Raw genomic sequence first — 106,002 nt, 5'->3', positions numbered from 1 at the left:
AATATTCTTGTTACCTCAACATGACATTAACCATTCTTACCTTCATAAGGAGTATTAAAAACTATTGAGTGAAAGTTCCTTTCAAATTAACTTACTATATATGGTGAATATAAAGCAGTTTATTTGCATCCAATTGTATTTATTTATCATTTTACATTACCCGGTTTGGAAAACCTTGTTCGCCTTTGTATATTTGGTATGTGAATGGCTGGATTGAAGTAAACAATTTCAGTTTTCATTTACCTTTTTCAAGAATGGTCACCCCATAATTTTAGGAAAACAAAGTGCAACAAAACACGTTTGTCAAAGAACTATTCAATAATAGAGAATAAAAACGATTGCTTACCTTACATAAGTTCAGTGATGAATTAAGTCATCAAATAAAACATGCTGTCAGTTTAATTCAGTATATTTTGGTAAAGTCTAACAATACTTGCTATCAAACTCTGTAACCAGAACTACTTTCTGTGACGCTGCTCAGTGACACACATCAGGTTAAACCTATAACGCAACAGTCAGTAGATAAGTTGAAGAAAACATTTCTGAAATGTTGGCGAAAACGTTATTGAAACGAAACAATTACCTTGTTTGTGCCAGCGTTAACGGGTGCTTGATTGCAATTCTGATAATAAGCACTAGAGGCAGTAAAACCTGCTGAATGTGAGCATCTGAACTCCGTTAAAACGTCACCAACAATAGGTTGATTTCTTTATACGTTCTTTTCTTTTATAAGATAACCTGAAATACAGTATATATTTTAAATGAAAAACTGTTGATCTTTATTACAAGGTGCATTTGAAATTCACAATTTTTACAATTGTGTTACTTAAAGTAAGCCAATTAAACTCATTGTTTAATAAATATAATTCATATTTTTAATTCATTCTGAATAGATAATTTTTTATTGTCATGTTGTTTTGAAACGATTTCTAGTGGCCTGGCAATGACACAACACAACACAACAAACAATACAAAACACAAGCAAATTCATGAATTCCATTTGTTTTTTGCATTCTTTTCAGACTTTTATTTAACGTGACATCACAACAATTTGCAATTTTAGACTGTTGAACTATGAATACTTTTCAGTGGTTTGACTTTGGGTAATACATTTTATTAATTGTATACAAAAAGTAAAGAGATATTTTAAATATATAAAATCATTGTTTTCAGAGTTTCTTTTTTTATTCAGGAAAATGGGATAATGATTAATACATTGATGGAAATTGAAGTTATCAATAAAACACTAAAATGTAAATATATCTTGTAAAATTATAAGTAGAGAGCTGGAGATAAAAATAGACTAAACTAATTGGAAATCTATATTGGTTGAGAATTGTTATACAACTTTTTTTTTTTAATTAATTTATGTAAAGCAAAGATTAATATTCACATGGAAATCTAGTTAATAATTTGAAGATACAATTTCAAACAACTTTAAATTAATTACAGAAGAGACTTTAAGCTCAATGGATATGATAATAAATTGTAGGGCAAGTTATTTTAAAATTATAATGTAATACTTTTTATTCTTATTTAAAAGTAATTCAGAAAATTACAAAATAACTATCTAAATTGTGAAATGTACTTATTACATTATTTTTGAATTACTTATGCAAGGAATTTACTTTCAAAATAAAAACAATTATATGTCCTATTTTATTAGACAAATATGGGCATAAAGTGCTTTAAATTAAATATAATTCTGTCTAATGGCTTTAAACAATTATACCAACAGATTTAGCAAGAAGCTAACACTGAAAGTTCTTGAAGCACCTAAAAATTTACTTTTATCTGTAGCACATAAAATAACTTTTTGTAGGTCATATCCTGAGATAATGTTGTTGCATTTCTACAGGATATACAAGGATACAAATTTGCACAACTTTTTTTCCTCTAAAGCTACTCTCTACATTATTGCGTTACAGCAAGGAATAATGCATTACTTTACTTAAAGTTACTTGCCCAGCATTTATAAAGACTACATCATTAAAATGAAATAAATACAATTTAGTACTGGTATCAATGTAACATTCAATGGTTCTGGAGTGTCATAACTTGGTCTGCTTTGGAAGTTTGATCGAAACACCTTCGTCCTCAGATTTTCTGCAACAAAGAAATATTCTTCATGAAAGTGCCTTTCTTGTGTTGGATTGAATTAAGTTCTTGGATCTAAGAAAGACTTACAAGGGCTCAGAATGATCCTGCAGCTGAGCATTGAGGGTCTCTGGCAGAAGCAGACACAGAACTGCAGCAGTGATGGGAATAATTCCATAGATCAACAAAGGGATAGTTTCATGATAGACGACAAGAAGTTTGATCAATGGAGCCAGAATTCCAGCAACGCGAGCAAACGTAGAGTTCAGACCAACACCACTCTGCCTGTAGGTACACAAAACACCACTTTATTAGCATTAGTTTTCAAATAATAAACCCTAATTTACCCTGAAGAACACCCACATTACCTGACATTGGTGGGGTACAGCTCAGCGGTGTAAATGTAGATAACTGCAAAACAGCCAGTCGCAGCAAATTTGCCCAAAACAGCAACGACTGTTGTCACGACAGGAAGGTCTGATGATGGATAAAATCCACTTCATACATACAGTGATAACACCCTGGATACAAGCACAGTTGATTGATACATAACTATTGAATTTGAAAGGGTTGCTTCAATGACAGGATGTTTCTCCTCAATGACTTCCACTGGTTTTATTTTAATGTGAGAACATTTCATCATTGGCAGAAATTAAGGTTTTCTTATCCTACCTTAAACATCTGTCTTGTCTTACATTGTGGGAGGAAGCCCAAAGAAAACCCACACAAGCTTGGGAAGGATATACTGTATATACCCCACACATTTACTCCAACTAAAAGCTTCCTCGAGTTCAAACCTCATTACCCACCAGTTGAAATAAGAAAAAAGTACCTTTAGGAATGGTGAGAATTCCCAGGCACGCCAGTCCTCCAAAAGCAAACAACACTGACAGAGAAGGTCTCCTTCCAAAGTAGCCTATCAGAGGCAGGATACCGAAGCGAGCAGGGATTTCTACCAAACCGAAGATGAACTGAGTGATGTAGATATTTAGACCAAATCCACCCACGTTCAGACTGAGTCCATAATACATCAGACTTGTAGCAAACCTATCAGTAGAGTGAAGGAGAGATGTTTGTTACTCTACTTGAGACCAGGATTCAGGTTAAACTCACCAAAGGTAGCTCATGATGAAGGCACGTTTCCTCAGAGCTGCGATTCTGAAGATGTCGATCATGGTGCCTTTTTTGGACGTGCCCTTGTCCTCCAGCTAGAGGAATCATATTATGAAATTTACTGGTGCTTTTTGAAGTTTGATAGCTTACCTTCTCCAGGAGATGGTAGGGAACTGGCCTCTTGTTCACCTTGGCTGCCCTGCTAATAATCCGTATGGCCTCCTCCTTCCTGCCCTGAGTGATGAGCCAGCGAGCCGACTCAGGCAGAACCCTAGTGGTCACCCACCAAACAAATCTAAATGTTACTCCTTTGATAGCTGACAACATTATGGGTGAGTACTTAAGGGGGTCTCAGAAGCAGCTGACCAATAAAATATACCCAGCACAAGAACAATAGGACTGAAAAGAACTATCTGCAGGATCCTCCAGTCGTGGATTAAGTAGGCGACGCCGGCCAACAACATCAGTCCAAGAGGGTAGAAACTGTGGCAGATGGTGGTGCACAAGGCAAATTTGGAGGATTCACTCCACTCCCCACCTTTACAAGCAGAAGAAACACAAGTTGAACCTCAATTTTATCAGACAAAGTCACAATCGGATCTCACAGATTATAAAGAATATTTGTTCAAGAACTTGCTTCTTCTTTAGTACCTTCAATCGAACAAGTCATTTCAGAATGCTTATAAGAAAAAAGAGTTGACGGAACAAAAGATTAGATAAGATAGACTTTATTAATCCCTCTAGAGATCTCCTTCAGGAATTAGGCTTCCAGTAAACAGCAGACAATATAAGGTACAGAAGTTTCATGAAAGCAAAAACAGGAACAGAGTGCAAATAAAAAGAAGAAATTGCAAAGCGAGTTGGCGACATCAACATCAGCGTCTTGGCGGCTACCTTTCTGATAGCTGCCATGACGCTGAACACGTTGAACACGTGACAAGTTCATGTCCTCTGATTGGATTAGAGACTAGTCAAATGGAGCTAAAACGTGGATTCGGGTTAATTTCGCCGTTTGTTTTTCAACACACCTTGGCTGAAGATCTGGTTGCAGATATACTTGCAAATCCATTTTCAAGAAGGACTTTTCATAAAAGCTGGACGTTGTTAAGAAAGTTATGCTAACTCTGTGACAAGTCTTTCACGAGATTCAAAGGATTGATTTATTTCCTCCAGTAACTACGTGAGTAAATTCATTTTTTTCTAAATAATGTTGCAATTTATGAGATCAATAGTGACGCTTGTGTGTGTGTGTGTCTCTCTTCAGTGTGTGTGTGTGTTTTTCGTTGAAGCGTGCAGTGTGTGTGTGTGTGAGTTGCTGCAGTTGAATGAGACTCGGATTTTGTTTCCTTACTAAAGACATTTATTCAGATTGATTTCATCGGTTCTCTTTCCCGGGCATCAGAGACGCTGCTGACACTTTGGTCTGGGCTGTTGTGTGTCGATCATTGATATATTCGCGACTCTCAACGTTACGTAGCTGCCGATTAAATAATAGCTGTTGTTGTTCCTCCGTGTGTTGTTGTGTTTATAAGTTTCAATGCAGAGCGTGTGTGTCGTGGCCATGGAAACCACACAGTAGTTATTGACCTTAAAGTAGTTATTGAGAGGTGGATTCATTCAAACGTGCACCACTGAAGGCCTCTGTGTGAAATGCACGGCCCTCCACTGCTTAGTTATATAGTTTAATAGCAGAAAGAGTAGATCGTTTTGTCAGATCATTACTAGATTTGGTCAAGAACATAAATTAGATCATGGCGAGAAAACATTGAATAAAATACAACCATCTTCATGATGCAACTATGAATTAGTTAAACTTATAGGCATTTATAGCAGGTGAACAGTGATAATTTAAGTTATTTTTAATGAACTTGCTCTCTAAAAAAAAAGGTTAATTTAAACTATTATTTCACTTTTATGCATGCTGGCAGATGTGTCTTTTAAGAATCAGATCCATCGCTAGCTTCAAAAACTAAAGCAAATGCTATGGTCACACAAACAGTCACACAAAAAGACACAAATACACTTTAATAACTTTTTTTAATGTATTGGAATAACAATTAATATTCCATGTTTAAATAAAAGCATTTACTGTATATCTTGTCCTTAAACAACCCCTTTGCACGACCCAAAGCAACCACTGTTGATAAAAAATTAACCTTTAAATAAATGATCTACCTTTTGCTATTTCAAAGGTAGATTTTTAAACTGGTATATCAGATCAAAAACTGTATTGTCAGTGTGGTAAAAAAAATAATTGTGGTAACAGTACAGACGAAAACAGAACCAAGCACCAGGGAAGCCATTTGTGATCCCAATATATTCATGTACTGATGTTTTAAGAGTTTCTCACTAATAGAAAAGATGTATACATATAAGAGTGTCTTCACTTGAGTATACTTTATTACGATGGCTTTGTTAGGAATCCAATAACAATTTAAATGTATTATCGTTGTTTTTGTGACATCATCCTTCTAAAAAGCGCCTGATAAGAAACAGATAAGATAACTTTTACTTCCCCGATAAAGAAACGTTATCTCTTCTCCAAGGGAGAACTTCTCCAAGGTTTGAAGCTTTAATAAACAAGTGCTTGTGGGAATTCTTGTACAGCGTCCTCTTGTGGCCAGTCACTATTTTGTTACATTAGTCTTCAAGTTGCATTTCATTTATCTGAGCCATCTATCGTCAAAGAGAAGTTGTTATGTTTCTGGAGAAGGACTCAATCAACCACTAAAGTCTCCTTCACCTACAAGGGACTTGTTGTATAAACAAAGCAGAGTGTAATTACAGCTGGCTGGAGAAGGAGTGAAGCCATTGTTATGTCATAATTTGTTTCACCCACATAACCTCTTGTTCGCCGAGATTTCAGAAGGGGGAGAACTTTCTAAAGAAACAACTTCAAGACATCATCATGATGAGAGACTTACTGCATCTTGGAGAGGAAGACTTCAACATTTGAAACATGGGAGTGAGTCAGGAGAGGGTTTTCACATTAGTTTCCCTTTTAATCGTGTACTCCCTTTTGAAGCACCTTCTTCCCAGTAAAACTCACCTATCACGAAGGCGTTGCCAAGGATGCCCGATATGGAGATGCCGCTTAAAAATTTAAGAGCTATGTAAACGTAGATGTTGGGTGAGAAACCAGCTCCCACACCAAACAAGAAGAGCATGAGGAGTGAAAGCAGAACCACACGGCGCCGACCAATCCTGAGAAGAGGAGCGATTGTTAATGTCTGTGTCGCCACAGCATGAAAGTTCCTACCTGTCTGCCATCGGCAGCAGCAGTAACGCTCCGACCAGGAGTCCGGCCATGTAGATGGACTGAGATGCTTCTATTAAGCTGCTCTGGTCACACACCAGGTTGAACTGAGGAAACAAAAGCACATGTCTATTAAAAAAAATCATCAAAAAACACAAATAACAACAGTCAATGAGAAGCTTGATTCTGCTTGTACAAGACATTCACAATATGTTTGACATATGATCTTCAAAAATATTTTCCCACCCCAACCATGACTCCAATTTACAGTCACTGACATTACTTCAGAATGACGGCAGCTAGCACTGTTATCCATTAGCTAAGCTAGCAAGAAGCTAGCATTAAGTCAACATTTATTTTATTTCAATTACAAGAAAACTCAATCTATGTTGTGTTACGAGTGATTAAATCAACTCTAGCTTAGGACCTTATAAGGAAAATAAATCACCGATTTATTTTTGTCGCTTTAAGAAACAGTGTCTTTGAAACAGCACATGTAAGCACTTCAGAGTGGTAGACATATCTCGGGGATAGATGTGAATTTTAAGAATTCTACCAAATATTCTGCTTTCAATTATTTTAAATTTGGTATTTAGCATCAAGTCTTAGTCAAGCATAGGTATAGATAAAAAAATATATATATATTTTAACAATTTAATTTGAAATGAATATGTTCTGTGTTAACTGAGCATTGTACGTCTTTGGGAACATAAATCAAAATAGTAGATTTCGTGTTTACTTTTACAGACACAGGACCTGTTATTTTTTTATTTGGTTGACATAGTTTGTTTTTATTTTAAGTGTAAACAATGGTGATCTCAAAAGTAGCCATGGCTTCAGGGGTAAAGACTGGTGTTCCTCACCTCGGTCACCAGACTGGAGGATCCACTAGGCTTCTCAAAATCCAATCCATTGATGCAGGCAGTCGTGATGTTGATGCCGTACTTCTCTATCGACTCCAAGTCCCAGTCAACCGGCTCGAACATCTGACAGCTTTCATAGTTTCCATCTCTGTCGACTGGGATGGTGAGATTCTTCTGCCTCTCCTCTGTCAGGTTGGGTCCCTGGTTCAGGATCCAGTCAGTGTTGCAGTGACTCGGGAAGGGCAGGCCCGTGAACACTTGGCCGATGACATCGAAAGCAACAAAAAGACTTGGGAAGCATAAAGCCGCGACCAAACGTTTTTGGAAGGGACCGAACTCCCCAATCTCTGTCAGGATCTCAGCAAAGGTGCTCATGTTTGGTCTCTTGATGTGCTGGCGCGTGTTTACAGGAGACAGCTGAACTACAGTCAGCTTCATCCTGGAAGTTAATGTATAATCGGACAGTCAGGAGACTGAAGTTCAGTGGTTGGACAGGTTCCAGGCCCGTGGTCAGAGTTTATCAAACACCTGAGGCTTCTCTTAAAATATAATAGTCGCCAACTCAGCAGGATGTTCATGTGTTATGATGCAATCTGCTGACCCGGAACTGAAAGGTTCAGAATTGAATTTATGTTTAGTACTGCAGAGCTGATCATTGTGAGTAATCATTATAGTTAAAACATAGAAAAAATAATAAAAGATGTAAAATAAATTTTAATTGAAAAAAATAATGTTCAACATTATGGAGGTTCTGGACAGGCACCCATTGCTAAGCTTGGATTTTAATAAGTGAAGATCAGGGGTTTAAAGCCGTAAAGATTACAGGCGGACAGAATGTACAGTATAAAAGCAAGCTGTCTATAACAGAAAAGGTATTGGTCAAATGCAGGTCATTTGTTCAGTTGCTACAGCGAAAAACACTTCAAAAAATAAAAACAATACTCAGGAATATCAGAATATAAAGGAAAGTAGTATTTTTTATTTAAATATGTGTGTATTTATTTCACAATAGCCATCTTAAGGAGTGTCTTTGGCCAATTCTATTTCCAAACTGTTTATTATTAACTAATTATGGCACTCTTGATATTCCCTATAAAACTAAAGAAAAACTGTTTTTCTTAGAACTAAGCAAAGCTAGAAAAAGTATCTGACATAAGTTCAGTGTTGAATTAAGTTGTCAAATAAAACATGCTGTCAGTTTACCTCAGAAAATTCTGGAAAAGTCCAACTTCTGACTTGCTAGAAAACTCTGTAACCAGAACTACTTTCTGTGACGCTGCGCAGTGATACACATCAGGTTAAACCAATAACAGTCAGAGGCCATTAGTCAAGAGTCAGTAGATAAGTTGAAGAAAACATTTCTGAAATGTTGGCGAAAATGTTATAACAACGAAACAATTACTTTGTCTGTATCAACGTTAACTGGTGCCTAATTGTGCTCAACTGCAATTCTGATTATCTCCACTAGAGAGCAGTAAAACCTGCTGGACGCTAGAAAGAACGTCTCAATGATCGTCTGAACTTACGTTACTTAAGTTACGTTGGCTCGGTACTGACAGATTCGATCTTTGCGCTCTAATACGTTTTTATATACGAGTGATTAAAAATGACATTTTGTATGTACTATACCCTCATTTTAGAAGAAAACATGTGTTGATCGCACGTAGGCAGCAGAAACATCAAATGAGGGACCGTGTACAAATTACTTACAATGACAAACGAGTAATATTAAAAAAATATTTTTATAGATTTTACCTAGAAGAAATGTTTTAAACGCATTTCTTTCACAATAAATAACCTTTATATAATGTCACTTTAAATGTAAATTGTTGTTGTTGTTTTTTAAAACATTTTAGTGTATTGTTTTAGTTATTGGAAATATTTTCATGCAATATTCAATACAAATTGTGTAAGAACTCCTTGCTTTTGTAAGAAAGAGTTGCAAACTGCACAGTTTGGTTGATCACTAACCATGGACTGCACCCGATTGTACCAGTGAGTCTCTCTTCCTCTGAGCAGAAGATCATTTTCATCTAATTGTCCTTGTTGTGTGATCACTTTTAGGTTCAACGTCAACTTTGGTAGCTTGTCATTTTGAGTCAATCTGGGCCCTGAAGACAATGTTTGAATGACTTCTAGATAAGCGTATTCATCAACTTCATTACGCTTCAACCTCCTTTAACGATAATGGAAGTTTCTTAAAGTTTAGCTTGTTAGTTAGAATGGAGGTGAAGTTCATTGATCTAGAGGGTCAGCTCCACACTATCAAAGCTAGCCAGTCTCAGTTAGCTGGTGCCGAGCCACATAGCTCAGCAATTACCGAGCAGCCGGGAAACCAGGGGTTCCTTTAAACTTTGGGCCTATCTAGAGGGAAAGGGTTCACTAGTCAGCTCTGTAACTACCTCAATGACAACAACCAATTTAAACTGTTTGAGTCTGGTTTTATGGAACACCACAGCAGAGATACCGCCCTAGTAAAAGTTAGCATTGACCTGCTAATGGCCTCTGATCAGGGCCGTGTTTCCGAACTTGTTCTTCTGGACATCAGTGCTATATTGACACTGTTGTCGAATACATTCTTCTGCAAAGACCAATAGGCACAAGTGGAACTGCTCTAAACTGGTTTAGATCTTATCTATCAGACAGAAAGTATTATGTACATATCAACCACCTCTCATCGACACACACTAAGGTCAGCTATGGTGTCCCACAAGGTTCTGTTCTTGGTCCAATCCTATTCACAATCTTTATGCTCCCACTAGGGGACTTGATAAGAAGACACTCTATAAACTTTCACTGTTATGCTGATGACACCCAACTGTATTTGTCAAAAAAGCCAAATGAAAGAAATCATCTAACACAACTAGTCTTGGTGTTACAGATATCAAGGCCTGGATATTGCAAAACTTCCTTTTACTGAACTCGGACAAAAATAAGGTTCATTGTGTTTTCTTCTTTTTCGTTTCGTCTTTACTAATTTTCGAAGCGTGTATTGTTGCCATGGAAACCACACAGACCTGTAGTCAGAGTGATATTTTCAGTAATCCGCTGATGCTGGCTCATTTGATAATGCTCTAAACATCTTGAACAGTCCGATCTATTTATTTGTTCATTCGTTCATTGTCTACCGCTTTATCCCTTACTGGGGTCGCAGGGAGACTGGAGCCTATGCCAGTGTCATAGGGCGAGAAGCAGGGGACACCCTGAACAGTCTGTCGCATGGCACAAAAAGACAGACTACTATTCACTCACACTCTCATACCTATTGACAATTTCCCAAAGTTCTCAATCAACCTCTGTAAGTTTTTGGAATATGGGAGCTCCCAGAGTAAACCCACGCAACACGGGGCAGTCCAATCTATGTGGTGTATAAATAACCTTTACTTACTTACTTAAAGTAATTATTGAGAGGCAGACCCATTCAGATGAGACTACTAAAGGCCTATGTGTGAAATATACGGCCCGCCAGTGCTTTGTGATGATTTGACAATTTAAGTCACTTAATTTGAATTGATTTTAAACTGGTTGCTTCAAATGATAGGATGTTTTTCCAAAGCTAACTTCCAAATGTCTTATTTTTGAGCATTTCATTAATTCATTTCAAACTTCATTGCCCACCAGTTGAAATAAGAAAAAATAACCTTTAGGAATGGCGAGAATTCCCAGGCAAACAACACTGACAGAGAAGGTCTCCTTCCAAAGTAGCCTATCAGAGGCAGGATTCCGGAGCGAGCAGTGATCTCTACCAAACCAAAGATGAACTGAGTGATGTAGATGTTTAGACCAAATCCACCCACGTTCAGACTGAGTCCATAATACATCAGACTCGTACCAAACCTATCAGTGGAGTGAAGGAGACTATTGTTACTCTACTTGAGACCAGGATGCAGGTTAAACTCACCAAAGGTAGCTCATGATGAAGGCACGTTTCCTCAGAGCTGCTATTCTGAAGATGTCGACCATGGTGCCTTTTTTGGACGTGCCCTTGTCCTCCAGCTAGAGGAATCATATTATTACATTGACTGATGCTTTTTGAAGTTTGACAGCTTACCTTCTCCAGGAGATGGTGTGGAACTGGCTTCTTGTTCACCTTGGCTGCCCTGCTAATAATCCGTATGGCCTCCTCCTTCCTGCCCTGAGTGATGAGCCAGCGAGCTGACTCAGGCAGAACCCTAGTGGTCACCCACCAAACAAATAAATGTTACTCCATTGATAGCTGACAATGTTATGGGTGAGTACTTGAGGTCGTCTCAGAAGCAGCTGACCAATAAAATATACCCAGCACAAGAACAATAGGACTGAAAAGAACTATCTGCAGGATCCTCCAGTCGCGGATTAAGTAGGCGACGCCGGCCAACAACATCAGTCCAAGAGGGTAGAAACTTTACAAGCAGAAGAAACACAAGTTGAACCTCAATTTCATCAGACTGATTTACAGTAACTGTGAACAGTTATACAATAACAGTAATTAAGTAGTTCTTTAAACAAACAAGAAAACGCTTATTTAAACTACTATTTCATTTTTGTGTAAGAATGTTTTGTAAGAAGCATCAGATCCATCGCTCTTTAAAAAAGACAACTAATGCTAGAGTCACACAAAAATTGGAATATGTTTCGGTGTTACATTTGATTTCCTATGTTTGCATAAAAATATTGATGTCCTCTAACAGCATTGGCACAACACAAGAGAACCACATTCACTGATACCTCCCTAAAACCGCCTGTCGATAACACACTTCGTTCTTCTCTTATTTGTGAACAAGACCTGAACATACTTAAACTCCTCCTCTTGGGGCAGGATCTTATCCAGACCCAGAAGGCTCCTTGTACTGACTGAGAACCATAGACTTAGATTTGGAGGTGCTGATTTTCGTCCCTGCCGTTCCACACTCGCCGGCAACCTTTCCAGGGAGCGCTAAAGTTTACAGTCTGATGAAGTCAAAATCAATCGTAAAAAGGATTGACCCAATCCCAAACCCACCAAACCCAACCCCCCTCACGCCCTGCTTTTGCCTAGAAATTCTAGACAAAGAGAAGCCCCGACAGAGTCCAACCCCAGAGATAGAGGAGCCCACATCAGTGTCTCCTGACCCCGTTTCTTCCTAAAAAAAACATGTTGGTGAGATTAAGAAGTTCAAAGTATTCTTTTCAATGATCAACAAACAACAAATTCCAGAAAAGAGGTCAGCAGCCCACCATCGCCACTGTAAAAATTGTCGACAATGCACTGCCTCGCCCTTCTGAGGTGCCTGATGGCTGTCCAGAACCAGATACCACTGAGGCTGCAGCCCGCTTGGCCTACTGGTACCTGTTAGCTGCTTTAAGAGATCCAAAGGCCTAAGCAGCCCAAGCGCCTCTTTCACCAGGCTGTATGCATTCTTCACTGTTGGGGTCCACCCACAGGTTTTGGAATTCCACCACGACAAGCACCAACCACTTTAAGAACCTAGCTCCCATCATCGAGGCACATGATTGAGGCACAGGACATGGCCCATTCGGACTCAATGTCCCACCACCCTCTGAGGCATGAGTTGAAGTGTAAACAGGAGACTCACAATAAGCGGGCCCTCAAAACACATTTAGCTCTGCCAGATTGGACAACTTCCCCCACTATTAACGCCAACTCACCAGCAGGTGGTGCTCGGTTGACAGCTCTGCCCCTCTCTGTGCCAAAGTGTCCAAGACAAGTAGTCGTAAGTCTGACGACACAACTACAAAGTCAATCATTGAACTATGACTTAGGGTGTCCTGGTGCCCTTGATGTTTCACAGCAGGATTAAGGAATCACCTGTTGGGGCACTTCCTAGCCCCCCTTCCTATGCATTCAAAAAAGCTGTTTGGAGTATAAGCATAAATAACAGTCAGGATCCATTCTCCCACTTCAAGGCGAATATAGGCTACACTCTCGTTTAACGAGAGAAAACCTCAACAGACAGGTACTGAGACTGGGAGCAATAAGTTTTAGGACCCTTGCTCGGCTCTTCTCCCTAGTAGTAACTCCCAAGTGTAAAAGTGTCCAAAACCCTCTCAAGAGTACTGGTTCCAGAACCCACGCAATGAGTCGAGGTGAGTCATCCTGAGAATCTCTTTTTTTAAGCCCCCTCACGCAGGTGGTGAGTACATGGGAAGGGGACCCATGTTTCCTTTTCAGACTGTGCCCGGCCAGGCCCCATGGGTGTAGGTCCGGCGACCAGGTGCTCGCCATCAAGCCCCACGATGGGTCATGCTCCAGGGGCACATCTGGGCAAGGGAAACTGTAGTCCATTAATCGTTTTCTTCCTAAGTTTTTTTTAGCTACCCTTTGTCGAGTTCCTTCCCCTAGATCTGTTTGCCTTTCCCACACAAACCTCTCCACCAGGTCAAGGTGGTAGCTTGAGGAAGGAAAAATATGACAAATAAATCAACATTTTAGCACTTCAGACTGGTATTCATACATCAGTGATAGATAAACAAAAAATAGATTTAAAAATGTATATATTTCAAACATACAGCATCAAGGACATTACTGGAAAATGGCAACAATGGAAATATGTAACCCTTTTCTTGAATTTCAGAGCCCATAAACTGTAATACATACAAGACATAATACCTGTGTAAGTGTAAACAATGATGATCTCAAAAGTAGCCATGGTTTCAGGGGTAAAGACTGGTGTTCCTCACCTCGGTCACCAGACTGGAGGATCCACTGGGCTTCTCAAAATCCGATCCATTGATGCAGGCAGTCGTGATGTTGATGCCGTACTTCTCTATCGACTCCAAATCCCAGTCAACCGGCTCGAACATTCTACAGCTTTCATAGTTTCCATCTCTGTGGACTGGGATGGTGAGATTCTTCTGCCTCTCCTCTGTCAGGTTGGGTCCCTGGTTCAGGATCCAGTCAGTGTTGCAGTGACTCGGGAAGGTCAGGCCCGTGAAAATCTAAAGCAACAAAAAGACTTGGGATACATAATGCCGTGACCAAACTCCCCAATCTCTGTCAGGATCTCAGCAAAGGTGCTCATGTTTGGTCTCAAGATGTCTATGTCCTTGCTCGTGTCCCAACAGTCAGCTTCATCCTGGAAGTTAATGTATAATCGGACAGTCAGGATACCGAAGTTCAGTGGCTGGGTAGGTTCCCAGCCCGTGGTCAGGGTTTATCAAGCCCCTGGGGCTTCTTTTGAAATCTAATAGTTGCCAACTCAGCAGGATGTTCTTCTGTTATGATGCAATCTGTCCACCCTCAACTGAAAGCTTGACAATTTAGTCTATGGTTAATACTGCAGAGCTGATCATTGTGCCAATGAACAGACATGACTTAAGATGGCAAAGGATGAATATTTATCACTCATGAGTATTAGTTTCATTAGGAAAGTAGTTAAATATCACATGTATAGATATGTATAGAAAATGAGACATTTAAATGCATTAACATGATAAAATGGAATTCATGAATACAAACGTTTGGAAATAAATATATTATGAGAAAATAAAAAGGAAAAAACATGTAAACTTCATGTTCATTTTTTTGTCCTCTATCACCTCTATCAAACACATTGTTTTAATGGTTATTGTAAGTCTCTGTATAATTGTTGAGCTCAATGAACTGTGTTCTTTAAATCATATTAAACACCCGCACCATAACAGGTATAGTTTAATACATGCCGTGATGTAGAGGGTCAAAACTGGAGGTAATGCTTGGTAACATCTTAGATCATTCTTTTGTTTCGCAGTCAGTGATCGGCAGCAACGAGTCGTTTAGTTTGTTGTTTTATTCATATAGGAATAGTAGCCAGAGTGATATGCTCATTCTTTATTGATTAAAAATAATCAAGACAAACATGCTTTGTACACCAAAATGACCCAGAAATAGCACAAATGAAAGAAGGAAATAAACAAGCGGAGAATTCAAATATCTTACAGCCTCGACGAGTTATTGCCTAGACACAAGTGTTTGCAGGTCATTTGTTCAGTTGCTACAGCTCCGATAAGCTACGTTAAAGCAGCGACAGATGAGAACAAATCCATTAGTCGGCTACACGACACACACCTTTGTGCTCACACAGACACGCATTCTGTCCACGCCTGCACACATCAGAAGAATGGCACCAAATACTGAAGTTTAGAAACCGTTGATGGAAGCGTTCAGACTCCCTCACCTACAGCGTCACTTCCCAGATATCATCACCACATTAAGGCTACAGAGGAAGTCGGAATAGTTGAATCAGCGAGAAAAGAAGCTCTTCATTCATCCAGATATATGACATTTTCACATCACCAAATGAAACAGTAAAACCTGTTAGAGCGGGACGTGGGACCAGGAGATGCACATTCAGAGTGAAAAGATGTCGAAAGATACATTTTGGATGTTTACAATCTCAACATAGGAGAAACGAAAACCACAGATGTAGTTTCTGAACAGCCTTCACTTGGTTGGTTTCAGTTCTGTCTGTGGGAACCAGCTGCTTGTGAAATATTCTCAGGAAAAGGCAAAAAAAGAAAGAAAGATATGTCGTTGTTCTTCTTCAATACAAGTAAAGGTACATGAGCGTCACGGATCCATCTTCAATCAATTGCAACATACAATCAGGAAAATGGAGGTAAAACCCCCTTTTTTTTAAATAAATTAAAGGTTTAAGGTAAAGTTTTATATCAAATTATCACATATCTGTTGTATGATTTGGCTTCATGGTAGAATTTAAAGTAACTAATAAAAGAAAGAGACTATTATTAAGGAGAGATGTGTTTTTGTGAAATATTTTAAATGGGCTTCAATTTAAAACAAAACAGAGAAATAATGTTTTTTTTTTAATTCAGTAATATTGTCATATGTTTTTTAACTTTTAGAATCAATTGAATTATTTATGAAATCATCAGAAGCCAATACAACACTTTTTTTTAACTATATTTTTCAATTTGACTTAGTTCTTACGTTGTCACTCTAAAGAATTTTAAGGTTAGATGTGCATTTAAATGGATAAAAAAAACAAAAACAAAGACAGAAACAATTCACTACAAATGATGTCATCAGGATGTTAGATTTCATAATCAGATCCAGCAAAATAATGTAATTGTTTATTTTCTTCAAATGCTTTTACTTTATTCTCATCATCATAAACAATGTATTATGGATGCATAATTTAATCATCGTGATGCTGGAGCAGCCATAATGGGTCACTTAGGAAGAGAGTGTGTCACATCACATCAGCGCAAATCTGTATATCAGGGTGAAACATAAGTATCATGTTTATATGTAAAATAATCAAACGTACGAACTTATACCCCATTTGTACAGTTCAGACAACTAATTGCTCCATAATACGGGAGTGAACCCGCAAACGTGCAGCGAGTAGCTCCGATGGTTATAAGGCATATGTTTTAACTTGTCAAGGTTGTTAGTCGAGATTGTGCAAATGCTTCATATATTAGAAATTAAAAACACAAGAGACCGCAGGTTGTTGCATCCTTCTACACAAACACTGTAAACGTTCTTAAATCACCATGTTCCGACGTCAACACAGCGCCGCTGTAAAGATCCTATGGATGACACGCCGGTGTTGGTTTCTTTGGCAGTAGTGGTTTCTTTACAGCCATTGAAAGAAAAATATGCACTAAACTAGATCTTTTTTTTTTAATTTTCACATTTTTAGGCAAGTCACGGTCCCAGGTAGAAGAAGAGTTTAACTAATGCTGAGCTGAGCAAAGCCCATCAGCTTCACGTCGTCTGGTATTTCAGAGCCCTCGATACCTGAAGCCTGAGGAGGAGAAAACTAAATTAAAAATTGAACTTTTTCCAGCAAAGTTTTCTGTGTCTCACCAACCCTAGAACAACAAAAGCAGTGACACACCAAGTCTGTCCAGTGATTGACATACATAGCGATTTACAAGCATGCAACTGGATTTACAAATGTATGGGCGGATTGAAAAAAATGTAATTGTCTGTTTAATATGACAGAGTAGCATCTGAAGCCATCGTTCTAAAGAGGCCAGGAGAGTAAAAAAAAAGAAAACAATGGTCAGAAATAAGCATCGTTACATGTTGGGTGTCTGGCTAAGACAGGAACAACATCAAAGTAAATTGTTGATCATAAGTATGACGTCCTCCCATAATGTAGTGCAACAAGCGAAGCTCTCATAATAGAAGTCTTTAGACTGACAGAGACAACAGGTGAGGCACTTACCAGTCTAAAAGTGACATTTCTATTGGCTGGAGGCGCATTTACTATTTTGCTCAGATTTGCTGCAACTGAGAAGACAAAGTCAGTAAAATATAAATTGTTTGGATATTAAAATCTTAAAATGATGTGAACTTATAAAGGAAAACTCACCTATTAGTAAGTCTCTACCGTCCACCAGACCCGCTGACACCAGCTCCTGGGACACACCTTCTGCTGTGTCTGCGAAAAGATGAAAAATTTGAAATGTTTTTTCCCCACTTCTAGATAAAAACACACCAGCAGCCGCTTCAGTCTGGTGTTATCACTACAAATGAATGTATCACACAACCTTCAGGATTCCTGCAGACGCTGCAGATCAGCTAATGGACATTTAGTGAAACAAAGATTCTTCGGCCGAGTTGTTTTAATGTGCAGATGCTGCTCATGTAGGATTCAACTGTTTATATTACATTGTGACCCCTTTATCTCATATTTGTATACATTATTTTAGCTTTTTCCTACATATTTAAATTAATCTGTGCCTGATATGCTTATAATACACTGTAAAAGAGTGTTTAACATGTGTTTCCTTATCTAAATATTAAAACTATACGAGCTGAATAATTATGACAGTTCAAACTTCATTAGAGAAAATTTCTTGTAGGAGTTTTCCAGCTTAAATTTAGAATATGTATTTACATTTACTGATACATTAATTTTGAGAGAAACGCTTTTTATCTCAAAGTTGTAAAAAAAAAAAAAAATGTTATCAGCACAGATGTGGTGCAAATGATAAATTCCATGATAAATGTTTCAAAATTAGGTCCCAGGGTCAAAATCCACGGCTGCTTCTTTTAGGTGGTCCACAAAAGACTGTCGATCATACGGTATATTATGGTAAAAACTGAATTGAAATAATTTGACGTGCATCATCGATTCAAGAGGCTTTATTCAGTCAAATATCTAATATCACATCTTATATTGATGCCATGATCCTTGTGGCATGAGGTGCTGGAGGAGGAACATGGATGTGATGCTTAAAAAAGTATTTAATAATTAAAACCAAACACAGCTTTGCTGTTAAAAAACTGTGTAGAACATTGTTTGTTCCTCCGTTTGATGAACACATTTAAACAGAGCAGCAGCTGCAGTTCATAGAAATGGTCTAAAAATAACACGGAAGTATTTTATACCTTCCAATGTTGTACATCAAGAGTTCGACTTACCTCTGCCGAGCATGAACTCAAACCGGATGTCATTAAGTTCTTTCTTTGAATTCCTGTAACGATATGAAGCGCATGAGACTTGATGCCGCACACAGAGATAATCACGTCGTGAAGAAATAAAGTCGTACCTTAACCTTAATACCAAACTAATGGGCGCTTTGTCCGAGGCAGCTGAACCCTGGAAGATTAAATAGGGTCAATTTCATGAAGAATCGGATTTGATGTAGACACAACTTAATAAGGAATGAGTTTCTGGATCGAACATGTTTTCACCGGATTAAAATTATTGGAAAAAAGTCAACTTTTTTTCCGATTTTATAAGATGGTTATTTGTGGTTTTATGTCAACATTTAATAACAATTGACTATAGTCGATGTAAATTGTGTCATTAAAAAAAAAATCTTTATTACGTTCAGATTTGCTAGTCACTAAACCTCCCAGTAAAAACATGGGAGTGAAAAGGGTGTGTTGAAGAACCAGTGTCAGCTTTCATCACAGACATCCATCAAGCTTTAAGAATGAGGAATTTGAAGGAATTTCTTCTCTAGATTAATCAGCTAGAATCTAAGTGTACAGGTTTATTCTTTGAGTAAACCTGACTGGAGCAAGAATATTGAAGTGTCAAGAGTCACAGATTCATTCGAGAAAATACAATCTTGAAAAAAAACTAAAAATGTTCAGGTTATACATAAATAAATCAACGCAAAATTATATATACAAGTCTAGATGATGTCAACCTGTCCTTTCACTTTTTATCACTAGTTTAAACAGGATGAATGGATTTTACACCTGCTCTGTTCTTTGAACTGTCAATGGGAAACCACACATAAAATGAAATTAATTTCATCTTCCATTGCTAAGTTTCTTCCACTAATATGGAGGTAAAAAAAATCCACCAATTGAGCTCGCTCTGTGTTTGTTCATTAGCTGATGCTAGCTTAGAACATCTCTCAAGATACAAGAATAAACTGTGGAGCAGACCTGCGTGGCAGCAGCACCGGTGGACACTGCTGTGAGAGTTGCAGTCGTGTCTGTGGACTGAGAGTTGACTGGGGTGGGCTGCACTGGGGCTTGACCTGCAGTCTGAGGTAGATCTGCCTGACCGGAGGCAGGAGGCTGGAGTTGCCCTGATGTTGACGGCTCAGCACCTGGAAAAGCCTGAAGTAGAAATGCTCACCATTAACCTTTGTGTTATCTCAGGGTCAAGGTGACCCGGAGGCCCCAAAACAAATGTGTTTGTGGAATGTCTTTGTGTTGCTTCTAAATCAAGTTGAATGACCTCTGTCACTACATATATATTTATAAAAGCCAACAAGGTATGTTCTAGAATGTCGACTGTAATACTTGCTCTTAACTAGTAGTTTAAAAAGCTAAATTATGTTTCGTAAAAAAAGAAGATCAACGTTTTTGTGGAACCTTGTTATTGTCATAGACATGACGATCAACTCACCTCAGCATTTGTTGATCCTTCCTTCACTCTTGGTGACTGTAAAGCAGAGGTTTGAGAAATCAAGTTAAAACTTCCACGTCAATTGAAGACTTTGCATATTGAAGGACAGAACACACACAAGGGGTTAAAAACAAGGACTGGAAAGATAAAAACCTGCTCAAAGAGAAGCGTTGCTTTTTATATTGACTTTTATAATTGAACATTAAAAAGTAGAAGCTCCAATATAAACTCAATGGATGAAAGAATAGTTGTTTATTTTATATTCATACATTTACAAATATATATAATACATACTTAAAAAGTATATCCAGTGTATACACTGTCTTCTATTGGGCAGAAGTAGAAAAATAAGTTCTTAAAATACATTCAATCATGTTGCATATGTCATGGCAGTGAACAATATGTTAATGTATCATTAGTAATCCTAGAATATATTGGAAAAAATAATAATTCGTTGTGATTGAAGAAGGGAGATATTGTTTTTCCTAAATCATCTTGTTTAATACCGTTTCAGGATGAAAGGTAAAGAAACAAAGATCACACAGCAAGCAACAAAAATGGCCCAGCAGACCAAACTAGAAGAAAGATGGTGAAGAGATCAGTTCAAGATTTTGTTGCTGATTTGAAAAATGCACACTTGAACTCAGGAGCAGACACTGTAAACTGATGATGGATGGAAAGCCATTCAATGGCGGGTGAACTCCCCAAAACAGAGGAAATCAAAGTTATGTGTTCATTAAGGCTCACACGCTTGGTTCACATTTTTAGACTGAAGTGATTAATTCATTGTCATTTTCTTTTTTTCTCCCATAATAACCCAGCTTGAAATAAAGATTCAATATTCAAGTATTTAACTACAACACATGGATCTAATTTTCTACATGAGGTTTAAGATGAAAGATTTAAATAAAGTTAAGATGGTGAAAAAAAATCAATTAAAGCAAAGTTACATACAACATCAAATCTAAAACTCAGGATTCTATAAAAATAGTATATTGAACTAAAGTGACCGACATTGATCTGCAAACACAAGACAAGATCAAGTCCTGATAAGTGACAAGGATGATCCTGCATCAGTAGATAAATCACCTGCCGTATTCAACAGATTACAAGTGACAGATAGTTGCAGTCTAATAATGTGAACAACTGATGAAGGATTATGCACACGTTGCCGCTTGATTCTGATTGGGTGAGTTAAAACAAATGTTGAAAATGAAGAAATACAGATGGCCTCCAGGTAAGGAAATGCTCTCTTTGGTGAAACGCACAAAATGCTCGTGCGTGGACAGATGCTGAGCCGACTGTGTGAGAGATGGAACACATCGCAGTACTGTTGTCGAGCTGCTTCTGTTCTACTGTGTAAAGTTGAGGTATTGACCATAAAACCAATGCCTTCCACACATTGAACGTTTCTATATAGTTTGTTTTGTTGTTGGGACAACTTGTTATTGAACAACGTCCTCGGTTATATGAACTGTTGTGTTATTGAAATATGTGAGGGATTTTTGTAAATCATTGAACAAACAAGTGGTCGGACTTTTGAATGCGAGTCTCAATGAATAGACGTTCATCGCAGACTAGCGAGAGAATCCTTCCTTGTAAGGGGAAAACCATCTGTATTTAGGAGGCAAGTGAACAACCCTGGACGCCGGCAGCTCCAGTGGGTAGGAGAAGCGAACTTGTCGCCTCTGGGCGCCAACAGGCTTCGCCTGCTGCTCCTTGGCCATGAGATAGAACATAAACATGTGAGGGAGACTCAGTGGAGACACAGTGGACAAGACATGCTACTGCACAGAGAAGGACAACGTCAACAGAACAGGCAGGGCATGAGGAGTAACTACATGATGTTGATCTCTACGACTCAAACGTGACTTTACCCTGGAGGCGGCCACGGCTGCTTTTCCTTCCTCGCTTTCTTCGTCGAGCTCATCGTCGCTCCATTCCCATTCTCCGTCTTCCGTCTTGTGCAGGCGGCCGCTGGAGCCCGGGACTCTGCGTACCTGAGATAACACTCGCATGAAACCTTCAACCAGCAGAAGGGAGTTTTTGATTGAACACTTACTCTTTTTGATCTCTCGGTTATTGTGGGGGCTCTCTGCAGCAACTTCTCGTTCAGATAGTCGTGGGTCTGTCATCGGAAGAGGAAGCAGTGTGAGCATTATGACTGGTGTCCAAGCAACCACTCGGTTATAAAACACTGGATGGAGATGAGAGAACATTTACTAAATCAACATTCCCTTGTTGGCCTCATGGACCTCCGTGGCCCACCCATGAAGATTAAAAAAATAAATCAGTCATAAATACAAGATAAGATGTTCCTGTATTTGTTCCAGAGTGGTAAAGTCTGGGGTGTTACAGCGGTAAGTATACACAGTTTACTTTTTAAATATACATGTATCTTGGGAATTTTTAAATACATTTGACTGGAATTTAAATTATTACAAATTTTCTAGTTTCTGAATTGAATCTTTTTTTTTTTTTCGACTATCTCTTTTTGTAGTTTAATATATCAACTGAATATTCATCTATTATCATTTAATGATAATCAAACTCATTATTTTCTAACCTTTTAAAAGAAACATTTGAAAACATTGAATATCTACTCTTTCTTTATATCTATTGATTTATATTGAAAATTAATTCAAAAACATTTCCTGATATTGTTCAATGTGTACATCTTTGTTGCAAGTTTTTAACCAGTTTTAATTTTAATCATTTAATAGTGTATCTGTATTTTATCAGATTTGCTTTAATAAAAATACATTTTTGACACGCATATTACTATACATAATGTTGATTATTTTATATTTTGCAAGATTATTAAATTCAGTAACCACAGACTGATAAATATTATTATAATAACCCAAATCAGTGCTAATAATCATGACATCTGAAATCATTACATGAAGTCTTCTTTAACTTCGACTACATTAACCAGACAGGTGAAATATAAATGAGTCAGTAGGTGAGAACAGTGGAACAATGGGCTGGATAACAGTCCTGATCTCAAACTCATGAAGAATGTATGGGAAGCCATGAAAGATTTAGTGGCTGAGAAGCAACTCATCAGTAACCAAGAAGTTGAAAAGACTGAGACCATGCTAGGACCAGACGTCGGATTTAAAAATCCTACCAATGTGTTGAATAAATCATCGGTGAAAAACCTTTGAAATCCAAACACTTTTTTTTTTACAGATTAATAACAACCATGACCAATAATATACTATCAGGAGCAAGACAAGAATCCAAATCCTTCAGTTAACCAGGTTCAGTGCTGAGGTGGCCATGCTGACTCGGCAGAACCCACCTTGGCTTTCTGGAAGAATTTATGCTTCAACAGTTCAGAGGATGTTGGCCTGAAAAAAGGAAATCAACAGTTGTTAGATGTTTGCTCTTGCTTCAGCAGTTTTGGCATCAGCGTAAAAACAACCATTGTGGCACATTGTCAGCTACACACAAAATGTAAACAATAGATAACTCCTGTTATCAAGACACAGGATACAACAAGTGAACAGAACAAGGGGAAGAAAAGAACAAAACCTTTTCTCAGGCTCCTTCTGTAGACACATTGAGACCATCTTCCTAAAAGATTTCCCATATTTCTTCACCATCTCTTTGTCCGTGATTCCCGTCTCCAGGATTGGTGGGTCATTCTGCAGCGTCAGCATCAAGACCTGGACCAACAACAAAAGGTTTTTTTCAACTCGGTTGCAAAATAATAGTCAGGGGGGGAGTTGTGCTACGGACCTTCATTGGTGGATATTTGTGATAAGGTGCGGCACCTGTCGCAAGCTCAATCGCTGTGATCCCAAAACTCCAAATATCAGCTTTGAAATCATAACCCTTCACCTGTAGAAGACACACGCATGAGGAGGAAAGACACATAAGCTTAATCCTGACGTTCACTCACCTGCTCCATGACCTCTGGTGCCATCCAGCACGGGGTCCCCACAAATGTCTTACGGACTTTATTCCGAGTGATGTCACCACCTGTAGCTAAGAAGGCACTGACGCCAAAATCTGTTGACGATTCCCAGAAGAAGCAAAGTTTGATTCAGGGTTAGGAAAAGGTGCTTCTGATAGTTAAGGAGGGAAGATTATTTTTTCACTGCGACACCATACCTGCAATTTGAACTGAGCCATCGTCACCCAGGAGAATGTTTCCAGCCTTCAGATCTCTGTGAAGACATATTTTCAGAGTTACAAGTAGAAGAAACAATGTAATAAAAAAGTAAACATTCCAATTGCCGTCTTATGTTTAATTAGGTTTTTTTTTTCCATTTTCTACCGATTATTCCCTCATGGGGTTGCGGGGGGCTGGAGGCTCGCCCAGTTTCATCGGGTATGAGGCACAGGACGCCCTGAACAAGATAATTAAGATAAATAAATTCAGCCATATAAATGAAAGAGGATCTTAAAATCTGACTCTGTTAATATAATTTTTTTCTGGTCTTGGACTGATAAAAGATTTTGGCCCCCAGTGTGATTGATTTCACTTACATTCAGAGCCCAAAGACTAAGCCTCAGGAGCTGGCGGCAGACTATGACCTCTGTTGTAAGTCAAGCCCAAAAATGAATCAAAAGTGAGAGCGACACATGCGGCCAGAGAGACACTGCTGGCTAGAAGCAACGCTACTGACGTTAAAAATCAATGAATCTTTTATATTCAGCTTTTATGGGCCACACATGGCCAACAATATAGTATTAGAAAGGGTTGGTAAGACGACTGCTTATCGGAACCATTGTCTTGCAGCCATGCCAGCTGTGTTGTCATAGCAACGGAGTTAGAATTGAAGTTAAAGGGTCAAGTAAATGAGAAGGAAACACAAAAGTAAAGCCAGCAGCAGTGACAAAGAGGACAGCAACCAGCAGTCCCTCCTATTCATCCTTTCAGAAAAAGCATGACGGCACAGAGGTCAGACAACAACAAAGAGGAACAAATTCTAACAAATTTGAATGAACAAGAGTTACCCACAGCTTCAGCTCCTGACACTGTAAGGCTTTAAAGACTGGCAGTACGATAAACATCCACAAGGGGGTGCTAGAGTACAGGCGGTCGGAAGGAAGAATAAACGCTCCTTGATGGTTCTAGCAAAACTCTGAATGAATGTAAAAATAACATCGCACTACTGCTTTGGAGATGAGTCATGTCACAGGTTTCAAGAAACAAAGGCCCACTTGTCGCCTACATTGAAATACCATCCGACACATGGGGCTGTAAACACATGCATGACCACAGGCAGGTGTGTAGGAGGGAGGACATCAATCATTACCAAGAAATAAATGCATTCCATTTACTATAAAATACATTATATATAGATATTATTTACATTTGTACAATACAAAAAAAGTAAAAAATACAAGTAAATTGATGTTGAGGATCTGTATGCGACAACAAGCACATCACTAAATACATTATTAACTTTGCCATATAAATGATCAATAAGACGAAGTGTTTTTTCCGTTGACACTCTCTTGTTTAAAAATCAGCCCTGGCAGTGAAGTCTTTATAAGTAAAGTACACAATGAACGAGAGGCACAAAAGAGTTAACACGTCACAGTTCAAATGCTGCTGAATACTTGACGTGTGAAGCTTCTTTCACCAAGCTAGGCCCTGTAAAGAAAACGCACACAACCTTTAGATCTGACGGTGACAAGGGAGGGAGGAGAAGTCAGTGAAGCTCACACAGAGGTAAGCTGCACCATCCAATGAAAAGCAGAACGAGAAAAGTCATAACATGTGGGTGAACTTTAAGAACATTTTCTGCAGACACACTGATTGATTCCATCCTGTCAAAATAAATTTGTTTTCACAAGAGAATTCAGAGTTTTTCTCACCCCTTAAAACCTTCAGGGTTAATACTCAGGTGTCTCTGCATTCCCTTGACATAACCGCTCACTTCTGCCTCATTTGGGTTTTGCTCATACTACAAGGCTAACTTCTCGTCCAGTAATATGAGATGTTGCTTTTTAGGGAGCGGGGAGTGTGAGGAGACCACCTGAGGCTCAATGGCAAGTTTGGGAATATCCAAAAATACTTGACATCATTTACACAACATCCAAGTGAGAGGGGCTTTACATAGTGGTTAAACATTCAGCCACAGAATTAGTTCTCCGGGGTATTATGAAAGCATGTCTACTGTCATGGAAGAAAAACATCAGACCAGTTTTCAATTCTTATTAATTTTAACATCCGACACATTTAAAAAAAACATTTGTTGGACAAATATAATCATAACAATTAAAAAAACTTAACTAAGTTAACATCTAGACAGTTACATTGTTTCTTGATAAAAATCAAAATTATCTAAAAGAGAAGAAAGTAGACTTGAAAATAAATGTACGCATTTCCTTTTATATTCACTAATTTGATAGTTTTTATAAAGACACATGAAATGCAGAATTATGTGCTGCATTGATGCTTTTCTACTCACGCAAATATTTCTGCTTTGATAACATTGTGGGTGCTACACATCAAACAAGAACCATTTTAACAACAAACTAAAAACACTCATGTAAGCACAACGCCTTGAAAGACTTCAGCTGGGTCACGAAACACTTTCTACAAAAGGTGCCGAGACCTTTAATAATGGGACATTTTCTTGGTTATTTATTATCTTTTGAACAGACAAAAAGTGACAATCATTTACAAAAGTCAACATATTAAAACCCCCATATATGTTAGCATTTGTACATGTTAAAGAAGCACTACATAACATTCTGAATATATTTACGTTGTTTATGAATTATTTAATGATTGGTTTGGATTGTGACTGTCATGACTAATGTAGTACAATTCTCTACATGTTATTCGAACGATGCTCTTGTAATGTAACTTTCCCTGGGAGAGCCTGCGAGTGTCATGTGACCACCAAACTGAGTTTTTAGATGCCTGAAGTACTGAGAGACTTATTGAACATACCAGAATGATACAATGGGATGCATCTAGAGCCTATATACTGTATATATCTTGTTTCATAAACAAAATGCTGTATGTGGCAACTGCGCAACATAGGAGGCAGGACAATGCCATTACACTGTTTTGACAAAATATATTTTTAATCTTGCTCACTGCTGCTTTAAAATGTATTAAGTGCTTACTTCTGAGAATGTATAAATACAGGTGAGTATTGAAGTCAAATGACTCAAAAGATAAACTGCAGCGCAAGTTAAATAAGGCTTATGTGAATACGACTGTTCAGGTTTGGCTGCTCAGTTTTTCTCCTTTGACCGAAAACACCTTACTACATAATTAAAGTTAACATTTCTAGCAGAATACAAGCCATAGAACAGCTGAAGATTAAAGGACTATCACACTAAATTGTCAGGGCTAAAAACTGTATGGCTGAACTTAAAAGTTAGCCCTTTCAAGTGTGTGCGACTTTAGATGTTATTTTTACATCTCCACAATAAATTATAGATGCAAGAGAAACAAAATAAATCATTCTATCAAAAGTAGCTTCTACATAACCTCAATACTCCGACATGTCACACTGTACTGAAGCTTGATGAGAAACAAAAATAGTATTATAAGTATTTACCCACAACTTAAATGTTGTCCCGATTTCTTATTCCTTGGAAACGGCAATTCAAAGACACGACAGAATGACAGGGAGGATTTAATCTAGTTATGACTTGATCCAGTGTCTCCTGCACTTATTGAGGCAGCGTGGAGTCAATGGTTCACTGCAGCAGAGTGTAATGCTCATTAACATTCATGAGAGGCAAAGGAGGAGGGAGGTGCTGAAGGCACAATGCGCCATACAAGTTTTAAGAAATCCAGGGAGGAAAGCTAACAACAGTTTATGACTCCTACAGGTCGTGTGGCCATTAAAGATCGAGCGTTCAAGAGAATCTTGCTCTTTATCCTCCATATATCTCACTCATCCTATGGCATGTTTGGAATTGTTCTAGTTTAGCAGCCACAAAAGGTCTGAGGAAGATACAAAGAGACAAAAATGTTTATATTTATGACCATATAAAAACTAGCCTACAGTCAGGTGGGAACCGGCTGGGTATGAAACTGCCAAAAAGATTTATTCCTCTCATCTCGCAGCCATCGTACTTTGCAGCTCTATTGGGTCGCCTCCTGTGACATCACATCCTGGTGTCAAGCTTGCATTGGCTCTTAAAAAGATTGTAAAGTGGGTTTATGATTTGACCTGCAGGTCCACTGGCAGAAAGAATAAGCGCAGTCGTTGGCCACTTAATGGCTCTTTATTGTTAACTGTACCCAAAAGGCTACATTTTGTTTCTTATTGCGTGTTTATTTCACTACATATATGGCCACCTTGCTATTATTCAGGACTCATTTCAGGGCATTACAAGCCCTCCGTACGCATGAAGTCCACTGCATGCGACCCGAGATGGCCTGTTGTGATATGTAGCACGAAGATGTTAGCTGCGGATATTTTAAGCCCTTGATGTTGTGAGGTTGTTCCTTGTTGGCCCTCAGTTGTTCAGCTAATCAGATCAGGGAGGTTTGAGGGTTAGGTCAACATTTTAAAGGGCAACTAGTGTGAGAACCCAACTCTCCTGACACATGTTTCAAATGTTGAAGTCTTCCTCTCCAAGATGCAGTAAGTTCATCATCATGACCATGTTTGGAAGTTGTTACTTTATAAAGTTCTCCCCCATCTGATATTTCAGCGAACGAGAGGTTACGAGAGTGAAGTCCATTATTACGTAATAATGGTCCTCACTCCTTCCTCAAGCCAACTGTAATCACAACATGCATTGTTTATACAACGAGCCCCTTGAAGGTGGAGACTTCCGGGATTGATGAAGCGCAGTGACAAACCTTGATGCCTGACCAAATCACAGCAGAGTATTAATTCCTGCACTTCTGATCCCATAATTCAAAATAACCCAAAATAATGCACTACTGGGATGAAGTAAACGTTAGGAGGGAGATCTGGTGGGTTGGATTTATGAGGACATCAAAATGTAAACTGGAATGGCACTTGTATCAAAACATGTATGAACATTTGGGGAAATTAGAAGAAAGACTTGTGGACAGTTGTGGAACCACATTAATGTGTCAGCCTATAAAAATAAGCTCAGAGTTTTTTGTCAAGTCTGTACAACAGTGTGAGCTTGAACCTGCATTAGAAACCCAGTGTCAACATTGAATCACTAAACTTCCAGGCTTCTGTGAATATTCGGACGGAGCAGTTCGCTGCCCTATGGTAAATGTCTCTGGTTTAGACTACCCTGCCGGCACGACCCTCTAATTGCTTCTCGGCCTCGCAAGAGCGACTATGATTCCTCACTTCTCCCTCCTTCCTTCACTCCTTTAAGACTGACCTCCACCATTCCTGGCGTCATGCTTCGACTCACATGATCCATCTTATACAAGAGCACGAGTGCTGACATCAGAAACTGATCAAATCACCAGGGATTATAGACAGTCAGCATATTGATGGGCCTTCTGTTAAAACAATGCATGAAGGCTAGTCCGTAGAAAGTGGACAAGATTCATTATTAAGAAATTGATCGGCAAGTTATTGAGTTCTCTCTAGAATACTTTACACTCTAAAAGTGCTTGAGGTGTAAAGTGGACACAGCAGCACACAAGCCTTGTAATGACCACTAATTCCACTTGTTTAATCCACCTCAGCTCCAATAGTTCCCAATAGCCCTCACATTTCTAATGAGACGATTACTGAGCTGATGATATAGATGGATGGATGGATCCAACTTTATTGATCCCTCTGATACCATTATCTGTAAACATTTCATTCATCATCCCGCCCTACTGTGAGCATCAATCTCACCCCTTCTCACTCTCCTCTTGTTGTAAGGTGCACTTATGCCCCAGACACACTAATGCAATATTTACACGTTGAAGCCAGTCTGTGCAACATGAACAACAGAAATGTATTTCATCTCCAGTAATACATATATAGAAAACTCTTAACGCAGTCTAAATATTGTATAGCAATTAACATGGAGTTCCTGTGACCGAGCTTCCTCCACGTGTTTGAGATTTGAGAAAACCTTATACACACCTATGAAGGAAACGCAAATTGATACTTACTTGTGATCAACTTTATCAGCCAGTGTTATGTGTTTCACTTCATAAACTGTGTGTTTCTGTTGATCCGAACCATACGACTGATCAAATTCATACTTAAAGCCTTTAGTAAGTGGGTTTATTCTCTCGAATGTGAACCATTTTCTCGAAGAATTACCTTTTTTTTTATCTAAGAACATTTTTTATCCATTTGGAGATTTATACATTTTAGTTTTTTTTAATCAAAATATATAAAGATACATGGTAAATAACACCTCGGCATAACTGCTTTTATCAAATAGCTAAGCTAGCAAGTAATTTTTACCATTCAGGTGTACGGTTTGTCTATGCCGTGTGTCAAGAGGTGGTTTGGTGTCACTTAACTGGACCATGCATTTAATTTGACTGGCATTGCCATTGGACATGAGGAAATTGTGCAAAAAAGTGTTTTACTTTTTTTTTTCTACATACACTGTAAAAACAGTTAGACTAAAACTAAAATAACTTTATTTCATTTCCAAGCCCTGTGTTATCTCAGGGTCAAGGTGACCCGAAGGCCCGACACCAAATGTAATTGTTTTATCCCTTGTGTTGTCTCTGGTTCAAGAAGAACAACCTCTACCACTGCATATTCATTTCCGGAGGCCAGGGAGGTCGTTCACCTCGACCCAGAGACATCACAAGGGATAAAACAATTACATTTGTTGTCGGGCCTTCGAGTCACCTTGATCCTGAGATAACACAAGAGTTAAAGCATTATTTACCTTGACATATGTTAGGGTACCCAGGAGTCAACATACCCGTTAGTTTTGATTGTATTGTAGTTTATATAAAAGTGAAGCCCTTTGACTCTTTAACCCTCAAGTTCTGTTTCCTCTCACCTGTGGATCTGTCCGTTCTTGTGCAGGTACTCCAGGCCCTCCAGCACATCTTTCAACACCGTGGCTATGCTGGCCTCATCAAGGACGCCCGTCTTGTGTTCACCCCGTGAAATAATATGCTTGATCACATCCAACACGGATCCTGGAAAACACAGAGAGACGGGACAGAAATGTCACAGCCTGTCAGAAATTTGCTGGCTAAACAGACCGACTTGTTTCTTCTCTACACTAAAGATTAAACTCCACGTCACTGGAAAAGTCTCCAGACATTGATGAAAGTTCAAATCCGCTCCCAACTTACTTATAAAAACACACAGAATTGAATCAAAATGAAAAAAAAAACTAATTTTCATTGATTTTTATTGGATTTTACAGAAGAGAGAAGAAATCATTTTCTGTGTCCAGTCAAAGTCCTGTTTAATATCACCATGACCTTTTCGTTTAGCCAAAGCAAAACATGCCCTTATTGTGGCATGAAACCCGACATTTACTGCTATTTTTGAGTAAATCCAACTACTAACTGCTGTGTTATTTTAGGAGCTGGCTTTTCTGTGAATACAATCTTCACCATGATGGACTGACATGAAAAGAACCCAAGACAGGCAGTGCCGACCTCTGCCAAGCAGCTCATCTCCAAACCCACTGGTACCATCTTTACCAAACATTACTGCCTTTCAGTATACTTGTGGATTTTATCATTTCATTTTCACAATTCTAAAAAGGTGCAGAGGTAAACTTTGATAATCACACAAACTCCTTCATGGAGGGAATAAAATAAACATGAGCGACCTTGAAATGAGAAACAATGTCGTTGAGTGCAGTCAATTTCCATTTAATTATGGTTTAACTTCTTTCTTTGCTGGATTCGTTGGCGATTCAAAAGTATATAAGATGGACAAGATTGCTAGATTTGGCATTCTGGAGATGCAGGTATTATGACAAACGTATGTATCGCTCCCGCTGTGTAAATATAATTCTGCTATCTGGTACTCACAATGTTTTGAGCAACATTGGTGAATACACAAAAAACAGAGGAGCTGAAATAGAATGATGCATGACCAGAAATGCAACCTCGTACAAAAGAAAAACTGTCTTTAGACGGTCTTGTGATTTTAGATTTTAGAAAATCGGGTTCTAAATACCTGCAGATTGTGTATTTTATTTGTCTGGCACATCCTGGCATGCAGTTTAAATGCCTTTTTTACCCAGAAGTGGAAGAGGATGGGCCATCTGAGAGTATACAGTGTTATTGCAGAGAGTACCAGACAGCGTGGCAGAGCTACAGGGGAGGGAGAGGGGGAGAGAGAGAGAGAGGGAGATAGAGAGAGGGAGAGAGAGAGAGGAGGGTTCATCGGGTTCGTCGTGCTGTGACAGTGCACGGTAGAAAACGCTATTCAGCGGTGAGAAAACGAAACAAGCCCATTCAAAGACGACAAGAATCAGACGGGATGGGAGTGTGGGAGACGGGGCAGGTGTGCAGCAGAGGGATGTGTGCAGGCTTGGATCTCGGATTTGGAAGCTCTTTGAAGCTCATTGAGAAAAGAGAGATTATCTTTGTCTTCCGCTCAACAGTTATCTTCCGCTCAGCACTGCTTCAGTGTGTGGCGGACGAGACAGGAACTACCAGTAGAGATGCTCAAGAAGACGGTGGGAGCAGGTCACGTTTAGAAGAATAAAGCCAGTTAATGAAGGTATTTTTAATGCTTCCATACGCGCCATATTCTGGATGCACATGATGTGATCCAGGCTCATGCCACCAACTCCAGTTTCATTTTGACATTCAAAAACCTGTGAACACACCTCTGAACCTGGGCAGCATCGCTGCTTACTCACGGTTCTTTTGCACAGCCCAGTGAGGGACAAATAGCAGGTTTATCTTATCAACGTGAAAAGTACATTTGGTGCTTTGCATAGGGGACTGAGATAATTATGTGTTTAAGTCTTTCATAAATCGGTTGTTATCGATGTGTGAAGTGGAGTTGAAGCAATATAGCCAAGTGTGCTTATCTTCCTTAATAGGAGAATTTAAATCTTGTATATTTCTATATACCTTAATGTTCAACCAAGCTAAAATAGAGAACATAAACCTTTTCTTCAATACACTTTTCTCACTGTCCATTATTTAGCTTCTTCTTGTCCCATATTATTTTGTTTTCATGTTTGCTGAAGGGAATTGTAGAAATTTCCCATTTCACCCATTCTACAATTCTATTTTACAGACATGTATATAGACATACATTGAGGAGTTTCTGTGACTATTGTCTTTCCAAATGCAATGTTAATACCTAAATAAAAAACTATTTGAATTATTATTTGTTTTAATAACACTTTCTAATCCAAGGTTCCTTTAAAAAGCCCCCCAAATTTCATGTTTCATTGGTTTGGAGGCTGTATTAAAAAGATAATACATTTCAAGCCTATCTTGGCTTAAAAATAAAAATAAGCAAGTCAACATAGAAATAAAGTTACAAAATGGCAAGTTAAATAAAATGTAAGTGTCAAAAACTGGACTAGCAGATCATACATTGCACAATAGACTCAGGAGGTATTGCTGCTGCTTGAATTTTTTTGGCAACTTAAATTTATTTGAAAACCTGGATCTGGTTTCACCTCCATCTCATTCAGCTAAATGCTCAATTCCCCTGAACGTTATGGTCACAGCGTGTTTAAAAGAAAATGTAATTTCTCTTTAAGAGTATTTTTTGTATAAGTGATTCCACCACTGAACTCTACCAGTCAATTGCACCTTTCTTAAGGCTTCATTTCACTCAAGCTGGTGGTCAATTGATCGTGGTCGCAGTGAGTTTAACTCCGTGTAATAATCTCCTGGGAGCACATTCCTCAGCTCGCTTTAGCATGACTCACATCGCATCACTGGACCCTGTCTCTCTGATGTGACCTGTGTCTGTCGCACACTCTGAGGCGCTTGAAAAGAACAGTTGTTCACTCGTCATGCTGAAATGCTTGGAATAAAACCTGGATGTATTTCAAGTTAAAATCACTATTGTGATTTTGGTACTTATGGCAGGATTGTGTTTCACAATCAATTGTTTTATTAATGACTGCTTGAAATTCCAGGACAAAGAAGAGTCATCAGCAGTTCACGGATCACTCCCTTTCTTCTGAGGTCTACAGTATTGATGACATGACATTGTTCAGCTTCATAGGATTCCTTTTATGCCATAAGATCAGCATTTTTACCTCCGTCAAAGAAGGGGTTGAGGTCATGTAATAAATAGCTGAAGAAATTTATTTTTTAACCACATTTTTAGAATTGCAAGAACAGCTATATATGTCACAGTACAGATTGGAATCCAGTAAATTCTGGAATCCTGCTAGTACAGATTGGATTTCTGATCCTACTAGTAGAGATTCCAATCTCTCCTAGTACAGATTGGAATTCCAATCTCTACAAGTAGGATTCCAGATCCTACTTGTAGAGGTGGGAAATTCCAGAGATTTGAATCTCTACTAGTAGAGATTGGATCTGGGATCTTAATATCGATATGTAAATCAGATAAATTGGCATAGGACCATTATTTAGTGGCTCAATATGCTCAACCGTTTTTTCCAGTATGTTAGTGACTCGATATAAAAGGGCTAATTTCCCCCTCCTAAGCCAGTTCCAAAGTTGATGTCAAAGTGACAACACAAAGTAGCTTGATCAAGTGATGGCGGCGGATGAGCAGCAGAAGAAAGCAGAATTCTACAGATTGCTTGAAGAGAAGATCAGCAGCCTTGAGCAGAGAAAGGAGGAAAACTACTGCATCACAAAAGAAAGATATGACAAGGCTCTACAAGCATTACAACTAGACAATTGGGTGAAGTGCCAAGATTGGAATTCCAATCTGTAGTAGTAGGATTCAAGATTCCAAATCTGTACTGTGACATATATATATATATATATATATATATATATATAAGAGCAAATGAATGTGATTTATGACTATATATATATATATATATATATATATATATATATATGGCTATATTTAAGTACTTGTTTGAATGAGGTCTACAAGAATTCTCTACTTCTTTTTAATGGTCTCAATATAGCGCTACTGTGATAGAAAGATCATAAATCTCGGTTCTGTTATCAGTTACACAACGGTTAGAAGCTTTGAATACGCACATAGAAAAAATAGGAAACGTTCACACTGCTGATTTTATATATATAAATATATATATATATATATATACTGTATATATATATATATATATATATATATATACTGTGTATGCGATTGGACTGAATGCAACAGGCAGTGAATGTTACAGGTGACAAAAAACTCACAACAAATGACATTTTTCAGCTATTGCTATAATTGATGACCATGTGTAAATTAAGTTGGTTTCATAAAGCCTTCTTTTTTTTCGTGGTCGATAAAAATGTTCCTCAACGGTTGGCCACCGTTTCACACAGACGGTACAGAGGAATGAAAAGGAACTGAAGTGTTATCAGTCTCTCAACGGTGGAAGACACGAGGCAGGATACAGTATCAGTGGGCGGACTGTTTGTTCCACTCCATCAATCCTTAACAGCAGACAGCCCTTGGCCTTCCTTGAGGTTGCTGTGCTCTGCCCTGACGAGAGGCGCTTTATAATCCTGACCTAATTTGCTATCTGTGTTTGAGTCAATCATTTAATTATTCCGCACAATAAAATAATACAATTAACCATGGAGGGAAGATGACTAATGTAGGATAAAGGCGGGCCATGTTGTTAATGCATAACCGGCCCGGCACTGAAGCCAGCCGCCTGCTCCAGAGTCTGCTGATGATCTCAGTGTCCCTGGTTCAGCTGGAAGACGTCTGCCAACTGGTGTATAATCCTGGAGAACCAGGCATGCCACATGGGTGCTTTCCATGACGTGTGCTGCATTTGTGTTTACAGCAAGTGTCAGAGAGCAGCGGCTGTGAGTGGAAACAAATTGGGGGAAATGTTGTTTGGTGTATCAATGTTCAATTGAATGTCTTGAATGATTCAGTAAAAGGACAAGAAGCCTTCTTCAGTCTTTCATCCGTCAGCTTTTACTGTAAATATAATTGCTTTTTATTAAATCCAACAAGAATCTTAAGGCGTTTCGAAGGGAAAAACTAAACTGCTGTGATGGCTTTTAAATTATTCATGATAAAAGTTAGGTTTTACATGCAACTTGGAATAGAGGCAGTTCAATGGACTAAAGATAAGTCGCTTTCTGTTCTTCCTGTGCCTGAGTTGGTTTCCCTTGGGCCCACTTTCTCTCACAGTCCAAAAACTGAAGATCCTGAATTGTCTGCAGGCAAGTGTGAGTTTTTACAAGCCCGACTTTGACGAAGTGATGTTAAGTAAACATGTTTTCTCACCTCTCAACCCCAACTAGGTGGGATTGCAGTCCTTGCTTCTACAATTATTTATTTTTATGTCTAGATTATATACAGTAAAGTATGAAATAGCAACTTCTAGTTTGACGTCGTTGTTTGCCTTAATTCGAAAATGAAATTTATCATGACAGTAGAGGATATTTCAGGGGGTTTGCTAGATTTTAATTAATTTCTGTCAAAAAAGGAAGTGTTGACCACATTAATGCAGTTATATAATGTATAACAGAACCTCCCGTGTTTATGGATCTGGTGTTAACTCCATCACATTCAGCTAAACATTCTGGTCACATTGGGTTTAAAAAAAAACAGTAATTTCTCTTGAAAAGTATTTTTGTATTAGGCATTCCACCACTAAGAGAAGAAGGATCTGTCTCGTCTGCAGTTGATTCAGAACTCTGCAGCGAGAATTCTGACCCGCTCTAGTAGAAGAACTCACATTTCTCCGGTCCTTAAAACTCTTCACTGGCTTCCAGTTTCTTTCAGGATCAACTTTAAAATTCTGGTTCTTACTTTCAGAGCTATTCATGGTCAGGCTCCTCCTTACATCACTGATCTGATCCAGCCTTACACCCCAGCTCGGGCTCTGAGGTCTGTGGATCAGAATCTACTTATGGTTCCACGCACACGGCTCAGGACCAGAGGAGAGAAATCTTTTCAGGCTGTTGCTCCTAAGCTTTGGAACAATCTTCCTCTCTCTTTGCGCTTGATGGAGTCTACTGACTCCTTTAAGAAACATCTTAAGACGTTTCTATTTGTTCAGGCTTTTCCTTGAATTTCTCGAACTCCTGTGTTGTTCTCGGTGTTGTCTTGATCTTTGAAGTATGTACTGTTTTGAGTATTGTTTTGATTGTTAAAGCGCTTTGTGACCCTGGTCTTGAAAAGCGCTATATAAATATATATTACTTACTTACTTACTTACTAAACTCTACCAGACAAAGCACCTTTCTTAAGGCTTCATTCCACTCAAGCTGGTGGTCAACTGATCGTGGTGGCAGCGAGTTTAGCTCTGTGCAATAATCTCTGTACAATAATCTCTATTTGTGCGATTTCCGGCAATTTAGGTAATCCAGAGATTCACAGGAAATAAAGTTTGAATACAGTCGACAGGATCAGTGAGTTGGACCAAACCATTGTGCACCACATTGAGAAAAGATTCAGAGGTATCTCATGGGGAAATAAAATAACTGGAATTAATTTTATACGTGGAATATTCTTTATATTTTCTAACTTTATAGTTGAGCAATGACAATAATTGGTTAAAAATAATTCTGATTAGTGGGGAAATACAGGATGGATGGAAAAATGAAAAGAAGGACTGACATTGCCTTCTTGCAGCACCACATGGTGGACACACTGGAAAGGTCCACCAGTCTAACACCACTTATATAATAAGTAATCAAATAAGCTTTGTGGACAGTGGGAGGAAACAGGAGTGCACACAAGCACAAGTAGACTCCACAGTGCCAGAAGACTTCCAGGAACAGGACCACTGCAGCCCAGAGAGACTGATAAATGCAAGTTTAATTCCTCACAGACTTCTGTGATTTGAGAGCCATTTCTTCGTGGTGGCCTTCTCTCCACGCTCTTCTCTTTCACTGGTTAATTGTAGCACTGCCACATGGATGCCATGACGCCGGCCTCCAGGCTGTTATTACCTCGGCTCTGTCATTAGCTGCCGCATATATCGAGTAAAAGCCCAGAAAGAAGTGCAGCTCACATGGGACACAATGAGGATCAGTGCTGTCACATTCCCTACAATCACAGTGAACATCACACGAGCAGGATACAAGCCTTCCTTCTTTTTCTGTTCGTTCCCTCGCTAGCGGAGAACAGCTTCGACAAACATTCAGCCGCCGGGACGAGGATTGTACATCAGACGACATGTGAATGTCTTGTATCTTCAGAGAGGGGGCAGTCATTCGAGACGCCAGGTTGAGGGAAACGATGGATATTCACTCACCACCACTCAGCAGCTTCATGACGAGCCACAACTCATCCTTCACCACGAAGGAGGTGTAGTAAGACACAATGTTGGGATGATGGCACTGGCTCATTGCCTGGATCTCTTTCTGTGGGAGGAAAAACAGAGTGTGATTGGATAAATGTACAACACAAACGGTACAATAGCAGTCAAGCGTTGAGTGTAATCTTTTCTTAATTTAAAGTACATTGATCCACGTCTCACCTAATCAATGTGTGTGGATCTTTTGTCTTTTGTCAGGCACGTTAAAAAGTATGATAGAAGTACACAATGAAGCTAAATATCCTGTGTTGGTTGTTGCTGACTGAAATGAATTTAACCATTTCAAATGTTTTTTATTGAGATGTTGTTTTTCAGGCATTTCTCTTATATATATATATAAAATTGATTCAATAATTTAAATAATTGAATTTCCAAATTTGTATTTGATATCCCAATTCCAACAATTTAAAAATAAATGTTCTAAATTCTAAATGTTTGTATTCATAGTCTTTTAAATACAGTGAAAAAATGGTTCTAGTGTATAAAAGTCCCAACAGACAATAGTGAATTTAAGGGCCAAATTCCGAATGGAACATTTTGAATTTACAAAAGTTTATTTTTAATTATTTGAATAAGATGATCCAACTCTATGCGTGGAAAAACAACATTTTCAAATTATTTTATTCAGTTACTTAAAAAACCCTCAATTTTAATATACAAATGATTGATTTCAATTGTTCAATACAAATACATTTAACCTTTCAATATATCAATTATTTGATACAATTATTGAAAAGAATATTTAATGCTTAAACAAATAAAATAATAGAATAAAAAAAAACAACACATTTTACATTCACAATGTTCAATTCAACCATTCATGATTCTGATATACTTTCAAACTGAATGAGGCATAATATATTTCAATGTGCAAGAACCGATTGCTTCATTTGATCAGCCTTACATAGGTGCATAGGAAAGTCAAATTGTACAGGTCAATGGCATCTATAGCTCATCTCTACCCGGAGTAAACATACATGAAACTCATGTTTTTTTTCTAATTATGTACATCTTAACATCCCCATTTCAGACATTTTATGAGAAGCAAATATTAACCTACATAAAATAGGGAATGAGCAAACAACCCAGTGAGAAGTTGATCAGGAAAATGGTTGACTAGGAAGTCGACATTATCCTCTTCTTTGATCAAGATAATAATTTTTTGTACTTTTAGATAGTTTAAGTCAGAACTTCTGAATTAACCTATTCATCTTTCCACTAGAGGTGCATAGTTCATTTCATGGCCATTACAAAGTACCTTATATTTGTGATTAAAAGCTCAAGTCAGTAGAATTATCTTATAAGATTTCACTGACGTAACAGATGCTGTAAAGCCATTTATATCACTGTGTGCTTTGTTGAGGGAGCACTGAGGTAAAGCTGCCACAGAAGCCTGATCAATCAACTCAACACAGCATTCGTTTGAAGATGGAGCTCGAAGAAAAAAGGGATTCTAGAGGGATTCAGCAGTAGAATTGCTGATTCATTGTGGTGTTTATTATTCTGTGCCGTGCACCCTGACAGGACAAGGAAATTAACTTGACTTAAAGTTAGACCCAGAACCAAACATTTATCTCTATAACTTTCAGTTATTTTGTTCTTTCAACTTTTCATTCCCATAACATGGAGCATTGACACCCTGGACAGCGTGACATATAGACAGACAACTACACACACATGGACTTTTTAAATCAAAGGTGAGCAATGGTATTTTCTTCGGAGCCACATTATACACTTGGACTATTGTGATGGGTAGACAAGCCAGAGGATATATGGGATGAAGAACATTTGTCTCATTAGGGAAACTAAAAAAAAAATCTTGGTAACAATGTGTACAAGTTTAATTATGCTATAAAATTACTTTGTTATTTTAAGACATTCTTGAAATAAATGCTGAATTAAAAAAAAGAATAATACTATTATATTAGTTATATTAAGTTGAACCAGTAATGTATAATAATAATCCATACAAAACCAAAATAGCGGCAGAAAACATTTCTATAGGATTATACTTATTATAATAATCATACATTTGTTTGTAAATGTTATTCTTTCACTCGGTCCCCATGAGGGCCACACAACTACAGTGAAAGGGCTGCATGTGGCCCATGGGCCCACTTTCATCAGGTGTCCCTACAGGGAGAACAAAGACTAACAAAGACTTGTGACAGCAAATGTGGATTTGCCTAAAGCTGGACTCAAACCTGGTATTTTAACTGGCTGCATGCTGAGAGTGATGTGACATCTTTATAAGGAGTGACATACTTGTGCCGTCAATAAATCTCCTAAAACCTCTAGTCTATCAACTCAGCAACCTCAGAAAGCATCTGTTGAAGTCACGACGATGAATCTGTGCATGCTTCTGCGTCCACCAGTGAAGACATCAAAGCGTGATGTTCCATCAAGGTAAATGCTTCGCTGACACCATCTGCACTATTGCCTGCTCATCACTATCAAGGCTTTTAGTGCACGCCTACTTCGAGTGATCATCACATACATAAGACGAAAAATAAATAAAGCTATAATCGAAATCAGGGTGACAGTGGGAGCGTCGCATAAGTGGTCTAATGCTGTTGCTTCTCTAATAAGATCATTTAGGCAGTGGAAAGAATCCCTTTAAAAGCATTCTTGAGAAGCCGAAGCTGTGTTTTATTAAAATGGCATTCGAAATATTACCTCAGCCAAGGAGCTTATTAATTTAACTAATGGTATTATTGACATTGAAACAGTATCAGAAATACAAATTAAAGGTGCAATAAAAACCTGGTGAAAATTACAATTTGAATAGTAATGAGCAGCGGATCTGCGGATCTCTGGGGGATCTTGAGGAGGTTTCCAGGAAGAGGAAAATCTGGGTTCCTGCTGACCCTGCGACTTGACCCCAGATAGAAGAATAAATATTAGGTAGGATAATGTGGCCCATATGGGAACACACTCACTTCCAAACTTTGAAAAGAAAACATATTTAGAAGGAACTCCACCACAGTTGCCTCGCTTTGGAAGTCGACCTGGAAGAATGAGAACCTACAGAGACATTTTGAAGGAGAAATCCACATCCCAGTCTACTGTAGTTGGATTTCTGGTAATCAAGCAGGTGAATTGAATGTCTTTATTAATCCCAATAATTCAATAATGACTTGCCTCCTGCGGTTCTAAATACTAGCGGCTGGTAATGCTAGTTCCTGGATGCCACGAACCCTTGAGCACACACAGTGACACAGAGAGAGGTCAGCTCAGCTCTGCAGGCCAGGGTAACCCCAGAGAAGGAAAACAATGGGATAACGAAAAGGATATCGTGCTCTCGTAGTTGGCATGTTTCCCCATCTTTTTTTCCAGCGGACATTGTGAAAGTTAGAGAGGGTCTTTGTTGTGGGGATTAGGTCACTGTAAACCTCTGCTGCAGCAGCGATATCGGAAATGTTCTCCTGACTCTAGCACTACAATCCTTCACTCCGACCCTTGATACGATTCCTATGAAACCTGATAACATTTTCATCTCTACAAACATTTTTGCAGTGTGGCATTTCATCACGTAGGCATGAGCAGTTGTCGTTATCTCCTGTGGGAGGATATCTTGAGCTCCCCAATCTAGCAACTGTCATGAGGAAGCAGCAACATCCCTTTCATGGTACTGGACTGGAATACCCAGAACAGCATCACGTAAGGCGCCTTGATATTTGATGTATTACAGTAGCGCCTACATTCTTCCGTGACATCATTTCCTGTATATTAATTGACTTTCAATCGCTCAAAAGGAAGAGAAGGGAGCTGTTCAGGATGTCTGTTTCCTTTAAATACAATTTGCGTCAGACATAAGCGCTCTGGGGCTGTGGTTGACATAATGCAGCGTCCATGTCAGGATTGTTTGGAGTACATTACCATAAAATCACGGGTTAAATGTATTTGAAGCTTTTTTTCCTGTAGCATAAGAGGACAAGAAGAAATACATAAATGGTCTTTTGTCAGGAACCGAATGCAGTGCTGGGTCACAAACTGGTGCCACACTGGTGGCACACACACAGAGGCGCTACTATAGGAGCCACGTTGCATCACTGGTTGCTCGGAGCTTCAGGCACAATCACACAACAGTTGCACGCGCTCAATGCAAATGTGCAGAGGAAATGAGGAAATGAGAAGATCATTTGAAACTAGATCATTATTACTGCTCAAAAAAAGATAAAATGATTAGCACTAGTGTTGTCTTGTCTTTGAAATCCTGTCTATAAGTTGATATTTAGAGGCAAAAAACCCTTAAAAGTCATAGGAGCACAAAACTATTCTATAGTCTGTCCATCCATCTACCCAGCTATCTTTCAATTTATTTATTAATCTTGTATATATTAGTGTGAGCAACTTGAGATAACCTGCTGTAGATGTTACCTTAAACAAGCTTACATGTAAATCATATTATATTATTTTACACAGAGATTGATTCAACTGTAGAACACCATATTTGTAACTCATTAAATATTAACCCTACATCCTACTGGAAGGCCATATAAAGAGGAACATGCAGTCTAGAGGATACATCACATCCACCTCCAATAAAGCTTCTGATTCCACAAGAAAAAATAAGTAAGTAAGTAAGTAATTTGTATTTATACAGCACTTTTCCAGACCAGGGTCACAAAGCACTCAAAACAATATTCAATAAGTGGTTTTGTACCAAAATAAGTCAAGAAGTATTGATCGCATCAATCTGCGCTGATGTTTCCCAAAACAACTGAAGGGGACGATATAAACACACAGAGCAGTTAACAAACCACTCCTTCATCTGTTCCTGGAGTAACCCAAACACCCTCGTCCATCAGACTTCAGTGCCAAGAATAACTGCAACATTATTGCCTTCCTGGCATTCAAGCAGTTCACAGGAAAGTGTAAAGACCCGAGGACATCTTTGAAATTCTCGGTATTCTGTTTTCAAGTTGCCCCTTTGAAAAAAGGAAATCTGGGTTCAATTTAATGCTTCCTCCAAGTATAAGTGGGTACACAGCAGGCTGCGGGAATGTAGGGGAACCACAGAAAGGAAATCTGACCTTGCTCTATTCCATGTGACCGACTGCTCTAAGAATCCTGGAGCGACATTTGCCTGATTCATCCTGCAGGGAGAGAAGGCAGACGCCGCTTCCCTGGTTTTGCAAGGACGCAAGAGTAACTGCATGTAATCTTATCGGAATCTTCCTGAACAGATGTAACATCACCCCCTACCGAGAGTGACAACAAAAGGAAATAAGGGATTCAAATCAGCCCTAGAGAAGCTCTGGCCTCAAACCAAGCTAAAGAGTTTAATTTAAAAAACTGTACATGTTGTATACTTACCGTCTTTTGATTTCAATTTTGTCAATGTTGGGAGTCTTATTGTTAAATATCTGTGTTTTCTTTTCCTTCTACACCAGTTTTACTCTTACTGGGAGTCTCTGTATTGTTGATATCCATAATCTCCATTTCTTATCTCATCCTAAACACTGGCATCTTTATAGGTCACTATATAAACATGAACCCACCATTACCATTCGTACCATTACTATTTGAACAATCCAGCGAGCCACACAAAATGACTTGTCGGGATGGATTTGGCCCCAGGACAAGAGTGTGAAACATGTGCACTAAGCTACTGTGGTACACCAGGGTGGTATTAAACCATCTGTTAGAATTGTCAAGGACTAGGTATCTACAAATACAAATCAATGCGAGTACATGAAGGCTTATTTTCTTCACACAAGAAGGAAAGAAACGTTCTCAGATTTAGTGCAGCGTAAAGCAGAGCCTCCTATAGAGCCATCAGGAAGACGCTCTGCTGTGGTTTAAATGTTTCCTGGCAAAGTCATCTTTGTAGAACAGTAAAGGCAGTGTTTAAGATGTGATGATTTGAGGAAGACCCTGTAGGTCCACTAATGAAAAGCAGAGGTTCAGACGCGAAGACTGAATAACATTTTGCAGACCTTTTCCACTAAACGCATAAAGAATGAAATCCCAGTCAGACTGTCTTACCAAGAGTTCATCCATACTGGTCTGGCACTTCTCTAGGTTGATGCGTTTAATGGCCACCTTCTCCTTCCGTGGTATACAGTATGCAGCCTGGACCACTGCTGTGGCCCCACTCCCTGAAAAAAAAGCAGAGGAACATCAGATCATCAATCATAGATTCATTTAACGTCAACCATTTGATCTTCTGTGCACTTCTGGCACACACATACACACACACTCATGTTATCTTTCCGGCTGCGATGGTGTGCGAGTAACCCACGTCTGACCCCAGTCGTGGTTCACGAATCAAACCGGATAATAAACTTATTTGTTCCTTAGAAATCCCGAGCCAGTCTGATGGAAAAGGCATGGTCGGGTTCGTGGCTTTGAAAAGACATCATTTGATGGGAACGACGCATTCAGAGCAGGAGCCTACATGTTTGTACAAAACGCTTTCACAAGAGCGAAAACTATCCACGGCTCATTATACTTGTGTGATTGCTGTCACTGGTAGACCCGAGGGCGTAGGTCACACATGTAGTCACATATATATATATTTACAGTATATGACTACATGTAAATAGGTCAGACATAATCACTAGTAACCAGACCGAAAAAGAAAGATTATCGCCAGGTCACGTCCGTCACTCACCTGCAAGAATGTAAACATTAGCATTAGCATTGCTATCAAAATGCCTAAAGCAAAACAGTCTATGGCTGCACTTCACCGCAAAATATGCAGAGTCAGCAACATGCAAAATGTTTGAAGGTTATATTGTGTAAGGGACGTAAAACTTGGCATGCTTTAAAATCGCCAAAAAATGACACGCATAGCAAATAACATAATATTTATATTTAAAACCAGTGACTCCCTTCACACTAGCCTTTAGCAGAAAGGCTTCAGACACATAATAAATGATGTGTCCGTTTCAGCACCGGCAGCGATTCAAAAGTACCGGGTTCTTACTGGTAACTTAATGATACCCAAATCTTTACAGTAGTTGGATTCAATGACCACCTGAATATAGGGCTCAACTGATTCATTTAAAAGAAGCATTTTAACACGCAGCTAAAAGTTTCATCCTTGGAAAAAAGAAAGCAAGATATCAGAAGATGCAAAACACAACGTTACATTAGAACGCAGCTGTTTATTTACAAGTCACTAGGCAAGAACTCGGTGTACTTATAAAGTGTGTGGGTCAAAGTTCATAAGATTCCCGATGGATTTGTAACCAGTTTTTCCAGGAACGTGTGTGAGCCCTTTTGTAAATGATCTCTATCTCGGATATCTGTTGCTCCACATGTTGTTCCCCCCACTTTTGACATGAGTTAGCGTGACACCATAATAACCCGTCTCATCACAGACAAAAAGTCACAAAAGTCTCAACAACAAATGATGGGGATGAGCAGCAGTGAGTTCAATTGCTCATCTGGAAGCAGATTTCAGAAGAAACCTCCTTTCACTGAGCTTTCTCCAACCTCTCTTGCCCCCCCTCTCAGCTCAGCCCCGGTGTTAACAAAGTGCTCATTGTTAGAGTTTTCATTGAGCTAGCAACGTACGAGGTTATAAGTAGGTTCACTTTAAATAAAGGAGAGCGGCACCAACGTTTTAATTAAAAGCCTTCCCTTATGAACTGGCTGGTTATTAATTCAACATTTCACATGCAGGAAGATGGCAAGAAAAAGCACAATGAAACTTGATAACCATTTTCAAACCAACTGCTTCATTCACATTAATAGAATGATCTGCCGCACATGTCTTGAATGGATTAACCATTTCAAATATTTTATTTATACAGCCAGTTAAAGTAGTGATGTGCAAAAGTGCAGTGGTATACAAAGAGTGATAGTTCAGTAGGATTGGTGTATTAGGATAAGGTGCAGACCAAAGAGAGGGTGATGGGAACATCTCAAACTCTATAGCTCTGGTGGGTAATTAAAAAAGATTTGTGGGGCAAAGATTGTGTGACCACTTGTAGTATATTGCTGAGAATAAACCAGATATTGACCCTGAGATAATCAAATAAAATTGCAATATCCTGTCGAGAAACAGACTCACTACCACTGATTGTACGACAGATTGTTTGCAATAGCGATGTCTACTGATGATAATATTTATTATTTTTCTGATGGTGTGACACTGTTGTCTCCTACAGTTAGGAATTCAAATCTTAAAGATGATATAAAGATGGATTTGTCTTTAAATTGTTAAAAAAAATCCCTGCAAGTGTAAGCAATTAGCAGCCCAATGAAAGAAAATAAAGTTTCAAACATGTCAGTATAATACTAAGATATATGACGAAATGCTAAAATCTTCATTCAAGAAAAACATGTTGAAAGAGCATTAGTTCGATCTTTTATTGTCCACAGTTATTAAGGACAGTCAAACACGTCAAAAGAATGACAGCAAATGTCAACTTGAATGGTTCTTATAACTGTTCACTTACTGTAATCATTTTTACAGCCAACCTTCAGACCTTCACCTTATTTATTACAAAAATATATAGAACCAAATGTCACTTATTCACCATGCCTACATGCTTGCAGGCCACAATACAGCCAAGGAAAGCAAGCTGAGCACGCGCGACATTACGGGGAGCCAGTCGATCCACAGTGAAGTGTAAATTCCTCTACACAAACAAACAGTCTGTCGTCAGGGGGGGGGATCTGCAGAGCATGTGTGCTTATAAAAGTAGGAAAGACGGTAGAAGGGGGGATTGTTAGGCCTGCAGAGGTCAAGAGGTCACAGAAGTGGAGGCCCCCCTCAGCGAGAGTCAGGGCTTTGAGTTAATGTAGACCTGATGCTCTTTGATATTTGCCACTTCCAGGCTTAGCTGAGCATTTGCGACCTGACCATTCGTATCCAGTTACATGACGATTCAATACTTCATGAGGCCTTTGAGGGTCTAAGCTGTAGATCAGATAATTATTCTAAGATGCTCACATGGGGGTGCAGTCTGAAATTTTAAACCTAATGAGGCAGTAAATGTTGACTTATAAAAGACGAGGAGAAAAAACTCTCAACTGGCAACAAGCAAAGAGGCGAGTCCTGTCCTCACTGCCAAATTTCAATCTACCCGTGGTTGAAGTTCTTCTTCACAGACAACTTTTGAAATACTCAATCTTCCCACTGTACCTTGTAGATGTATTTACGATAAACAAAAAAGATAGCGATAGAGTTGTTTTTTTGCATAATTAGATCATTATATTGAATTACCACATTAGGCCAAATCAAATAAAGTAGACACAGATGTCAGCTGAAAATGCTTCTTGTTGACAAGACTCGTGGCATTATTTTGGTTCAGTAATCTAATGAAATGCTAACATAATTGCAATCTGTATCAAAGACCTATTTTGTCTATTCTGACCTTAAACTGAGGAATAATCCAACAATCCAACCTGGGCTGTTCAAAATTGTAAACATTTAAAATAGGAATGAAAACTTTATCTTGCGTTGATAATACACATTGACTAACTAAAAATGCACCGACATTTAACACACTTGTAAAATTAATTATTTTATGATTAATTAATAAGACAAAAAAGGAGGCTTACTTCAAGTATTTTAAGTCCCTATAATCTTCCCATTTAACTCAATCCAACACAAAATTACAAAAATGTTATAACGTTATATGTTGATAAGGTTTTCAATTAATGATATTTTAAACTCCTTTAATTGGTCATATTTTTTTTTTTTAAGTAGTTTTAGCGTGGATCTTATTTCTTAATCCTAAACTGCTACGCAATAAAACAATCAAGTAAAAAAAACTGTTTAAAATGTACAAAACAAGATCATATAGGAAGAGACTACTTGGATGCACTCTCAACTCACTTTCAGCCGAGATTACTGGAATCTCCAGTGTAGCTATCTTTCACAAAATCCTGCTTAAGCACTGGGGGGAAAAACAAATATGACTCGGAGGAGAAAAAATAATATGAAGACCAAGATGTCACTGAAGAGTTAAGTGGAGATTAATACTCGTCTTTCTTTTCTTGGACTTACAATCGTCTAAAAACTTGGAATCAGTTCACTCAAAGTTATTATTGTATTAGCTTGAAACTTTATATCATTAATTGAATAATTGAGCTCAAACAATTCCAAGATGGATACCAGTCTTGTGTCCATTGAACATCAGTATCGTTTGTCTTAAACAGAGATGGACAATGCCGATCCTAAAATCCCCTGAACATGAACCAACAAATGTTACCACGTCTTATGATGCAACATGGTTGCTTGGGGTCATAAACAGTGAGAGCAGAGAGTTTCCAAACCAGTCTGCCAACACAAGTCCGATCCATTATGAGAGTACAAGCTGTATTTTTCCTCTGCACTCTGCCGAGTATGATCCAATACACAATGGAGTGGGTGTGAACCACATAAAAGGTCTTCTTTCCAAGGGGATGATTCCAAAACAATGCCTGTGATGGTTAAACAAGGCCAGCCGATCCACTGACAAATCTCACTTTCACTTAATGACTTTTGAGTTAATCTGATTCAAAGTGTTCCAGATAGGCTGAATACGACGGAGAAACAACGTCAGTTGACGATAAGTTTAAAAAAAGACGTAGATTCTTAAGATGTTATGCAAGAATGAGACGAGAGGGAGAGCTGCATTACAGCCTTAAGCTGTAAACAAATGTTTCCTAATAGCCCAGTGTCAATTGATGCACTCTCCACCATAGACCTCATGTGGTGCCCAGCGTGGGGAAAAAGATGAAGCATTCAGCCAATGAGCATTTAGAAAGAGCCTCATTGATGCTCAGTGTCAACAGAGAAGCCCAGCAGCTGGACGCCACACAAAAGACAGCGATACATCCGAAGGTAATGGGCAGACGATCAGGCAAGTCGATGCAAAGTTAAACTTTTACAGATTAAAATCTGATCATTTCACCACTGGCCTCACTAAGGCCTCTTATTCCTCCACTAAGATGGTGTGATATATGGAATGACAACCTCATAGCAACATTAACAGTATGCTTGGCTAATTTTGTTGACGTTGTTCACACAGCACTTGCTTACCGCAGACAGTTCCAATTTACCCTTTTTTTTTTTTTACACCACTGTTGATCACTTAATTTAACCACCCAGTGTGTGTAACCAGAGTACCTCGACTGAAAATACCTGAGAACGGAAATAACTAAGATAGTGATTGTGACATTAGCTCAGGTTTTACCATGACTCAGCAGAGAAACATATTCTTTATCAAAATATAGCCTGATTCTTTTATTGAAACAAACAAACATCATAGAGGATGTTGTCGAAAAAAAACCCGTTTTCAATTGTCTCAGTTTCAGTCATCACTAAGCACCTGGCAGCACTCAATACTTCACTTGTTTTCACCCGCCCCACCTCCCCAAACCAACCAACACTACCCACCCCTGACAGATTGTGCAACTGAAAGCAAACGCCGTCCGGACACAAGCCCAAAGTGCAAACTTTAAAGGCACAGGCATTTCAAGTGATAAATCAGGTTAAGAAGTGCTGTCGTCAGAAGCTTCTCCACAAACTTATCCCAGAGCTCAACTGCTGCTTTGTCTGAACGCAGCGATCACGGCGAGTGCAGCAAACACAAGTGTCAGAGGTGTGATACAATTAAATATGGTCTTGAATAGTCTTCCATCTTCCAACACATCTTCAAGGAAACCACGGACTAAATAAGGAATGGAAAGTTGGCAGTGGTGTGAACCAATCTGATGCCACATCTGAAAGAGGATATAACAGGACTCGAGTCACTGTGGTTCAACTTATGAAGCTGTGTTAGATTCAATCCATGACAAGAAGGATCCAGCTCTACAGACCAGTTTGTGACGTCAGTGTCAACACAAGCAGGTGTTAAATAGTAAGAGGTGGCTGTTAAGCAGCTCCCTTAACTAAACTATGGTCAAAATAGCAGTAAAACATTGAACACAACAGTACAGTTGATATTAATGTGACGATGGATAGTTTGGGTAATATATATAGACAAACATTTTAGATTCTTTTAGTCTTTAAAGATGAACAACAAGAGGAAAATTGATTAAAAAAATGTCTAAATACCTGGTGATGATGTTTATATATATATATATATTTAAGGAGAATCAACACATTTTAAGCATCCATTCATAAAGCTAGATGTTAAAAGGGTATTTTTTAAATTGAGAGTTAAATATTAAAGTATGAAATGGGGCATTACTCAAAATGTGGTTAAATAGCAAAGAAAACAAGTTGACATGTTGAAAAATGTACAAAAAAGGTTGACTGGGGGCAAACATAGTGGACCCTGTGTAAACATAACCATGGCCTCCAGAGGAAATAGCTTGGGTAAGTAAACCAGAGGCGCCAGCAAACGCCTTAGTCACTCAACTTTTTTTTTTTAGAAAAGACCAGTGAGGACTTGGATTGCCCACAAGCTCACAACTACTGCTGCTTCCATTCATGTAAGTGATTTCTTATGCGATCATGTTTACAGCCCATTAATAAAGTTTTAATCAGACAGTCATGCTATTGACAACAAAAAGGCCCATGTTGACAAGAGGCGGTTTTGGTAGTTTTTGGACACGCTTAACAAGCTTCTCTGGTATCCAGTCCTCAGTTATAAGAAAGGTGTGTCGGTGGACGTTTGTTTATGCTTGACTGATGTATTACTTTTTAATTTAAATTATAAATACTGTGCAGCATCCTTACCAAAGGGGCTTCTATCAATAGAAGTTATTGAATGTTACCACAATATTCCTTCCCATCTACAAATTAAAACAAGGGTGTTGGGTTTAAACCTCGTACTATCGCCTGTAAATTATAGAAGCATCCGTTCACGTCTTCTTTTAGATCAATATTTATCAGACCATCAGACAAACTAATTCACTATGATGTGAGTCAAGTTTCAGGTTGTTTCATTTAGCTTCTGTGTTGTTTCCCAGCGATAAAAATACAGAAACACCAGATTCCCTTCTAATATTTCACATGCATAAAGGAATACATGATAAAATACTGATGATCTGCACTGTTCGGTTTCCATGTGAGAACCACTGCCTCAGACTTGAAGCTGCACTCAAAAACCAAACATGACCTCATCCTCAAAGCCCAAAGTTGTGAGGTCATCTTATAAACTGCATTATGCGTTTGTATTCACCGTTATATCTTCATTGTCGATATAGAGATGATGTTGGATAATCGCTGTAAACGTTGATCAGATAATAAACATATTGATCTAAAGTTGCACCTTCAGTTATGATCACATGTGTGAGCAGCGAGATGGTGAATTACATGTGGAACTCACGCCGTCTTAGCACAAGTTAAACGTCATCGCGATCGTTTATTAATTCGTCACGTCTCCATTGGACGGTGCAGTCACTCTCACTTGAGGCAGTCCATTGACTACAAATCATAACACCGCCCGCTGGTGCTGTCTACCTCCATCCTACGAATGACTCAACGAAGAAAGCATGAAAAGCAAATGAATTATTTGACTAGAAGTGAGGATGTGGTTCTTAAAGTCAGACGTATTCACTCACAATAGCGTTAAGCTAACAAGCTATGGATCACATACCGATCACCTCGTGTAGCTCATAGTCATCTTTGTTGATGGACCAGGGAAGGGAGCTCAGGTCCTCCGACATGGCTGAGGAAATCGCCGAGGCCGTGCTATATGCGAGAATATCGTCAATCCAAGGACTAGACGTAAAAAGAATCCCAAGTAATCCAAACCGGACAAATAAGGGCGACACTTCCCCTTCTTTGCGAATCCTGCTGCACTCCTGTCATTCCCAAAGTTTGACACTAGCCTCGCAGCCCCGCCTACCGCATTCCTACTGAGCTAAAGTGGACTCTGGCGGCGGCCATGTTGCGTGTGTAACGGTCTTGTGAATGAACACGGAAAATACTACAACCCTTTTGAAACGTAACAAGGAAGCTATTGGGCAATTACTTCAAAACAATAGTGTCTACTGATGTATAAATACGTTTAGACCTGTACGCACGACAATGACGTGTTGTACATTAAAGCCGACACAGAACGTTTAATAAGGGGTTGAATTCCGCCACACAAACAATGGCGGCTGAGGAGTCAAGAGTCCTGAGGAGTGACTGCCAGGCATTCTTTTATTTTAAAACTCGAGTCCACCTTATATTTTATATAAAGAAAAAGATAAAGATCAATGATCGAAATATAAATTACAAACGCTACTAACCTGTGCTAAACATGCGGCGCTTTGATAACCTTAAAGCCATAATTCAGGGAACAATAGTTTATGTAAAGCCAGGTCTGATTGGATGATCATTCTCCGAGGATTGGTTAAAGTCAGCGAGAATTTAAGTCTAAAAAGTATATTTTTATCGTCAGAAGCAGTTATAAAAAAAACGTTATTATTTTTATTCAGATATGAATTGTCAGAGAAAGTAGTGCATGCACTGTGTGTTCTGACGAGACATGTCCAACAGCGACACCTTGTGGGGAATAATACAAAAGTCAGTATTTTAGGACTTGTTTTAAATTATATATAACTTTATCTTTATCAGAAGAGGGTTATACTAAAAAGAATAAGTGAGGCAAATACTTTGGTGAATAAAAGTGAAAAACGTTTATTGTAGAAACAGAACTCCCATCAGTACGACTTAATCTGAGCCTTAAATCAAAAAAGGAAGTTGAAAGCAGACTCACACATTCACAGTCATCATTTACAAACATCCTTAAGACAAACATAGAAGTCATGAGTCTTCAACGAGAACATTCCGATAAAATACAATAATAATCTAGAAACATTTGAAATACATGAAAACATCAGTAAAGTAACACACCCGCAGAGATTTGGAAAGTTTTCATAAAAAGTTACCATTTTTATCATCAATATATTACTATAATTTAAAACTATGTTTTATTATGGATACATGTCAGTTGGATGTCACACCTGTACTTCCATGCACTAGATTTGATTTATTTGAAACTTTTTTTTCCCCCTATTATTAGAGAGATTAATTAAAAATGTTTAGTTGTTAATTATGTAAGGAGGTGGTTTTGTTCCTTAAGATTCTGAACGTTTAAAACCAGTCCCTCTCATGGCAGTGACAGGGCTCGAGCCAGGCGAATCCAGAACCACCCCTGCGTGCACGGCCGGGTGTAGTCGCAGACTGTGAGGAAGCGCAGGATGCTGGGGAACGGCTTCTTCATGGATTTGTAAATCACTGGGATCAGCCTCTTGCTCTGAGCTCCTGCAGGGATAATGTTACTGATGTCACTGGTGTTATTTTCAAACACAAAGGTCTAACTGACGTGAAACGTACCAGGACTGAGACTAAGAGCGAACTTGGTCTGGAAGTCACAGGCGCTGCTCTCCAGGTACTCATCAGAGATCACCACCACCATCCTCTTACACCTGCACACACACACACTGTCATGTGATGATAAGGCAACACTGGTTTTCAGTGTCCATTTCCATTTCTATTTCTGCATCATAACAAAAGAACAGGATATACACAAAACCAAACAAATCATAGTTCAACTAATAGTGTGACATCATCTACATGCTCGCCGCCATCGACACCAGGAATAAGCTCCTGACCTTTTCTCGATGAGTTCGCTGGTGATGGTCCACACGCACGAGCCCGGTAGCACGTTTCTGTCGAACACGCACAGTTTCAGCTTGTAGTCCGTCTGCTCCAGCTCGCGGATCATCTCGTGCACAAACTGGATGTCGGACTGGCAGTAGCAGATGAAGGCGTCGAACAGCTCTGGAGATCCTGCAGACGGACATCATACCAGAACTTATAGAAAACTGACATTATGGTACCAGTGTTGGTATTGGTGCTATATATATACACAAGTCTACATTACATGACATCACCATTAATTACACTAATCCTGCATCTTTCATTTATTTACCTATTTATGTATTTGTTGTATCTTTATATAATTTTTATTCTAAGTTTCAAATCCTGTATCGTATTGTTTGCTGCCAGTGGTGTTGAGGCGTAAAACAGAGTTTCATTGAATATCACTGTCTCAACAATACTTTACTTTGACAATACAGAGATGCTCTTGCATGATTATGAAATTAACATTTCAGCAGAAATAAAACACATCGGAATGTCAACAAAAAACTATAAAAAAAAATCTCGTTTTTATGTGTACAATGAACTAAAATTTTTGTAGTAATCATTCAACTGTTCAACTTCTTCTCTTCTTCTTCTTCTCTGCAGCGAGAATTCTGACCCGTTGACCCGAAGAACTCACATTTCTGCGATCCTTAAATCTCTTCACTGGCTGCCAGTTTCGTTCAGGATCAATTTTAAAATTGTGGTTCTTACTTTCAGATCTATTCATGGTCAGGCTTGAAAGTAAAATTAAATTCTCAACATGTTAAACGTTGGATTTGACTCAACACCGTGACATTTTAAGTGAGGCACAAACATTGGGGCTGAAGAGGAGGCGAATCATTAACTTGTCACAGAAGTAGATTACAGGAAGTGATATCTTGCTACATTTCCTTTTACAAACTTGCTTCACTATTTACACGTTGTACACAAAGTAAGAAGCGGCCCGCTGACCTTCTGGGTCGTCTTCCAGGGTGATGCCCTTCCTCTCCAGGGTGCGGGGGGCACAGCTGTCCACCTCGGGCACCTGGAGGGGCGGCTCAGAGTTCATCTTCGTCTGCCTCTCCAGATACTTCCTGACATCGTTATCTGATGAATATTGATGATGTCAAATTTAAATAATGTATGTTTGGACAGAAGAAAACAAGCACATGTAATAATGTTTGAATTGTAAACATGGTTCAGTGGCTACAGGTATGTGTGGAAAACGAAACTTTCTCTTTCGACTGCTCCTGTTGATTCTGGAAAGAGGGATCAATAAAGTTTATCTATCTATCTATCTATCTATCTATCTATCTATTATGTCGTGACATTTGGCAGCAATCCTAGATATCAAATGATTGATATTCCTGTCATCTTTCAATTGGTAATATTTTTTCATACAATTTGGGCAATATGTACTCAAAGAACTATCTAAAGATAGATGTCTACTTATATATATATATTTTTATATTTAAACAGTGACAAATTTACAGAAAAAGCAATAGCCCGACATTTTTAAAGCTGTGGTTTTGTTCGAGAGTGATGAGAGATCCAGGAAGTAGATACCAGGTTTAAAAACGTGAACTAAACAAATACGCTAAATATTACCATTTGAAGACTAGTACAGTGACTGACTTAACCATAAACAACGATCTATTTTCTCCTCCTGCTCAGAGGTGCTTCAAGTTCCTCACGAGCCACAAGTTAAGTAAGACCGACCATACAATCTATATAAAATTTCTCGGAAGTGCGTTTAAGAAAGAAGCAGCAGAGGTTGATCAGACGAGAAGATGCTCAGATGGTTCTTCCCAGGATGTAAAAAGTACCTATGAGGGCTCGCAGGTCCTCCACGATGTCCCTCCTGTCAGACTTGCTCAGGATGGAAAGCAACTTTCCCACCGACGCGTCCGTGTCCCTGGCCTGCCAGTCCACCAGGACCCGCATGGTGGGGTTGTTGGAGCTCTCGTAGTTCTGGATCTCCAGGTAGGAGAAGCCCATGTCCTCCGCCACCACCGACCAGTCCGCGGCCACCGTGTTCCTGGGGTTCAGATAGAGCCCCAACTTCTTCCTGAAGGTCACGTTGAGAGCCGTCAGAGGAACCGAGTCCAGGTCCACGACCGAGTCCGAGCCAGCCATGACCTCAGGACGACTCAGCCCCCAGAGAGTAATCCACGACCAAGAGCTGAAGTTACGGATCCAGATCCACTACCTGTTGCAAGAACCAGGAAGTGACGCGAGTCTGCGTCACATCTGGCAGGAACCGCTGGACTGACGCTTCGAACCTCCAGAGTTACGAAACAAAAGCTGTGGATTTTGAACACAAGAAAATCTCTAAATAGATTTGAGTTAGGTCATATATGTCTTCTATTTTATACATACTTGTCATCGATATTTAAAACCTTTTAACTTTAATCCATTCTAAATATTCTATAAATTTAATTACTGAAATCGGATACATGAAGTTTGATTTTTTTGTAAATTGTGTAATATTTGTAAAATGTATAAAAACGATTATCGAAGTGGAAAATTTGAAATATGTATTACCATTACTTACGCAATTATTCGGATTTATTTTTGCACATGTTCAACAAAAATAAAAGTGGATATTTAAAATTTTAACTAATTTATTTAAGTGTGAATGTTAAGAATCAGAAAAAACAATTCCTTCTTCTCATTGTCTATCTAACTTTTTTCTTTACTTATATAAAGCCTGTCCTAGCTTTTTGGGGCGAGAGGCGGGGGTCACTTTGATCAGTCCGTCCCAGGGCACATATGGACCGACCACTTACACACATTATTTAGACTCATCACGTAACTGTGGGAAGAAATGTGAGTGCCTAGAGTAAACCTAGACCAACAGAAAAAGAACATCCAAGCATTAAGAAGCACGGGTATATTTCAAGTGTTGCCTCATACTGGGTTCAAACCCTTTTTGCCAATAATGTTAATAACTGGAGTAAAAAATTAGGTGCACATTTGACATTTTTTAATACCAGATCTCAAGTCAACCCAAAGTGTAAACAAGAAGACACGACACAGAGGCAGCAGGCCTCGTGTTTCCGTGATGCAGCATAACAGGAAGTAGATAAGAAAAGTTCCAAAAAGTTTTTGCCATACAGTACTAGGAAATTAAACCATGTGACCCTGCAGATTGTTTTGCAGAACCCTGCACATGCAGGTCATGAGTCTTTGTTTCTGGAGAAATAGAAGTCGATCCCTCGGTCTCGATGCTGCTTGGGAGTGTGTGAGGGTCCTTTCTTTCCTCGTCCTGAAGGCCCGGCGCCCCCCTACAAGTGGAACAATCCAAATCATGGTGTTTAAAAAAAAAAAGCCAATAGAGCAGCTGTTCACGCCGCTACTGCTCACTTCCTTTTTCCTGGAATACATACCAGTTTCTTGTTAACGTGCCGGCTCCACTCCGGCGCCGTGACGATGGGTGAGGGGTACGTGTCGCAGAGAGTGATCCCAGCATGCGACAGTGAAGCCGAGCTGAGGGCCCAAGGCGTGTGCACATCTGCACCCCGAATTTTCTGCAGCTCAGGAACCCACAGACGCACATAGTCCCCCTGAAACACATTTAAAATGACATGAAAACATTACTAGTTGAATAATTAAAAAACTAGAAAAAGGGAGAAAACTCACATTGTTGTCATAATCGAGTCCTTGTTTGATCATGTTGAACTTCCTGTTCTCTCGCGGGTCATTTCCGATTCCCGCGCTGTACAGCCAGTTGCCGTAGTTACTGCAGACGTCGTGGTCAACCTGCACGGAAGCTTGTTTAAAAACATGTCTGTAGTGCAGAAGTAACAATTCTGAGATTTCCTCACATTTCATTCTGACTGGACGGGCACTTTTTTGAAAAACACAGCAAAAAATGTAGTATATATACACTTTATATCAAGATAAATGTCACATACACAATTATGCAAAGCACAATGAGTATGACATGTTTTGTTTTTTACCAGCATCCAGTTTATAAAAATAAATACATATAATTGATTAGACAACAAGAAATTCTATAGACGTTTGCAAAATATTTATCTTCCAATATTTTAATGAAACTTGAGCACCATGAAAATATAAATTTAATATTATTGTGTCAAAGGTTGGTACTTGTTGATAGGATTTATAAAACTCGACCATTGGATGATAAGTTTAACATAAACATTGTAAAAACTCTTATTAGAACATTAGTTGCAGTGCATTATGGGACTGAGAGGTGAGTGGTTTCAACACCAGATGTACCAGAAGATACTCGAACCACTCCGCGCCCATCCTCCAGTCCAGACCCAGGTCTTTAGTGAGGAAGCTGGCGACGTTCTGGCGCCCTCTATTGGACATGAACCCAGTCATCGCCATCTCTCTCATGTTGGCATCCACAAAAGGCACACCAGTGCGTCCCTCTGTCACCGCGAGAGAATCACCGTCATCACCATTTGTACAACAATTTCTAATCCTGAAGCCAACAAACCTTTCCAAGCATTGAACAGCTTCATGTCTGTTTTCCAAGGCAGAGATTTGTCTTGCAGCCCTGCGACGAAACATATGGAGGAGTTATAAATACCAAAATAAACAGAATTGTTTATTGTTGGAATTGTTTACCTTTCAAGTGGAAAATTTTGTTTCCATATTTAACCGCCACAAACTTAAAATAGTCACGCCAGAGAAGCTCAAAAATAACCCTGGAGAGCAGAGAACAAATGAGTTATACTCGTTTTAAACACAAGTATTAGTAGCGTACAATAAAAAATAGCAATAGAATCACTAGTGGCATTAAATAACTAGAATGCATCGATAATAACATCACAAAACAATAAACAAAATAATTCTTAAACGGTAAATTCAACCACATCAATAATGATAATCGTATTATGCATGCAAGCTGATGCATTGAAATAAACAACCAACAACATGCACTCACCAGTATGTGCTCTGACTGGCAGTGCGTTCCCTCTCGTACTGTTGGATCTGGTGGTAAATGTAGCGCGGGGAAATACATCCCAGAGCTAGCCTGCAGGTGCCAGAGTAATGTCATGAGTGGTGATGCTTTTCATCCTCGACCAGGCGTCCAAAAACCTACCAGGGGGAAAACTTGGTGGAGTAGTCTGCACCCATCAATCCGTTCCGCGTCTCCTTGTACGTCGCGACTGCATCCTGTGACGCATGGAGAAGCAGATCAATGGAGCGTCAGTGGGAAGACTGCTCCAGGTCATGTGATCTTACGGTGTCCCAGAAATAGTGTTTGAGGCGAGCGAGGGCCTGACTCTCCCCGCCGGAGCAGGGGAATGCAGAGCGAGGATCATCCACAGGCTCTGCAGAGAAACATGATTTAAAGCTTCACTTTCCGGATCACACCATCCATCCCCTCACCTGTCCCCTGCAGCTCCTCCGGCGCAGGAATGTCTCCCTCCTGCAGCCCCTGTGGAAGTGGCTTCAGCTGGTCTGGCGTCGGGATCAAGGGTCTCACTCTGCTCTTGTCCTCCACAGCCTTCCTGAACTGTGTGTAGACGTCTGGAAGTCTGCCACCGTCTCAGGTGAGTCACGGGACTTTCTAAACGGGCTTGTTACCGCCATGTTACCTGGAGATGTGCTGGAAGGGAAGATCGTCTCTGTGGTGAAGTGTTGACCCCCAGCAGGAGTGAACTTTGACCTTCAGCTGTGCACAGACGTCCTTCACTCCCCTCTCCACGGTCAGTTCCTCAGAGGTGACCTGCACACGTGTGTGTGTGTGTGTGTGTGTGTGTGTGTGTGTGTGTGTGTGTGTGTTACACGACCGACGGTACCGTCAGGATTAAGGATAATTTTTACCTCCTCGTGGAAGACGACGGTGCTGACGGAGCTCAGCTGTTTGATGAGGTCAGACACCACATCCTCGGGTTTACCCGTCCTCACCACCAGGTTGCTATCAACGGAAGATAGATGGTTGAATACTTTGATCATCTCACAGAGAGAAATTAAAATGTTGACAACATCCAATTACAAAGAGATATAGCAAGGAAAATAAAGAAATACAAAAAAACTAATGTTTAAAAAAAAATCTAGGGAATAAAACATTACCATTAAAATATGTTACAGTAATTCTTCCCCGTTTCCTATATTTCTTTCAAATGATTACTTATTATTTTACCCAAATCTGTTTTTAAGGAAGAGTTTAATTTCTGCATTTAAATGGAACCGATTTGTGCCAAGAATGAAAAAATGTTTTCTGGAAATTCCAAGGTTGGAGGGAGGACTTGGTCTTCCAAACTTTATGTTCTATTACTGGGCAGCAAATGTGTGCAAATTTGCATTTTGGGTTGGTGCATGGTGGGAAAAACGAGGTCCACTTTGGGCTAATTTGGAAATAAATAATAATAATGCCATTTCTCTGCTAAGTGCTACACTATTTTAAGATGTGGATTCAATTTCGGAAACATTTTAATTTAAACGATCTAAATACGTTCTCTCCCTTAATGAATAATCATCTTTTCCCCCCATCCGAGATGGACACTGGTTTCCAGGTCTGGCACAGTAGTTTTTAAAATACTTGATTCAAAATAGTAATTTTCTAACATTTTAGTATCCACAACAAAAACACAATCTTAATAAAAGTAATTTTCTTCAGATATCTCCAAGTCAGGAGTCAGTAACTCCTTGAAAGATTGATGTGAAGACATGTTTAAGGTGTATGTATATAAAAGTAGTGGAGATTTACCTGCCCCTGCTGACAAGGTTGCTCCGTAGATCCCTGATACTGTCCAACAGGAAGCGCAGACGAAAAGGTCCAGTTTTTGGAAAGTTGTAGTGGTGAGTTCCCTGGTAATGTCGGGGGTCGAAGCAGTAGAGGGGGACGATGTAGTCTGCATTTCTCTGAGCCCAGTGGAAGAGCTGCGAGTGTCACCATGAAGAAGGGTCAGTTTCTCTATAGAAGAGTCTTCAACAGGGAAGCTATGACTGGACTCAATACACAAAAGTTAATTTAAATGATTTATTGAATATAATTACTTGACATGTTGTCAAGTTCAGACTATAACCCAGAATAATGTATTTTTTTCTAAAAACATTTGAAACAAATTAAGTTTGACATAATATGTATATATATATCTATAGATATAGATATATATATATATCTATATCTATAGATATATATATATTGCAAATAGCCATATTATATTTATTAAATAACTGTAATAAATTCGTATAATTATAATTAGTATCGTGATCATATTTCTTTTATTGAGTCTGTTTTTTGCCGTTTGAGGTAGTCTTAACCAAAGAATTTTGACATTGACATTTGCACTTATATTTGAAAGTACATAGATATTTTCCTTTCTTGTCTTTTTTTTGTATTTGCGTCAAGATAATTGTAGCTTATGTTGATAGACACCCCAAATTGTTTTTATGAGCCTTAAAGTCATATATGAAAAATAAATAAATAAACAAAACTATTTTTTATTATTCTAAACTACCGATGTTTTATTGTTGGTGCAACATGCTTTAACAATGCGCAAGTAGTAGCGGAAGTCAATTTTACTACCGACGTCACGACAAAAATAAAAGGTAAACTAGAAATTATTTTAAATATTGAAAGAAAACGAAAAGAAGGCAAAGATCGGTTTGTCAAGTAAAATAAGAATACCGAAAGAATGCCAACGTATTGATACACTGTAAATAAATGTTGTTTTATTAGAAAACCTGTGCTTTTACGATGACGCTCACCGGAACTTCCCTTGCTAACACCGCTAACATAACAACACTCGATGATATCATCTAGTGAGTTTACGTTTGAGCTAATAAAAGTTTCGACATCTGAAAAAAAACCTTTACTAATGCATGTATGTGAGAGGGTGTAGAGCAAGTACTCCAACATTTAAAATGCATATTGTCAACACACACAATGGACGTGTTACCTCGTTGTCGTGGACTCTCAGGTCGTTCCTCAGCAAACAGATGATGACACGAGACATTCTTGTCTTCTCTAGATCTTCTCCAGATCTTCTCCAGACCTTCTCCAGCACTCACTGTTGATACCCTTCTCTCTGCAGACCTCCCCCCAACACTATCGCTGCTCACTGGCTGAAAGTTGGTCACGTTTCCAGACACGCCGTTACCAAACACCCGGTTTTGTAAGGTGTTCTTGAACAGCTGCTGAATTCAGTGATCGATCCATCATTAACTTAAATAAACTACTCAAATCAATGCAAAATCACCAGTCACCATGGCAACATATAGCCCTATATTTTAGAGCTAAATTAATTATTGGTTGGATTTTGATATATAGGTCGTTTCTTATTGTAAATATGAAGCAAGAGTTCAAATGTTTAAGTTTATTTAATCAAGGAGATCGTGAAATGTCATCTACTTTAGATTTTTCTTATGGAAGCAAGAAGGGACACCCTGGACAGCTGGCCAGTGCAACAGACACACACACACACAATTTATAGGCTTTGCATTAATGTGGTTAAAAAACGGAAAAGCAGCCAAACTCTATGGAAAAAGACAAAGCGAGTCGACTTAGACCTTTGATTTATTAAGTTAAAGTACAAAAGATCAATGACTTGATACATTTCATGATTCGATGAAAAGACTTTTCTTGCCCTCGAGCGCAGATCCCGCCTGATCTAAATCACAGTATAACCTACTGCGACATGAAGCTACATCATCAGATAAACCATGTATATAACATAGAGAAACATCATAGAAAAGTGCAGAACGATGTATTTACAGTAGATTTCTTAAAAAAAAAAAGAAATAAAAAAGGTTGCGACCTTGTGTGTGCTCTGTGCTCCAGTCATGGAGCTCTATGCTTTGGCAGTGGTCATTTATTTACCATTTACTCATAAGGCACTCACCACTTACATTGTAGCACTGCATGGAACAACTGTGTTCACATTCAAAAGTTCTTTTAATTCCGAATATCCTTGAATTATTGCTTGCTTTTATTATTATAGAGGAGTAACACTGACAAAGAAAGTGAGAGCCATGGCCTCAGACTGTCCTCAGAGTGTCACGTTTGGCAGAGAGAAGTGAAAACATTTATCAGGACCTTCAGTCACTAAACCAAGGCTAGGTTGAGATATCCAGTCGATAAAACATATTCAAAAAGCACCAAAAAAAAGGTGTTTTGGCATTATCTGATGTAAATTTTATCGCATGATCAAATACCCTTCTAATTGTTTTTATCAGAGATCCTTTATCATAATTTGGGTTAAAAAAAAAAAATCAGAATTAAGTTTTGTAACGTGCACATAGCAAAGTAAGAAACTAGAGCTTCCCTCCAAAGATCATCGAAGCCCCCACCATCGCTTTAATCGAAGTGTGTGTGTGATCAAGAGCTGTTCTTTCAAAGCAAAAGGCAATGGCGTGATCAAATGTACACAGAAAAACATTCAAAAAGACATTCCTTCTATCTAAGATACTTTTTTTCTTATAGCAAAAATATCATTGCATCTGATTGGTGTGTGCAGTCTTATGCGCACCAAGCTGCCGTAACATATAAAGGCTGTGGGGCTTTGACAAAAATACAATATGACTAATACTGTATATTTGCTGGAAGTCACTCCTCAGAAGTGTCTTTGGAACACTCGTCACAGACGTCCAACAGGTATTGCTTTAGAGACATTTCAGTACTTTCTCTGCTCGTGACCCAAGCATACGTAATGGAGTTGTTGTTTTAAAGCAGCACGATAGAAAAATATTTCTTTGGTTGATTATCCTGCATGGTTGCATGAGTGACATCAAAAGTGCATGGTTGTTGAAGAGAGTCAGCGGCAGGATTTCAACCCACGCGGGAGAGTGACAGACTTTCTTTCTTACAAACGACGAGACCCCTTTGCACGCGGCCTTGAAACGTGTTTTGTGTCAATGTGTGTGTGATCAGGGCCGGATCGTGACTTCAAATTTCATCTCAAATTGTGTTTGAGTTTCAGACTGTGGCCAGAAGAATCATGAGATGGTTCGGAACAAACTACATCAACAATTTTCCGGATGAGTCTTGTGGTTGTTTACGTAGAGAAACCTCAGCCAAAGACAGAGGAGGAACCTTTCTTGAGTGGAGATGGACGTGACATGCCGTGTGCAAAGGGGTCCTACTGTAAGGCGTCAATGGGAATATGATCTAAAACAAACTGGATGGTGGACTATCTTATAAAAATATTCATTTGGCTCACAGCGACGGAGGCTGGTGAGTGTGTACAGTACTACTGTGACTACAGGCAACACGTGGACAGGCCAGGACGTTAAGAGACTCTACATCAGTCGCCTCTCTGCAGTCTTGAATTTGCAAGACTGCCAAGTGCTTAATTCTGCCCTCAGTGATCCCCTCACGTGACTTCTCGGATCTAAACGAATCTGACGGTGGGACGAGCAGGGGTGACTCTTGGCCAGGTGCATGACAGGGCACGGAGGGGGCTCCTGAGCCAGTGTTTAGGGGGTCGAGCCGGGGCCGGGGGCCGGCCTCACCAGCAGGTACTCTCTACGAGAGGTTCTGGACTCCTCAGAAGCAGCCCTCGACGAAGGGGTGGCTGAGCAGGATGTCCGCGGTGGGACGCCACTTCTCCTCCACGAACACTTGCCGAAGGAAGTCCCTGCAGGTGTCGGACACGCCGTCAGGAAGCAGGGGCTTCGTCGGCTGGGTGGCGATCTTAAAGATGGCCGCCATAGCCTCGTATTCTGCCCAGGGTGGTTTCTGGGTCAGCATCTCCACAACAGTGCAAGCAACACTCCTGGGTGAAGGGAAGGATTGAATCGGTCAAAATGAACAAGAACACTAAATCAATCTCTAAGTGAAGCTAAATGTTAGACTTGTTCTCACCACACATCAGCCTTCCGGCCGTACCCCTCCCCGTTGATGACTTCTGGACTCATCCAGTAGGGGGTGCCAGTGACCGACTTCATTCCGGTGCCAGACATGCAGATGGTCTGGATGCGTTTGCTGGCTCCAAAGTCCCCAAGCTTCACATTCCCCGAGGAGTCTCTCAGGATGTTAGCGCCTGACGGAAACAAAACAAGCTCAGAATTAGTCATGTGACTCAAAAGGATTATCTCGGGTCTACTGGGACTTGCAGGACTTTTTTTTTTATTCTGGCCAACAAGCTTTAAAAAATAATAAAATATACCTTGAACAAATGTATGGAATTAAAAAGTTTTTTTTAAGAGAAGCAGAATTAAAAGTGTATTATGTATGTATTTTTCTCATTATTGATGAGGTCAATTTTATTTAAGTGTCACATTGCATTATGGGACATATTGTATATTATTTGAGACGTTTATACCAGAAAGACTTTATGTTAGTAGCCACATTATAACACGTTATTTGTTCAGGCTTTTCCCTGAATTTCTGGGACTCCTGTGTTTGTCTTATGTGTCTTGATCTTATAAAGTATATATTTTAACTGTGTATTGTTTTTGATTGTTAAAGCGCTTTGTGACTCTGGTCTAGAAAGGCACTTTAGAAATAGCCTTTACTTACTTACTTAACCCTGAATTGGCTGAAGTAGATGATTTTACTGTAAATACAGGTACATTTAATGCAAATGCAGAAAGTAAGCTAAGCTAGAAGCTTAACCTATTTATGTATAGCTAGTATTGATGTATATATTTACCCTTTTTAATGTGATATTATTATTATTATTATTAAGCTACACTAATAACAGATGATTTACTACATTGGGTTTGTTAAAACTCAAGCTCAGAGACCATTTGAGGCCCTTGAGTCGTGTCCATGATGCCTGCAGCCATCAAACTAGAGAATGTTAAAATCCTCACATGAAAGTCAAATACACAAACACAAAGGGTCAAGGCTAATTCGTAAATAGCAAAAGAGTTTTTCCTCTCCGTCATTGAAAAATGTTTTTGTTAAACTGTACAAAGACATCAGTGGTTTATTTTTTGACATTCTTAATTAGATATATTCTGATATGAAGAATCTGCTCCGCTCGTTTTCACTACAACAAATGTGGCCCTCTCTAAAAAAGGGCCGACAATCCTTGTACTAGCTGATGTAGCTGGTATGCTATGTAAACATGGATCAAGATCCATTTGTGGTTTGTATTTTAACATGTTAAAATAGATCAATGTTGACATAGTTCCCTGAGAAAAGAGGAGAAACAATTGTAATCAACATGAGCATGATTCATTGACGTGTCGATGATGACAAACAGCAGATGTACGACTCGTCTCCTCGAATTCTTTCACCTCAGCTGTAACTTTCCAACATGGAGCAACGTCTCTGCTGCTTCCTTCAGACGCTCCACTTGTTTGATCAGTGACTAATACGCACCAGTCCACACCCACTGGGAGCAAAGACGAGAAACTGTAACCTTGACCCTCAAACCGCTCACTTCTTCTGCCTGTTCCCACATTTCCGCTGGAGGATGCGAGAGAATAAATCACCGGGCCTGTGATTGAAATATTCGTGCCGTTCCTAAAAGCTCCCTGTGCTGACAGATTTTTTTTATAGAACTCACAGAGCCAGTCTTTTTTTTAACGCGTAAATGAACGTTGTATATTTCACACAAGTGGAAAAATCCCACCCAGTGACTCTCACTCACAACTCTCCTGAGGCCTCCTCTATCTTTTTTTTTCCACACCAGACGGTAAATTTCCCTCTTTGGTTGTTGTCTGACAGAAGAGGTAGAAAGCCAAATCATCCTGTGGCAGAACATTTTTAGAATCCGTTTCCACGAGGTTAAAAGTATTTGAAATTGGGGGCTGAAAATAGCAGGTTATTTCCAGGCTCCTGCTGCAGATGATGAATAACCAAATGAGCCACAATGAATGAGTTTTTTAGGAGCTTTTTAACTGATTTCACACGTTAACAAAGTCTCTCAGGAATTTTCTTCTGAAGGAAAGACTACTGAAAACTTTCTTTCTTGGCAGTCTCACGCTTCAAGCCAACAGTTTTCCATCTCTCTCAAAGAAAAATCCAAGACACTAAACATCAGTGATACAAAATGAATATTTTTCTTGAAAGACCACCTGATGACTTGGTTGCAGAAAATAAACAAGAGAGTTCTCTTGACGTTGGATCCAGTCAGGTTAAAGGTACTTCCATCCCTCGTCTTTAAGCTTTATCAGGCGAGTGTATAAATCAAAGTCCAAGTACAGTAAAACACAATTAAACAATTAAACAACTCAACAGTGAAGTGACCTTGTTTGAGAAAAAGTATGAATCCTCGTTTGTTGCACAACTTGTTGCTATATTTGTCGTCTGGTGTGTCTCTTGTTATAAATCGAACATCGCCACACTTCGCCTTGAAGCACAAACAAGCCTTCAGCTCTTTCCCTTTGTTTATTAAATTACCTTCCTGCATTTTTTAGGGACATTTTGTGATTTGCTTCGGCAGATTTGAGGACATGACCTCATGGGTGGGGAAATCAATGTCCATTGTAGGATGTTCTTTGAGGTCGAAATATAATAATAAGATATAAAGGTTGAAAAACTTAATTGTAGTGTGAAATTGCTCAATAATATGAAACTATCTATTAAAAACAATATTAAAATTGAGAATAATTATTAAATTTAGGTTTTTCTTTAATATTGTTAATACATCTTTCAATATTACTATCGCAATAATTTTAGTAGCAGACCAATCTTGTGCCTCTGCTGGAATAAATTGTTACTTTATTAATTGAATGGTTAAACACATCTTAAAATAAGCAGGATATACTGTAAAGAAATGTTTCTTTGGTTTAGACTTAAAATAGTGTGAAAAATCCTTTTAAAAATAGTTTAGATTTCAGTTTTTGTCCTTGTTATTATCTTGTGTGTACTAAACAGTCGTACATTGTCCTTTTTACCTTTGATGTCTCTGTGTACAATCATGTTGCTGTGCAGGTAGGAAACGCCTTGGAGGATCTGTCTGGTGTATCTTCTCGTCACCTTCTCCGTCAGAGCGCCGTAAGCTTTCAGCTGGTCCTTTATCGAGCCCTGAACACAGAAGTGGAAAGTCAGAAAATGAAAAATCTTTTCTATCACAGATTTCTATCACAGAAACAATTGTCTCAGCCTCAGAAAATGGTGGTGAAACAAGATTCGAACCTGAAGTGGACTTTTAGATGCAGTGTAACGTCTACTGTGTGCACACATGAGATGTGTCTTTCACATGCTGCTCTAAGCTACAAACATGCACTCCTGGAACACCTGAGACACTTGAGTGTGAAAACAAAAATGGAGTTATCCCACCTCAGCACTGTTGTCTTCGAGTGCGCCACTAAGATTGCTATCATCACACCACTGCTGTGTCACTCGCAACACATGCCATTTAACTTAAAGTCAACTCCACTAAAAACAAGCTCAAATATAAAATGTGATTAAGAAAAGAACATGAGCAACAGACGACAGCAGCTCATTAAGATGTTTTAGTGGGGAAAGTGAGCTCATAAAGTGCGTAGTTGTGCTGACATCACCCTCTGAGAACATACTTGTCGACAGCTGGTGACGATCGAGGATTCTTCTGAGCAGATGTGGAAAATATTGATCCACTTTCTATCTTTAAATGGCTGCGAACTGAAGACTGAAAGACTCACCCCCGGCATAAACTCAACGAAAATGCTGAGTTTTCTCTTTTCCATGTCCCGCAGACATCCGTAGTACTGGACGATCCTATCGTGACGTAAATTCTTCAGCAGCTGGATCTCGCACTCCAGAGCATTGACTTCCTGAACAACCAGGAGTGAGACAGATATACAACATTTTGAGTGATGTTTCCTCGTGGACTCCTTTTACACACGACAAAGACAGAACCAATGACTAACTGTGTTCACTCTCAGCTGCGGAAATGCTCACCTTGCTGGTTTCTTGACAGTCAGGGTCAAAGGGCACCTGCTTAGCGGCCAGCTCACGGCCAGTGTCGGCATCGTAGCAGAGGTAAACCTCGCCGAAGGCTCCTCGCCCGAGCAGCTTTCCCTGCCGCCAGTTGACCGGAGCCCTCGGAGCTGAAGAAACATTGAGACGGATGATGTTTATTTTCCCCTCAACTGTTCAGCAGACAGATTTGCTTTCAAAACCAAGGTTAGAAATGAACACTAATGCACGTCAAAATCAACCACCAGTCGAAACCTCTACTTCCTCTGCAGCTACAGCAGCCACATAAACCCACCGCAGATCCGGAGAGCAATAAATGGCTGAGACACTCAAATCCCTGAAAACTTGAGTCAAACATCCTCAGACAAAATAAAGATGTCAAAACAGAGATGGATCAATTATGCTGATTCCTTTGAGAGACCTCAAGATATGATTTGATATTTTCAACACACTGTTTGTGGCGGAGTAGCTCTGACTTTATGTGGTGAGACGTGTCGAAAGTTGGTCGTCTTCAATTATACTCGAACTTTAACACGTCACATGATAGGTACCAGTAGATGAGTCAATATTTAATTCATAATAAATTATGTGAAGAATGTGTTCATCTCTTCTAACTGATTTCTAAGTGATAAATTAATAATTTAAAATTGGGTTCATATATTATTAAAATTATAACCATAATATCAGCTAATAATCCACATTAAACCAACATCTAATTCAGCGTATCACATTTTCCCTTCAAAGCAATTATTATAAACTAATAATTGATGAATTATAAAACATTCATACAATACATTTGTTAAGCACAGCAGACTGTTGAATAATTCAACTTCACTAAAGCTTATAATTAGGACATAAAATCTAAAATTCTGAGAAATTCACAGTGATATCTCCCTAAGAAAGCTGTTTGAGTCAAATAAGAATCTTATTTTTAATGATTTTTTGCTTCATGGTGGAATAAAGTGCAAAGGAAAATTAAGTCAAATGAACTTTTTGAGAAAACTGGGGAATAAGAGTCCACTTAAAAGAAACAGTAAATCAAAAGGCATCTTGTTCTCTATTAGCATTGCAACATATTTATACTTCATTTCCATCAGTTATGATGTACCTTTTATATGTATGTAAAAGGAACATAACGATTTACAGCCCACAAATCCAACTCTGGTGTTGACTCTTCTTAAGGTCAAACTTACATTTGGCCGAGCCCCGTTGGCAGCCTTTGTCAGGGCTGCGCCCCAGTGATCGCAGGTCGCTGTACTGCAGCGTGCTGTCGCCATTATAACTGCGGGTGCGACTGGACGGAACCAGCTGGAACAGGTTTTCCTGTGGCATAAAGCTGCGCGGAAGTGTCCTACGACCTAAAATAACAATAAAATAGACATAAAAATCATTTCACACACATTTTTTCGTCTGCACTGCAGAAAATAAAGACACTATCTCCACACTTTACAGGTGTGTGTTAGCAGGAGCCGAGCAGCGCTTGTCACTTCGCCTCATTTCCCTTCAGGCAGGATACGGGGCGCTGTGTTTTTTTAAACAAGTTTGGGGTCATTGCAGGGAAACGTAAATCAATTGCAGCCAATGTTTCTCTCTGTCTAAGCAACATCCAGCAGATTGTACAATGAAAGACGCACATAGAGGTTCAACTAAATCTCACATAACCTAGAGGTGTGTATCGGCAATAATCAGGTGATACGATAGTATCACGATATAGGGGCAGGGATACTATATGTTTTGCAATATATTGCAATACTAACAAGGATGTATATGTGGCGATGTGTTGCAGAATTTACAAAAACAGACTCGGTCGTAATTGCTTAAATTTGTTCTGAAACCAAAATATGTCCAAACATCAGCTCAAAGGCTGCTGGAGTCAGCTGTATCCTCTCGTCCTCAGACATCAGCAAGATTTCGCCGGATGTCAGTGTTTCTTTAGCTTAGGAGGACGTAATGACTGCTGCCATCTAGCGGCCCGAATTTTAATTGCAACACAAAAATGAACAAACGATTTTTAAAAATGCATTTAATTGAAATTCGAAAAAAGACACAACACAGAAAATAAAGATGATGTCCAGACGACAATTATTCTTGCTGCATGTAAAACAGCTTGAAAACTTAAGAAGGACTTACGATCTCCGTAATCCTTGCTGCGATTTGGCAACTGAAACTGTCGAGGAAAAGTCCCGCCATGTCGTCCTAGAAGAGAGGAGAGGTAGTTTCTTTATTTCACTTCAAGAAGTCAAAAAAGGAGGGAATTCAACTGAGACTGGTGCCATACACAGATACCAAACTCTAAAACAATCCCCTCTGTGGGATGTTCTCTGGCTCGGGGCCTTTCTTGGAATGTTATATCTGCCATGTCGGTGTAGTGACAGATTTTCACACACAGAAGAAGTGTCCCAGCTGCCAGGAGAGCCGCTCATGTACGCCGGTGTAGCGTTAGCTCTCGACCCAGTGGAGCAGTAAGTGAAGACAGGTGGGGAGCTTTGCTGACGTAGGTGAACGCTAACACACACACGCCCACGTGCGCACACACACGGCAGCTTTAAATGGAGAGCAATGTAGCCATTAGCAATTGAAAGCAGCTGTCCTGACAGAAGAAAACCTCCCTCTGCACTGTTTTTGTGGCTGTATCCCATGGAGACGGGAGTTATTTTCTGTGTTTGGCTGCACCGAACAGAGAGGAAAAATCTACTCAGAGGGAACGATAAACAAATAGTGTAGCCCTCAGCAGGAAGGACCACAGTTCTGTACATCAGGGAATATGCATGTGTGTCGGTACGAGCACGTGCACGAGTCAATGGTCCGGCTGCACCTCGATGAAACTTTCACTGGTTTGTCCAAAGAGTTTCCTGAAGCCGTCAATCAGATGTCAGGGAGTCACATGGTGTTTCATTTGTAGGATAAAGATAATTGGATGATTCTTGACTGAAGCTGTGGAGGGTTTGCTTGAGTGTTTTTCAACCTTACACGTAGTACGCCATCCTCCTTCCCTTGTGGAGACGATATTATCTTATCTTCTGCACTACAGCCGGGAAGAGAAGATTTGGGGGACTGTACTTCCACTCTCAAAGTATTAACAAGCTACTGAGGATGAAGAAGCTGCTACAAGAATGATCTTCCCTTGCATTGTATATGGTAACAATGAAAAAATATGGTCCAGGGGCCATATATGGCCTTGGCCTGTATTAATCTGTCCCTCATGTAATCTGCAGAAACTTTAAACATTTATTAACTTCTCTTAAACTTTAGAAGTTTATCAGTGCCATCAGCATATAGACATTTTCATGAATTGTTTATAGAATTTCTTTTTAGAAAGTAAAATTATTAGTTCCACCATGATTGGTTGAAAGTCTGGTGGCATTATTATACAACAATTTTATGTTGAAATTGATGTTTCAACTGTTACGAATGGATTAACATGTATTTTTGGAATAATTTGAATTAGAATATCACACTCTATGTGTAAAGAAAATGTCTATCTTTTTTTAAATATTAATTTTAAATTAAATTATATAAAAAAGAATCATGCTTACAAAAAACAAAACTTCAATAAAAAAAGATGTTAAATTGAAACATTAAAAGGCGTTGATTAATCACCTTTAATTAATTTCAATCTGCAAATCTTACTTTAACCTAATCTCGTCTTGTATCCCAATATGCTGATTTATAATGACTATCATTTAGACTTGGACTTTTTAGCCAATATTTCAAACACTGTATCATAATTTCACCTCAGCTGCACACCCTCGTGTACGGATCTTTAACTCATCACTTAAAATCTATATGATCATAATAACATTGTTGTTCTTCTTTTCCTAACAGAAAGAGTCATTTACACTTGGCTGAACTTGATCCATTTATTTTCCTTTTTTTTTTTTAAGTTAAACTTCCAAATCAATTTGCATCATTTAAACTTTTCAAAAATGACACATTTCCAGTACAACAAAAAAGTTTGCAGTGTTCGACATCTTTTTCTGTGCACATATCAAAATAGTGGCACATTTGTGTATTTGGCACTTGCAATGTCATAATGACAGTGGGAATCTGAGCAGGAGATAAGTTCCACTTTAAACACTCGGATTTCTTACAGTTGCTGCTGGAAACAGCAGATTCTTCTAATTATAAAGAGAAAGGCAATGTTATCTGTCATTCTGCTTTCTTTTAATCAGCCTCCTGAAGGAAGAAGGACAGGCGAGCACCCGGGGGAGAAGGAGGGGGTGTAAAGGGTGAGGAGATGGAGGGGAGGAGGAAGGGGGGGCAAGATAAGAAAGAAGTAATGACTAGAGACAGCAGACTGGACCGTGTAACAATAAAGAGAAAAAGCGGTTCTGCACCACAACGTTTATTTGTATTTGGTTCGACTCATGTTTAAATCTTCAATCTTACCTTTGTATTCGTAGGTGAGGTTCAGGTAATTGTTGTCACGATTATTCTGGGAGAACGGTGGACTGAAACAACAAGAGAATGAGTGGTGAGACATCGGTCTTGGCAACGGACCCGGTCAGGCTAAAACTATGTTTTGTGTTAAACTTGGAAAATGTATATTGAAAAAAATATATTTTGATACAGTTATGTTGATATATTTGTTTATATATGTTGATTTTCAACCAGTTTTAATTTGTTTCCTTTTATCATAAGGCTGTGTTTTTGGGCAAACATGTGTGAAGCTCTGACCACTCGCAGAGAGTGACGTCTCAACTGACTGGAGGGTGACGTGGGGCCAAAGACCCTGGATAAGGGGCATGTGTGCCCGCTTGCAGGGAAAAGTTCCATGCACTGGTTTCCTGTCATTGTTCTGCAGCCTGGAGTCCAGATAAGCCTCGTGCAGGTAGAGTCATTTCCGGCCCTCCACTATCGCTCTCCCTCACCAGTACTCGTGCTCGTAGAGGACTTCATTTCAGTTCCAAATCTGTCTTTTTCACTCCTCTACTCTCACTCCAGGTCTCACTTTCTGACTAAATCTCACACCCTGTTTGTCTGAGATAAGTGATTGTGCACATATGGGCTGTGGATTAGAGTCAGACAGCCCAGGATGTGGATATTGTATCATCAAACACAATCACGCGTAGAGATTGGAACTTCATCACCAGCCAAAATAATTCATAATTAAACAGAACAGGAAGTTTTGCACTTTTAAAATCACATTTTTAGAAATCAAATGTATTTCTATGATGCAAAACCTGACTGAATATGCAAATAAACAATAAAAACACTCCACTTGCATTTCAGTTTTTACATACATGAGCAAATATTATTTATTCTTATTGAATCAAATATGAGATCGTTTATGACATCATAACATTTCGCAACTATTATTAGATTGAAATATTTTTTAAAGCTGTTTTATATTATAAATGTGAAAAAATAGATAAAAGGGAAAATGTATTCCTTGGCCTTTAACACAGCATGAGACTCGGCAGCTGTTCTTAGTGCCTTTTTCTTGTTTCATTTGCTTTTATTGCATTCACTTTTTTGTTTTTAACCGTTTTCATTTTGTGCAATATTTGATTTTCTTGTACACACTTTGTGTCAACTGTTGTTTTTATAAAGTGCTCTATGAATTGAGTTGAGTTGAGTTGAATGGCTCTAACTATCACTCCAAGGTAAACAACTGTTACCTAAATTATATATTTCAATTAAGATGGAAGAAAAAAGCAAGCTCAGCAAATGTTACAATCCAAAACATCCAACCTTAGTGACACAACTCAGAGCTGTGTCAAAAAAAAAAGCCTTTGAGATAAAAATAGTATCAATGCAGTTGTGTTCAGACAATGACACTCACCTGTCCAGCGCCTGATCGATTGACTGACAGCTACTTGACAGAGAGTTGTCTGCACTCCCGAAAGGGCCCAGCATCTGTAGTGATTTAGGAAGAGAAAAACCTTTAGAACTTGGAACAATTTTTGAGCCTCATTAGTAAGAACGCTCTTACATTCTGCTCCAGAGTCTCCGGGATGAACTCGCCCTCGCTGTGGATGCTGGTGTACGATCCCTGGCGTGCGATCTGCTGCTGCTCCTCTGGAACACTCCCTGGTGGCGGCGACGTCCGACCTGTGTGAAGGGAACCTGGGATGGTTGAGAGTGTGGAGCAAGGAAACAAGCAGGACAGAATTGAGTGAAAAGTGGGAAAAGGAATCAAGTTATATGAAGGTTGTGATGGACAGGAAAAGAGAAAACAAAGTGAAGAAATGAAAGAGGAGATTCAGCAACAATAGCATTGTTATGTATATAATAAAATGTGTATTTATTTAATTAAAAAGGAATGATGAAAAATGTTGATTATCGAAATAACTCTGACATATTGTTTTAAGAATGAGTAAAGAAATGAACCATTATTTTAATGTTAAGTTAAAAACTACATTTTAAGGAATAGATTGATTTGTTTTGCAGTTGTTTCTGTCCTCGGTGCTGCATCTATACATCACATCTCCACTCAACCATCCACTGCCTTCATCCGTCAACCATCATTAACCCTCCCACCACTCCACCTCTCCTCCAATCTGTCCTAAATCTGACTTCAGGATTGATGTAGTGCATGCACTTCCATACGCGTGGAGGAAGATGACAGCTCTGATGTCACTGGCGCTGCGTGACAAAGATTGACTACGACAGCAGACGTAAAGTGATTTCAGCTGCCATGCAAGGACGCAAATGCTGCTGCAGAGAACTGCACGCTTGAGATAACACTGACCTTTGCCAAGTAAGCCGGCGCAAAGTACATACATAGTATAAATTAAATACTTGAAAAACTTCTTCAATAACATCATTAAGTTATCATTTTGTTTGGCTTAAACTCATAAAAACACTGAACTTGTTGTTGCGGTCAGCTTGCAAATTCATTTGCTTAAACATCGACTCATAAAGTAATAGCCAACCAAATCATTATGACCCCCTGCCTAATACATTTAAAGTTGACAGTTCAATACATCCCAGCTCCGAACGATATTGCGCTGTTGTGTCCCTGAGCAGGATACTTGATTGACACAAATGATTGCTCCTGATGGTGAGCTTGTGCACTGCGTCGCAGCCTACTCCCATCATAAGCAATGTGGGTCAAGTGTCTCGCTCAGGGACAAAACGGGCAATATCGTTGACCTGGGATTGAACCGTCAACCACGACTACTAGTGTTTGAACTGGAAATGTTGGTATAAGGTCGCTTTGGAGAAAAGAATCTGCTAAATGTTTAACCTGAAGTTTAATTAAATGAAAATGAAGCAGAAGCATCAACAAATGCATTTAACTACTACATATAATACTGACCAGATATTTAGGATATGGAAAATGTAGTACCCAAAAGAAATCTTGCAAAACTCTTGCACTTGGATCATTTATAGCCAAGTTTTGAAGTGTAAAGGAAATCGCTGAAAGCTTTTTAGTGGTTGTTTCTTCAGAACAAATATGGTTTTAAAATAAATAACTGGGTAATCGTTTTTTTTATTTTTTTAGGGGGGTAAAGGTTAATGTAACAATACACTTTTTACCATTGATCTTTAAACCATCTTGGTGAACTTTCTCAGATTAGACAGGTAGTCATAATGTTATGGCTGCAGGTTAGACTGGCAGATTAAGATATATCCTGATGTGTGCTCAAGTCTGTGTCAATCATTATACACAAAAGGAAATGCGTTCCAGAACCGATGTAAGTTAACTCACCTGTCGAGTGCTTGCGAACTCTTTCTGAGCCCTTGAGCAAGGATCCTTTAAGATCTCCTAGGGAGCGTGCAGACCGCATCTCACTCTGTTTGTCCCTGCTGTTCACCTGTAGGTACTGCAAGGTAGAACAGCAGCTTAATAAAATGAGAGGGGAAGAACAGGAAGTGTAGTCCTTGGTTGCAATGACTACATCATGACATCAGGCTAACACCTGTCGGAATTAAAAACAGTATCGCAGACTCACATGGTTGTTTTTTGGGGTCTTCAACATTATCCTGAGCAGACCGTTAGCCCCCGAGCCGAGGCCCATATTTAACACGACCTGGTCCAGGTCCTCCTGAGTCTTCAGCGGCAGCAGCAACTTTAAGGATAAGAAAACATACAGCACATGACCTTTTGGCTCCCCATTGTTCTATAATGACGCCATCGTAGAACCGAGCGAGTGCATGATGGAGAGTGGATGTTGCTGCTGGCACTGCTCGTGGGTCTTTCACTTTTATGACACACAAAGTTCAACCTGTGCATAACTCACCGGCTCATAAGATGAAAAAACTGCTTTGAGACAACTGATATTTATTATAGCACACAAGACTACCAAGTCACATGACTGTGAAGTAATTTATAAGATTAAAAAACAACAGTAACTTCAGCATTTCTTCTCTTTTCTGACCTCTTTCTCCATGAAGAACATGTCCATCTGCTGACCGTAGGCCTCGTTCACTTTGTGCATGAGCTCTTTGATCTTCAATGGCCTCTGGAAAGGGATGATCCTGAGCAGCGAAAGAAAAATAACAACAGAGTCAGAGGTCAGAAAAAGCAGGTTGTGTTTTGTCTGGCTGCAACAAAGAGGTAAAAATAATAATAATGAGAGGGGAGGCCCAGAGAGGGGGGTCACTGGGGTCAAGGAGAAAACACTCCGACACAGAATCAGGACATTAATCAGCGGCAACAGGACAGAATTTTCTACTGAACGTGTGTTGATACGTTTGTGAGTCTGAGCTTTCCAGCCAGTGTTTTTGGGTTGCTTTTGTGTTTGTAAAACTTCACATGCATGAGTGTGCTTCCCAATCAGTGAGTGCATCGGACCGCTGTTTCAACACAAGCGGGCCTCCCGTCCCGGCCAGCACAAAGGCAGATGGGAAACTTCCTGAGAGGAAAGGGGAAAAAATATGGAGCGGCAGCAAAAGCAGCAGGATGTGTGTCTTTCCTCTCCTCTTTTAAAGAACGACGGAGTGAGAGATAGAGAGACACAGACATATTTACCAAGGGAAAATAATGAAGAGAGCCTGAGAAAATAACGAGAGGGAAAGAGCTTCTTGGACGTCAATCTGTCATCACACTGCTTTTGGATAATCTTCCAACTATCTCTTTATAGTATCATGATAAAAGGAGTTGTTTTTGTACTATCATTTCCTCATCAGAGGACAAGGCCAACTATCTTAATGACTGCTCATTGGTCTTCTCGTCGAGACAACGATTCAGGGAAATGGGAGGCCTGCAGATCAGAGGCAAACAGTAACACAACTAAACGCTCTCTGTCTCTGTTTATACTCTATGATGATGATGTGCTTGATAAAGTCGTGTTAGCGTTGGGGGGAAGGGCTGTGGAAAAAGTGGGGGTGTAAGTAAGATGCACTAACAGATATCAACTCCATCCTTTGAACCAGCATATATATAGAAATGTTACCTGTGTAAATAAAGGTTAATAATAATAAAATATTTAATTTCCCACGTCCACCATATGCTCATCAGGAAAGTGCTCTCAAGCTCAGTATAGAATCATTCAACAGTGCACAGGATTGCAATACTTTCATGACAACTTAAGACCGAAGAAGGAAACAACCTAAGATAAGATAAAAACTTTGTAATTTTCACTCAAAAATTCCAGAAAATGCTCACTTTGGCTATACAGATATGACAATATGTTTCAGAATAAATACAAGCCAGTGAAGATCCCTGGTTAAACCGACTTGATTACATACTTAAACCTCAATGATCCTTTATTAACATGTATTTAAATATTAACATACAAGGAATATAATTGTTGCTGTTGAACCATCTACTACATCCTTAGACGAGCAATACACTTAATCCAAAACCTGCTTTTTATTCAGGGGAAAATTTATAAAAAAAATAGATTTAATTCAAATTCCAAATTATCGGTCTCACATAGAAAACCACTTAAATATTCCAGGCATTATCATCCCATAGTTTCATGGCCTCTTTTAAACCTCTCAGTGAGGATGCAATATAAGGAGGTGGAGACTGGAGACCAGACGCGCTGAGCACCACCTGAAAACCACACTCTGAATATCAGCAGGAGATTTTAAGACTAATCTTGTGCCACACAACCGTTTTTCCACCAACAATTGCTTGACATAAATTATAACGTGGCCACACTTGAACCAACAAAAATACATATTATATATATATATATATGTATATATATATATACATATATATATATATTGTCATTTTGGTCGAGTTATGTCTAAGCCTAAAAAAAAAGATAGACTTCACAAATAACACATTAGCCTAGCTTCCTTTAATCTCCACTGTTCTGTGGTGTGTGAGGAAGAAGGAAGCGATATGACCGTGTCTTGTTGTCCTTGCTGAAGCCAATTAGTGCCGTGAAAAAGTGAAGAGCCCTATGAGATTCCTGGCTCTGCTGACGGAGACGTGCAATTTCTCCTGCTTTCCACCACAGTTTCATCACTACAGCCACAGCTCTGATGGCGATTTACAAGAAGATACAGTAGAAATGTTGCAAGGCGCTGATATGAAATAACGATCACAATTATCAGTTTATTTAAGTTTAAGGGCAGCAAAAGGAGGGTTATTTAGTGCTGTAGAGTAAAAGAGTCCAATAACTGCTTGAAGGACGTGAGGTGGAAAACTCTGGATTATTTTATTGAATCAAGCAGTTTAAGACTGTCCTATAGGAAGATTGTCTTCTGAGACTATTTTCCTGCAGCTTCTTCTAATCTGGCATGAAGCTGTGATCTCCCTGACACAAGATCCTACGCAGTGCAAATCAAAACAAAAAAAACAACCTCCCAAGTGAAGCTTTAGGTCTTTGACGGAGGAGCAGAACAAACAGTTTGATGGTTCCAACATACCGTTTCTCTCTCTCATGCTCCAGCTTGACTCTCAGATCCTGTGGAGGAAACACAACAACAGAGGGGAGTTATGGAAGTGGAAAAGTGATTCATGCATTTTATGTTGGATTTGGGGGACTGAATAAACAAAAACAATGAGCATTATAACAGTCTAATATGATGATAAATATTCTGTAATAGACAATAAAAGGTCATTGATCGTTACGAGGCTTTGTGTCATTTTTCTCCCTCTGCCTCACAAAGATAAGACTTTCCTTCCACCTGAGTATGACGACACCACACAATCTCTTTTTCCTATTCATAAAGTCGTGAGCTAAGAGAGCAGGAATCTGGAGGAGCCTGTAAGTCTGAATGAGGTCAGCAAACTGAATGAAAAATTAGATCGGAAAAGGAGGAAATGTGTCAGTATTTGTACTTTTTAGAACTAATTTTTAGACCATTATTTCTATTTTTTTTTTTTTTCAATGCACTACAAAAGTGAAGACGTTATACATGTGAAGTTGCGCATAAATTCATTTATTTAGAAATACATGCTTCTAAAAGATAAATAAAGCATGTTCGAGATTCAACTTTCCATGAAGAAAAGGGACACTTGATACCTGTTTGTACAGTAACGTCCTGTTCTTGGGCTTGTGGCTGTTCTGCTGTGAGTAACAGCGGCCCAGAGCTGCCAGGTCCTTCATGATGGAGTTGAGAGCGTCTTCGTCGTCTGCAGAGAAACCAAAATATAAGAGTTTCTACTTTCGTATGTGTGTATTCTGTTTGACATTCAACACAAACACAGATCCTCAAATTAAAGTTAAGTGAGCATAAGGAGTTCAAGGTTTCAAATCAACACAGACTTTCTTTGTCATATCTAAATTAATAAATATATCTTATGGGTTTTATTTATATATTTCTAATTAATCGTTTTAAAAACACATTTAAACCTGTATTTTAAATAATGTCATGTTTAAAACAGGGGGCTCTTAATGAGTAAAGGGAGTATGTCGAAATCATACAATAATCTTTATTTGCTTTCCAGAAATCTATATTCTTATAATTCTCATAGTGATTTAAAGGCTTTAACACAATAATCATAGAACAAAAAGCTAAAGTAATACATATAAAGTTGTTAAATAACTGCTGAAGTCAGAAGGCGGCAATGGAAAGGGAACCTTAACTCTTTTCCTTAAACAAATGATGAAAATCTGGGCAAACACTCAACCACTGCCTATTTAAAATATACTGTTTTGTCTGAGGAGAAAGCATCACAAAATCATAAAACAAATAATTGAACAACCAAATTATACTAAGTGTAGCCCCAGTATGACTAATGTTTCGCTGCTTTTTCATTCAGTGTTTTTAAATAATTGGAGCATAGACATTTTTTAAAGAGATTGCCATTTGAAAAATGTATATAACATTATCTTCACCAAATTCCACTGTCTCAACTTTCTAATAGCATTAAAATAAAAAAAATAAAAACAACCATTTCCTACTTGAATAAAGCACCATGAAGAAACCATTGAGGTGAATTTTTGTAATTTTGCCTATTTATTGGTTAATAACTGCAATAACAGTAAACAGCAACTCAGGAAATGAACAGCTCAAATAAACAGAATAAATACAAAGTCAGGCAATAACACTGATCACGGTTCATAAGTAGAAATCTCTGAGTACTCATTGAGGAACTCAAGTTGTCAACAACTCAAACAGGAAGTCACTGACACACCAGGACTTCCATATTCAGAAAAAAATGGTATCACTGTTCTGTGTCGGTGACAGCAACGACGAGTGTTTTTCCCTCTAAAATTGATAAAATCATCATATGATATTCATGTGCTCGCTTAACAGATGATTTCCACTTCTATTTGATATGGTCTGCAAAAAGGGAATATATTGCATCAGGAGTGTGTGCCTTATGTAAAAAAAAATACACCTATCTATTTGGGATTTTTCTAGTACCTCGACAGTCATTCTATTTTTCTTTAGTTATTTTATCATCATATTGAATCTATTTTAAATCTCAACTGCTGTTTTTGGTTAACTTTTTACTAACGTTTATTGAGTTAGTAGAGGCTGAAAAAGAGTTAGAGAAATGATTATTAAATTGCTTTATAACACAATAACGTGAATCCAATCAGCCATTAGAGTTTATTAATGAGACCATAGGATTTTAAATCGAGAATTCAGACAAAATGATATCTTTTAGTTGACAAAATTGAAATGTTGCCTTTTTTGTTGGTTCAAGCCACCAAAGCCAGTGTGACGAGGTGTTGATAAATACATATAAAAGAGTTATGTATAAAAGTACAGTAAAGTTCCAGAAGGTTAAGTGTGTAGTTAACCAATGGTATTTGGACTAAGGCATGACTGATAAGCACACCTTATTGGTTCATAAATGCACATCTGAGTCACCAAAGAACAAAAAAAGGAGTGCCAATGAGCAAGAATAACACCTTGCAAAAGGTCAAGTCGATGACGGTGATTTTTGGTTTATAGACATTTATAATCTACATATGACCCACCTTAATGTTTTGGGAAACCTGGGTTATAGCGAATATAAGGTATAAAAGTACAAGTCAGTCATACTTCATTTAAACACGTGTTCGTAGAGATTGAAAGGAAGCGGAACTTTTCTGTCCGACTGGCTGTTTTAGTTCCGCCTGCTGGTTGGGAGGTCCAGACTACCCAGTTCTCTGGCAGTCAAGGATACGAAACAAACAGCAGAGAATGTCTGTGTCTGTGAGCGAGTGTGAGGCCTCTACTGTAAACTATTTATAATAACACAGGCCTTGCTCAGTGCCTGAGAAACAAGAACAACCCTTTATTCACCTTCATTCTTAACAAACCTTTACTCTTAAATTCACAAGATTCAGGGGTATTTTCTGGACTTTTTATGAACATGCACCAAGAAAGATAACAGCCATCCCACCATGGATCCTCGTGGTAGATAACTACCCGCAAAAGCTGCCTAAAGGGCTGTAATAAATTCTGTCCCGACATCACCATGGAAACCACACACACCTCCACAACAACATTGCTGTTTTTTTTGTTTTTTTATTGGTGACCAGTGTTGAGGTTCACCACAGAAAATGAGGAGCTGGAAAATATTTATGTCATATGTCAAAGAAAGTATCAACGGAAGCTGAAGAATGTTCCTTGAAACAAATGAAAAGGTTTAGTGACACCTGAATGTAATGGCTTCTCAATAATCATAGTGTTATGATTCAAAATTAAATAAATGAAGAGGCAAGATGGGATCAAAACTATTAATTGAGATTAGGGATTTTTTTTATCCGAATAACATAATTATATTCTTGAATTTTATATTTGTGAATGCATGAAAGTCTGTCTTTGAACCACATTCAAGCAAATGTTTTAACTTCACACAGACTAGAATACTAGTTGCCGCGGTTAGACTTTTCCATGACCACAGACTATTCCAGCCACAGCATTTCATTCTTAAAGTGACTTTCTTTCTTTCGTCTTCTCTCGCCTTTGCTAAAATCTGACTGGCCTGAGAAAAAAGGGGAATTCCAGGAAGCCAAGCGAAGTGAGCGGCATTACTCAACTGAGGTCGATTGCTCAGTGTTGCATCAGCAGTCGCTTCTTCTTGTTTTTGTACATGAATGCAGAAGAGTCTGAGGTACAGATCACGCTCCAGTTCAGGTTATTCAAGGTCTCAAACATCAGACTTTAAGAAAAAAGTTAGCAAACACGAGTGCAGGTGAAAACTAAGCACATACGCAGCACTGGATCAAGACGCTGAGGGGATTTCCTGGTGCTGAGAGACACATCATGGCAAAGGCATTCAGCAGGCTGAGCTGCTTCAGCCAATCATGTCTGCAGCAGCAAGAGGTCAAGCAGTGACTCACAAACTATTTTAGCAGTTTTTTAATAAGATAATTTGTGTTTAAAGAGTGTAATTACGAAACACCAAAGTTAATCTCTAACAAAATATTCCTCTGACGTAACCCAGGTATCAGGTGTGACTTCAATGTTTGTTGAACATCTAAAGTGCCTGCAAACACTTCCCACGCTGCTAAGTGTTACCGCCTCACTGTAATGGAAAGAGTTGAGTGTTGAATTCTTGTCAACGTTTTGGCAAAAACATGCGCTTTGACAGTTAAACTGCAGCAGACGTCACACCAGCATAACCATTTTAAATCAATACTAGAAATAATTTCAGGGATTAGTTGGTTAAACTTTCTACGGAGGTCCTTGTTTTAATGCATTACAAACAAATTCATAAGACATCAAAATATATGTACAAGGCTTTATAAATGGTGTTATGACGGTTTATAATCATGTTTGTCAAGCTTTATGAAGCGTAAGTGGTGGATGTTAAGAGCTTTAAGTGAATCACTGTCTTGTAGTGTAGTTGTAAGTTGAATTTACACATAACACTGGATTTAGCTGTTTTGTATATCTCTTCAGAATATAATATTATGATATTTGTAATGTATTCCAATTTTACTATAACCTTTTAATGTCCATCACCAATAATACCTGTTATATGTTGTCATACATGATAATTAACTTCTTCTATAAAGCCTTAAAATATATTATACTTGTCTCATGAATGTGCTCATAATGTAATATACACAAGACTTCATAGAGAGTTTTTCTTCAGGGTCTTCATGAACTAAATAAAGCTAATAATTACCCAATGTTGTTAGAAATTAGCCTAACTTTCTATCCAGGGAGCACCAGCTAACCCAATTGTTTTTGTATTGTGTTTAATCTTCTTACAAGCTAATATGCAATACTATATGAAAGGTTATATAATCGGGCAGTGATCAATTTCACTTACACACATACAGTACATTCATTAAGTCAGCAAATATTAAGTCATTCACTTTCTACTGCTCACTCCCTTATCAGGAATCCCAGGGGGCTTGAGCCTATCCCAGCTGCTCAGGGCAAGAGGTGAGGGATACCTTGACTCGCTGCATAAATACTCAAATTATACTTTATCATTCTGTTGTGATCTACAAGACCTGTGGAGAATGAGTGCAGTCTAATGATGCAAAATAGAATTCAAACAAGAAACATGTGAACTGGAAACATTATATGAGAAGAAAAGAAGGCAAATGAATGCCAAAGCAAATATGCCGGCAATCCTTTTAATGTGGTTTCTTGACGATGTTGTGCCTTCATTTTTTATTTGCTCTGTGGTGGAGACAGTATTTTAAAAATGCGTCATGTGCTATAAGAAGGCCTTCACTGTACCAGCAGGACAAATCTTTAATGGAGATTTTAAAGTTTAACAATAAGAACTAGATTGTTGTTTTTTACATGTTAAACAAATGTCTGCAATACAAAATCTCCAACATGATTTAAGTATGTATGACCAGTTGTTACATATTTGCTTTTTAGTACCATGTTGCTTTTTTTAAAACTTTTTAAAAAACAGATATTCCCTGCACCAGGTACTTCACAATTGTATAAGACTGTTAGGCAGGGATTTCAGAAAAACTTATATAGCAACTACTAGAATTGTGGAAAAACATTTTCATAAATGATATTTAAATTAACATTCGAATGTGACGCATTTTAGTAAAAAAACAACATTTATATTGATGAGCTGACTCTCAATAAACAACCACTTTCTAGTCTCTTTACATCATTTTAAGTAATCAATAGAAGTATCTATTTTGAAGGAAATGAATCGGAAGACAACAATTGTTCGTACCTTGTGAATTCCTGTGTTGTCCAGGTCCATTTTGAAGACCGTCATCTGCGAAGAAAGGTAAGTAAGTAAGTCATTTATATTTGTAGAGCGCTTTTCTAGACCAGGGTCACAAAGCGCTTAACAATCAAATTAATACCCAATAAAATATATAATTAAAAGGTCAGGATAACACCGAGAACAACACAGAAGTCTCAATCAGGGTCAGACCATATATCTTAGAGGGGTTTACTACAGCAGACTAAAACTGCATTTTTTTCTAAATGATCTGAGCTGGTTATCAAGCCATCAATAATTACTCTTCGGCAAGGTTGCTAAAATTCTTGGTCGTTTCCTCTTTCGCTCACACATTAACCAACAACATTCCACTCAGCAAGAGGTACACAGAAACTAGATCTCGTATCGCAGGGTTCTGCAGTCATGTATCTCACTACGTCATCCAGCAGTAAAAAAAAAAATCACCATAAAACTATTTATTTGGTTCACTGTATAAACCAAACATATCTCAAATATCCATTAGTACTGTGTCGACTTCACTGTGCAGATAGATGCAACCTCAGAAGTATAAATACCTGTCTCTAAGGTTTCACAACAGGTTCTCAAACATTTGACTCCAATACGAAATGAGCTCCACAATCCAGATGGGAAAAAGCATCTTTTTATTTGAACTCTGATGGAAGAAAAACTACTTTGTTTAAGCTTCTTTGAGGTTTACGTCTCTTCGTTAATGAAACAGAATGCGCACATGTGTGTGTGTTTAGTTCACTTACAGATCACAAAATTATTATTTTTTTTACAAATGAACATAACTATTCTAACTACTATACTAAGTTAAATAAATAATTAATGTAGTTTTGTTCCGTTTTAGAACTGTATCGTTATTTTAAAGCTCTAAAATGAAATAACCAAATAATGTGATGTTTATTACAAGTAGTAGCTGCAACAATGGGTTTCATATCACTGAGTGTTTTGAAACGGTAGCTAGCAAAATAGAAAAACAGGATTGGTAATATCAACAAAAAGGTTCAAACATGGTGGGCACATCTGCAGCTGCAGCCTCCTCACACTTTTTTCTCTTTAGATTTGTTCCTGTCAGCGCTTTTGTCGTTCCCAGCATCCGCTCAGGTTTTAGTACAACAACTTTCTTTCCACAACTACTCACCCATGTTTACTGTCATCATCAGGAAGTGGCCCTGGTGAACTTGAGCACGAAGCTCAACTTCTCGTTGTGACTGGAGTCTTCAACCTGTGAATGCAAAACAAGTTTAGACGTCCAGCAAGCAATGTCACCTTTCCTGCAGCGGTTCTCCAGATATCGCACGAGAACTGGAAAAACAGGACACAGGTGGCCGTAGCAACAGAAAAGTTTGTATTCTCTTGGTATTTATAAAAACACACCATTATGTACCCCATTCTGCAAGAAAAACGAACAGATTGATGTTGATATTTACTCTGACAAAGTCACTGTTTTCAAATCATAGACCAAACACAACAGTGAAGGTCCAATGTTTGTCAATGGTGAGGTGTTTTCATTTTTGATTTCACAAGAAGCATTGATGACTAGTTAAGGTGTGAGAAAAGATTAATACACAGATAAATCATGATAGTTTTTTCACAATACTAGCATAGAATCCTTATTTTGCCTTTAAATCGTATTTCGATTTTATAACGTTATTTTTATGGTTAACATTTCAGTAAAGTCTGTATTAAATATAATAATTATTTATACACAGTTAACATACACAGATTCACATGTTTGTTCATTTCTGTGTTACTATTATATCCAATACACACTTGTAAAGCATTGTTTAGTGTCAACTTTCTTTGACTGTTGTGGCCCATTCTGGCGATAAGAAAAGAGACATGCATGGAATAAAAGAACCTTTTCAAGCCTTGATATTTTGAGTGAACTTCAAACACTAGTGGTGAAGTCACTCTAATCTGTAGGCCTTAACAACTCCCATTGATTGATGCATGAAAAAAGGCTTGATGTTTTCTTTTCCACTCAATTTCCTTTTGTCAATCTAAAAGGACTTTCATTTCCAGGATCGACTCTTACACACTAGAGCATGAAGAGATTAGGCAAGAGTAGCATTCAAGTTATAGGCCGTAGTCCAGTGATCCTTATTTGAAGCTTCTGAATAGTGCATCAGGGTCCCATGTAACCAACCATGGCTGCATGAACAGTCTCGGGCAGGATGCAGGCCTATATATATTTCCTTATTTTGACATTTTTTATATAGGTCATCTAAAAAACAAAAACAAATGCCTACAATACTATTCAACCTCATGCCCCTCACACAACTGTTTAACAAATAACAAGCTAAATGCATGATTTTAACAATATTACAGATACAAAGCAATCTCTCAAACAAAACACTTTTTAAACAATTCTTATTTCCAGACCATAAAATCAGTTGTGTCATGTTTTGGAGATATTTATGTCAGTATTTACTTTCTGCCCCTGATTAGAGTCCCTTGGCTTACGGAAATACTTATACAGTGGTGGAGGTCGGTCCCAGAGGCAACACAAGAGTTAAGAGATAACACAAGTGCTTTATGAAAATTACAAAATATTTTCTCTTTTACTGGAACTTCATCTTTATAGGAATTTAAATTATATATGATATTCTTAACACTAGAAAAAAAACATCTTGCAATGTCAACTAAATTATAATCCTAAAAATGCTCTTAAAATATTGCAAACAAGATTAAATACTAATTTAATTCATGCAGTGGTATAAAAAAGAGGTCCACCATTTGGAATTATTCCTCGTTTTAAACAATTCCATTGTAGTTCAGAGCACAAAAATGATCTTGAAAGAATACTTTGGAGGGATTTAATATAAAAATAAAAGCATATTTACAAGAAGACAAAAGGAAAAGGTGCTTTACTAAGAGAAATTGGATGATCTGCATTGTGTCAGTAAGATGAAAGAAGTTGACAAGACTCACAAAACAGGTGGTCTCTGAAACCCATGCCAGCTCTGCCACACACAGAAACAAACCAGCCCGTGTCCCCTGCCAGTCAGTCACCAGATGGCCCATCTGTTTGGCCCCTATGCCCAGCATGACGCCCAGCTAGTGTCGGCCACTGATCACTAGCCCAACGTTCCACCATTTCTTGGCTGCTGGATGACTCGGCAGACGCTCTTGTTGGAGATCAAATGCTCCTCAGAAACACTCTTGATCCGCGGCTGTAAGAAAACAACGTCTCCCTCCTTGACTGGGTGATTTCCTCACACGCAGAAGAGTTGATGCAATGGTTTTTTGTTCCACCAGAAGATGTGATGAATATGGACTTCATTAGAAAGTGAATGGTCTAAACCCAGTTCCTGAGCCCACCCACTCTAATTCTATTTTCATTGCAACAATTAAACCTGCCAAGAGTGTGCAGGCAAGCACGTATTAACATTACGCACACACTGACATCATTGTCTCAGTGAAAACAGACCAGAGCTCTCGGAGGGAGACTCCCCCATGTGGGACTGGAGAAGTTAAGCTTGTGTGACCTCATGTTGCTGAAGAAATACTTGGTGAAACCCCCAGAAAAATTGATGGCTCTGCGAAGGCATTCCCCCTCAGTTTTGAAACACAACTTTAAAAAAAGATGGTGAAAATCTGGACTTTGTGAACAAAGTCATGCTAAAGATTCAATATTGATCAGTCACCTTGAAAAAATGGGGTTTCATGTTTTCTCTTTACATGTCATACATGACTGACGTACAGTGCTAATTCCTACATAAAAATCTATGGTGAACCTACTTTAAATAATAGCTTATTTCCTTGTTTGATAAACATTGTTTTAGTTTGCTTGGTTTATGATTAAGGGACAGAAGAAGCTCAACACAGACAGGAAGTACAGGATGATAAGTAAGACTTTGGATAATTGCCTGACTTCAGAGGTCAGCGGCGGGGGAGTCCTGAACCACCAAACACTCACTCTCAGCGATGAGTCAGAAGAGTCCTCATAGAAGACTATCCTGGGAAAGAAGAATACTAGACCAGAGTTCCCATGGAGGGACGGAAGGACTTTGGAGAGTGTAGTCTGGACATTTAACTGTAAAATATCAATCACACTTTTGCCCTTCAATACTTTAACAAAGTAATAAAGACTCTCTATAGATGGCGAATTCATTTGAAAAGATTTTATGTTCCAACAAATCATCTCACTTGGAAAGGTAAAGCATGTCTTCAGTGTCCAGCTGGTCCCTGCAGCATCATGGATATTGTCAATGTAAAAACCGTTCCATCGGAATCGAAACATCAATGTCAACATTTTCGACATATCTCCTCCATCTTTTGAGACTGACGTATATCCTGGCAGACAGGAAGTAGCATATTCTTGCAGCATGTTATCTTGTGAACATTCTGAGTATTCAACCTTCACTCATGTGTTTTAAAGAAATAGTATTGAATTTTTTTTCATGAACCTGAATGTCAGTATTTTAGAGTTGGGGTTGTTCAAATACACGTTGTAGAGACAACATCCCATCATCAACTTCTTAATAAAAAGGTAATTTAAACTATGGCTTCTCAGAGTGACCACATGTTGCATCAATTTACTCCATTATTGATGCATTTAGCTTAATAAATACAATGTAAAACATTTATCTTATTTTTACTTGTTGATCTTTATATTAGTATACTTAATTATTTTATCATCAGCCTCATATTCCAATAGACTTAAACATTCTAAATAAGGAAGAGCTGTTCATCTTTGGGGTTTTTTACTCATTGCTAAATCCTATTGTGTATAAGGACAGTGACGACACATGTGGCACAGATGAGTACACACAGGTTTCCATTGAAAGCTAATACACATCATTTCCATCTGACATGTTGGGCAAAGATAACTAATAGGGTTCATGGATGCAGTTGTGGAGGACATGGACACAGTCAGGTCAGGTTGAGTTGAAGGAGGTTGAATTGTCGTGGCACCCATGATAAATAAGATTCCTAAAATGTCTCAAGACATGTCATGAATAAAAACCACTTTTAAAATAATTGATCTCTCGTCATTCCTTTTTGTCTATTGAATATTTTGCATTCAGTCTGGCTCTACCAGTTCCTCTACGCAATTCTATCTGAATAGTAATAACAGAAATATTTAGATACATTTTCTCACTTGATCACATCTTTAGATCTTCATTACCATTGTGAACTAAAAAAACAGCAAATATTTATATAGTCAATCAAATACGGTCAAATAAATATACACGTTATGTAGTACACAAGCAAACATGCGTTTTTCACAACACAAGTGTTTATGAATAATTGTACAAGCCCATGATATTTGGTCAACAAAACCAATGTCATAAGTTAGTGTTAAAAAAAAGCAGCAGACTTGAAGAAATGTTTTCTTAACTTTACCTTGTTATCTTTGGGATTCCATGGTAAAACTCGTCTGCGGGGTGACTGGAGAGGGATTTGTTGAAGTAAAATAGAGAAAAGTGTGGAAAACAATCCAAACTGATGCGAGAAAACCCTCCAGAAAAACCGCGGCTGGTATCCGGAAACTGCTCTGGAGCGGAGAGCAGGAACAACAAACACTCAGGACGGCAGGAATGTGTCTTCTTCCTGCCTCGGCATTATTCGCCGCTTCTCTTCGACTTGGATACGATTTTTAAAGTGAGAAATCAAAGAATGTCGCGCAGTAAAGTTGTGTCGCCGCTCGTGTTCTGCGCTGCTGTGGAAACCTGACTTCTCTCCTCTGAGGAGAGACTCTGACGTCAGCAGTGACGTATCTGACAGTCGGGGCGCTCTACAGCCCGGCTGTGACCTATACTGCCATCTAGTGTACAAACGCGAACATACTCGTATTGCACTCCTGAGAAATGTAAAATAAATATCCTCATAACTTTATATTATACTTAATTATACACTTTTATTTGATGTTTATGCAGATACTTGATTTGATGAATTGCTCCCTAAATAAAGCAGAATATTCTGTATGTACCAATAATAATCCAGGAAGAAGAAAGTCTGTTTTAAAATATCTATTTTCAGTTTCATGTTCTCATTTTTAGCACATTATTTAGCCTACCCCGTCCTTTCCTGAGAACTAGAAGAAATTTGAGACTCAGGTGAGAAAATATAAATCGCAGCATCATAACTGTAATTTTAAAGGCTATCACAAGTTTGGAATGACATCTTTTGACCTCTTCCCAGGATCACTGATATTCACATCTATGTTGCATGATGAGCAGACATGGCCTTCTCTGTGTACAACTGCAGCAGTGAAAAGAATTTCAAGTGGACATTTGCATCTCCCTGCGGACCAACAGCGCTTGTAGATGTCTGTTCTGCTGAACTGAGCAAGTGATGAGATTCATGTACCACTTTAATGAACAACTGGAGGATCATTTTAATAGCAATAATAATGTGTGTTGCTGGTATTTTACATAAGACTCAGAGGAAGTCACGTTTGTACTTCTATTTTCTAAATTGACTTAATATGAGGAATAAAGATGTATTTAACATTTCTCATTTAATAAGCTAATGGGGTCAATACAGTAATTAAACATTAAGAAAAAAACGTATTTGGCATTTGTTCTATCTGGCATTTGCATCAGCATTTGGGTTGGTTTCCAATCCTGACTGACACTTGAAAAATGATTTTATTTAGTCAGCTTAAACAAACACACTAGTAATGACAGTGGTATCAGGTATGTCATAAATCTGAATGTTTTGATTTCAATTCTTCGTCGTAGGATCCAGTTCCCTGCAGCTCGAGAGTGAGGGGGGTTTTCACCAGTGGAGACCTGATCACCACCCTGGCCTTGAACTCTCTGTCTTCACTACAACACATGCAGAGAGAAAAACTTTAAAACCTACTCTTGACTGTTCCACTGTGTCAGATACCTGGCGGTGAAGCTGATCTGAAGTCGTTGGCTGTAAGTAGGGACGAGGACCTTTTTGTACTTCAGGAATCCGATGTCTGGTAGAACCTCGAACACACCAGAATCACCCGAGTCTGACTCTACTCACAAATAAAAGAAAAGAGATACAGATCAGTCATTTGAGGCAATGAAGAAAAATAATATTTTAGCATCTAATTGTTCAATCTTTCTTATTTGAGAAAAAGATTAGAATTATATTTTTATTTATAAATGATATTTGATCATGTAATATTTTGTATAAAAAACGATTTTTGAACAAATAACATTAGGAAAAAACCTATTGGATTTAAAAAAGATGCCTTTCAAAAACATGTGAAAACATTATGAATAACATAAATTATAACGATAGAGAAGATAAAGAACATTTACATCAGGGAACTTAAGTCTAAATAAAAGGTAAGGAAAGATAAGGTATGACGATTTGGGACTTGAAGCATACAGACATTTAAATTATAATATATATTTGTGATAAATTAAATCCAAATTGCGCAATTCTCTTATCAATAGCATAAAATAGGATTTAAATTGGTACCAATGATGGATTTCCAGGAAGAAGCTCCATCGCTGTGGAGAGTAACCTCTTTGGTCTGCGATTGTCCCACGTAGCAAAACCCAAAGTCAATTTTCTCCGGAGAGAGACGCAGCGTCATCAGACTGAGATAAGCACAGAGCGGAACTGACTAAACACAGAAAAGAGATAAGTGTCAAAGGTGTTTGGGTAACATGGACTCAGCGCCTGATTCTGCACCTGCAGGCTGTCGTTGCTGTAATGAATAAGGAGATTTTGCTGGAACCTCAGCTTCCTCTGTCCAGTCTCACCACGGATCAATGAGACCCAACCTGGGACCTCATCATCTGCCCGGTCTGCATAGTCCAGAAAAGAAACGGAACAGCTGAAGGTCACCTTCACCTGAAAATTGAACAAATCTGTGATTAATAAACCATGTAAAAACAAAAATCATATGGCTGAATGTCTTCTTCGTCTTCACACCTGCATAATATATTTTGGCTGCACCACCAAATATTGACTGTGGCTGGAGGATGATTGACTGGAGGAGATATTTCGGGCTTTGGGCTCCTGCTTGAGAACTGAAAACGGAGGCTGTGTCTCAAATTTAAAGTAGAGCGGCATTTCAGTGTCGTTCTTCAACTGGAAAGATTCCGTGACTATGAAGTCCTGCAGCTGCAAATGAAGCAACAACTGTCATCAGTAATGCATATTTCAACTAAATGACTTGAATGAAAAACGGACTTCTATCTCCAGATCTCCGGTTAGAAGATCACTGGAAGTGGCATTGAACTCCAACACACCCATATCTCCTTCTATCTCATGCACCAGCCTGCGAGACGACACCAGACAAGATCAGACAAATATCTTTCACTTCAACACACTTGAATGTTGATGCTTACACTGCAGGTTTAACGATCGCGTGGAAGTCTATCCTGACAGGGTCTAATTCCAGAGCCTGAGTTCTGACAACTTTTCCAGGAACACAGACAGCCCTCTGGAACATAAAAGGAAAGTATTAGAGACATGCCAAGTATATTTGACCAATTCTAGCAAAATAGTGAAATAGTATTGAGTCATTAAACAGATTTTGTGTCAATATACTCACCACATACTAGTATTCACTTAGATATGTTTAAATTAATCCAAAACACTCAAAAAGAAATTAAACCTAATTTGTTATAAATAAAATGTTAAAATGTTTTAAACACAATATGTACTCTACATATTTGAAATGAAAAATGTATGAGATGTCAAACCAACAAATCAATTTCTTTCTTTATCTATTTGTTAATACATTCATAAACCTATTTCTGAAAGAATTCACTTTAACTTTATCTATTAAAGCTCACTTAATTTAAATGATTGTCCAGTTTAATATCCCTATTTATGTTATTTGGAGCTTAAAAAAATGTTTCAGTTTGTTTCATATTTCAATAAATATGTTATGTTTTAATTAAACTTTTTTAATTAAATGTGTTTGTTTGTGGACTGTAAGTAAAGCAGAGTAGATCGACACTAACTCACAGAACACACAGAAGACCCAGGACAGCTTTAAACTGGATCCCACAACTCCGCTATTTTGCATCTAATTTTCACATAAAAAGTGTATCCAATAATATTCAAATCTCCTGAAGTAACATTGTGATGCGTGAATGGTTATCATGTTGAGTAATATCAAGCTTATTACCTGTAAATCCAGACTCATGTATCCGTGAGCTCGGCCCACACATTTGGCCTCATCGGAACTGGACAGGGTCAGTGGCGTGAAGGACACATAAATGGTGCTGCTGCTTTTAGCTTTGATCACCTTTTAACAAATGTAGATTCACCATTAGATCGAGCAACATCGGCTGATGAGAGCGACAGATCATTACTATTTGCTGTGGTGTGATGCAGTATGGGTAATCGGACATTTTTCCAACATGAGGTCGAATGTGGATGCAGAAGATCTGTTTCCCAGCAGGGCAGGTGTAAAGAGGTGTTCTGGAGCCATCCTCCTTTTTCCAATAGTCGTCCACTGCCTGTAAAACACGCTCGATTGAGTACCATATGTCAGCCAGTTATAAGAGGCTGTTCACTTACAGGCAGGGTTTTCTGAGGGAAGTTTGTGTCAGTATTTCTCAGACCATCTGAAGCAACGATCACCTCGTTGCCGTCAGCGTCCTTGAGAGGAAAAGTTTCTCCGTACGAGATCAAAACATCTACGAGCTGCTTATTGTCGTCTTCTATGTTATATGTCTCCCAGTCCATCCGAATATCTGTAGAAATAATAACAATAAAATGACTCCAAATATTAACTGTTTTTGTAAAAATAGAAAAGCCTCCATCGAGCACGCCAACAGTGTTTTTTCAATGTCAATTTTATTATGTAAAAGGAAACCTGTTTTAGCTTTTATCATTGAAAGCAATGACTCGACCGGGGGCTTCTTCCAGCATTCCTGAGCTCGCTATTAATATTTACAAAACATTGCCAAATTAAATAGAATCATCTTTTGTTTTGTTATAAATATTGTGAGAAAATTCCTCCAAATTTGTTCTGTTTACTTTTTTAATATTATTAATATTATTATTTGAGTCTGCCAGAGAGGAAATCATTATTCACAAAATCCTTTTCATACTAAGTCTAACAAAATACTGACCAAACGTTGAGGGATTGTTGATACGAAGTGATCGAGACACAGTATCACCTCCTGATAAATGTGTGCCGAACCTGATCATGGACAAAAAATGGAATAAAATTACTTCGGTCCACATTCATCTTGGCATAATAAAGTCTGTGAAAAACGATACAGACTGTAATATTGGACCCTGATTTTGGTCATCAGGACGAGGACCTGTCATCTGGAAGTAGAGTGGGCAGCCTTTCACGGTCATCTGCATGGGAATAATGGTGGGCTCCAGGATGCCGACCTTCAGTTACACATGACAGATCAATGAGGATTGTTGGACAGTTGAAGATGCTGTAGATGGTGTTTAACATTGTGGTGTAACTCAGGTACAAATAGAACAGATGAATTGATGGTTAAACCCTCAAACCAATAATGATTTTGTTAAATGAATCACTAAAACAAAATAAATGTGGGTCTTACTTTGCATATGAGTTTGTCTCGGTACTCCCCCCACATGTCGCTGTAGGCAGTGACCTCCACTGTTTGGGTTGCAAACGGACCCAACGTTCCAGATTTTGGAAGAATAAAGAACGCTGCACCTTTCCCATTTGCCAGGAGATTGTCAACAAACTCTGACCACCACAAAACAAACATTAGATGATGTGGTTGCTCATTGAGAAGTGCAAACAACGGGCAATTTTACCCTTTTGTTCTTTTTCTTCTATTCTTTTGGCCTGAACCGAGTGAAGAGGCTTTTTGATGAATCTGCAATCAAGAGTCATGACGTCAGAATATTGATGTCAATTTGTTGATTGATTTATTACCTTTTCTCTGCGGGGTTTTTTGGTTTTGATGGGTTACATATAAAATATTCTGCTTCCAGGGCAAAAGCAGCTGATATAGCCGTGTGATTGGTCATCATGATTTGTCTTGTGACAGGTCGGTTTAAAATGGCATCAGCTCCGAAGTTGAGCATTAGTGCTAAAGTGCTTGGATTAGCAACGTTACCGCTGGAAAAAAAAGTGTTAATATAGTTAATTGTGATTTTCTTTTTATAGAAGGGATTGTTCAGATACCTGTCGCTGGGCAGAGAGTAGGACACAGAGAGAGTTTTGCTTTTAGAAGCCATTATTCTGAGAATAATAGGAGTTTTTATGCCCTCGACTTCACAGAGTGCCGCTATGTCAGTCAGGTCCACCTGGTCAAAACACAATGTGACTCAATAGGAAGAATCTCAAATGAATGACAGAAGTAGATAACATATCATTATTGTTTACATCGGTGTGAGTGGTGAAGTGCACTGTAATGTCCATCCTGACATTTGGACCCAGACTACCAGAGGGTGGATCAAAACTGGCACTACAAAGGGATGACTGTTGACCCTGAAGCCCAGCCTGAGAGAGCAGAAATGTTACATTGATCTGCTGGGTCACAAATTGAATCCTCATATGAAAGTGTAGATTTGGGAAGTAGCCAATGTACCTTCCAGGAGAACTTGGATGGGAGTAGCGTTTGGTTATAAAGAGTCACAGTTCCTTTGGATTCAACTCCAACGTAGAGTCCAGAGAGGACCAGCTCACACTTCAGCAGACACACGTGAGGAGACTGAACATCTGCTTGCAACAAAAGATGGCTGTAAAGTGACATGACAAATGTTATTACAACAGATTTAACATTAAACATCATCCATAAACACATATGTTTGTACATGGTTTATTTTATTAAAGAGCAGTAGTTAACTTAATCTTGAAATCTTAGAAGATAACCTTTTATACTTACAATCCGGTTCCATTCTTCACACTAAGCTCCAGTTCAGATTTGTAATGTTGGCAGGAGTGTGGCGAAAAGATAATGTTGACATTGCAAGAATCCAATGGGGGCAAAACTCCTCGACTTGGCTCCAACAATATCTGAGGATGAAACAAAAAAGTTGTATGAGCAAAAAGAAATAAATAGATGAGATATGAGATACATCACATATATATGATTGATACAATATTTTACAGAAACCTTTATAATTTTTTCGTATCTTAACTTTTATTATCCGGCTTTAACTCGAGAGTTCAGAGAAAAGTCAAACAGATTGTTCGAGTGACGTCACCTGGGATTTTGTTTTGGCTGGCTGATTGTTTTGAATCTCATCCAGGCTCCACGGGGCTTCCAGGTGGGTGGTGTTGGTGAGGAGCACTGTGGTCTTAGCCTTCTCTCCGAGCTTGAGGAGGCCAAAGTCCACCGTGGGAGCAGTTGTGGTTACAGTTGGACCCTAAAGAAATCCAGATGTTAAGTCCAGGTCGCACTTATTTATTAATAAAAAGTAGAAAAAGTCCAGAAAAGCGTTGCAGACTGACCTTAAAAGCCACCTCGACATACAAATTGATAGGATCGGGATGATGTTCAATGTGACAAACAAGAGTGTTTGCAACTTTCTCTGGTTTTCCCCCAGTCACGATCAGGTGAAGGTCGTAACACTCGTTCTCATCTGGAAACAAATGAATGACAAAAAACGTTATATAGATATAGATATACAGTACACCACTATTGTGTGACTCACCTATTTTGCCAGCAGGTGGCTCTACTTCTATTATGTGGCAGTCGCTGTTCATCCTGTCCCACTTGAAGGAGACCCGAGATCTGCTGTTGTTCCACATCTGTAAAACATTATTCATTCACTTTGAATGCATCATCATAACATATGTCATAATATAATGGTTAAATAATGGTATCAGCTTAACCCTGAATTGACGTCGGAATGTTGTGAGGATGTAGTGTTCTCCAGGGATAATAAGAGCGTAGGGCTCCAGCAGGATCTGGAAGGGCTCCGTTGAACCCTTGACTTCTATTTCCATAGCAATGACATCATTGACCTTAGATCCGGTCCGGACAGGTTGGAGGGTACTAAATCAATATCAAAATCAGAGACATAACATATAAGTTGATACAAGGAAAAGATCAGATTCCCTTCCGTTCCTTATCAAAATATGTATTTGAATTACAAAACCACAATTATGGACATGAAAGCAGAGACTAAAACATGAGTTGTTGTACCTGTTGTCTTGAGGTTCTTGCGGCAGCTCAGGCACGTCTCTCAGGACAAGATGGCCAACACTGTGGTAATCCTTTAACTGGGGAAACCATGTAGGATGACATAAATGAAAAAATGAAAAAGATGTGATGGCTGTTGCAAAGGAATTATTCAATTATAAAAATAATGCTTTTGTATTGTTTATGAAATTATGTTGATGCTAAGAATATATTTAGAAAAAAACACAATAAACGTTTATCATTAAAGTAACTACATATTGTACACCTCTCTTACCTCTTTCGGAAAGAAAGTTAGCAGGAATTCCTGGTCCTGGCATGGAGCAAGAATTCCAGTATCCGGACTGATGCTGAAAACATCTTCCGTGTTCTGATTGAACTGTAGATGGTGGAGTTCCAGGAATTCCTCGGGGGGCACAGGTGGAAGGTTTGGATTCATGATCTGCCAGTGGAATGGCAGCTCCAAATGGCTTCAGACACAGATAAAAGAGTTACATATAAATAATAATCAACAGAGGTATATGAATGAACGTACACATTATTTCTGATCACCAGCTTCTTGTGTTGCGCAGCATGTGGGTTACATGGGTCAAAACGGATGAAGTGCTCGGCTGTGAGGTCACGCACCTCTTCCTTCGCAGAAACATTCTTTTCATCAGCGGCAGTAAAGAGCTCAAGAGCAATGCACTGACCCTCCCCTGAAGAAACACACCAGAACTTTACTTCATCAAGAAACTCTGCATTATCTTACAAAATGTCGCTTTTTGTGTGCTGCAGGGATAAAATGAGATATTCATATGAACATATGAAATATGGTTCTTTTATTTTCGCAGTTAATACCTTGTGCATGACATCACTGTAGCCACAATCAAACTGTGCTTTGAATACAAGGCGGAGTAAAGGTTGATAAAAAGAATACAAATGAAAATATCAGGGAATAATTAAGAAGAAGAATTGGAAAAAAGTTCTCTTGTCTTAAGATATCAGAATCAGAACCACACCATAGGATATTTCTGTGGTGTCAGTACACGATAACGCACAAAATAAGCAACAGAGAAACATAACCGATCACCAAGGCAGCCCTTCTGTGACGTCGAGGTTATTCGATTTCTAAAGACGAAAAAACGTTTTGTATCCATAACAAGTTGTTTTTTACATCATCAGACGAATTAGAGTACGTTCATTATACACACTTGCATACAGCATATTAAAGGGTAGCAGGAAGGTTCAATTTTAATTGATATCAGTCATGTATTGCTCCGTTAAACAATTTAAAAGAGGCAATACAGTACTTTTTTGCCTGGTTGACCCGCCCGAGAGAATCTGAGTGTGTCACCAAACTATATATTTAGTCTATATTTCGTTATGTTAACCAATGTACAAGTATTTGGCGCAGTGGAGGTTTCACAACCATGCAGTTACACGGTGTTGACACTAACGGAGCAATTCTAAAGACATTTTTATTAGTGCAGGCTTTTCCGTGATTCTGTGAGATTCCTGTGTTTGTCTCGGTGTTGTCTTGACCTTTTAACTATATATTTTATTAGGTATTGTTTTGATTATTTAAGTAAGTAAGAAAGTAAGTATGTAAGTAAGTAATTTTTATAGACCAGGGTCACAAACGCTTTGTGACCCTGGTCTGGAAAAGCTCTTTACAAATATAAATGACTTACTTACATAAACAATTTGTTAAATCTTGTGTGTTGCTGTTAATGTGGTTAGTATGATCAGACAGATGCATTTAAGTTGAATATACCTTGAATAGAGATGTCCTTCACTTCACAGTTGTCACACACCACAGTGAAAGTCAGGCAACTTTTCTCCACAGAGGTGGGAAAGAAAACCACCTGAGGAAAGATATGAAGCACTGATGCAGTTAAGCATCACTTTGACTTTTTAAATGTTTACCAACCTCTACAGTAATGGCCTCTTTAGGTTTAAGGGCAAAAAGCGATGGGCTGATCGCAAACGGGGGCTGCTCAGAAAAGAAGGTGTGTGCCAGCGACTGCAGGGAGAAGCAGAAACTCTTATTTTTAACTAAAGGATTTGGAGGAGCTTGACTCATTACCCTGAGATTGGAGGCGGGCCACTGACTCTTTGGGATGATGCAGAAAGTCCCAGGGCTCATGCCAATATTCTCGCAGCGGAACTCAACAAATTTAACTCCGCCAATCAGACAGCAACCACAGTCCATCACTCTCGGCACTAAAAAGAAAGAGCGTCAGTGATACAGAAACAGATGTCTGTGACGAGACAACACTAACGGGAAAGCACTGGAGGGGGACGTCGTGCAGCTATAGGCACAACGAGGCGTTGCTCGGCCTGAGACTCCACTACGATGAAATCCTCAAAGTAAGACAGGGAGTCTGGAGTGAAGCGAACAATGAATTTACAAGACATCCCTGGAGCAACAACACCGCGTTCGCCAGGAAATCTCCCTAGAAAAAAAAGAATAGAATTAATACTGTTCATTTAACAAGACACTTCAATCACAACATGCTCTTTAATTAACATCATCAACTCAATTCAAAAGGACAATTCTCACCGAGGCTGATGGAGAAATGAGGTGTAGTGGGAGCGATGACTCTGACATGACGACATGAAGATGTCACATTTTTTAAATCCAGCGTAATCTGTGAGATTGCAGTTCCCATTAGATGATTCTTGTCTATTCATGTGCCGGAATAACTCACCTCAAACACTTGTCCGACACAGTACTCTGTAAAGATCACGACTTGGGGGTTTGCTTGGAATACTAGAACAGGACTATCATCTTGCCTGCTCAGAATTCCAAAACCATATAAGAAACAGAATTATTATTGTATTCACAGGTGCAATTAAAATACAAGCAGCAGGGATTATTAATAAAAAATAGTTTTAATGATGTATGTCCTTCCTTCAGTCTTGAGATCTTGTTTTAGGAAGCTTCTTTTGGAAGAAAATAACATTTTAAAGAGAATGATATGTAAGAAATGATTTAATTGTGGGGTCATGAACACGCCCAGCTACAACTGAATTAGACGTTGCGTAAGGTGGCTTTGTCAATTGTATGAAATGGCACGACTTCAAAAGGATTCCAGCTGTGTGCACTGAACCCGAGAGCTTGTTTGCATTTGGTATTCAGAAGCAATAAATTGATCGTGAGCCATTCTGTTTTGTTCGACTGCGGCTATGAAATGGAAAACAGTTCGTGCTTATGGTAAAATGTTTCTTGTCTAAATAAAATCATTGTACCTGAGCCTCTCTACGTCTTTCTGCTCCATCGCCTCCGTCTTCACTCTTTTCATTTTGGCCTGGAAAAGGGGTCTGCCGCCCTGATGTAAACTTGGAGGAAGGAAGCGTGGATTTCGTAGGAAGTCGTGCCCTTGGGTCACATATTTAAGCTTCTCCATATCTTTTTCGCTTGGCTTCTCCTTCCATTTTGTTCTTGGTTTGAGGATATTCTGAGACATACACAAAGTTAGGAGTCATTGGATATATTTATCGTCGACATTCTGGATGGGAATCAAAATTCAACAATGATGCATTTCTTGAGAAAAAGTTCATGTTTATTATATGAAAGAGTTTTTCAAATAAACCTGCATACGAGTCGTTTGTCTCTATAGAAGTGCACACCTGCAAATAAGCTTAACCTTAATTACAAATCACACTTCGCCTAATGTCACCTTAATCATCACAATCATAAATAAAAATAAAACTTGTTGTTATACTAACATTAGAGCAGAGGTGTCAAACTCAATCATACAAGGAGGGGGAATTATAATAAAAATATAAAAGGTGTATTTATTAAACAGGAAGTATGAATCTGATGTAAAATTGTATTCATTTATGAGGCTCCATCAATCTCAATTATCACCATGTTTGTTCTCCATACCATAAAAATTCTGCTTTACTCTAGCTCATTTAGTTTTCTTATCTTACACACTAATGTGGTTATAGGTCACAATATCAACATGGACATTTATCTACTTTGATTTGGAGCAAACTATCTGACAGGCCTCATAAAATGACTTGCCGGGCCAAATTTGGCCCTCATAAATTTGAGTTTGACACGTGTACATCAGAGGAATAGGGAGCCATTTAAACAATTTTACTTACCACCCGATTATTTGTATTTAAATCATTTAAGTGTGAATCTGATGGAGCTTCAGATTTATCCACCTTTGCGATATTTTTATCTGTACTGGGAGGCAAAGAAGATCCATCTTGTGGTGCTTTGTTTATACGCATAAGGAAACTGATGGTAGGCTTTGCAGGATCATGTTTGACTGAAAATAGATCAAATAATTCATGTTTACAAAAGGCTGATAAGAGAAGATACGGAATCTTTAAACATTGAAGAGGTTTCATACTTGGTGTTGGTGGTTTAACTCGTGCTTTCTGTGAAGGAAGATAATCTCTGGGTGATATTAGGTTGTGTTTATGAAGAAGATCATCATTGGCGAATAATGGAAAAGCAGCTTCAACTGAAATTGTACAATAAAATAAAGTATCAGTAAAACAACACCAAAGTTAATCTCTTTTTTTATCCTAATTTTGTACTCGAAGGAAAAACAAGCAACGCTATTCACATATAAGTCGACATTACTCACCAGCAATAAGATCTTCATGTTTGGAATTCTCTCCAATCGCCTCTTTCATCCTTTTTAAATCCTCATTTTCTCTTTCTTCAGCTAGTTTACTGGCATAATTAATGTGCCTCTGAAGCAAGTTCACCTTTTCAATGGATTGGTTGTATTCAATATGAACCTATGAAGAACGTACAAGTATTACTCATAATGAAAGCCATCAATTTTATTTTACTTGCCATACCTTTTCAAGCTCTCCAAGTAACTTTTGCTGGTATTCACCTTTTCCCATCTTTCTAGGGGAGTTTTCTAAATTGCCTTTGTCATTAAGTTTGGAATAAAGATCCTTAAAAATGTCGGTGAACACCTGAGACAGCTCCTGTTGTTGTTAGACACAACAAAATACAGCAGTTATGCAGGTTCTTGTTGGACCATAAACCTGAATAACATCCAGGATCAAGGGATACCACAAACCCCTTTTTTTTGGGGGGGGGGGGGGGGGGGGGCTCATTAACACACTGAGATAACACAGGTTTTAATATATCATTGAAGGTTACTTTTTGTTAAGTTTGAATTGTTTTTCTTAAAACATCTACTCTAAGAGATCCTATAGATCACAACAGTGCTTGTATACGATCCGATTATATTTATATTATTCCACACTTTGAAACACAGGCTTGGTGAGAATTAAAAACAATATCTTACAACACATTAAAACATAATACGATTCTCACCAGTGAAATTCCTGATGTTTGAAAGTCGCGCGGTGAGTCAACATTCTTCGACCGTCTCAACATGACAGCAAACTGTAGCTACTGCTAGCGGCTTAGCAACTAGTCAATATAGTTAAAAAGTTAACTCTTATCTGTCAGAGAAATAAAACAAGGATACAGATAAATGTCACTGAATGACGAGACTCGTTCTGCTCTCCATTCAGCACGTTTAGCTGTCGTTGCCATAGCGACCGATGTACGCAACTGTTTCCTGTATAGGCGGAAGTAGACCCGAAAACGAAAACTTTATCAACATTTCTTCATTAACAGAACATATTTTCTCGTACAACTCGTTGAAATAAAATGTACGATGGAATCCTTATAAACTTACTAACTTTCCATAGAATCAGGAAAGTTCTTTAGGTGACACAAAGTTCTTAACTCAACTCCCTGTTCTTAATTTAGAAAAGAAAGGTATGTAAAATAAATACATGTCTTTTATTTTAAAAAACGAGACACATTTTATTCATTACTAAAGTGGACAGCTTTGAAGATCTGTTTTAAAATTAAACTCGTGTTTTGGCATGTATACGAAATTAAATTGTGCGAAACATATAACGTAGATCATGTACTAAAACGTACCATTTTAAAATCCGTAGTCTGCACAAAAACCCAAATCCAGGCCAGTAATTAAATTACATCAAAATCATGTGAATTTGAATTTGGAGGTGGAATTGTGGCTTCATATCAGCAAAACAAAGGCACAGTTAAACAAACAAGGCAGTTTAAATAGTCGAATAAAGACGCAGGGCATGACTTATTATAGACACATTTTAAATGTCAAAAATCATATGATGGTCACTTTTTAATTATTTATTCATTCAATTTTTGTGCCGCTTAATCCCCAGTAGAACACTTTTTTGTTTTCTTGTCATTCTAAAGTTCCCTTTCTCATATTACATATTACGTATTCCGTATCAATGATTATCTAGTATAACTTTTCATCTTGTGACTGTTTTATCTTAAATTGACTGAGTAAAAATGCACTTCTTCTCACAAATCCAATGCACAAAACATCAATTGTTGGGCCCACTATGTTTGTGATGCGAGCTTCATAACAGAGCATGTAAAGAGTCTCAGCTGCAGACTTCAGAACCGCCTGCAGACTCTGATGATCAAGTGATACAAAGACATATTTGTTCTGGATCACAACGGAGGCTTCTGTTTGCAGGGAAAATATTACTATGTTTTGGGGTCAAATATGGATATAGGGGAAATTGAATAGCAATGTTTATGTTTTATTAATGACATATATTTTTAAAAAAAAAAACAGTTAAAAAAAAAAACAAGAGCTGAGAGAAAATATTCAAATTATTTGAAGGTTGAAGGTTGTTGTATTTTTAATATAGGCTTGCAGAAGTTGCCTCGCCATGTCTGGGCGGATTGGGATTTAAAATGATGAAGGTTGAATTCCATCTGAAGGTGTTGTCACTCTGCTGGTTCAGCGAGAAAGCAGGGATCTCGTCAGACCGGTGTTCTACAGGGTGGGTGTGGACTGAGGCTCGCGTCAGGGAGGACATGGGTTGGAGCTCGGAGCGCACTGTGTGGGTCGACTCTCCAAGAAGTTAGATTCCCTCTGGAACTGGGCGAGTTTTTTATGGTCGCAATAAACCCAACTGCTGTCTGGGCTGTAGGATCAGAGGTGGACTCTCGACTCACACACCGGGGACTGCTGGAGGTCAAACCAACATGGAGTCAAATGGCGCAGCGGGGAAACACGGTGAGTTTGGTGATGGCGCAACAACTTCAGTTTCACTTGACAACTGAACCTTAGACACGTCTGTGTGTTTAAACAGCTTATCATCAATAACCTTTTATTTACCACGAGCGACAAGTTACAAAGTCTGTGATTTATTTCATGCTGATCTAGAGTCAGGTGTATGACAACAAGAGAGAACACACTTTACTTTGGTGTGGATCACGACTGGGAAACACCCTTAAGATAAGTGTTTACTGCATTGAAAGTTTCGTATCAAAAGATTCGAGGCGATTAAAAGCAATTAAATAATAAACTGTGCGTCAGCGTGAATTGCAACAGCGAGTTTAAGATTTCTACCAGTGTGTGGCGCTATTTCACAGTTTAGTTCACGAAGCAAGGCATCAAGTTAAATGCTTTAAAATGCGAAATTATACGATATTAATGAAACATACAAATCTTCAATTTCGAAATTAGTTTGATACCCAAAACTATTAAAATTTGCTACCAGACTGTATCACTTTACATTCTAGTACATTTACTCTACACATTACTCGAACTTTTTAGTTTGTGTGTATTGATGTGAATAATTATATTCATTTAATTGTATTTGTATTTATTGTATTTAATATATGTATATACATTATAGGTATTTATACATTTTACAATTTAATAACCTCTTGTGAAAATAAATTAGAAGGGTAAATGGCATAAGAACCATTTATATATAGT

At 38.7% G+C, this 106,002-nt stretch overlaps 8 protein-coding genes across 10 annotated transcripts in view; 1 reads left to right on the top strand and 7 right to left on the bottom strand.

The window, feature by feature from the left end:
* Nucleotides 1-1,739: 1,739 nt before the first annotated feature.
* On the bottom strand, nucleotides 1,740-7,722 carry slc22a13b (solute carrier family 22 member 13b). The gene is made up of 10 exons (XM_087788268.1): nucleotides 7,330-7,722; nucleotides 6,470-6,573; nucleotides 6,260-6,414; nucleotides 3,577-3,748; nucleotides 3,361-3,481; nucleotides 3,211-3,305; nucleotides 2,930-3,144; nucleotides 2,466-2,574; nucleotides 2,188-2,382; nucleotides 1,740-2,106 (listed from the first exon to the last, which is right to left on the bottom strand). Exons 1-10 carry the CDS (start codon nucleotides 7,702-7,704, stop codon nucleotides 2,052-2,054), a joined length of 1,596 nt encoding a protein of 531 aa, XP_087644394.1. The 5' UTR covers nucleotides 7,705-7,722; the 3' UTR covers nucleotides 1,740-2,051.
* Nucleotides 7,723-9,689: 1,967 nt separating this feature from the next.
* LOC148082674 (solute carrier family 22 member 13-like) lies at nucleotides 9,690-15,379 on the bottom strand. Its single transcript, XM_087788334.1, has 8 exons — nucleotides 15,356-15,379; nucleotides 13,990-14,247; nucleotides 12,958-13,028; nucleotides 11,595-11,711; nucleotides 11,381-11,501; nucleotides 11,231-11,325; nucleotides 11,011-11,166; nucleotides 9,690-9,693 (listed from the first exon to the last, which is right to left on the bottom strand). Exons 1-8 carry the CDS (start codon nucleotides 15,377-15,379, stop codon nucleotides 9,690-9,692), a joined length of 846 nt encoding a protein of 281 aa, XP_087644460.1.
* oxsr1b (oxidative stress responsive kinase 1b) lies at nucleotides 15,106-52,237 on the bottom strand. Of its 2 annotated transcripts, XM_087789909.1 has the most exons (19): nucleotides 51,914-52,237; nucleotides 44,412-44,524; nucleotides 38,358-38,466; nucleotides 31,035-31,176; nucleotides 24,261-24,316; nucleotides 24,049-24,158; nucleotides 23,886-23,987; nucleotides 23,679-23,812; nucleotides 23,446-23,494; nucleotides 22,201-22,266; nucleotides 22,016-22,138; nucleotides 21,779-21,856; nucleotides 20,139-20,174; nucleotides 19,670-19,846; nucleotides 18,817-18,866; nucleotides 18,689-18,741; nucleotides 17,634-17,702; nucleotides 17,487-17,551; nucleotides 15,106-17,060 (listed from the first exon to the last, which is right to left on the bottom strand). In XM_087789909.1, the coding sequence occupies exons 1-19, from the start codon at nucleotides 51,981-51,983 to the stop codon at nucleotides 16,986-16,988; spliced, it is 1,677 nt and encodes a 558-aa protein (XP_087646035.1). In that variant the 5' UTR covers nucleotides 51,984-52,237; the 3' UTR covers nucleotides 15,106-16,985. The 2 variants fall into 2 exon arrangements, with proteins under 2 accessions (XP_087646035.1, XP_087646036.1); XM_087789910.1 differs by lacking the exon at nucleotides 21,779-21,856.
* Nucleotides 52,238-52,928: 691 nt separating this feature from the next.
* Nucleotides 52,929-56,157, bottom strand: myd88 (MYD88 innate immune signal transduction adaptor). Its single transcript, XM_087789908.1, has 5 exons — nucleotides 55,761-56,157; nucleotides 54,907-55,041; nucleotides 53,922-54,099; nucleotides 53,644-53,735; nucleotides 52,929-53,571 (listed from the first exon to the last, which is right to left on the bottom strand). Exons 1-5 carry the CDS (start codon nucleotides 56,068-56,070, stop codon nucleotides 53,417-53,419), a joined length of 870 nt encoding a protein of 289 aa, XP_087646034.1. The 5' UTR covers nucleotides 56,071-56,157; the 3' UTR covers nucleotides 52,929-53,416.
* A 748-nt stretch (nucleotides 56,158-56,905) lies between these two features.
* On the bottom strand, nucleotides 56,906-61,960 carry cry-dash (cryptochrome DASH). Its single transcript, XM_087788267.1, has 14 exons — nucleotides 61,824-61,960; nucleotides 60,629-60,801; nucleotides 59,743-59,836; nucleotides 59,514-59,644; nucleotides 59,305-59,453; nucleotides 59,158-59,246; nucleotides 59,015-59,088; nucleotides 58,856-58,945; nucleotides 58,537-58,616; nucleotides 58,406-58,465; nucleotides 58,180-58,337; nucleotides 57,577-57,696; nucleotides 57,324-57,500; nucleotides 56,906-57,221 (listed from the first exon to the last, which is right to left on the bottom strand). The coding sequence occupies exons 1-14, from the start codon at nucleotides 61,878-61,880 to the stop codon at nucleotides 57,114-57,116; spliced, it is 1,560 nt and encodes a 519-aa protein (XP_087644393.1). The 5' UTR covers nucleotides 61,881-61,960; the 3' UTR covers nucleotides 56,906-57,113.
* Nucleotides 61,961-62,422: 462 nt separating this feature from the next.
* Nucleotides 62,423-90,871, bottom strand: map3k22 (mitogen-activated protein kinase kinase kinase 22). 2 transcript variants are annotated; one of them, XM_087789923.1, is made up of 18 exons: nucleotides 90,546-90,871; nucleotides 86,335-86,418; nucleotides 85,176-85,220; nucleotides 80,095-80,204; nucleotides 79,496-79,533; nucleotides 77,047-77,146; nucleotides 76,621-76,737; nucleotides 76,377-76,491; nucleotides 74,655-74,788; nucleotides 74,505-74,578; nucleotides 73,109-73,170; nucleotides 70,850-70,915; nucleotides 69,913-70,077; nucleotides 68,702-68,850; nucleotides 68,443-68,574; nucleotides 67,714-67,843; nucleotides 64,727-64,904; nucleotides 62,423-64,637 (listed from the first exon to the last, which is right to left on the bottom strand). In XM_087789923.1, the coding sequence occupies exons 2-18, from the start codon at nucleotides 86,351-86,353 to the stop codon at nucleotides 64,409-64,411; spliced, it is 1,863 nt and encodes a 620-aa protein (XP_087646049.1). In that variant the 5' UTR covers nucleotides 86,354-86,418; nucleotides 90,546-90,871; the 3' UTR covers nucleotides 62,423-64,408. The 2 variants fall into 2 exon arrangements, with proteins under 2 accessions (XP_087646049.1, XP_087646050.1); XM_087789924.1 differs by having other exon boundaries at nucleotides 74,655-74,773.
* Nucleotides 90,872-91,845: 974 nt separating this feature from the next.
* dlec1 (DLEC1 cilia and flagella associated protein) lies at nucleotides 91,846-103,598 on the bottom strand. Its single transcript, XM_087788265.1, has 38 exons — nucleotides 103,536-103,598; nucleotides 103,046-103,180; nucleotides 102,826-102,982; nucleotides 102,586-102,699; nucleotides 102,332-102,501; nucleotides 101,468-101,676; nucleotides 100,927-101,011; nucleotides 100,779-100,866; nucleotides 100,498-100,671; nucleotides 100,302-100,438; nucleotides 100,146-100,238; nucleotides 99,990-100,080; nucleotides 98,769-98,931; nucleotides 98,511-98,703; nucleotides 98,240-98,316; nucleotides 97,927-98,089; nucleotides 97,746-97,842; nucleotides 97,543-97,673; nucleotides 97,296-97,457; nucleotides 96,974-97,104; nucleotides 96,677-96,827; nucleotides 96,472-96,588; nucleotides 96,271-96,392; nucleotides 96,019-96,204; nucleotides 95,898-95,959; nucleotides 95,675-95,826; nucleotides 95,380-95,495; nucleotides 95,225-95,295; nucleotides 94,668-94,843; nucleotides 94,460-94,606; nucleotides 94,273-94,392; nucleotides 93,485-93,579; nucleotides 93,327-93,414; nucleotides 93,066-93,257; nucleotides 92,823-92,984; nucleotides 92,607-92,754; nucleotides 92,037-92,154; nucleotides 91,846-91,972 (listed from the first exon to the last, which is right to left on the bottom strand). Exons 1-38 carry the CDS (start codon nucleotides 103,596-103,598, stop codon nucleotides 91,846-91,848), a joined length of 4,983 nt encoding a protein of 1,660 aa, XP_087644391.1.
* A 1,466-nt stretch (nucleotides 103,599-105,064) lies between these two features.
* plcd1a (phospholipase C, delta 1a) overlaps nucleotides 105,065-106,002 on the top strand; it is a 14,620-nt gene continuing 13,682 nt past the window's right edge. Inside the window, exon 1 of the mRNA XM_087789907.1 lies at nucleotides 105,065-105,294. Coding sequence (XP_087646033.1) covers nucleotides 105,264-105,294 — 31 coding nt within the window. The 5' untranslated portion in view covers nucleotides 105,065-105,263. The remainder of the gene's footprint in view (nucleotides 105,295-106,002) is intronic.

This window comes from Callionymus lyra, chromosome 4, assembly GCF_982586985.1.
Source record: "Callionymus lyra chromosome 4, fCalLyr1.hap1.1, whole genome shotgun sequence".
NCBI lineage: Eukaryota > Metazoa > Chordata > Actinopteri > Syngnathiformes > Callionymidae > Callionymus > Callionymus lyra.
Note: the sequence above shows the minus strand (reverse complement) of the source record. Positions and strands in the feature narration are given on the sequence as shown.

Bases quoted from the DNA above. Each gene is read 5' to 3' on its own strand.
- oxsr1b (XM_087789909.1), bottom strand. From the start codon at position 51,983: ATGTCGGAGGACCTGAGCTCCCTTCCCTGGTCCATCAACAAAGATGAC. The intron at 23,813-23,885 runs GTCCGTAGCACA...TTGTTGGTCCAG, and splicing joins ACAAATATCCACCAATGAAG to GTCTTGATGCTGACGCTGCA. The intron at 21,857-22,015 runs GTAAAGTCACGT...CTCATGGCCAAG, and splicing joins CAGCCGTGGCCGCCTCCAGG to GAGCAGCAGGCGAAGCCTGT.
- map3k22 (XM_087789923.1), bottom strand. The intron at 79,534-80,094 runs GTATCAAGTGTC...TTTCCTCCACAG, and splicing joins GGACGTTACTGTACAAACAG to GATCTGAGAGTCAAGCTGGA. The intron at 70,916-73,108 runs GTAAGATTGAAG...CCTCTCTTCTAG, and splicing joins CCTCACCTACGAATACAAAG to GACGACATGGCGGGACTTTT.
- cry-dash (XM_087788267.1), bottom strand. From the start codon at position 61,880: ATGTCTCGTGTCATCATCTGTTTGCTGAGGAACGACCTGAGAGTCCAC. The intron at 59,837-60,628 runs GTAAATCTCCAC...TTCCGTTGATAG, and splicing joins AACCTTGTCAGCAGGGGCAG to CAACCTGGTGGTGAGGACGG. The intron at 59,454-59,513 runs GTAACATGGCGG...AGACGGTGGCAG, and splicing joins CCCTTCCAGCACATCTCCAG to ACTTCCAGACGTCTACACAC.
- LOC148082674 (XM_087788334.1), bottom strand. From the start codon at position 15,379: ATGCGTGTCTGTGTGAGCACAAAG. The intron at 11,712-12,957 runs GTGAGTTGGCGT...CTGCTTGTAAAG, and splicing joins CAACCGAGCACCACCTGCTG to TTTCTACCCTCTTGGACTGA. The intron at 11,167-11,230 runs GTGAGTTTAACC...CTCCACTGATAG, and splicing joins TTCATCATGAGCTACCTTTG to GTTTGGTACGAGTCTGATGT.
- slc22a13b (XM_087788268.1), bottom strand. From the start codon at position 7,704: ATGAGCACCTTTGCTGAGATCCTGACAGAGATTGGGGAGTTCGGTCCC. The intron at 6,574-7,329 runs GTGAGGAACACC...TTGTTTCCTCAG, and splicing joins CCTCCAGTCTGGTGACCGAG to TTCAACCTGGTGTGTGACCA. The intron at 3,145-3,210 runs GTGAGTTTAACC...CTCTACTGATAG, and splicing joins TTCATCATGAGCTACCTTTG to GTTTGCTACAAGTCTGATGT.
- dlec1 (XM_087788265.1), bottom strand. From the start codon at position 103,598: ATGTTGAGACGGTCGAAGAATGTTGACTCACCGCGCGACTTTCAAACA. The intron at 98,704-98,768 runs GTACGTTCATTC...CTGTGTCTGAAG, and splicing joins CTGGTGATCAGAAATAATGT to CCATTTGGAGCTGCCATTCC. The intron at 97,105-97,295 runs GTGACGTCACTC...TTTCATCCTCAG, and splicing joins CAGCCAAAACAAAATCCCAG to ATATTGTTGGAGCCAAGTCG.
- myd88 (XM_087789908.1), bottom strand. From the start codon at position 56,070: ATGGCTGGCTCGGACTCGGTCGTGGACCTGGACTCGGTTCCTCTGACG. The intron at 54,100-54,906 runs GTCAGCGGGCCG...GTCCGTCTGCAG, and splicing joins CCTGGAAGACGACCCAGAAG to GATCTCCAGAGCTGTTCGAC. The intron at 53,736-53,921 runs GTCAGGAGCTTA...GTGTGTGTGCAG, and splicing joins AGCGAACTCATCGAGAAAAG to GTGTAAGAGGATGGTGGTGG.